Raw genomic sequence first — 144179 nt, 5'->3', positions numbered from 1 at the left:
TTTTGCATAGTACATTTATTGTACAAAAATAAATACATGGATGAATAAAAATTCATTTTTTCTTAACTAAAGAATATGGAGGTACATATGTAGCTGTGGCCTTCATTCTCAGTTCCAGGAACTACAGTCAGTATCTTCCTTTTATGTATTGTTCAGCATAGTCCATACATTTTAAAGCATTACTACAATGTGCAGAATGTACTTATAAAACAATAACACTTTCTGTGAAATATTTTTGAATATGCTGAACAGACACAATGAGCTTTATTCAGCATTTCAGAACTGTTATGTATTCATGTTTGTACCTTTAAATATTTGAGCGGGAAATCAGCACGTTGCTGATTGGACGAAGCCTCCAGTAGAACTGTATAAAAGGAGAGGTTTTTCCCCCAGCCTGTTGCTGGGTTCACCCTATATTAAAGAGCTGTTGTCACTACCCTGGTCTCCAGCCTCGTTACTTCCAGAACTTAACATTGGCGACGAAGATGGGATCTCGAGGCTGAGGAGAACCAGAACCGAGCTGAAGCACGATAGACCCGAACCCAGCAAACCCAGGGCAGAAAAGCGGAGATGGCCAGTTACACTCCGCCCGCACCGTTTGATCCGGCTAAAGAGAAATGGGGGACGTATATGACCCGTTTGAGCTTTCTAAACCACGAACTGCAGAGTTCAGATAACCGAAAAGGGCTTATTTCTTAAGCCACTGTGGTCGGAGGTCATTGATATCGCGGAAGCCCTGGCAGAGCCAACGCCGTTGCAGTGTGTCGTGGCCAACCTTACAGACTTTACTAAAAACCGCCGCTGCGCCGTCCAAATCGTCGGCGGTTTGAATTGGAGGCGAAGGCAGATGGAGGCGAATCCATCGGTGACTACATGGCCGCCCTAAGAAAAGCGTCAAGGACTGCGGATACCGTGACCTGGGCGAGGTGCTCCTCGAGCAACTCATCCGGTCAAAGACATCCGTTTGCGGCGGCGGCTGCTAGCAAGAGCAACCTGCCTAGCCACGCTCTGGGCGAAGCCAGAGCACATGAAATGTCCTCCCAAGCGGCAGAGACACTGCAGAAGCCGGTCCCACAAAGGCGGCCGAAGGCAACTCCAGTGCACCAGGAGGAGGTTCAGACCGAATCCGGCGGTGAAGATGAGGAAGGGTCTGCCGACGAGAAAGCGACAAAGGGGACCGAGGCGAATCACGGAAGCTGCGGGGTCAACACCAGCGCCAACGCTGCAAGTTTAAGGGCGACATGTCGGCGGTGTGGGAAGAAAGGGCACCTAGCTCAAGTTTGTAGCGGCCCAACCTTCCGCCGAAAATTCAAATCGGCCAATCAGGCGCGGAATCGGCAAGGCGACCCGCGATTGGCTCAAACAAAAAGCGCGATTCAACCAAACAACTGTGGTCATAGGCGCGCCTCGCAAGTGGAGAAGAAGATCTTCACCAAGCCAAAAATAGAGAGTGCGGTGCCGGCTTGAAGTAGACACGGGATCAGCGATCACCATCATGTCCTGGGACACTTTGGCGAAGTCGCTGCCGTCCGTCGCGAGCGCCACCTGCAAGCACAAGCGACTACGAGTCCACGACTACCAGGGAATCGCATCCCTGTTCGAGGACCACCTCCGTCCGAGTCGAGTACGGACCACACAAGAAGACCCTGCCCATCACGATCGTCGAAGGACTCTGCCCAGTCTGTTGGGACTAGACTGGTTTCGTGCCCTGGGCATGGGGTGACTGGCATCTACAAGTGACTGTAACCTGAAAGACATTCTCTTTAAGAGTTCGAAGATGTCTTCAAGGACTGCCTGGGCAAGTACAAGGGACCCCTATTTCCTTCAACTTAGACCCCAGGTAGCTCCCCATTAGGCTTAAGGCGAGGAGGTCCTTTTGCCCTAAAACCAAAAATCGATAAGGAGCTGGATAAGCTCATAAATCAGGGATTTTGGTGCCAGTCGATCACGCAAAGTGGGAGGCAATCGTCACCCAATAAAACCAGGACGGGTCAATTAGAATTTGCGCTGACTACAAGGCGGCTTAACAAAGCCTTACAGAAAAGCGCTTACCCGGTTCCGTGGTGCAACACTTATTGCACTCTTTGGGGCAAGGGCAAGTCTTTGCAAAGTTAGACTTGGCCCAAGCCTACCAACAACTGCCCGTGAGCGCCCGCTGGCGAAGCCCAAGCGATTGTAACGCACAGGGGGCATTCAAGTGCACCCGATTGCAATTTGGGGTCAGTGTGGCACCAGGGCTGTTCCAAAACCTAATGGAGCGACTACTGCAGGGGCTCCCAGGGTAGTTCCCTACTTATGATGTCCTAATTTCAGGGAAAACATGGAGGAATTGGGAGGCGTTTAAGAAAGGTTTTGGGCATTTTCGGACAGCGGATTAAAGTCAAGGTAAACAAATGCCAGATAGGGGTCGAATCCGTCGAATTCTTGGGCTACGGATAGACAAGAAAGGAATTCACCCTACTGAGAGCAAGGTCAAGGCAATTAGGAAGGCTCCAGCGCCCAAAAACAAAGCAGAGCTGCAGGCATTCCTGGGGTTGGTGAATTTTTCGGTCTTTTAAAGAACAAAGCAACCGTTGCTGAACCGCTGCATAGGCTCTTAGGAAAAATACTGTTTGGTCTTGGGAAAGTCAGAAAATAGGGCTTTTGAAGCAGTAAAGAACCTGCTCTCAAGTGATAGCCTGCTCATCCAATATCACAACTCATTGCCCTAGTGCTGGTTTGCGATGCCTCCCTTATGGGGTGGGGCTGTACTCAGCCATAGACTTCCAAACGGCACAGAAGCCCCTATAGCTTTTACTCTAGAACGATGTCCTCCCAGAGGAACTACAGCCAATTAGATAGAAGCACTAGCCATTGTGTCAGGGGTTAAAAATTCCACGAATATGTCTTTGGGCGAATTTTGAAATCGTGACTGACCACAGACCGCTACTAGGGATACTGGCTGGCGACCGCAACGCCTGTGGCACTTTCGCCACGCTTGACCCGATGGACTATATTCTTGGCCGCTTATTCGTACAAGCTGCAGCATCGACCAGGAAAGAAGTGGGGCATGCAGGCGCGTTAAGCCGATGCCCACTACCAGGGCGACCGAAGACCCCACTCGGGGCGCCCATCCTGCTTATTGACTCTTTGGACTCTGGCCCAGTCACATCTAAGGAAGTGGCTCGGGCATCATACGGGACATTGTGTTAAGGACTGTACTCGGTTGGGTACAGAGAGGGTGGCCCGCTGCGCGGCGAGCAGTTCAAGAATTTGTTAAAAAGCGATGAGCTCTCGGCTCAAGGGGGGTGCCTGTTATGGGGTGATCGTGTAATAATTCCGGATAAATTAAGGGAAAAGGTATTGGACCTCCTCCACGAGGGTCACCCAGGGATCGTAAGGATGAAGGGGTTAGCTAGAAGCTATGTGTGGTGGCCACTCATGGACGCAGAGATTGCTGAGAGGGTAGGGAAATGCCAGGCTTGCCAAGAGTCCAGACCTCTACCCCCATCGGCCCCAGTCAGGGAATGGGAAAAGCCCCAAGGGCCCTGGTCAAGAATCCACATTGATTTTGCTGGCCCTTTCCACGGCCAAACATTCCTAGTGGTTGTTGATGCATTCTCCAAATGGTTGGAGATCATACACATGAAATCCACTACGGCCGAAGCAGTAATCGCAGCCCTCGCCACCTATTCGCAACTCACGGGTTGCGGACACTCTGGTGTCCGACAATGAGCCTCAATTCACGGCAGCCCAGTTTGAAGAATACCTGGCAGAGGAGGGCATCCGACATGCCCTCTCGCCTTTCCACCCTCGTCGAATGGCCTTGCAGGCGTTCCGTCCGGGCGCTAAGGAGGCATTGTCAGGCTCAAGCCAGGTGACTGGCAAACAAAGATAGACTTTCCTAGCCGTTCAGCACAGAACCCCAAGCACGGCCACGGGAAAAGCCAGCGAATTACTAATGGGGGAAACTCCGGTGCCCACTTGACCGTTTGAATCCCATTACACCAGAGGGTTACAAGGGGAACTAGAAAAGACAAGGGAAATGAGCATAGGCGACGGTGTGGGCCGAAACTATGGGGGCCCTAGTTGGTTAGGACAAATAATAAAGATAACGGCCCAAAATCGTACGTGGTAGAGCTACCAGACAACCGAGTGTGGGCGCCACATAGATCAGATAAGGAAGCGAATAACTGATCAAACCGAACCAAATGAAACAGATCATGACCAATACCAATTTGAATTCACAGCTGACAATGACCGGGGGCGCAAGACTTAGCTGAGGTCCCAGAGTTCCAGCGGCGCCATCAGGTTCGAGGAAACAGCAGGAAAGTTTCAAAAAGTAATCCAAGGCGGATGGCCAAGAAAAAGTCGGCCAATAATCCGGGCCCGTTGGCTCAGAGAAAGAGCTGGGAGGAGAAAACAGCCCTCCGACCAGCTCAAAAACCCACCAGAACTGAACCGCGCAGGTCAGAAAGAACTAGAGGCGCCCAGGTTATTTGCGTGACTACGTCGAAAAATAACATGTAAATAAATATGTAAATAGAGGCAAAGTGTTTTCTGGGAGGGAGGTGTTATGTATTCATGTTTGTACCTTTAAATATTTGGCGGAAATCAACACGTTGCTGATTGGGCCGAAACCTCAATAGAACTGTATAAAAGGAGAGGTTTTTCCCCCAGCCTGTTGCTGGGTTCACCCTATATTAAAGAGCTGTTGTCACTACCCTGGTCTCCAGCCTCGTTACTTCCAGAACTTAACAAGAACATTTTGAGCCTTTGCCTGAACCCCTTCCTCTTGATGAATGATGTATTTATCTGAGATTTTAGCCATGCAATTGGCTACAGCACCTCTGACTGCCATGGGCTTATTTGCTTTTTATGTTTTAAGCCTACACAGACTTGTATTTAGAGAAAATCTCCCTGTTTCTAAGAAGTAAGCCCTGGATAAAATACTGATGCTATTGTGCTTCTTTTACAAGCAGGTAATTAGAAGTAAGCTCAGTCTTTTCATGTGCACATTCATATACTATATTGGAGGTAGGATATTTATCTTTTATAAAAGCAGGGGTCTAACAACTATTCTTTCAGTCTAGATAAATATAGTTCTATGACAGCATATGATAAGCGTAAGATAAGCACAGATGATAATATGCCTCCCTGAAGAGACAAGCATAGCATAGTGCTTAACTAGTACATTAGTCTTACCCTGTTGGCAGTATGGCTTGACTGAGGCAGGGTAATAGGAGGGCAGCATGTATGATTTGTCACATAGGCAAATTTAGGGTGCCAGTCTAAGTAGGAAATGAAAATGATGAAAGTGCATGGTTTACCTCAGTGGTGAAATCCAAATTCTTTTACTACCGGTTCTGTGGGCGTGGCTTGGTGGGCATGGTGTGGCTTGGTGGGAGTGGCAAGGGAAGGATACTGCAAAATCTTCATTTCCACCCCACTCCAGGGGAAGGATACTGCAAAATCCCCATTCCCTCCCCAGTCCTGGGGGAAGGATATTACAAAATCTCCATTCCCATCCCACTCTGGGGCCAGCCAGAGGTGGCATTTGCTGGATCTCCAAACTATTCAAAATTTCCGCTACCGGTTCTCCAGAACCTGTCAGAACCTGCTGGATTTCACCCCTGGTTTACCTAGATTGCCAGTTGGAGACAGCTAATCCACTTTTTGACAGATTTGTCTATATTTTTTATTTTATTTGTTTTATTAAACTTGTTAAGGCCACCTGACTTAACAAATTTATTCTGTTATTCTGCCTTCAAAAAGTCTCTGAATGGCTTAGAAATATACATTAAAACACAGTTATAATGAGAGGTGGCCTATATTCAGCAGGTTCTGGCCAGTTCTGGAGAACCAGTAGCAGAAATTTTGATTAGTTTGGAGAACCGGTAAATACAACCTCTGACTGGCCCCACCCCCATCTATTCTCTGCATCCTGAGTCTTAGCTGATTGGGAGGAAATGGGGATTCTGCAGTAACCTTCCCCTGGAGTGGGTTGGGAATGGAGATTTTACAGTATCCTTCCCCTGCCACGCCCACCAAGCCACACTCACAGAACCAGTAGTAAAAAAAATTGAAACCCACCATTGGTTAAAGTCATAACAAGAAAGAACTACCTAGACTAAAAAACAGAATAAGAATTCTACAAGCACTCTAAACATAGAGGATTAAGAGGCTTGTGAACTGCTTGCAGAGTGAGAGCCATAAATATTTCCAGGAGAGATGTTAATCCAGAGGGCAGGGGCTATGGCAGAGAAGGCTGCTTCCTCGGTCCCATAAGATAGCATTTAATTGTGGCATCCCAGAGCATAACCTTTGTGTCTGAAAGTACCACCCAGGAAGAAATAACTGGAGAGAGGCAGTCTCTAAGATAACTATGCCTTATGTCATGAAAGGACAATCAGCACTCTGAATTGCACCTGTAAGCTGATTGGAAACCAATGCATCATCTACAGCAGTGATGACACACATGGGCATAACAAAAGTACTTGTTACCACCCAACCTACCACATTTTTAACAAGCTGTAGCTTCCATAAACCATCTTGGAAAGCAAAGAGAAATCATCAAAGCCATTAAAAAGCTAAAGTTAGAATATTTTGGACATGTGATGTGACACCCAGAAAAATACGGCATCCTTCACTTAATCCACCAGAGAAAAATTGAAGGCAAACGAGGTCCAGGCAGAAGAACATCATGGCTTCAAAACCTAAAGGACTGGTTTGGACAAAACTCAGAAGCACTTTTTCATGCAACTGTTGACAAAAATAGGATTGCCAACATGATTGTCAATGTCCGATGACGGATATGGCACAAGAAGAAGCTTCCACAGGGTCTTCAAGTCCCATATAGAATACATTGCAATAGTCCAATTCTGAGGTGACCAGGTGTGAGTTACTGTCTGTAGAGTCTCTCAATTGAGAAAAGGACACAACTGGCATGATGAACCTATGCAGAAGACCTCCTGGGTGCAGTTGCCACCTGGTCTTCTACAGTAGCTGCAAATCTAAGAGGACCAGTCTTGAAAGGGGAAGTAAAACTGTCCCCAACTTATGAAACAATTCTGTCTGGTCAGAATTGAGCTGAAATCTGTTCTTCCCCTATTGGACATAAATAACATCTAGATGCTGGGTCAGTATATTGACAGCTTTTGCAACCCAGGGTTAAGATATGCAACTTGGTTTCATTGGCATAGTGGAGCTACAGGAACCAAAAATGATGGATGGCCTCAACCATCAGTTTCATGTGGATGTTCAGCAAGAGGGTTGAGCCCTAAGGCACCCCACAAGGGAGGGGATCAATGGGCTTGAACTTTTCCCTTTGTCAGCAATCATTGAGACTAATCTCTGAGGAAGGAGGTGAACCAGTGCAGCACAATGCTCCCAATTGCTAATTCCATAGCCAGTTCAGAATTGGAACTGGAACTGGAACTCAACAGGGTACTTCAGTTGCCTGGGGCAACCCACTCAAACAAGTCTTATACTTTAGCAGCAGTTCTGCCTTATATTACTACTAAAGCTGGTGTAAGTTTTCTTGTACTCTGTTCAATGTAGGAAAAATATTTTTAAAGTATTAGCACTTTTGCAGGTGTCCACCATTTAGATCAGGGGTCTCCGACCTTGGTCCCTTTAAGACTTGTGGACTTCAACTCCCAGAGTCCCTCAGCCAGCAAAGGGACTCTGGGAGTTGAAGTCCACAAGTCTTAAAGGGACCAAGGTTGGAGACCCCTGATTTAGATCACAATAATACCCATTTAAAAAGTTAGGATTCAGATATTCTTCTCAATCTACTGTGAATCACCTACTGTAGTAGGCTTCCCTTAACATAGGTATACCCACATGTATGTGAGAGTGAGGGGCTTGACAAGCTAGACTAATTTCTCCATGGCAAGGATGCTAAATCTCTGTGTTGTATTTGACCCCAATATTTCACTTGGCTCAGCTTAGTTTTCCTTCCTAACAAATAACTTCATTGTCTACTTGGCATTGCTTCTCTTGCACTATTAGCCCTAGAACATCTCAGTTTTCTTGCTTGCTGCGGCTTGCTGGCCCTCTTTACTTACCCATCCTGACATTCCAGTTCCCAGCCCCATGCCCTGCCCCAAAGGTGGCACGTAACCACCTGTTCTGTTTTGCTCAGTTCCTTTTGTAAGAAAGAAAAGCCCAGAAACCAACAAGGAGTTGCCTAAACTTGCTTTTAGTTGACTAGTTCCTATGTTATAGTATGTCCCAAGTTATAGTAATGGGGTGGAGAGTTGGCACATGGTATCTAAATTTAGAAAGAATATCTAGCTCAGGTGTGTCTCTGTTTATATTATACGGTACTAGAAATCGAAATACTTCTTATTTTCTTTTGAATAAACATGCTGGATTTATCCCATTTAGATCTTTAAAAATTTATAAGAAAGGGGGATTCTTTTGGTCAAATTTCTTCAAAATTGCAGTGCTTATATTAGAACTTACTCCTGCTCTTAATTTTGCATTTGTGTAAGAATTTGTATTTTATTTGAATTCTCTCCAAACTGTGCTGTAAAAGTTTTATAAATTTATATACTTACTTACTTGTAGGTAATGAGTTCTGCTAGTTAGGACAATATTGCTTACATGTGCAACAACCATATACTCAGGAAAGACAAACACAAAAACAAACAGATGTGAATGTGGTGTAAAATTCCCCTGCCAGCTGTTCATTCATACAGAATATGTGTTTTGCTTATGAATTAAAATATGTTACTCGCATATTTTTGATACTTGGAGGAATCATCATGGATTGGCAGAAAGGAAAGGAGTTGAATCCAGAACTGGCTGAGATAACTGGGGATTATGGGAATTGCTTCTTCAAATGCTCTGGCAGTCTGAAAAAAAATGCAACATTGATTAAAACAATCAAAATTCATTCCTATTTTCAATAATGTCTACAATGAGGAAGGCAGAAATTACAATAAGATTAGCCTGTGGTCAATTGTGGGCAAATTATTTATGAAAATAATCCACCAATAGCTTCAGAAAAGTCAAGTAAAATAAGCATGAAGTCTGGAAGAGGATATTGTGACAATAATTATGACAATTAGGCTCATCACTGTGTTGTTAATTTTGCAGCAATTTGCAGCCAGCACATTCTCTGGCCATTGCTACAGAACGGAAGGCACTGACTGCTGAAGCCCTGCCTGCTAAAATAGTACGCTTTCTACAGCAGGTATTTGAGGGATTTTGTTAATAGCGAAATATCCAAAGATTTTTCTGTATGTAGTGATCTGAGGCCAGGTTGTGCTGCATCTCCACTGCTGTATAACATTGTGATCAATATGGTCATGCAGAAAGGTTTTGCTAATCAGTGTGGTGTCAGATATGAACAAGATGAATTAATCAGAGATGTAAGTCTGATTTTTGCATACAATGAAATCCTTCTTGGCATAAGAATGCTGCTTATTCGTGTAGCTTAACTATCAGTACCAAGATATTCACAACTGATGGCTCCTGGACTACCATCCACTTTGATGAAACTCACCTTGAGCAAACGGATCAATTTGCCTGAGTTTGTCTGAATTGTCTAGTAATAGAAACGAGTGGCCAAAGCAAATGTCGAGAGTCAAATTGACCAGGCTGCCTGAGTCTTCAGGCCATTGACATGGTGTCTCTAGAGAAAAAGCAGCATAAGCATTGTAAGTAAAATGTGTATCTATCAGTCATTAATATTACTGGAAGTGATATATGGTGTTGCAGTTTGGATCTTGCTTAAAAATGGTTTGAAAAAGGTTAACATTTTCTAAATACACTGCTTAATTACTATTAAATACTAGGGACTTGAATTTATGGCAATAAAAAAATCTTATAAAATGTAACAATTAAAAAATGTGGTGATTGCCAGTGAAATTCAGAGATATTCCATGCTGTGATTGAGTACATATACTACACAGTCCTGTGCTGTCCTTACCAATTCACACTCCATGAGCTGGAAAGTATGGCGACCAACTCTAATATGGTTGAAACGTGAAAGATCTAAAAGTAGACTCAACTGAAAGTATCTAAAAGTAGACTCAACTGAAAGCAATGAAACAACTAGTTCATACCTAAAAAAATGAGGGAATGTGCTCCTTGATATCAACCAATCCATAGTCATTACTACAGATATTCTGCAGGATAAGTACTTTAAGTTCACAGTCAAGTCCAGTATCTTGGGAAGGCATAAAATATTAATTCTTTCTTAGCTTTGGGTAGGTTCTGTGTTGTTTTTTTAAATTATTCATGTCGAGGCTAATTTAGGGTTTATACTACTTTCTCTTCCACTATTTTTCAGTAACTATGGTCAGAGTTCAAAACTACATGATTTCATATGCCTTCATGTTTCCCATTTTATCTTAAATGTGGAAAATCAAAAAGTCAGTCACGGAACACTGATCTTGCCTGTACACATAATTACTTACAAAGGTAATTGGGGGGAAAAAATAGAAGTAGGAATTAAAATAACTCTATGTCCTTAGTGATTCTAGTCAATCAGAATCAACAATATTCAAAACTCCATCCTAGATTCCACCCACCCCCCTTTATCATTTATGCCACAATATATTGGGTAACAATATCAGGTGGATTGCTATATATGAACAGAAAGATGGATTTCTTGCTCATGGCTATAAATTCTGGAGAGTACAATTTCCACCTCGATAGGACTCATTATCCTTCCAAAATGATACACATGACTGAATTAATGCAGAGTACCTGGGGAGGGAGATGGAATTCTGGGGAGAGGATTGCTTCTGGATACCATTTCAGGTGGTATTCTACACCCTTATGAACAGGACTATGGAAAATATTACTAACAAGGTATTCCTCCTGTCCTTTTTGCAAGTATGGGAATAACATATTAAGATTATATTTCATATTAAGAAATGAAAAGGGATGCCACGGTGCTTTTCTGCCACTTCCCCCCCCCCCAATCCTCTTAATTTTGATGGTATTCACTTCCTTCCTTCCTTCCTTCCTTCCTTCCTTCCTTCCTTCCTTCCTTCCTAAAGACACTTACATATCACCTACTCCATAGCTTATCTAGGCAGTTTGCAATCAGAAAAATGATATCCAATAAATATAAAGATAAAACCAACCACAACACATTATGGCCCTTTATGTTGTTATTCATCTAAATGGGGCCCTCTTTACCAGGGGCTTTGCTTTCTTAATGTTGTCAGGCTAACAGCCATCCTGATCTGGAGGTAGAGCAGTTTGTAAAACATTTTGTTTAACAGAAGCATTAAAGAAGCAAAGGCAAGCATTTCAGGTGGTATTCTTGAAACTGTGAATGCTATGATCTCTTACATTAATGAAAATTGTACTGTACTTATATTATTCTAAGGGCTGTTTACATACTGCTTATGAAAGTCTTCTTGTGCAATTCCCCACTGGGAGGGGAGAGTGGGAGATTTGACATTGCATGAAACAAAATCATGTCCTTGTTTTGTATCTAGTCAGTTCATGCAGAAAGAGATTTTCAGGCAGCTTATATGTATGTGTATAGATAGATAGATAGATAGATAGATAGATAGATAGATAGATAGATAGATAGATAGATAGATAGATAGATATAGATAGAATAGAATAGAATAGAATAGAATAGAATAGAATAGAATAGAATAGAATAGAATAGAATAGAATAGAATTTTTATTGGCCAAGTGTGATTGGACACACAAGGAATTTGTCTTGGTGCATATGCTCTCAGTGTACATAAAAGAAAAGATACGTTCATCAAACTACAACATTTACAACACAAATGATGTTCATAGGGTACAAATTTAACACTTAATGATACAACACTTAATGATAATCATAGGATACAAATAAGCAATCAGGAACAATCAATATACATATAAATCATAAGGATTACTAGCAACAAAGTTACAGTCACAGTCATAGGACCAGTCATCACGACCAAGGACCAGAAGCCAGACCGCAGCTGCAACATTAGCCATTTCAAACCCCTCCAATCCATACATGCAGCAGACTGACACCCACTATGAAGATGTAGCACCACCACAAAGCCAAACAACAGCTATGCAGCTCTCCAGCTCAAATCCCCCTGCAACACAGACTAAATTGAGCACAACCAAGCCCCCACCCAAACAGGACACACCCCCAGCCAATCAGAGCACAAAAAAACCTCCATCCAATCAGAGCACAGCCAAGCTCCCACCCAATCAGTTCAAACCCCCACTAGCAGTTAAAAGGAAGAAACAGCTGCGATCACACATTGCTCCCAGAAGCACGAAGCTGAAGCCTGAAGATGACGAATGAGACTTCGTCGAAACGTTGCCAAGACATTTCCAATTTTACATGGGAGAAAACCCGAACAACCAAAGACCTACATACAAACACCCGTGAAAACCTCAGAAAACAAATATATATAGTTTTGGCGATAGTTCTGGTCTTTTTAAAGTCAATATCATGTCCTGTGACTTTAAAGTGTTGGACCAGGGAAGAAGTTGGTTCCTCTTTTTTGACTGAGTTCTTGTGTTCTTCAATAAGGCGTGCACTTATTCTTCTATTGGTTTGTCCGATGTATCCTACATCGTGTCCACCATCCTAAGAAACCCCAAAGACAAAATTGAGTTAGAAAATCAAGGAGTATATGAAATCCCATGTACCGCCTGCCCCACCACATACATACACCACATACATCGGACCACATACATCGGACAAACCCGGGAGAAAACCAGAACAACCAAAGACCTACATATATATATATATATATATATATATATATATATATATATATATATATATATATATATATATATATATATATATATATATATATAATATAATATAATATAATATAATATAATATAATATAATATATATGTAGGTCTTGGCATTTTCGGGTCTTTTCCCATGTAAGATTGAGAGTATCTTTTTTTTTATTTATTTACATTTATATCCCGCCCTTCTCTGAAGACTCAGGGCAGCTTACAGTGTGTAAGGCAATAGTCTCATTCTATTTGTATATTTACAAAGTCAACTTATTGCCCCCCCAACAATCTGGGTCCTCATTTTACCTACCTTATAAAGGATGGAAGGCTGAGTCAACCTTGGGCCTGGTGGGATTAGAACCTGCAGTAATTGCAGGCAGCTGTGTTTTAATAACAGGCTATCTTACAGCCTGAGCCACTCAAGGACCCCTTGGCGACATTTTGATGAGGTCTCACTCATCATCTTCAGGCTGGTGTCTTCAGCTTCGTGCTTCTCGAGCAAAGAGGTAGAAAATGATAAGGTAGCTCTTTTTACAGGTAATCCTTGACTTATGACCAATTGCTTAGTGACTGTTCTAAGTTATAAAAGAGCCGTCACTCCCACCCCAAAAAATATTTATGATACAGTTCTGAAGTTACACTGGGTGGACACTAGCTCCTCCCCTGATCACATGAGTGTTTGTTGGGCCATTTGCAGCATCCAGTGGTCGCATGACTGGGATTTACAATGTTTTTGCCAAAAACTGGTCTTCCGGCAATCACCATCAGAAAAAATGGTCATAAAAATGAGTCTGGTCACATGATGATCTGTTTTAACCTTGAGCCTGATGAGATTTAAACTGCAACTAACAGTCAGCTGAAGTAGCCTGCAGTACTGCACTCTAACCACTGCGCCACCTTGGCTCTATAATTGTATGGCCTAATAAAATAAAGATTTCTTGTGGATAAAGTTGCCAGTTACTTTTCAAAACACTTCCCATGTGTGACATACTGTATCTTTGAAATAATCTGACATCTTCTGCTCAGTGTTTATTCACTTCTCTTTCAGTATTATACCTAATAATGTCTTCCTCAACCTAACATTCTCTAGATATGTTGGACTATTACTCCCATCATAGAGGAGGATATGATGGAGTTATGGTTACAGCTTATTTGATGTTACTGGTTTAGAGAGATTTGATTTCATTCTCAGCCTAGAGTTCCCTGAAATCATTATTCGTGTCATGAATCCCAGCTAGCATGAACAATGAACGGGAATGATATCTGCTAATCTGAGATTGGGTAAATTCAAAGTTTGTTCATAAAGTTAAATATTGGCTATTATCCATAACAGTTAAAAAAAATTAGGTAGCATTTTTCTGGCAGCTTTATAGTGAACAGTATTATAGAAACATCCTTTTTTTTAAAGAAGGTATACATCCAAATAACTGATGATAGAAACAGAGTGCTACAGGTATCTTTAGCAAACAATTGTTATTTTTTCAATTTCTGTCAATTTTCTTCCTGTTAAAAATTAGGAATACAGAAAGATATTGGTAGTCCTCTACTTTCAACTGCAACTGAAACCAGAATTTCCATTGCTAAACAAAGTTGAGTTGCACCTAATTTTATGACCTTCTTTGGCACAGTTATTAACCAAATCACTGCAGCTGTTAAGTCAATCCCATGGTCATTAAGTGAATCCAGCTTCCCCTTCGCTTGTTGGAAGCCAATTGGAAAGGTTGCAAATGGCAATCACCTGACCCTGGAATGCTGCAACCTTCATAAATACATGCCAGTTGCCAAGTGCCCAAAATTTAATCATACGACTGAGAGGATACTACAAAGATCTTAAGTGAGAGAACCAGTTGTAAGTCACTTTTGTTAGTGCTGTCGTAATTTTGCATGGTCACTAAGGGAATGGTTGTAAGTCGAGGATTACCTGTGTCTAGGGCTGTAAAAGTCGTGGGCAGAAATAACTCTGTGGTCTCTTCCCATAATCCTAAAAGCTTTAACCAAAAATTTTCTACTATTGACCTCACCCCATTCCTAAGAGGACCATAAGGGGCGTGCATAAGCGCACAAATGTGCCTACCGTTCCTGTCCTATTGTTTTTCTTTTCTTCTTCCTATATATATATATATGCTTATACTTCCTAATATTTACTCATATATGTTTATTTATTTTATTTATTTATTGTTTATATTTATATACCGCCCTATCTCCCAAAGGACTCAGTATATTATTATATACTATATAATCTTTTTGTATGATACTTACATATATTGTTGTGACAAAAATAAATAAATAAATAAATAAAATAAACATAATAGGCAGAGGAATGCACCATGAAAAGAGGAGCAATCCAGCTTTTGAATGATGCAGTAGAGGGCATAAACCTGTAAAACAAAACAATAGACAAATTGGCAGGAAGATCCATAGTAATGGAAGAACTATGATAATACGACTTATCATATACCATACGACTATGGTATTTTGTTCATATGCATGCACAATGCCATCAGCATACTTTATAAAGTGTTTTTGACAATAGCCTCAGATTAGGATCCTGTGATTTGCGTACAATATTCGATGCAACTGAACTGATGTCAGTACACAAACTACATATGGACCACATCCTTGGTGAAGTGGATGACATACAAGTTTGATAAATAAATAAATATATAGAATTGGGCACATATATCTGTGGGCATATATATTATGGGACGCAGTGGCTCGGTGGCTAAGACGCTGAGTTTGTCGATTGAAAGGTCGGCAATTCAGCGGTTCAAATCCCTAGTGCCGCGTAACAGGGCGAGCTCCCGTTACTTGTCCCAGCTTCTGCCAATCTAGCAGTTCGAAAGCACATAAAAAATGAAAGTAGAAAAATAGGGACCACCTTTGGTGGGAAAGTAGTAGTGTTCTATGCGCCTTTGGTGTTTAGTCATGCCGGCCACATGACCACGGAGATGTCTTCCGACAGCATTGGCTCTTCGGCTTTGAAACGGAGATGAGCACTGCCCCCTAGAGTCGGAAACGACTAGCAAGGGAAACCTTTACCTTTACCTTTTATGTCTGGGTGAGAGAACAGAGAATGGATAGCTGAAAAAGCAGAATAAGGACATGAAAGAAGAGACTTTATAGCTTATGCCATGAAAGCAACATGTAGATTAGATATTTTCTCATGCATATTGTAGCTTCACGGAAAAAAAAATTTGGCTCTCCCATCCCTTCATCAAATTATAGATAATTATTGACTTACAACAGTTTGCTTAGTGACCATTTGAAGTTACAATGGCACTGAAAAAAATGACTTATTATTATTTTTCACAATTATGACCGTTGCAATATCCCCATGGTCATGTGATTTACTTAAATAGAAATTCTTTTTAAATTCAGATGCTTGACAATTGACACACATTTATAATAGTTGCAGTGTCCTGGGGTCATGTGATCACTTCCTGCAACCTTCTGACAAAACAAATTCAATGGGAAAACCAGATTCACTCAACAACTATGCTACTAATTTAACAACTGCAGTGATTCACTTAACAACTGTGGCAAGAAAAGTTGTAAAATGGGGCAAAACTCACTTAACAAATTTCTCACTTAGCAACATAAATTTTGGGCTCAATTGTGGTTATATGTTGAGGACTACCTGTATATTCGTTCTATGATGCCCTCAATAGTTCTTAAAGATCTGAGAAGATTCTCAAATATTTCCATTGCAAAAATGGTGACAAGAGAATGAATAATCTGCAGTTAAGATGCTTTTCAAGTAAATTTTGCCAGCCTGCTTTATTGCCACCATTGTTAACATCCTATTATCTTGTTTTATAAGAAATTGTGTACATTCAAAGATCCTACTGTTTGTTTCCATGTCATTCTTTTCTCCCAGCAACCTCTGAAGGCGTGACAACTGTATGTATACAGCTGTATGCTGTATGCTTTTAAAGGTGAAAATGAATGAATCAGGAGAAGAAAAAGAGCTAACATGCAGGTACAATTACACAAAAACATAAAAAAGCTGTTCCTTTTCCTTGATGCCAATGCACCAGGAAGGACTCTGTGAAGTATGTCTATTTGGCATACTTAGCAACAGTTCAGAAGTGATTTGCCATGGCCTTCTGGGATTGTGTTCATGCCTCTAGAACTGTAGGCCCCTGACACTTCCTGTCTATCTATCATACATACAGGTTATCCAGTTCCATGATCCCCACATTTGTCAAAATTAGTAAGGTAATTGTGACTAGTTTGGTCTAGTGCAGGGGTAGTTAACCTTTTTATACCTACCGCCCACTTTTGTATCTCTGTTAGTAGTAAAATTTTCTAACCGCCCACCGGTTCCACAGTAATGCGCCGTGTAGCATCGTCTGTGCATACCTCTCGCGCATCGTGGATTGGGTTGGGGGAGGCGCCGGGTACCAGCTCTGCTTGTCTGGTACCAGCTCTGCTTGGGTGGTGTGGGGGGAGATGTGCGAGCTATTCTGAGATGAGGCTCTTTTGTTTGCGGTCGCACTATAGCGCCATTTAGTTTCACTTACGTAACGTGAACTAAACTTATGCACGGGCAATACAAATAGTGTATTTTCGAAATTTAAATTGTCACGGGGAATTGTATGAAAACCTAATGAAAATGTTTTTAAATAATGCTATGAAAATTTTTTAAAAAGTCAATTAAATTTAAAAAAAGGAAAGTGCTTCAGTATCAGACAAAACCCCTACCGCCCACCATGAAAGCTGGAACGCCCACTAGTGGGCGGTAGGGACCAGGTTGACTATCACTGGTCTAATGGTTGAGGCACTGAGCTGGAAAGTGGGAATGTGAGTTCAAGCCCTGCGTTAGCCGTAAAAACTGGCTGGCTGAATGTGGGTCAGTCACTCTGTCTCAGGACAGTCCACCTCACAGGGTTGTTGTTGTGGGGAAAATAGGAAGAGGATGGAGTATTAGGTAAGTTTGCCATCTTGAGTTACTGTACTTATAAAGTAATAACGGCAGGATAAAAAGATATTTTAAAAGTAATTAATTAAGCTTGAGGAAGTTGTGTTGTATATGGTAGTGCGTTGTATATGGTCGGTGTCTGGGTTATTTGATGACATCACTTCCCTTCGGCTTCCTGGTTGACTAACTGTACTCTGGACTCGTTGCTCCTGTGAGTGCCCCCTGGTGGATCCGGAGGAAATTACAAGGATACTGTGCTTGCCTGAGGATTTTGAATACTTTTTTTTTCAAATGGCAAAAGGTCAGAGACCAACTGCTGGAGAGATGGAGAGAATTCTGGAAAAGTTATCCAATATGGACAAGAAATTGGATGATTTGCAAAGAGGCCAAACGGAAATAAGAGCAGAAATTGTGACTATCCAAAAGGATTTAAAGGATACTCAACAAGTCTCAGCAGAAAACAAGCAGAAAGTGGAAGGTCTGAGGGTGATATGCGGGCAGTGCAGAAAAGAGAGGAGACGACAGGCAATGCTGTGCTTGGACTACAGATGGATAAAATGTCTTATTTCCTTAGGTTTCAAAATTTGGAAGAAGTGGACCAAGAAGATTTGAGAGATGTTGTGACTAAATTGTTGGGAGAATTTCTTGGGAGAGGTGTTGATTTCATGAATTGGGATGTGGATCGAGTTTATAGAGTTAATTGCAATATGCACGCACGCATGCAGTTCCCAGAGAGGTTCATGTCAAATTTGTGAGAAGAGAGACGAGATGAAATTCTTAGAAAACATAGGAGTGGGGCACTGATTTACAGGGCAGGAGATAGCCATTCTGAGGCAGATTCCCAGACAGGTACGTGAAAAAGAAAGAAATATTATTTTTGTCAAGCAAATTGTACCAGAAGGAGTGGGCTTCAGATGGCTGATGCCAGAGGGATTGATGATTTTCCGGGAGGCATTACGAAAAAATCAGTACAATTGTGGAGGCTACGGCCTATGTGGAGGAACACAAAGCCTTCCTGGAATTAGATGATCCAGGAATTGAAGAAGGGGAGGTTATAGATCATGGGGATGAAGCGGCTGCCGCTGTTGCGCCCTGGAGTTGGGTCAGGCTGAACCCAGAGTTCTGAGATCCAAAACTAGGAAGTGATAAAGATATTTGGGATTGTGTTGGTTTTCCTTATTCTCTTTTGTACGATATTCTGATTATTCTTGACTCTTCTTTATTACGTATTTAAAATTTGCAAACTTAGCTACTTCGTGTCACCTGCTTGCCTTATGGCTGTTGTATGTGTTAAAAAATTTGAGTAAAATTCTTATTTTAGATAAGAAAAATGAAAATTTACCATACCTGATATGTATTTGTATAAACCTTTTTTGACTAATAAAAACTTTTTGAATAACAAAAAAACCCCTACCGCCCACCATGAAAGCTGGAACGCCCACTAGTGGGCGGTAGGGACCAGGTTGACTATCACTGGTCTAATGGTTGAGGCACTGAGCTGGAAAGTGGGAATGTGAGTTCAAGCCCTGCGTTAGCCGTAAAAACTGGCTGGCTGAATGTGGGTCAGTCACTCTGTCTCAGGACAGTCCACCTCACAGGGTTGTTGTTGTGGGGAAAATAGGAAGAGGATGGAGTATTAGGTAAGTTTGCCATCTTGAGTTACTGTACTTATAAAGTAATAACGGCAGGATAAAAAGATATTTTAAAAGTAATTAATTAAGCTTGAGGAAGTTGTGTTGTATATGGTAGTGCGTTGTATATGGTCGGTGTCTGGGTTATTTGTAAAAATAATAAAGATGGGATACAAATATACAATTTCTCAGACAGCAGATATTGTGAAATAGCATCAAGCTATTGTTGGGGAAAGCCATGGTGCCTGTAGAGAGTAAGGGATGACTTTGACTGAAATACGCAATATTATTACTTAACAAGAAGGCTGAAACATTGGAGAAGCAAGATAATATTTTGAAGCAACTTAGGCAAGATTCATCGGGGCAAGAAGGAGAGGAAATCAGATTGGCAAATCCCTTTTATTATAGCCAATCTCAATAGCCTTCCTGTGGAGCTGATTTTGTGGTGTGGCCTATCTAGTGCAGGGGTCTCCAACCTTGGCAACTTGAAGACTTGTGGACTCCAACTCCCAGAATTCCTCAGCCAGCTTTGCTGGCTGAGGAATTCTGGGAGTTAGAGTCCACAAGTCTTCAAGTTGCCAAGGTTGGAGACCCTGATCTAGTGGGGCTGACAGGCCTGAAATGCTTTTGTCATTCTTAAGCCAGTCTCAGGCTTCAGCTTACTATCTAACTTTTAATGGAAGCTTCAATTGCAGATAGTTTTTATTGTGCCATGGAAAGTCCACCATTACCTTCTTTGCTTCAGATCCACAAGAGGGTTTTGGTCAGGCTTGCAAAATGCTGCTGCCAACCAGCGAACTGTCTTGTTCGATTCATGATTAAGCTTCAGTATATAATCTCTGCTCATGTAAACCAGACATCTGTTCCTTCTGCAAGTTCCACTGCAATGTACCTTCCCATTTTCTATAGGGTCTTGGCCAGCCAAACCTTTGTCAGACAACATTTTTCTATTAATGAATTAGGATGCTTGGTTACAATGGCCTTAAGAAATAAATGAAGATTTTTCTAGAACATTTTGAATAAGAGGCATCAAATCTTAGAAGGTGATATACTCTGAACCCTTCCACTAAGAGAAAGAGGTAGTGATTCAGTTAGATTATGTGAAAATATGCAAGAACAAAGTAAGCAAGGCTTATAAAAAGGTAATTTCAGAAAGCTGACAATAACATTCTTTGGATACTACACACTATTGCATCTATTTTATTACCACAGATATTGTAAATTCTCTGGTATTTTCTACATCTGAGAAATCAAAATACTGTGGGTACCGTATAGCATCTATGAGAGGCAAACTGATACATAAGGTGACAAACAGAAATTCATCTTTGGATTCAGACTGAGATAGAAAAAGAGTCCTGGATCTGAAAAGTCTACTAAAGCCACTCTCACTGGAATTAAGGGGAATCAGCAGGGGTGAGATCCAGCAGGTTCTGACAGGTTCTGGAGAACTAGTAGTGGAAATTTTGAGCAGTTTGGAGAACTGGCAAATACCACCTCTGGCTGGCCCCAGAGTGGGGTGAGAATGGAGATTTTGCAATATCCTTCCCCTGCCACTCCCACCAAGCCACACTGTGCCCACCAAGCCAAGAATCGATAGTAAAAAAACTTGGATTTCACCACCAGAAATCAGGCATAATTATCGATGCCACATGAACATTGTGTTGCAGTTGCTAAAACATCTCTTTTGGGGTGCACAAGCAGGAATCTACATTTTGGGAATGAATAGTTCCACTCTAGCTTGCTGTTCAAACTCTGTATGGAGTACTTTATTTGGTTTTGAATATTGCTGGTCAAGAAGAATAGTAACAAATAGGAGAAAAGGACTACCAAGATGGTGAAGTCTTGTCCAGACATACAGTAGGCTTAGTGAGGAACAGTTAAAAGATGTGGGTATTTTTAATCTACAGAAAAGATGCACGATGGGAAAGACAATTTTCCAAATAACTGAAGATTTGCTATATAGAAGAGTTGGGCTGATTTTCTGTTGCTTCGGAGAGCAGGATCAGAAACGGTGGATTAAAAATATAAGAAAATAGATTTGAGCTAAACATTAGGAACAAATAATTAGCCAAAGAAATAGTGAATACTCCTTTTCTGGAGATCTTCAAACAAAGGCTAGAAGGTCATTTGTCTGGAATTCGCTAATGGATCTTGCATTAAGTAGGATGTTGGGCTAGATGTCCTCTAAGATCTTTTCCAACTCCTACACGTCTATGAAATGTACTTGCAGCTGGTAGAGGGTTTTGTGCAACAATCAACTTTAGGGTCCTTGCTACTTACTCTCTGAGCTTGCTTGCTTTTCTTGCAGACTTTCATTATTCAAACTAGGTAAAATCATCAGGGCTGATGAAATGTCTACAAGAAACAAGCAAACTCAAAGACCACCAAGGACCCCTCATTTCAACCTGAAACGACAAACATTCTCCTTTTATTGGAACAATCAATTTACCATCCAACACACACTATTCCCTTCATCTGAATCTGATCTCCTTTGAAATGGTGTTTCTGCAATTTCTCTTGTTCTGAGGTCCCTGCTACTTTTCGGTGACTTTTGCATTTGTGCAAAGGTTTATGAATGACTATTTCAACTCTTACCTAAAAATTATTTATTTATTTATTTATTTTAGGCAACCCATTTCCTAGACTCTGAGTGTTACTATAATGACACTTCCATGAAATGTGATACCTTAAGAAAGCTAGTTAATTTTGGATTCCCAATGTTTAACCACTTCTCATTTCGTTTAAGAGCAAATGTAATAAATAAAATATTAGGTGTACATTTGCGTTAATTTTAATATTTGAGGGCAAAGAATTTGGCTCATTGCAACTAATTCGGAATATTTGGTGAAAAGAGATAGTATATTGTATGCCTTCTTTATACATGCCATTATTTTTAAAATAAATTAATCTTTCATTATTTGCCAAAAAGGTATAAAGGAATGAATGAAAATAACTCATTTTTTTAAAGAGGAGGCATGCTAAGAAACTATGGGTCCATGCTATGGATAAATTTATATCTCATTGTTCCACCAAATGTGAAGTTTCTTTGTAGCTCTTGCAGTTTAGGGAATTCTTTCACAAAAAAACCTTTAATTTGAAGCCCACAATCCTGTCTCCTTAGAACAGCATCCTAAGGATTGTAAAATTAGATACCATCCTATTCAAATACAAAAGGAGATCTCCAGTCTTGGAGACAGAACCCAGGCTAAGATTTCTTCTCCATCAAGGGTCACTGACTTCCAAGGTTTTCATAGAGTTGTGTCAGCTGAGGAGAATTGGCCAGAATTGAGGATCCGCTGGATCAGGGGTGAAATGCTACTGGTTCGTACCAGTTTGGGTGAACTGGTAGTAATAAAAGCTACCAGTTCAGGCGAACCGTTAGTAAAAAAAAAAAGTTACCAGTTTATCCGAACTGGTATTTCTGACAATCAGCTGTGCCACGTAATTTATATTTGCTAGAAAGCAAGAAATCCTGCTTTCTAGCGAATCTAAATCACATGGCACTACTGTTCCCCCCTTGTTGTTCTACTTACCTTCTTAAGCCTCCTTTTTCCGCATGAAGCGAGTGTTTGGCGCACAGCGTGCATGTGCGGGCAGCGAACCTATGGAAAACCGTGGAGGATTTCACCACTGCGTGGATCCCCAAAACCTTTAATGCCTTGTCTTGCCTGTTAATGCCTGGAACACTTAATTCAGCTCAAAAACTGATTCAGAAATATTTCTACCTGCAATCTGACATAATTTTGTTTTAAATGAAAAAAAAAACCCAGAAGGAAGCAGGAAATACTGTCCCTTCCTATTTCTGTCCTACTTATTTTCCCTCGATAGGGGTATTGCAAAAGGTTCATCAGTGTGTTCTTTCTTCAGAATACAGATAGTCCTTGACTTACAATCATTCAAAGTTACGACGACAATTAAAAGAGTGACTTACAACAATTTTTGCTCTTTGTCGCAAAGTCCCAAAGTCATGTGATTGAAATTCACGCACTTGACAATGAGCATGTATTTACAAAGGTTGCAGCATCTCGGGGTCTTATGATTACCATTAGCGACTGCCCAGCAGATTTCCAACAAACAAAGTCAACGGGAGCATTGGATTCGCCTAATGACTGCATGGTTTGCTTAACAACTCTGGCAAGAAAACTCATAAAATGGCTGTGATTCACTTAACAACTGCCTTCTTAGCAATGGAAGTTCTGTTGCTAACTGTGGTCATTAGTGGAGGACTATGCTTACTGAATAGCTGAATATTTGGATTATTTTGTAATAAAATAATAAGAACATGAGGCAAAAAAGTAAGCAAGCAAAAAAAGAAAAATAGCCAGGTACGATGATTTAAGATAAAGAATTAACTAGAAGCTACTTAAATAAGAACTGTAATTAACACACTGACAACATCAATATGGCAAAATAAGGGGTTTTTTTTTAATGATGCATCTTTCTAGCTCTTTGGTATTTGCAGTAAGATGAAAGTGCAAAATAAATGTTCTATTCTCCTTTTGAGAATTCTGACACTTCTGGTCACATGAAGATTCCTCCCTAAAGCCTGGAGCAGAATTTATACATTTTGGTTCTATGATGGATTAAGCAGGAAAAACAGGTCAGGTTAATTTTTCCCAGGACTAGAAGGTTCAACATACTGATTTTTAAAATATGAACTGGAAACATATTAAAGGCAGTGTGGTGCAATGAAGGCAGAACACTCAATTTGCCAGTGCAATTTTGTGCTAATGTAAACTGCATGAAGGAAAATGGTGGACCCACACCGTTTACACCTGAAACTTGTGGTGCTGTTGTTTTAGGCACACACTTTAAACAAGGTGAAAGAATTGTTGGGCTAATGATTTTTTGTTCATCTAATAACTCATAGAACGTAAGTAAATTAAAACATACTTTAAAACATTCCACTTCTACCCCCTCATGCACAACTGTATCAAGATCCATAAACTCTAATGAAGCTGGTAGTTGAACAACCTGATTAATTAACCTGAGCAACTTCAGGTGATGGAGGAGGAGGTTTTAATTCCATTCCTCGTCCATGATCGAGGTGTGTGTCGATTTTGGCTACACTACCGCACGCAACAAGTGCAGGCATAAAAGAAAAAAAAAGAGAGAGAACAAGAAAAGGGGAGGAGGAAGAGAAGATAGGGGCGGGGCTTAGAGCCGCCTTGTTACTCTCCCAGGGTGAAGGAGATCTGGAGGGAGAAAGAAAGCCGGCTGCCGATTCGCGACTCTTGCTTCATTTTACGCCGCGAAATACGAAGCAGGAGAAAGGGGTAGAGTCGAGAACACCCCCCGCCCGCAAACTCCCCTGCAGAGAGGCAGGCTCCAGCCCACGCTCCTGCTGCTTTCAGTGCCTGCCTCCCCCGCTGTCATGAGCATCCATAAAGGAGGATCCCGCCTGCAGCAGCAACAGCCTGGCGAATAGAGAGCGTACAAGACGCCCGGAGTGGGAAAGGCGAAGGAGACGGGGCTGCAGTGTGGCGGCGGCGGTGGGGAGATCCGGCTTGCAAACGGAGCTCCCCTCATCGACTCCGGGAAAACCCTACTCGGTTGAGGGCGCACGCCTCTCTGCGCTAAGGACAGAAGTGGGGGCGGCGGCGGCGAATCCTGGCAAAGAGATTAGCCAGCTCGGCGCTGCTGAGGTGGTCAAGAGAAGAGAAGAGAAGTCGCCTCCTTCCTACCCTTTCTACTTCTTCGTTTAGCTCGGGGGTCAGACAGACCAGGTCCACCAGGGGCCCCTTGAATTGCTCCCGTTGTGAGAAGCAAGCTCGCAAAACTGGGGTTTATTCTGCTCCTTAACCCCTTTCCATGTCCAGTAAAATTGTCTAAAGCTGCGCCTCCCCTTTCGTTCCCAGTTCTTGCCCCTTCGCCAACATCGGGTATATCCATGACTGTTTGACCACGCATCTTCCCATTACCTCCCTTCAGCACGCAAAGTGGGCCCCCCTGATCTCCCATTTTGGCCTAGGTTGAGAAGGGCGCATTGGATCAACCCTCGTCCTGGGGCCCTGCTGCGCCCTTGGGTGCCCCCGCAGTGGCCGGTGGGATGAAGCCTTTGGAGAAATTTCTGAAGAAGCAGGGCTCTCACTTGGCCGCCCGGGCTGTTCCTAGTTCGGGGGGGCAGTTATCTCGCAGGCAAAGCGTCTCCAAAATCCTCTTGCCTGGATTTCTTAAGGAGCCACCTGAAGATCTGACGGAAGGAGGCACGGAAACCACGGGCGACGGCCGCTGGCTGGAGTTGCGGCCCCCCGATTCCTCTCTGCGCTCCCCAACATCCTTCTCGTCGGAGGAGCTTTCCCCAGGAGGTGGCGGAGGAGGAGAAACCCAGCTCAGTCCCGAGTCGGTGCCTACTTGCTGCTGGATCCCGTTGGCAGAACCGGAAAGCCCTGATCGCTTAGTGGGGAGGGTGCTGGAGAGGCTGGGAGGGGACCCGACAGCCCCTCATGGACATGGCTGTGGAGCCGGTAAGGGATCCACGGGTGGGACTTTGGGTGAAGGTTGTGACTGCTGCCAAGGTGGGGGGTGGGAACAATAGTTGCAAGATGGGGAAGAGGGGCTACGGATCGGGCAAGAGTGAAGGGGATTAAAAGGTTATGGACAGGGTTGGGGGCTCATGGTGGGAGTCTTAGATAGATCAGCTTGCTTTAATTGCAAATAGGAAACAGTTTGGAATTTCAGGGATTGCTAATCCCAGTACACATAACATCATAGGGAAGGGGGAAAAAGAGTGTCTTGAATCTAGCCCTTTCAAAGCTTTGATTTCAAGATCATCTTTTTTCTGGATGCTCCTCCCTTTCTTAACGCTACTGGGGAGAATATGTTTGGGGAGCGCGCATCAGGAATATAATATTTTTTTTCTTTCAAAATGTTCCTTTGGGTGATTTGATTTCCATCTTTTCTCTTTAGTTACCTCACTTAGTGGGAAGCAGTGACATGGAGAACTAGGTCTCACATGAGAGTGGAAATTGCTTGGGAAGCAGCAGAAGAACAGATTAGGAAAAGAAAGGAGGTGTCTCTCACCTTCACCTTGTTCATACCTAGATGGTGACAAACATAGGAAGCACCATACAGGTGGCATTTTTTTCTAATGCTGGCACTAAGTAGGGGAGATATACTTATCACAGGGTGATCGTCATTATATTTTGGAGCTAAAAAAAGATAGTTTGCTTGCTCTTGGGGTGGTCTGCCTTCATGTGTGGACCGTCTAGATCAGAGGATGAGGTCAGATCAACCTTTCAGGGAACTGTGAAGGGAAAAGAAAACCAAACTTTTAAATCCTTTTTGCATGTAACAAGATGAATGTGAGCAGTAAGGGTTTTTAAAGAGAGATCAGTTTGGGGCTGTGGCAGCAATCACTTTCAAATGCTGAATACATCCTTGCCCGGTCTGTGTGCATTGGATATGTTGGTATAAAAAGCCCATCATTTCTCTCAGAACCCTCATCAGAATACATCTCATACATGCCAGGCTGTGCAAAGTCTGGCTTTATATGAGATATTGGAAGGTGTCATGATTGAGTTCTAAATCAAAGACACCAAATTTGAATCTCAGCTCAGTTGCGAATGTAAAATATGCTCCTGTCTCTGTTATACTATTATGTCTGTAGAAGCAAAGATCCTGTGATTTGTCTTGCAGTTTTGTAAGAATAATTGTTGGAAGATGTGGGTGGGACTTTGAACTCCCTAGCAAATGTGCTATATAAATAATCACTTTTTGTAGGTTGAAAACTATTTTTAGTAGCTCCGTGTGCAATAACCTCTTGCATTATAAAAAACTTGGTCTTTTATTGTGGGTTTCAAAAAGAGTGGCTTGCCTGGTTACATGTAATACATAGATATTATTTAACAGATTATCGATCAGAAAACTGTATATGGAAGGTGAAAGATCATAAGTTTAGGGAATTTTTTCCCCAAGCTATCAACCTAATGTGAACATGTAAGTGGATGACTAATACAAACTTTAAATTAGTAAGCATTTGTACATTTGCAATATTATTTCAGCTGTGGTTTGATAAATGAGGAGCTGTGGTGTGATACTCACAAAAAAGAGCCAAGCCTTTGGTTGCATGCACAGGTGTGGCTGCCATCTTGACATTTTTTTACCCTCTCTGCAGACATCCCTGGGATCAATGGGGCTGGGGTAAGAGTCAGTTTTGGAGCAGGAATACAAGCCTGACTAGTTCATACCTGCTTATATACTAGGTGATTGCTTTGTCCTTGATAGCTGACAACTGAATGTGTAAACTGACCGCATCAAAAAAACCCAGAATGATGAAAAGTTCTCTTGAACTATATCTTTAATGGTTCACTTACACATAGTGTTCAGTGCTGGATAGGCAATCAGCTAAAGATACACAGTTATATGAAAGGCAGGATATAAATCTAATGAATAAATGAAGTGAAATGTGATGATACCCTATGGGATTAAAAAATTACAGATTAAAGTGGTGGCAAAAGGCCTTTTTGTTTTTCAAATACAATACGTATCCCTCAATTAGTAGGCTCACCTCGTTTATTAATCCACAATTTCCTTGTAGTTTGTTGAATAAAAGACAGTTAGGTGGGTTCAGACATGTTGAATCATAAATTATGCTTTATAAATCACTGCTTGTAACCAAAATCATATTGTGGAATTAAAACTGGAAAGGATTTCTAACTTAAATGTACAGGTAGTCCTTAAGTTACAACCACAACTGAGCCCAAATTTTACCTTGTTTCATTTTACGTTGTTAAATGAAACATTTAAGTGAGTTTGCCCCATTTTATAACTTTTCTTGCCACAGTTGTTAAGTGAATCATTGCATCTGTTAAGTTAGCAATGTAGTTGTTAAGTGAATCTGGCTTCCCCATTGACTTTGTTTGTCAGAAGGTTGCAAAAGGGGATCACCTGACCCCAGGATACTGCAACCGTCATAAATATGAGTCAGCTGCCAGGTGTCTGAATTTTGACCATGTGATCATGGGGATGCTGCAACAGTTGCAAGTGTGAAAAATGGTCATAAGTCTCCTTTTCCAGTGCCGTTCAGACAGTCACTAAATGAACTGTTTTAAGTCAAGGACTATTTGTTTAACTAATATCTTTTCAAAAAAGCTTGCAGTCAATTTACTTCCTTGTACATGATTCAATAATAAATTGTATGGGAAAGTGCTTTTATTTCAAGTCAGCACTTGAAAATAGCAGGGGTGGAGTCTATTTTTGGGGAGGGCCTGAGTACCCTCGCCAAGTCTCTAGTACTATCTATACAAGCATTAAAAATACATAGGCTTTTGAACCTAACTCCCTGTCTTGCTCTGTGGGTTTGAATACTATTTTGAATGTGTAGGAATGCAGAAAAGGATCTGTAAAAGGAAAGTTCATTGATAGTTACAAAAAATGATTATTCATAATGTCAATCATGCTCCTCCATGAGAGAAACCCACCCCCATAGATGTTCAGGGCTTCTCATCTGTATCCTCAGGTCAATCCTGTTGATCACTTGCAATTCACAAGTTATCCAGATGTCCACTGCACAGTCGTCTGTGCTTCAAACACTTCACTGCCCCATGCTTTATTGCGGAAGTACAATTGTCAGAATATTCAGTCATTTTAGTGGAATTTTAGTAATTGAAATTCCAATGTATCTGAAGGAACTATACTAGAAATACTTGAAATATATCTAGTATTTGTATTATAAAATAGTCAAAGTTTGGATTTTTTCTGAGAAATCTGATTATATATTATTTTGTCATTAAACAACACTAAATTATCATCAATTAATCAATCCTAAATAATCAATTCAGTGAAGGCCATCAGTATCTGTTGCATATAAGACTGAAATAGGATGTAAGTTAGATATTTAATTCCTGAAGTGTCCATACCAGATCTCTTGGATCTGTCATAATACTTATAAATATAATTGTTTTGTTTCATTCTAATTTATTTACTGGGTTTTTTTCAGGTTTTTAAATGGTGTGGGAATGGTAATTTCAATGTTATATTTAATTACCGTATATACTCGAATATAAGCCGATCCGAGTATAAGCCGAGGTCCCCAATTTTACCCCAAAAAACTGGGGTAAACTGGGGACTCGAGTATAAGCCGAGGGAGGGAAATGAGGCAGCTACCGGTCAGGGAAAGCCTCCCTCCCTCAGCCGAGAAGGCTGGCGGCTCCCCCGCCCCGCCCTCTCACTGCACCGGCAGGGCTTCCCCGCGCTAATGCAAAAGCCCGCCAAGTTTGCACCATCCGGTATAATGTGAAAAAAAGAAGAAAAAAAAAAACTCGAGTATAAGCCGTATATACTTGAGTATAAGCCGTATATACTTGAGTATAAGCCGAGGGGACGTTTTTCAGCACAAAAAACGTGCTGAAAAACTCGGCTTATACTCGAGTATATACGGTATTAATGTCTGGGGGCCTGAATGGTATTGAATCAATACATGAATACAGGCAATCTTCAACTTACAATAGTTCATTTAATGACCATTCAAAGTTACAATGGCACTGAAAAAGTGACTTATTACCATTTTTCAGACTTATGACCATTGCAGCATTCCCATGGTCACATGATTTTCATCTGGATGCTCAACAGCTGACTCACATTTATGATGGTTGCAGTGACCCAGAGTCACATGATCCCATTTGGTGATCTTCTGACAAGCAAAGTCAATGGGGAAACCAGATCTGCTTAACAACCGTGTGACTAATTTAAGAACTGTAGTGATTCACTTAACAAATATGATGAGAAAAGTCATAAAATGGGGCAAAAGTCACAACAAATGTCTCACTTAGCAATATAAATTTTGGGCTCAATTGTGGTCCTAACTCGGGGACTACCTGATGCCTCCTAAAAATGCATGAGGAGTGGTGCTATCATAAAGTGTTATCTTCTGATGTGAAATTAATTAAGCTAAAACAATACACTAAAATACTGGGTTTCCTCATCCTTGTCTGTATGGTAATGAAATATTTAATACATATAACTTACAGTCAACTATTGATATGGTCAATTTTATAATTTTTGCATGCCGGAGTTATGGACAAAGTGGCTTAGGGTAGCCAGCCATCATTTATGTATGTTTTACTTTTCAAAGTCCTTAGGAATTTGTTGCATTTGGAAAAAAGGGGGAATCTTTTGTAGTCTGCCAGTATTTTTCAAATTTGGCAACTTTCAGGTTTACATATCTTAAAATTGCCAAGTTTGCAAAACACTGTATTATCTCATACTTGAAAATTTTGAAACGTTTCATCAAATTAGATATGAAAAAAAAAGGTTTCATTCAAATCATGAGGGCCCACAGATATGGTTAAAAAAATCTAAAGAGTGGTGTGTACAAAGCTCTCTCTGCCCTTTTATGTGCATTGTCCACCCATCCCTCTTTAAACCCTAATTCAGGCTGAGGTCTTGATCTTGAACCCTAATTTGTGCCACTGACATCTCTGAGGTCTGGGTAAAGCACATTTTATAGGCCAAAGATCCACTGAAAAGCCATTTTCGATGGAGAGTGACAATTACAATTGTGAATCCTGAAAGTGATGTTTTAGCCTGTTTTAATTCATTGCTTTAGTAGTCCTCTGAGCAAAATCAGTGTTATCCATCCCAATTTTACAAGTTCACCTTTTTGCAAAGAGAGTGAATATTCTGTGGACATTTAATGTCTGAATTTGTATTATAATTCCTGATCTCTGGTAATTCAGATGAGTCTTGTAAAGTGTAATAGGAACTAATTTTATGCTACAATTTTGCACTGCATTTGATTACTGGACCTGGTAGTTCTAGTGAAGAACCACAAGAAATTTCAAAAGCTCAGAGTTTACCCATTTTTTCTATGAAGCCTCTTGTAGCTCAACAGACTAATGCAGTCTGTTATTAACATAGCTGCCTGCAATTACTGCAGGTTCTAATCCCACCAGCCCAAGGTTGACTCAGCCTTCCATCCTTTATAAGGTAGGTAAAATGAGGACCCAGATTGTTGGGGGCAATAAGTTGACTTTGTATATAAATATACAAATAGGATGAAGACTATTGCTAACATAGTGTAAGCCGCCCTGAGTCTTTTGGAGAAGGGCGGGATATAAATGCGAATGATATGAGAACCAGTTTGGTCTTGTGGTGAAGGTGCTGGTCTAGAAAGCATAAACCTGAATTCTAGGCCTTCTTAGGCATGCAAGCTGCTGGGTGACTTTGAGGCAGTCATTCTCTCTCAGTTCAGCCCAGCCCACCTCACAAAGTTGTTGCTGTAGCAAAACAAAAAGCAGAAGCATTATTTATGTTTACTGTTTTGAGACAGACTGACAGACCGACAGACAGACAATTATCATCATCACAAGTTGATATATTCCCAGGTAAGGGATGGCTGGCATAATATTTATAGGCTGCGGGGGGAGAATCTATTTTCTTGGGGAAAAAAATAAAGGACAAACTGGAATAAAGAGGAAAATCTGAAGAGATTCATATAGATAAAAATATAATAATTGTTTATGCTTATAGTTTTCCTTTACAAAGGAAAATTTAAGAACAAAACAAAGAAAATAAATAGTTAAAAGTAAATAAATCAAATATGACAGTTTTTTTTTTAAATAAAAAACTGTCCCTTACAATAATGTAGGGTCACTAATAATATGCACAATATACAAAATAGAATAATATAAACTATTGTCTCTTAGCATGCACAAAAAGCCCTCATGTTGTCAGTCGCCTATTCTAATAAATCATAAACATTTGTGGATAAAAAGGAAGGCAAAAGCCAGTCAGCATCTGGGAGATCTAGTATCTTCTTCCTTTATAATATTGAATGTATATATTGTTTCCAGCATAATTTGAAACTTGCAGTAGATCTTGGTTTAAAAATAGACCACTGAAGGAATATAAATTAGATTAATGGGGACTTTAGCTTCTTTTGAGCAAGAAAACAGGTAGGGGCAAACTTTAGCAAGGTACTTTACCAAAATGGACTTTGGTTTAAAATCTTGTGTGATAGCAAAACAGATTGCATAGCCCTGAGTTCCTGGACCTCTTTGTTAATCTATAACGCCAGTCCAGGGCCAATTTTAGATAGAAAACAAAATATGATCAAGAAAGGCCCAAGCTGCATGGATGCGGGAGGGGGAAATTGACATTACCCATGCATTCATCCTTTTCATGTACTGGCTGAATTTTTACATGTAACTGGAAGTACATCCCCCACCCCAAGCTCACTGAGCAATTTGGAATTTGCAAAACTTTTCTTCTTGAGTTACAAATGTTTTGGGTAGAGTTCCCTTGGCATCTTGATGGAAAAAATATGAGTATGCCATGTCGTGGATTTATAATAATAATAATAATAACAACAGAGTTGGAAGGGACCTTGGAGGCCTTCTAGTCCAACCCCCTGCCCAGGCAGGAAACCCTACACCATCTCAGACAGATGGTTATCCAACATTTTCTTAAAAATTTCAAACCCCATAGACACATTGGGCATACCACCTAGGAGGAGGCAATTGTTGCAGATACCAGTGAAGTTTTTGTGGGATACAATTTACAATTCTCACTCTATTTATTAGTTAAGATTTATTGCCTGCTTTTTCCTTTAGGTGTTCAGGACAACCCACATGAGAAACCCCATTTATCTTGTTACAACAACCCTATGATGCAGGTTGGTTGGAGAAAGAGTGACTGGTCCAATTTCACCTAGTAATTTTTGGTGGCTGTCAATCTGAAAGATGGCAGATATGGCAGTGTAATCCAGTACCTACCCACTGCCTTTGTCTCTGCATCGATAGTGCTCACATGTACAAAAAGGGTGGGGCTTGGTCACATGATCACACCTACCATCTTGCAGATCCTTCCCTTCTTGTGTATGTGAACTGTTAGTTCTCATTTGTGAATTATGAGTGTCAGATTAATATAGTGCGAACCGAAATATAGTTAAGCAAGGCATAGTTTAGGATAAATAGGAAGACAGTATACAGATGCACGTACCTCTCTAACTAATTCAGCAGCTGGGTTTACATTTCAACATCAACTTTTTGTCTTAGCATAATACTTAAAACTAGTCAGTAAATGTCAACTAAAGTGTAAAATGTCTGAAAAGGGGAAAAAACCTCCTATATTTAAGTTGCTACTACTTGATATTAAAGTTCTGTCTATGCTGGTTGATTTGTGATAGTGGTTCCCGTTATTTGAATGATTTTAGTTCAATGGGTTTGGTTGACCACAAATGTACTAGCACAAGTTGCATTAGCACTGTGGTTGGTTAAGTGGATAGCCCCCCCCCCCTCGCGCGGCCCCTCCCATTTAAATTTGACTGCATGCCATATTTGTTGATGAGAAATAATATGACTCGGCTTGCTTAAATTTAGTTACTTAATACATTTGTTTGCTTTGCAGAGACCAGTTTGCCTTATATTTACTCTTCACGTATGACATTCTGTGACCGGCATTTCATACTCTAATTTTTAGAAGAATAAAAATTCGTGGAATTGTTAATCTTTTTATTTATTCTAACTAGGGGAACTCATAAACAGTACATTATAATATGCAGAGTTCCTTTTCAGGGACCCGACCAGCCCACCACATTTTCTTGTAGGATACCGTACACTATTCTATTTCTTTTTATGCTTTTCCAATTCTTTATTAACAGATATTTATGCTATTTACACAATACACTAAAATTAGGAAGATTGTTCAATGGGGAGGCCATTTTACACACATATAGACACACTGCTGCATTTTAAACAAGATTTAATGATCATTGTGTTGTGGGATCTGTGAAAGTACAGTCTGAGGTTTGTAATATAGCTAGACTGGTATAAGTTGAATGATGTCAATTTCAAATTGGATTAACCCAGGGGTAAAATCCAGCAGGTTCGGACAGGTTCTGGAGAACCGGTAGCGGAAATTTTGAGCAGTTCGAAGAACCGGCAAATACCACCTCTGACTGGCCCCAGAGTGGGGAGGGAATGGGGATTTTGCAGTATCTTTCCCCTGGAGTAGGGTGGGAATGGAGATTTTGCAGTATCCTTCCCCTGACACACCCAAAAAGCCACGCGCACAAAACCAGTAGAAAAAAAAAATAGATTTCACCACTGGATTAACCAAGTAAGGTGCAGCTATGATGGGATAAAAAATATTTGCCTAAGCATATGATGTGAATGTGGTTTGCAGAGGCTGGATTCACACAGCATGCTAAATGAAACCCAAATATATAACCCATAACCCAATATATAGCTCAATATATGAACCTAGTGAGTTAGTTTTTATAAAATTTGAATGAGATAATCTCTAATGGTGTTTTTTTTTCCCTAAGGAGTGTGGCAGAGTTCATATACTATATATGTATTTGAGAACTTCTGAATTTTCACAGGCACTTTTGAGGCTTATAAATTGTTATCACAGCTACCTTGAGAAGTAGAAACTTGTTTTTAACAAGTTTAAATCCAGCTGAGAACCAAAGAACTACTATTTTGTCTTGGAGCAAGGCTTATCTTTATTTCCTTTGTGGGGCAACTGGCAATTAATTGTGGTGTTAGGACAGAAATGTGTGAAAAATTTTACTTTCCATTTTTTGCCCACAATTCTCATAACTTCTATTCCTGTTGGTATTAGTGAGATGACTCAAATCAGGACATTTTCTAACCCTGAGATAGAATTCTAGATAATTCTCTCCATAGTTAAGGGGCCTTTTTTTCCCTAGCCCTACTGTCTAGGTCAGTGATGGCTAACATTTTTGTCATTGCGTGCCAAAAGCGGGGGAAATGTGGGGGGAATTGCACGCGTGCATGCCCACACCCTTAATTCAATGTGCCCTGCCCTCCCATGCATGTGCATATGACCACCCCGCGCTCCCCTCGTTTCTGGCACACAATGGCATGGTGGGCCCGGTAGGCCCATTTTTTGCCCTTCCCAAGCTCCAGACATTTTCTAGGAGCCTGAGGAGGGTGTAAATGGCCTTCCTCACCACCCCGGAGGCCGGAAATAGCCCGTTTCCCGACTTCTGATGGGACTGGAAGGCCTGAAAATCAGCAGGCCAGCGCGCCCATGCACGCTGGAGCAGAGCTAGGGCAACGCTCGCCTGCGTACAGATATGGCTCCGTGTGCCACCTGTGGCACCTCTGCCATTGGTTCGCCATCACGGGTCTAGGTTCTCTCATTGGATATGCTCCTGTGCTTGGGTTGAAGACAGACTTTCTGTGAAACACACAGATTCTACATATAGCAAGATGGCGGGTGGGGGAGAGAAAGGGGTGTGTGTGGAGATGGCTCCATGCTGAACAAATCTCTTTGCACTGCTTGTTTAGTAATGCATTACAATTTGTCTCTGCCTTTCTGTGACTGTGGATCAGAGCTTAGAAAACCTGCCAGCACTCTAAATTGTTAGTCAACCCTATTGAAGGCTAGTCCAACCTGTAATTCAGCCGAGTGTGAGACACTGGCGGTCCTTGACTTACAACTATTTTTTTCAATAAATGTTTGAAATCATAATAGTACTGAGTGGTGTAGATACAGCTAGTTGCACTGCATTATTAGGGTGTGATTAAAAAAGCATAAATAACTCTGAGCTGGTACAGATGGCTTTTCTGATCATAAATATAACCCCATCTTACCTTATGCATTTTTTTATTTAAGAAATGGCAGGGACTGGCATGTCTGGGGTTCAGGCTTGAACCACAGCAATTTTCTTTTTAGAAACAGCATCCTTTCCTGATAAAAATTACCTCTTTCTCGTGCCTCTTTGTTCTTCTCCATGATCAATGCCATTGCCTTTGTAAGAGGCTGTTTATCTAGAGCTCCCGTAGCATTTGCTGTCAGTTCATGTGAATCCAATGATTCTAGTTTTCGGCTTCCCACTCCAACCGCTGGAGACACAGTCTCCTTTTATGTTGCTCTCTCCCTTAGGATATAATTATATGTGTGTCTTAACCTCCCCCCCCTCCCCTGGAAAAAAAAAGGGGGGGGGAGAAATGCAAGGCCTGTGTGCTCTTGATGGCTGACTGAAATATTTGCACAGGCCTGCCCTGCCTGGGAAAAACTGGGAGCCAAAGAGATTTGCTTTCTTTTTCTATTGTTGTGCATCACTAATTGCGGGACCACCCCAGCTGCAGTGTATGGTTTCCCCATTGTACCAAGGATTTTCTTAATCCCCCACCCTATCACCTCTGTGACTGCCCCTTGTATAAAATTTTCTTCACACAAAGCACACTAGAATTGCTTTGATCTGAGCTTGACATCCAAACTGAGTCTTTCTGCTAAAGTTAAGGTTTTTCAGGCTCCATTGCTTTCTCTTCTGCCAGAAATGTAAAACTGATGTGATGAAAAAAATGATGAGTTATTTCCCCTCTTTAATAGAATTGAAAGGTAACAATGTCTTGGCTGGATCAAGTCAAAGTTGCTTCAACTAGCAGCACTTGGCCAGCTAGCAGGGACCAAAGTACTTACCAACTAGCACAAGAAACTGAAAGTTCTTTGAAGTTGTCTCCAGAGGTTATTCAAGGGATCAATCCTGCTTCTAGATCAGTGGTGCTGTCAGAGTTGGGAGGACTCTGGGCAAGAAGACCCTTTCACACTCTAGAGCACTGTATCACTGTATCCACCCTTTAGTTCTTCTTTCTGGAATGCTATCAGGCCCCAAAACAAAATGGCACAAGGTGATTCATCAAAACCGAGTTTTATTGTTTCACACCTATAAGCTGCCAGACTGAGCATTACAATATAATAGTACAATATGCTTCTACAATATACTCTGTGAACTATTAGGAAGGGCTGTCCTCAGCCTCTTTCTTTCACACAAAATATCTGGGCTGAGTTGCCTCTTACTCCGCTGGAGTGCAGCCCTTCTCTCCAGGGGATCCACCTCCTCACTCCACTCCCTCTATCTGTGTGCAACATGCTAAATCTTAGACCAAGAAAAATAACTCTGTATCCCGATGTTTAATTATCCCACTGTCCATAGACTCCCAGATGTGGGCTGCAAAAATACAGCAGAATCAATTTTGCATTTCACTTTACTGCCATGTAATGGTCAACAAGGTTTTTGCAGGCCTGATTCATATAGTACATTAAGACAACATCTGTTAGCCTACAAATCATTGAACCATACATTATCCAGCCTATTTTAGTTTATAGTATTGTGTTATTCAAACTTGATCTTTCTCTTTCTCTCTTTTTCTTACCTCCTGTTATTCTTTATCTCCCCACAATATGGCAATTCTGCCAAATTAAAAAATATGTGGTGAATTTGGAGATCTAGCTTTAAGACCACAGCTGTTGCAGAACTGGATGTTGTATGCCTATCTTTAATCGTGCATCTTTTAAAACAGTGGCCCCAAATTTTTTGGCACCAGGGACCAGTTCCATGGAGAAAGGTTTTTCTGCAGACTAGAGGGGGCATGGTTTTGCATGCTGCCTGCACCCTGCAGATGGGGCTTCGCTTCTTTGCGTGACCCAGTTGATGGCATGCTGCAACTCGGTGCCAGTCCATGGACCAGGGGTTGGGGAACCCTGTTTTAAAACTAGCTTGTCAATCTTATTCTAGTGTTACCCCTGTAAGGATGTAGTGTAATCTTCATCTTCCAAATTCTTCTGTTGCTGATTTTATCTTATTCCTTACGTGCATCTGCAATGTTCCTTGCAAGTTAAATCTGCAATAATTGCCTATTTTTGATTCTTTAAACAATGCCAACATTGGTATATTTTTCTTCTTGCCTCCAAATTACAATTTCCCCATTGCCATCAGATAAGAGCTTGTTTCTCTGTTACCATACAAGCTACAGTGGATCAGTTTCCTTATCCCAAATGTCATGTATGTTTGTGTTCCATAATCCTTAGCCAGCATGTCCACTACCTGGCATAAATTCTCCCTCTGCACTAATGAAGCCACTTCCCTCTTCCCTTCCCTCAATATCCCGTCCGCAATATTTTGTACAATGAAAACTTTAGCTAATGTATAGTGAAGCTCCACCTCATCATATGCTAGCTGACCTTACTCCTACCATTTGACTAACTCATCTCAGTTTTCTCCAAACTGTCATACCCCCACCCCAAATACTTCAGGTGCCAACTTCCATTGTTCTCAACCAATATTGAGGTGGCTGGAGTGATATTTGGGGTAGTTGTCTGAATGCAAGCAGATGCCTCGCGGGATTAAAATTTGATAATACTGGATCAATCATCCAGGGTGGACAAAGAAGCCAAACAAGATTCAGATCCCAAACTTCTTGCAGTCATCTTTGTTGAATGCACAAATGTCTGCAGGTGGCTGACATCATTTGAGTGAAGTCAGCTAACAACAGGGCACCCTCCCAATTTTGCAATGTATGAATTGTGCTACTGATGCGGGACATCAGAATTAGGAATAAATAACTTAAACTATCTTGCTGGTTGCATTTTAAAAAAATAAAATACGGAGTTATTTCTGTATAGAGCTGTGATTTAGGTCTCTTCACAGAACAACTAAAATGAGCTAACTAACTGGAGATGGCAGAAAAATGCACGGCTTAAAGATGTGTTCCCAGTACTTCCAATGCCTACTGCCTTGGCAACGAAGCAGAATAGAAGTCTGTCCATGCCAGAAGCAGGGGAAGGAAAGAGATTGGGTAGAAAACACTTGCTTTGATGCCAGATGCTGGCAGCAGAAGGTCTACACATCTTTTGGAGTCAGTTCTCCAATTCTATGGAGTGATTATTTCACAAGAACAGAGCACTGGCACCAAAGGAGTTGTTTTCTACCACCTTTCTCCCCTTGTTCTCTCCCGCCACTCTCAATAAGAGAAGAGGAAGGTCTTTGCTTCTCTTGAATGAGGGTGAAGTGAGGCAAGCAGGTCTCTGATATTATAGACCCGTGATGGTGAACCTACGGCACGGGTACCACAGGTGGCACGCAGAGCCATATCTCTGGGCACGCGAGTTGCCCTAGCTTAGCTCCAGCGTGCGTGCGTGTGCCGGCCAGCTGATTTTTGGGCCTTCCAGGCCCATCGGAAGTCAGGAAACAGGGTGTTTCTGGCTTCTGAGGGCCTCTGAAGGGTGGGGAAGGCCGTTTTTGCCCTTCCCAGGCTCCTTTAAAGCCTCTGGAGCCTGGAGAGAGTGAAAAACAGGCCTACCAGGCCCACCGTGCCATCACGTACCAAAAGCGGGAGACGCGTGGGGGTCGCGTTGCGCATGCACAGGGGGGGATGAAGCACATTGAATTTTGGATGTGGGCACGCACATGCACAACCCCCCGTGCTCCCACCCTGCTTTTGGCACCCAATGGCAAAAAGTTAGCTGTCACTGTTATAGACTGACATCTCAGTGGGATTGGAGAGCTGTGCGACAAAGGAGCTGTTTTTATATAGAGGGTAGGCAAAGTGAGGGCTGAGAAACGGGTATTTGGGGGGAATGGTCCTCCCAGCTCCAAACAAATTTGCTTCCCACCAAGGAAAAGCAGGGAAATAGCCGCTTCTCCCATTTTCCTTCCCATGGAAAATGTAGAGGCAGATCTGCAGCCTATGGCTCCATGGTAAAGTTACCTATGGCTTCACAGCAGCACTTCTACTATTAGTACTTCTGTGTTAAAGTCATAAGTATTTCACAGAAGCTCTGCATTCCTTGGTAAGCTTAGATGCAGCAGCAGCTGGGCTGTAGAATATGTGTTCTATGCACATGTCCAAAAAGCTGGGCATAGCTTTATTGTTTATTTTTTAAAGTTAGGAATTCTTATTAATGCAATTGTTTGAATTATACACTTTGGACAGCAGTAGGCTAACGGGCCTAACTTTAATTAGGATTTTGTGTCAATTCCTTATAGTTAACATTTGTATCTGATGTAAGTTTAATTCAAGATCTCCCTGACTCTCGTCATCCTTTGGGGCAATGGGGACAATATTGCATAGTAGGTCACAGCAGGGGTGAAATGTAAAATTTGTTCTGTGGGCGTGGCTTGTTGGTGGGGTGTAATGTGACTGGGTGGGCGTGACCAAGGTTTTTTTTTACTTTTAAAAGCATTTTTTTCTACAACCTCTTCGACAACCTCTTTGACAAAAAATGCTTTTAAAAGCCTCTGATGATCAGGCAACTCAGCTGGAATCACTAGAGGAGCCTTTTTTTTTACAATTTCTTTGGCCGAAGAGGCTGTAGAAAAAATGCTTTTAAAGAGTTCTGACGATCCCAGCTGAGTTGCTTGATTGCCAGAACCCTTTAAAAGATTTTTTTCTACAACCTCTTTGGCTGAAGAGGTTGAGAAAAAATGCTTTTAAAAGGGTCAGACAATCCCAGCTGAGCTGCGTGATCATCAGAGGCTTTTTTTTAACTTTTAAAAGCATTTTTTCGGCCAAAGAAAAAATGCTTTTAAAAGTAAAAAAAAACCAACCTTCTGGTGATTGCGCAGCTCAGCTAGGCGGGGGGAGAGGGATTTTTCCTACCGGTTCTCCGAATCATTTGCCGCCATCGCTACCGGATCAGGCGATCCGGTCCGACCTGGAGTATTTCATCCCTGGGTCACAGTTGTCTCTGTTTTCCAGTTCTGATTTCAAAGCAGAAAGTAACTGCTAAGTAACAAAGAGCTCACATGTTTGAAATTCTGATTCCAATATAATGAGAAAAGTGTATTTGCTCCAGATAAACCTGGACACAAAGCAAATCATTAATTCTGTCAGGGCCAAATTGGATGGAACATTACCTTGATGATGCATGAAAAAGTCTCCCAGTGTTTTTTTAATGCAGAGAGCATCCTGTGGACTAATTCCAAAAGGTGTTTCTAATTGGTCCGCTCAGATTTCTAATGAATTGTCTCCTAGCACCATGGAGGAAAAGAAAATGGCAGGAAGAGATGCACTCTGCACTCTCCAGATATAACTGTTTTCTTCATGGTTTAGAGACATCAAGCAAAGTGTTAGAACAGTAATTTTAGTAATGCACACTAACAATTTTAAAGCAAGAGTGGATAAAACTCTAGAACTCTAAAACAGTTCTAGAGAAGCAAGAGCAACATTTCCCTTCCCTCTCCTCCATCCCCTCTGCTCTTCTTTCCTGCCTGTGCAGATGAGTGGGGAAATAATGGTGGCAACTCACAAATCAAATTGTATTGCCAATGAAGTAATTTATGTCATTTGCACAATGATATGACATATGAGCCTGCAGGTAGCTTATGTCCTTGGAACTTCTCCAACTGAAGTTACCTGGGGGTCTTTTGCCATCATTTTGAGGCAGCAAAATAGTTTTCTCCAGTTTGGGTTCTCTATATGTATTGGATTTCAGTTTATGGAATTTCAACCTCCTACAGTGGCTACTAATGTCCAGCACTCTGGGAGAATACCAAATTGGGGAAGCAGCAATGAATGTGTGCAAAATATAGCGTAAGCCATAATAATACAGATAGGTCTAGACTTACAACCAGAGGTGGGTTTCAGCAGGTTCTGACCAGTTCTGGAGAACCAGTAGTGGAAGTTTTGAGTAGTTCGGAGTGGCCCCGCCCCCATATATTTTCTGCCTCCCAAGCCCCAGCTAATCGGGAGGAAATGGGGATTTTGCAGTAATCTTCCCCTGAATTGGGGTGGGAATGGAGATTTTACAGTATCCTTCCCTTGCCACGCTCACCAAGCCACACCCACAGAACCGGTAGTAAAAAAATATGAAACCCACCATTGCTTACAACCATTTGTTTTAATGAATGCTTGAAGTTACAGTGGCACTGACAAAAAATTACTTGCCACTGGTCCCACACTTATGACTGTCATAGCATTCCCACAGTCACATGATGAAAATTCGACCCCTTGGCAACCAGCTTGCATTTTTAATTGTGCAGCATTCCAGGAACGTGCTGTCTTTATTTGTGATTTTCCCAGCCAGATTCCAGCAAGCAAAGTCAATGGGGGAAGCCGGATTCACTTAGCAACCATGTGATTCACTTAATGTCCATGGCCAAAAAAGGTCATAAAATCATGACTGATTTAACAGCCATTTTTGTGTAGCAATGGAAACCTGGCCTCCATTGCGGTTGTAACCAAGATGATGCTTGGTTATGCTACCTAGCATAACTGAAGAAAGTTATTCCAAACTTAACTGAAGAAAGAAAAGAACCCCATCTTGGAACTCCCTCAATGTCCCTTCCCCACTTATTTTCCACGACAGCCATTGAGGGGTCCTTAGCGCTGAGCTTGGTTGTTTTCTTGCAGAAGATTCATTACCCAAACTTAGTAACATCATTAGTGCTAATAAAGATGTTACCTAGTTTGGGTAATGAAATAGCTGCAAGAAGATAACCAAGCTCAGAGAGAACCAGGGACCCCTCATTTGAACCCTGAGCTACAAATATTCTCCTTTATTGTATGATAGCCCTTTCCCACTAAAGAATCATTCCACAAGCAAGAAATCAAGCCTGGACAAAGATTACTGAGTGCTCAGAGAACTAAGTCTACACTTGATGGGGAGAATATATCAAGTTACTACTATGATTTCTCTCCTCCTTATCAGGATTTGCAAAAAAATAGGTGCACGTAGGGGCATTTATTTTCCAACAATGGGGAAAGGAAAGATCTGCATTTTGCTGTTGGTGGCTTGGTATTTAGAATACATATGAAACACCCCTAAGCCAAAGGGTGTTTTTTAAAAGGCTGCCTGTGCTTCAAGTGCAATATAGGCCTCCTTAACTGGAGAGCTGGACGAAAAAGAGAGCAAGGCTGCACCCCCATTTTATCTGTACGTTTATAAGTAAGCTATCCCAGTAATTTTCTCCATTTCAAAGTAACTACCAGTCGGTCAAGCAAGGAAAGGATGCTGACATGATTACAGAACCAGTGTAAAATACATATCGTTTTTGATATTGTGCAGGTATGTGCATTTCAGGTTTTATTTGCTTCCTTTAAGGCTCATGTGTGCAGACAAGACAGTCCAGTTAAAAAAAATTATCTCTCTTCTCACAATTGTCACAATGAGTGCCAGTTAATCTGAGTTCCTAGTTTCTACACATGCCCTTTAAGGAAGCTTTATCAGTCTGATTCCTGATGCTCCTACCTTACCATTATCACAGATAGAAACCTTTTAGGTATCGCCCATAGGCCTGTATGTTCCTTCACATTTGCCTGCATTCCAAAGCTTATCCTGCTATAATAAATCTTAAATAAATATCATACCTTCTTTCTGTTGACTAGCTAACTAGGTAACTACTAGACAGTTAGTAAGTTGACCAAGTGAATTTCCTGCAGATCAGAATAGGCATGTTGCTCAGAGTAAGGGAGTTGCTATCAGATTTAACAACTGATTAAGCATTTTTCTGCTGAAATGGCTGCTATTTATTTGTGTGTGTGTGTGTGTGTGTGTGTGTGTATGTGTGTGTGTAGATATATATACATATATTTAACAGTAATTTGTACTGTAACTCATATCCAAGATATGAGATGACATTTTACAAATGAACAGTAAAAGAAAACCAGTTATCAAAAATAAATCAAGAAATTTGGAATAGCTTTTCTTCAGGATTATTAAATGTGTTTGCAAAATATGCCCCAACTCATTAAGCATGAAGCACCAGTAGATGATTTAATATTGTGTTACTTAATGGCTGTCAGTCCAAGGGCAATCATGGTTTGCTGGGCAGCAACCATTTCTGCTGGTATTTGCATGTATATGCTGGTATATCAAGTTCAGAGCTGATGGCATGATTTGTATGCCACACTATGCCACCATAGTGTGGCATACACTACATTCCTTATTTATACCTTCATTTACTCTTTGGGCTTCATCACTGGAAATCATGTTTTATAGAATAATCTCTAAAGTTTGGGCTATGGGTGGCTATGGCTCTCCAGCCATTAAGTGTGACAATACCTGATTCACAGAAACAGGGCAGCAGCTTGAAAAGCTTTTGATTAGCTGTCTGGTTATGGTACTCAGCCAGGGCTGATCCCATTGCCACCACTCTTCCTTGCTCTGAAGAAATGCAGGGAGGTGAGAAAAGCAGATCCTAGCCCTGATCTGAACTGTGATGGCCTTGCTTCAGTGATGGGTTTCTACTGATTGGCTCCAGTTCGAGCAAACAGGTAGTGGTGGTGGTGGTGGGAGCCTCTGCCCAGCCACCCAGACGTCATCACCGATGCTCTGCGCATGCGCAGAAGCGCCGTGCGTGAGCGTGCTCACAGTTCCAAACCAGCCACAAAGGTAAGTGGAACCCACTACTGCCTTGCTCTTCCAGCACCTCCAGCCAGAGCAGTTCCTGGTCCTCTGATTTGGGGTCTTTGGAAAGAGGATTTGGAAAGCAAGGCAAGAAAACTCTGCCCATTATGTAAGTGACTTCTAGCTCTCCTGTCATCAAACAGAATTAGCCAGAGAATTAAGAAAGCTACTCTGAGAGAAACTGAGTTCTGAAGGTGAAAATATTTAGTCATTGAGATTTCTGGAACCTAATCCTTTTTCTCTTCTAATGAATCTCATTACTGTATAGAAGAGCCTTTGTTGGAATCTTGTTTTCTGTTACCAAGAGCTCCACTGTGCTGCTTCTCCTGCTGCCTTCTTAATATAGGCTGTCAGAAAACCTAAATCTCTTCTGAGCCTTTGCAGTTACCTCTGTGGCCGCAGCAAAAACCAATCAGCCTGCCTGCTCGCTCATCTGCCTTCTGCCCAGTGCCTAAGTATTCTCCTTCCTTGGTGTCAAAGTTCACAAATGTGCCACTGCTGTGAGTGATGTAAGGGTGTCCAAGATCACTGTGGCTGCCATCATTACTCCCAGCCTTGCTCTTGTGGGACTGATCACGACAAGTACAGATTATTGTACTTTCCAAACTCTTTCCTGTTCACTCACCTGCTCCTTTCCTGATTTCTAGAGGCTTTTTATTTAATAACTCTATCATCTGCAATTTTTCCTCCTTCTTTTAGCCTTCTTTTCTTTCTATCACAAATCCTTACATCTGCCAAATGTTCTGGTTGTACTAGGCATAGTTTTTTTTCCCTTCTAAGGAAATGCATTGGGGGTGGGGAGTCAGGTGAAGGCCCACACAGGGATCTATAAGCTCAGAGCAGGATAATAGTCTGAAACCATTAGACTCTGGTAGAAATAAGGTTGGGAGATTTTTCACTGTTCCTAGATAGTCTCCATGCAAGAGCCATCTACTACCTACTCAACTGTAGCATCAATACAATCCCTTCATCACTGTGCAGTTGTCACCATGCTGCTTCGCTGTTGCACACACGTGGCCCTTGGGTTATTCTTGGTGTAGCCCTTGCAATGATTTCATTCTGAGACCTTGGGTTTATGGCTTAGCATAATAAGCAATCTGTCTCTTTTTTAAAAAAAAAGAAGAAAAAAAAGAAAAATACGAACAAAATTATGTCTTGCCCCTAGCTTTTGGCTGAGTTAACCATGATTTATTGATCAAAACCACAACTGGATGACAGAGTCGATCTTATAGTTTGCAAACCACAAAAGACGGTGTCACAGAACTTGAACATGAATTGGCTACATTGTGGCTATGTATAAAGTATAGTCTTTGCATTCGGTAAACATGGTCCAAAGCATATAGCTTATATGATGGATGAACCAGGTCACTGTCTCCAAGACAGTTATTAAAGAGATAATGGCCTGTCTTTTTCCTAAAGTGTGTTACAGCAGTTACTAACACATTGTTCAAGAGAATAAAAGGTTCCTGTGAGAACTTAAGAATTTCTTCTTTAGTAGAAACTCTTGCATGACTCACTGTTCTGGCCTTGGTTACTTCAATCAGTCTCTGTTCTGAGTGGTAGCTTCTGTCCTCATCTCTGAATCTGCTGGTGTGATCCAATCAATCACCCTTGTTGCTGAAGTTGCAGCAGCAAAATAGCTTAGCTTTAGAAAAAGCTCTTCGACTTAAACAGTGACTGATGTAGGAAATTGTATTGAGGGCTGGAAATTTGTAAGGAAGTGTCCCTCTTTTGTTAAAAAAAAAAGTTTGAAAACCCCCACAGAATATTATCTGTAAGATGAAGGTTCCCCAGTTCTTGTTCTTTTTTTTTGCTTGAAAAAACAGTTTTTCCCCACCAGAGTGGGTGCACATTGTAATGGTACATGGGAACGACCTTGGAGGAAGAATGGCAGCCTAAACAGTAGTCTGACTCACATACGGTTTATACATATATACCAATGCCATAATCACAAGGGTATCTTCAGTGCATTCTGCGTGGTATATCTTTAGAACAATGATGTCACCGAGTTGTTAACTAAGAAAAGTTTGTAGGAACTGCCTGTGTGGATTTATCTGTCTTTGATATAACAGTCATCAATATATCTTTGAATATATTCTTTAAGTCCTGTGGTGAGCAAAGCTTTTTGCCCATGAGATTTTTATCACAGGTGGCAGGCAAAACAGGAACAGGGACCGGTTCTTTTTGCCAGCATCAAGCTGGTTCATATATCACACTAAACCTTAGCTTGTCTAGTCATATTTTATTGAACAAGTCTGGTTTGTGCGTTACATTCAATCACAACCACAGCTTTCAAATCACAGAGATTTCAAATAAAGCTCACACTGCGGCTTACTGTGATTTATAAATCCAGCCAGTATGATTGCTATGCAAGTGCTTATGTGAAACTGATAGAGCCGAAGTGGATATCAATGAGAGTATATTCTTTCTTCCAGGGCTAATCGGAACCTTCCCAGTCTGGCCTCCATTTTTGCCTTGCTTGGTCTTTTCTTTTTCTGGGGTGCTGCTTGGTGCAAGGAGGGATATATTACTCAGTGTTACTCCCTATGGCCCATTTTCCCTTTCCAATTAATTAAGGCTTAGCTCAATTGCAGGCAGGGAGCCAGCTTGGCAAACATGCTAGATTGCAGTCTGTGATGAGCACTGTTGGATGAATGGTGTTGAGCTGTGGCCAGCATCTCTGCCTGAAGCTTTGTGTAGTTCCTGAGGAAGATCCTGGATCCCTCCCAGAACTGTGGAAAAAAGAGATTGTTATTCGAGCATATTGGTATGTCTCTAGTCGATCCCTCTGCAAGTGTCAGAGGAGCCTCTAGTACACTGCAGTTGGGCCTTTAAGTTCAAGGCTGCATAGTTTTTATTAATTGGCAGAAAATGTACTCACGACATTTTTTTACTTAATCCTTTGCAATCACATATAGGTCTGTGTTTTATAAATGTACTTCTAGACGGCTTTCACAAGCTCATTTAAGAAGAATTAATAATATCATACATTTTGTAGCTCATTTTGTAGATTATTATTTTTAATTTTCATAGTTCTCAGCTTTGCAATTTACAAACAAAAAAGTGCTTACGTTTACACAGAGCAAAGAAGAAATAGCTAAAATATAGTCTATGCTCTGATACTGAAAAACTTTGCTTCACGGTACATTAAACATTCCAGTATTCTAAGAAACTCGAGTTTTTAACATGGCCATCCTCATCATACATCTCTGTGGATGCTGCAGAATGTGGGGTCTCTTATCTTTGGAAAATTATTTTGGTTCATCATATGTGCGGGGTGTGTGTGTGTGTGTGTGTGTGTGTGTGTGTGTATGTGTGTGTAATGGATCAATCCAGAAGCTTGTGAAGCAGCCTTCCAAATCTGTAGGTGATATATGTAATAATTTCTCTCTCCTGAACTTGCTAGATGCACTTTTTCATTCTCAAATTATTTGTGGATGCGTAGAGTTATGCTTTCCGCAATCAATCCCTTCCTGATACAGTTCCCAGAATTAAGATGAAAGAGCTCTGTTTGGTTGGGCAGAAGGCCCTCTAAATAGTCTAGAATTTATTTTAGACAGTGGCATTTAAAAGGCTCAGAAGCCTGCACTGGAGGACAATACAGGTACTCTTCGATTTACAACCATAGTTGGACTGGACTACCTCTGCTAAGTGAGGTGGCGGTTAAGTGAGTCATCCTACAACCATTCCCAATTTTATGAGCTTTTTGCTGCAGTTGTGAAGCAAATCACATGACTGTAAAGCAAATCTGACCTTGCTTGTTGGAACCCCTGTCCCCCGCCCCCGGGGAAGATCGCAAATGATGATCATGTGACCCCAGGATGCTGCAAATGTCCACTCGCTCCAGTGAAGTAGGCCTACTTCGTATCTAGTCTGCCAAAGAATTTTGGCTGGCAGGGATCCAGGAGAAGAACCTATTTTGCTCTGGTCCTTGCCCTCTCAAATACTTTCCATCTGGAAATGAAGTTGGCCCCCACATTCCTGACCTTCTAGAAGAGTGGCTGGTTTGGGGCCCCAATAGTGGCATGCTGGGAGTGACTGACAGAGTAAAGAGAAGATCCTCACCTGCATATCGCCTATTCTCTTGGTTTTTACTTTCTTATGTAAACTTAATTTTAATTGTTTTGCATTATCTTTACTACCTTTTTATCATTTTGTAAGTCACCTAGAGTCACTGCAACAGTGAGATGGGCGGCACATAAATTTAATAAATAAAAAAATAACATGAATACATGTCAGTCTACGAGCATCCAAATCACAAGCATGTGACCATGGGAATACTGCAATGGAAATTAAACATGAGCATTAGTCATAAGTCACCTGTTTTTAGCACAATCGTAGTTGCCGTTTCTACCCTCAAGTCACTTCCATTCCCCTTTTAAATGTCCAAATTGTCAGCCATTCCTTGACGGTGAGGTCCACATTTTAAATATGCACTAAAGTGTTTTTTTAAAAAAATACCCAGTCTTAATGGTCCCAAATCTGTCTGCAATTCCTTCAGTTATGCTGGCTGAGAATTCCTGAGTTTTGCTATGTGATTCTCAAGGGCCCAACTCAATTTTCCTGAGTTTGTCCTGTAACTTGTCTTTACCCAGGATGCACGGTCTGAAACCATTGGTCTTTTGTAGGGATAAAACACCTGCTAAACTCTTGGACATTTTGAAGGAGATTCAAAAAGGGTGAAAAACAGATATGTGCCACAAATAATTAGGGTATGGCGGGGTGGGGAATGAGGGTGTAAAGGGGTAGAAAATTTCCCCGGCAGCCTGTTGTGATTTACTTAGCACATTGATTAATCGCCTTCGAGCATTCTGCTCCTAATGCAGAAACTAGGGTCCCTTTTAATGCTTTATAGAGGAATGTCAGCCTTGGATTATAACCTTGTTGCTTGGAAATGCCTAATACAGAGGTAGCTAATGAACTACGGCTTGTTTTCTCTCTCTTCGTGGTCATTTCGTGGTCATACAGTTTTGATTGTCTGGGAACCTGGCTGTGAGGATCCTTTTTCTCTTTTGATGTCTGGCTGATGCAAGGGATTAACATTCTGGCCTCCTTTCTCTCCCTGCCCCCAAGACACTGAACTGAATCCAATAGGATTTTTTTTTTTCCTGAAAGAGCTGCAGTAAATTTGGCAAGAAGGCAGGGAGTTCACACACTTCTACAGTGTGCTATAGTGTAGGGGAGAGGAAGACAGAATGGGGACAAATCCCTGTGTTTTGCTTTTGTAATAGGGAGCAGGTTCCACTCAGAGTTTAACAGGTGTCCTGAAAGTATTGCTGGGAGGATATGCGTGGAGTGTATCTCTTGTGTTGAGAACTTTCCTTTTTCCCTCTTTGTTCACTGGAGATATTTAAGAAAAGATCGGTCAGCTCTTTGTCTGGAATGGAATAGGTCTGTGATGGCGAATCTATGGCACAAGTGCCGGGAAGTGACACTCAGACCCATCTCTCCGGGCAGCTGTTGCTGTTCTGGGTTCCAGCATGCACATGCGTGCCGGCCAGCTGCTCTTTGTGTGTGCATGCACATCAGAAACAGGAAGACCAGGTGACCGGTGTGCTTGCGCTCGCACATGTGGGCCAGGGAGCTTCTCTTCCAGTTTCTGGTGCTCCCACAGACACATGTACTCCTGTTTTGGCGCTTGGTGCCAAAAAGGTTCGCCAACACTGCTATAGGTTCTCCCGGGCAGGAGGTTGGATTAGAAGACCTCTCAGCTCCCTTCCGACTCTGTTATTCTGTCATTCTGTAGAGCCAGATAATGGCTTAAAGAACAGAGTATTTTGCTTGCGTTGAATTTCAGTTTCAGACGAATCCCATAAAATTTACTTGTAGGAGGTTTAGGAATTCTAACCCAACCATTTGCGAAATTTGCATGTTGAAAAGGGTTGGTATATATGATAGTACCTTTAAAAAATCAATATAGCAGGCATTTTTATTAGGGAAAACCTGATTAAGTAATTTGGCACTGTAATGTATGTTCCTTAAACAACCATATCTGGGTTGCAGAAATCCAAATAACCAATAAATGGCAATAACTATTTCCAGAAATAAAAACGATAGTAATAATAATAGTAATATAAAAATATCATTAATAATTATAATTAATTGAGAGAAAAGAAAAACAATAAAAAACTCAAAGACAGACTCAATGAATCACCAAGTCTTTTTCTGCTATCAGTTTTCTATCTTTCTATGTTTCAGACATCTCCTGACAAAATAGATTTTTGAAGTACAGTATAATAGCTCAGTTCTTTCAATTATTATGTATTTTCTCAGAATTTTAAAGAGAGGAGTGGACAACCTTAAGAGCCTAGGGTTCTTGCGAGACCATCTGGTTGTTTTTGGAGGGGAGAGTCAACTATGACCATCATCCCTAGAAATATGTGAGTCCCCTGATCATGTAAAAATTGTGTTCCCTGCTTAAAGAGGAGATAGAAACAGTTTGCTGCTTCTTTTTGTAACATAAATCCATTAGTTACGAATGGATCTTCATTTTCAAATGAATTTCCTCTCTCTCTCTCTCTCTTCTCCTTCAAGAGCCAAATCTGCTAGGTGCTGAAAGGAAGCAAGATGCAGAGACAGAGAATGCTTTCAACACCTAATGTTGTGGAAGTGAAATGCTGGTTCATGTTAATTGAAAAGTTTAAGGGATGGATGCTTATAAAGCTTTGGGCACTAATGTTATTTGTACACTAAAATGATTTGTTCTTTCTTGGCTAAACATCAAACAAAATGTGATGTAGGAGGCAAGGTGCATTTCTCAATGTTCTTAATTTCTTTTACTTATTTGCATGCAATTACGAAGGACTTTGAAATTAAGATGTAGCAGAGGGAAGACATTTTATTCTCCCAATCCTTTTTCTGGGGACTGTTTCCTTTGCCACAATTTTTCTCTCCTATTATTCTCCCCAGTTACTTTTTTCCTGTAATAGCAGAAAATTTCCAACAAGCTGTTTTCCCCACCAAAACTCTGCTCCTCCCAGCTGTTTTCCTTTCATCAAAAGGCATAGTGTAGCTTATTTTCCTCTGCTGCTGTTCTGATCAAAGCAGAATTATTCCAGAATTGCTTTAAAATAAAGCAGTCACTTCCCCTGCCAAATCTGTAAAAAAATATATTTGATGCATCTCATGTTAGATCTATATTGGCTTTTAGATTAACAGTTCAAATCTATGTTAGGCCTTTTAGCTACACAGTCTCTAAATAGTGTTACATTTGTCACCCAAGCATAATTAATTAATTACTTCTTTTGTATTTTTTCATTCCTCCTTCATTACTTTATAACTAACTCAAGGTAGCAAACATACCCAATACTCCTTCCTCTTCCTATTTTCACCATCACAATAACCCTGTGAGTTGTGTTGGGTGAAAGAGAGTGACTGGCTGAAAGTCACCCAGCTGGCTTTCATGTCTAGGCAGGACTAGAACTCATAGTCTGTTGGTTTCTAGGCCAGCATCTTATCCATTACACCAAACTGGCTCTCCTATGCAGAATATTTATTAAGGGATCTTCCTCACAACCAGTTCAATGTGGTTTCCTCCCATTCTTAAATCACAAGAAAAATTATTTCACAAAAACTGCTGCCACCGGTTACTATTGACCTTAGCCATAAGGTGGGTAGTACTAGTGCCCTCCCACAAAGTAATGAAGGCAGTGGTGGGTTGCTATCGGTTCGCCCTGGATCGGGCAAACAGGTAATGGCAGCGGGAGACTCTGCCCACCCGACCGGACGTCTCTGTGCATGCGCAGAAGCATCACATGCATGTGTGAGCGCCCACGCACAAACCAGTAGCAGCCGAAATTGAAACCCACTACTGGTTGCAGGGCAGTAATTATTATCAGTCATTATTTCGTCTCCTATTTATTTATTTATTTATTTAAATACTTTAATTTTTTAATGGTTGCACACCCTTTTCAATCAGATGATGATCTGCCAGGACAGGTCCCCAAAAAACATTGAAGTGTCTTCATGCTGCAAAAAGCAGGAAATGCAAATGAGCCCTGAAAGTGAATTCATTCTCAAAATGTGAATCCATATGTAACAGAAGTAGCGCTACTTGCATGCAAGAGGAAGACATGGATGAGGAGGAGAGGGAAGGGTAAAACATACTGTGTTGCAGAAGGACAAAAAATATTTGGTTTGGGGGAAAGGCCCAGGAGCCCAGACAAAGGCAGAAGAGCAAGCTGATTCTTTAGGGAAAAAAAAATAAAATGGGGGGAGTGCATTGCAACATTTTGGTACCTATTCCACTTGACTTGTTCAAAATGCTAAAATTGATAATATTGAAGTAAATAGTAATAGCAGATCTTGTTTAATAGGTCTAAAATTGAGAGGTCATAGAAATATGAGCTACATGCCATCCTTACATTCTGGCATACATTTTAAGGAAAGACTGTCTTTTTCGTATTTAGAAATGTTTATCTTCCCATTTGGACTGAGCTGGGTGGAGTGCTGTGGTGCCATAAAGAAATATTGCAGGTACATGGATAAATGTTGAAACTCTGGGGTGTATTCAGAGTGTATGATTTTCGAAAATACGGTATATTCATTCTGATACTTGCTTCAGGACTATTTCTGACATCACCTTCCTTGGTCTATTTGTGGAAAAAAGATAAAATCGTGCTTCTTTGTAAGTTTAAGTCAGTCTTGTGCAGCTTTAGAAGACAACAGAGCAGTAAGAAAAGGAGCCAGGGGAACGGAATGAATTTTATAAAATTACAAATAACATGGAGAGAGTATAAAACCTGATAAGCTTGCTTCATTTTAATCATGATTGCGTCTCTCTATGTGGGTAGTTAGGCATCTCGTGTGAACACATGTATGGTTTGGTTCCTCACTATATTAGGCAATCCCATAAAATATATTAATTAAACTTCTCAGTAATATGTTTTCTTTAGATCAATCAGCATATGACAGAATTCAGTCCCATTAAGTTACATTGGGGCTGCAAAATAAATATGGCTGTAATTAGCGAAAATTAGTATTTATATGGTTGTTTTTCTTAAAAGAAATAGAAACTACTTCAAATTGCAGATGAGAGTGGATTTAACTATTTCCCACCCAATTGGATTCCCCATTCTAGGTGCTCCAGATAGTCCTCGACTTATCACCAGTTGCCTAGCAACTGTTCAAAGTTACATTGGACTCCAAAAGAGCTACTTACAACCTAGTTTCAAAGTTCTGATGCATGCTCCCCTCCAGTGGTCACATGACTGCATTCTGGCAATCAAACTGCATTTCTGGGTATTTGCAGTGTTCCATAATCCAATTGACTGCAATTTATTGCAACTGCCCCATAGCGAACAATGGTTCACTTAATAACCTTGATGTTTGCTTTACCACCCTCATAGTTGCTTAACAAACTCTGCAAAAAAAGTCATTAGATCAGTCACGACTTATGGCCATGACTTACAATTAAATTGTGGGCTCATTTATGGTTATAAGTCAAGGACTGCCTGTATTTGCTTTGGAAAGAAATCAGCTCCTGGCCCTGCAGATCCTTTGTACTTGATGCAAATAGCATTCGCATGGAGTGTATGCATCAGAATTATAAATTTAGTGTTGACAAAGGACATATTATCTTCTCTTTGTTGCACTTTTCTAAGCCAGATCATCTCATCCCATTCCAAGACTGTTTTATACTTCAAAGAAGCCCACAAGTCTTATTTGTACTACTATTATTTCACCATTTAGGCACCAAAAAGTTTTTTTAAAATGCATGGAATGGAGAATACAGAATAACACACATACTGGTTTAGCATCTCTGCCCTAATTCCCAGTAAAAGGGAAAACAGGTAGGGAGTGAAGAAAATGGCACAAGAAATATTAACGCCATGATGAGATTGATAAAAAGGTGAATTTCTAATTTTTTAGGGGCTTAAAATACAGATGTCAGTGTTCATCCATGGTGCAGAACTCATAAGCTGCTATGTATGTGTGCATATTGTCAAGCAACAAGGAAAAATGTTTTTGAACTCAGTTTCTGATAGCCTATGGCACAGCCTTCCTCAGCATAGTGACTAGAAAAATCCAGAATGCCTCAATTTAGGTTGTAATTCTAGACAAAGACCATATGAATTGAAGGACCATGGCTGAAGTACTGTATTAGTTTTATTTACTGCTAGATTTATTTAGTGCCCATGCCTCAGCATATATACTCCTGGGATGGTCCACAATAGAATAAAAATAATTTTAAAAACCCAAAATTCATCCTGCATAAAATTATTAGCAAAACAAAGTAAACAGCAGATGAAACACAGCTGAGAGGTGATAAAGGTGATTAATATGTTGGTTTACAAGGTTAAAACCCTGGAAAGCTCATTTACATTAAATGCCTCAGGAAGTGTCAGGAAGCCTACCCAAAGGTGATGGTAGGTCCAGGAGGATTCCTAAGACTTGGTGCTCAACTTCAGAGGCACCTTCTTTGCTTGATACCTGCTTCTCCTGAGCCAAGAAATGTCTTTGCATCTCCCTTCTCTGCTCTGATGCTCTTCCGATGGATGGGATTTGTCTTCCTGTAATGGAATTTGGTCTTGCACAGAAGATAGAGGAAAGCTGTTTTGGTTCTGATACACTGGGGGTCACACTTCTCACTCATTTAACAGATGCAGTGTAATATATCTTCCTAATATGCTAAGCTTTGATCTGAATTCTGTTTTTGTCTGTTTTTCTAAGAAAGGTAAAGTGGGCCATTATTCTTCATTCATTAAACAGTAATGAAGTGAAAGAGCAGCCTCGGTGAGCAAGGAGAATAAGTGCCTTTTTTTTTTTTAGAGAATTAGGATTATATTTGGGGTTTCACCTGTACTTTTGACTTATGACCTTTTATTTTTCATGGGGAATAAGTGGAAGCTAGGGTTTTCTTCTTTTTGTACCTTAAGTCATATTGACTCTGGGCAACTGCCTGCAGTAGCCCCTAAAGATTTTTTTGACAAGTTATTTCAGAAGTGATTTGCCATTGGCTCCTTCCTAGACCTGAGAGAAGGTGAGTGACCGAAGATTAGCCAGCTTTGTCTCTAAGGCAGGATTAGAACTCATGATTTCCTGGTTTTCTAGCCTACTGCCTTAATTTTTTTTAAAAAAAATATTTTATTTATTTGTCAAGAACGTATTAGGTAATATATGTAAGTATACGCATGGATTGAATACATAAAATAGATAAAAATACTGGTGCTGCTTGTAGATAGTTTTAGATTAAAACTTTGGGGGTCTTAGACAATCTTAGATTAAAATCACTACACCAAAGTGTGTCTCTGTCTGTCTCTCTCTCTCTCTGTGTGTGTGTCTCTGTCTCTGTCTCTTGAAGTTAAATTAAAGGTTTTTATCCAATAAAATAGCAAAACTATTCTCTATACGTGCTCAGAGACACTTCTTTTTTTAAAAAAAGTAATAATAGTACAAACCATTAGAATATGCCCAATTATTATGGCATGAGGTAGTTAACTCCCATCCCAGAGCCTTTTATATCAGGTGTCCAACGACGGCAACTTTAAGATCTCTGGACTTCAACTCTCAGCTCCACCACCAATTGCGGAATTCTGGGAGTTGAAGTCTGAAAGTCTTGAAAGTTGCAAAGGTTGGATACCCCTGGTTTGGATGTATGATCTGCAACTCTCAGCAATAGCCATGCTAACTGGGGAATTTTTTAAAATTTGATTTATTAATTTATTTACATCAAAGATATAATTTCACTATGTTATGTGTTCTCAGTTTATATATAGGTTTACATATCTCCTAATTCCATTTATATCAAGTATATACCATATTATTAGATTTATATTAGATTAGATTTAGATAGTAAATTAAATTTGACATAGATATTAAAAACCAGAGACGTGGAACAAAGTCCACTGGTTTTTTTTTTAATTCAATAAAAATTTCTGGAAAAAAGATATAATTTCAAAAGATACATTGCTAAATGAATGTTCTATAAGTAATGTGCAATATAATATTAACAAAAAATTAACCAAGTTCCTTACCATTGGTAGTGCCTTGTATCCTGTGCTGGGCTGCATTGTAATCTCTTTTTTTCTTCCCATTTTTTGTCTTTTCTTAGATATCCTCCTAGATGATATTGTCCTTACCCACTCACTGTTTTTGCCCACGGAGCAGTTTCTACATCAGCTGTACCAACAATATCCTTCCTGCAGACTTTTGGAGAAGTCCCTTTAAGAGGAGAAGGGTTGGGGGAAAAATCCATTTCACTTTTCATGTTTTCATATTCTTGGATCTTCTTGTATTTTGTTATTCTACAGGGCGTTGTTGCATAAGTGGTTAATTTCCTGTGAATTTGAATTATAATTTTCATTTTAAAAGCATATTTCTAGTCATTATGAATTGAAAATATGTGAGCAGCACCCAGTGAAATATCTAGAGTCATTAAATGTGGAACTATTGCCCATAGCTGTATGATTTTTGTATCCCTTGACCTTGGCAAACATTGCTAGAAGCTGCCAAAGAAATGATGCTAAATGAGTTACATAAAAGAGTTATTAGCATTTTAAAAAGGCAGTTGATCTCTAGGAAGCTTATTGAAAAATCTTTTTTAAAAATGGCCTTTAAAAATTGGAATAATACTTTGTAAGGGACAATTGACCTTTTAAAAGTTTATTCTGCTAGCAAATCACTAAAAAGTTATATCATACAGTATTACTGTCCTCCTTTTTTTTAATTGGCTGTTGCTTAAGGAGAGCAGGAAAATTCTAATACAATGATGTTGTGCCACCTTTTCTTTTAATTCCGCTTGATTCGTAAAATCTGGGATGCACATCTCCTTTTAGCCCTCTCTGCAGCTTATCCTTAAGAGACTGCTATCATCATAAACAATTCAATTGTGCTTGTATTTAGATATAGCTTTCACTCTATTCAACAAGGTTTTCTTCTTAGGAAACTAGTGAGGGAATGTCACTTTAATCTTTAGAAGACAATATTTGTAGCTGTAGGTTGAAACGAGGTGCTCCCTGAGCTTGGTTGTTTTACCTGCAGACATTTCATTACCTAGTTGGATAACATCTTCAGTATTTTTATCTTCAGTGTTTGAAATAAAATATTCAAGCCTTTCCAGAAGTATCCTGAAACTATTCCACTCACACTATTCCCATTTATCAGAGACATTTCTGGACATGGAATGCTCACAACACAATTCTGATGAACTTAACAGTAACAGAGTTGGAAGGAACTTTGGAGGAGGTCATCTAATCCAACATGGAGAAGACCTATACTAGGGATTCTAACATTTTAAACTGAAATTGGGAGTTTTAAATTCAAAATGTTCAGAACGTTAAACCTTTTGTATGTCTTTACAGTTTTGTGATTATTTGGAATATATACAGTATAAACTGACACATGAAATTAAGATCAACAGGATACTTAACGCAAAATTCCTTTGGTTTTTCTCATTACCATCTGGATTCAGATTAATTCCACTTCATTCCCAGACCTGTCATTTGGAATACTGTCTCTCTTCTAATTATTCGTTCTTTCCTGAAACTTCATGCTGTGGGTTTACCTTAACCTACCTTTGCTACCTTCATGATGGCATCAGCAATCCCATCTCCGCCATGCTGGAAAGAAGATGAGGCTGTGCACCGGAAACGAGCAGTTTTGATCATTTTACTGCACTTTCTTGAAACATTCAAGGGGATTCTGCAAGAAGAAGAAAAGGCTGGCAAAGTCATCAAGGTATTACAGAGCTTTTCTTGCCCTGCTTTCATGAGAATGAACTAATTAAGAAATGAATATGGCTGGATTACAAGATCCCAATCGTTTTTCTAAACATTATTTCATATGTCTAAGGAAACAAGTCTTCGTGGCTAGCTAAATATCGTTGGGCAGTAGTTGTTACGCCTTTGTTTGTTATTTTGGCCCAAGCAACTTTCTGTTCACTTTCAGGATCTGTATTTGCTGATCATGAAAGATGCATCCCTGTACCAGAAACTGGAAGATGAAATCCTGAAGTTACATCAACTTGTGGACACAGTGGAACTCAAGTAAGTTAAAATGGCAACACGGATGGGAGAGTTTTGGTTCCCATTTGGACTTAATCCAAGTCAGTCAGAGTAACGGTGGTTATAGAAGCCTTTTCATATTATTTTTTATTCTGAATGCAGTTAAACTCTCCTGGGTTCTAACCTCGTATTTGGGGATCAGATGGAAACTATGTCTGTAACCTTTGCAGAGTTATATCTTGTATGCTAGTTACCATCTTATCTCAATCTAAAAGCTCTTATTACCTTTTTACCTTGTCTAGACTATTGCTATGCATGTTTATTTTTATTTATTTATTTATTTTGTCATAACAGTATATATAAGCATAAGCATGAAGTAACTATATAATATATAAGCATATATATGAGTATAAGTATGTAATAACTATATACATTGGATATAATGAAAGGAAACAGTAGGACAGGAATGGTGGGCACGTTTGTGCTCTTGGGCACGCCCCTTACAGACCTCTTAGGAATGGGGTGAGGTCAACAGTAGACAGTTTTTGGTTAAAGCTTTGGGGATTTTGAGTAGATACCACAGTGTCAGGTAGTGTGTTCCAAGCATTAATAACTCTGTTACTGAAGTCATATTTTCTGCAATCAAGATTGAAGCGGTTAATATTAAGTTTAAATCTATTGTTTGCTCTTGTATTGTTGTGATTGAAGCTGAAGTAATCCTCAATAGGAAGAACATTGCAATAGATGATTCTATAAGTTAAACATAGGTCCTGTCGAAAGCGGTGTTACATGAGATTGCCCATGAAAATCACTTGGAAACCAACTGGTCCAAAATGGAAAGGCTTGAATGATGAGGGTGCTGCTAGGGATTTACATGTAAAACCTCTACTGTAGGAGCTTCACAGACTACCTGCTATTATGGGTGGTTGTCATTTTTAAAGCTGTCCTGATTGGGTAATTACCTATTTCAGGAGCATCTTACTCCCAGGAAGGAGATTAAACATTGCCATTTCTAACTGGGAATCAATTATTTCTCAGTTTGCATGATTTAATTTCAATAACCATAGATTCAGATCTTGAAGCTGCTGTTGAATCTATTGGAAAACGGGACATAGATGCATGTTGCATTGGCTGAATTTGCATAACATGGATGCTTTGTAGCTTAGTGAATTGTGTCAGTCACACCTATTTTGGAGGATGTAGTTACTGCCTCTTCTGTCTTCTAAATCTTGCCATCTGGCTACAGAGTGACTGAAGAAACCCAACCACCCAGCAAGCAGGTCAAGCCTTTATTCAGACATTTTCGGCGCATAGATTCATGTCTTCAAACTCGGGTTGCTTTCCGTGGATCTGATGAAAGTAAGTAATGAAGAGTATGCTTGACAGTGGGGTGGAAGGGAAAATAAAATTAAAGTTTTGTTTATAGGAACGGAATGAAGATAGTGATACAATTTCATTCTACCCATTGGCAAAAATTCACAAATGCACATAAAGTCCTTGAATAAATTAGACAGGATTTGCCGTTCAATTTTTCCAGACCAGAATGTCCACTTGGAATGTTTGGAATGTGGTTTGGCGTTCTCTCAAAATTATTGTTATGGCTGAATTTGTGCATTTCCAATTAGGACTGTCTCCCAAGAAAAATGTCACGATGACATTTGCTTTCTTTTCTGGCTTCTCTATTGCAGCCTTTTCAAAATTCAGAAAATAAGAGATTAGAGAAATGGAGTCAAGTTAGTTCAAGGTGCAGTTTGTCAATCTTGCTGGTTGAGGAATTCTCAGAGTTGAAACCGACACATCTCAAAGTTGCCAAGTTTGGAAAACACTGCATTAATGCCCTTTTTCACTGGCTCCAGTTCTTCTGTCTTTGCAGGAAAAAGGTGTACCAGATGAAGCAGAAACACGTTTTTCTTCATACTACAGCATAAGAATTTGGCATGATAATATAGGAATAACTGAATTAAAAATTAAGTCCGGATGTTCATATGATTTAAAAATTAAAAATAATCTCAGTAATCATTCAGCAGCATTGAGTTAGATTTGTGAGACAGTAATGGGGCAGGAACAAACAGGGACACTGATGCTGTATGTTCCAGGGATTCACACGCATCATAAATTGGGGTTTTCTACCAGTTGAAATTTCAAAGTCTCACATAAATCAAATTATAAAAGTCTAACCTGAGCTGCCATGAATGATGTCTCAAGATCTGTATTTAAGCGGGTAAGAGTGGGAAGTAAGCAGCATCCTTGTCATTGTCCTAGATATAGTTTTGCAGATGAATGATGAAACCAGGAAATTCCTTAATCTGTCTAGCAGGAATAGAATTCCACCAGTGTTGACTGTTCCTGCTGTTTCCATATTTCAGGACCAACGTTACAGGCTTTTCCAAATGCAACATGTTGGCTTGATTGCATCTAGTTCCCAACTGTGGCCAAAGTCTCAGAGACACTGATAGGATTCAAGCCATCATTAAAGTCACTTGCTATTCCACACTTCAGTTTGGTTGTCTCCCCTTTTTTCTAGTCTTCTGCCGAGTCTATATGCCAGACCACTCCTATGTCACCATCCGCAGCCGCCTCTCAGCCTCTGTGCAGGACATCCTCACGTCAGTGACCGAGAAACTTCAATATTCTGATGAACAGCCTACACGGGAGGAAGCTCTCATTCTGGTGGCTGTTGCATCATCAGGAGGTATCTGTCCCTCAGGAAGAATGATAGCGACACCTCTGTGGTTTGGGTTATCCTTCTGCAATCTTGAAACTCAAAAACTTCAGAAAATAAAAGGTCAAAGAGGGAAAAAGCACAACAAGTTATAGTTACTATTACATCTTACTGCGATCTTTTTCATTGTCTGAATAGCAGGTTCATTTTGCTCCTGGTCAAAATGAAGCCCATTTAGGTTTTCTTGTTTGTTGCACCAGAATGAGGCCTTAGAAGAAGGTAATAGACTTACCTAGGGCCTGGGGTCACATAGTATGCAGGGAAATGTCCATAAGTGCAGCAAAAGTGAAACAGAGTAGTGAATTCATGAATAATTAATGAATTATTCAATAACGTAAGTTGAAATAGAAGGTAGTTCTTTTTTCCAGTGTAGAATTTTATTGAGTTACAAAATATTGTAAAATACAAAAGTAAATAGAAAAACAGTGGGGAGGAAAAGGGGGAAGAGAAGTGAGGAAGGATAAGAAAAAAAAAGAAAAAGCATTGACTTCCGACTGTCTCTGTTGCAGTAAAATAAGGCACTAACATCAAATCACAACTTTTTGCTTTTTCATAATATGAACAAGCCATTTCTGTAAAGATCTATCAATCTATTCAGAAAAACCCTAAATCAAAGTTTCATTTTTTTCCACTACAAGCACGAAGTTCAGAAGTGGTCTCCATGTGGAAACAAAAGTACTTACGTTCTTTTCTTTAATCAAAGTGGTCAATTTTGCCATTTTGGCCAACTCCATCAACTTCTGCAACCATTCGTCCATAGTAGGAATCGAAATATCCTTCCATTTTGGTTGAAATATCCTTCCATTTTGGTTGACAGAAGCAATAGTCTTGCTTCTGTCAACAAAATATAATACCAAAGTGAAACAGAAGATAGATCTGTTATATGTTGTTCCTTTGTCTGCTTTGTGGAAGGGTTAATGAGTGAAAGTCCTTCTGCCTAGAATTTGGTTTTAAGGACTGGGAAAGTCTCAACAATTAAGCCTAAAGCCAAAAATGAAAAAGTGAAATACTAATAAATGGTGTCCTATACCCAGCCAATTGTAACTCTCCAGGGTGTTCAGATACACAAGATAGGACAAACCGTGGTTGTTGTTGTTGTTTTTTTTGGGGGGGGGAATCTTACCTTAGGCATTCCAGATGTGATTGCACTGTGAGAAACTCCACTGGTGCCAGATGTCTCAAAAAAGTGGGCCAGATACATATTGAAGCATAAAATGTGTTTTCATGTGAGGGACGATAAATTGAAAGGAGGACTTATAGACTTCATGTGAATATGAACCTACAACCACCTTATTTTTTTTAAATAAAAGTGCTATGGAGGGTATTTATATGTCAAATCAGATAATTCAATAATTTTCAATAATTTTCATCCCTAATCTCAGAGAAATCTGTGCTACAGCCTAATGAAGAGTGTGTTTTCACTACCTTGGGAATAAACAGCCATCTTTTTGCCTGTACAAAGGATACTTTTCCATCCCTGGTAAGTGGATTTCCTTGGATGTTGCTCTCCTTGACATGTCACTATGGCTTTTGCGTTGTGACTCTTTGTGGTTGGAGTTGCTGTGTTCAAAGATACACATTCACACGCATACATACCCAGATCTACTGGTAACATACCCACCAGTTTGACCTTTTCTGCAGGTCCCTCTCCCAGAGGAAATCCAAGTGTCACCAGGTGACACAGAGATCCACCGAATGGAAGCTGAGGATGTAGCAAATCACCTGACAGCCTTCCACTGGGAACTGTTCTGGTGTGTCCATGAGGTGAGCAAACCAAACATAACCTTCCTAACTTGATCTCTTCCAGATATGTTTGGACACTGACTCTCTGGCACATCATAATGTCAGCATCCAAGATCTGAATATACATTCAGAGATGCCTCAAATTCTTATCACTGTGTAGTTCTATACTGTACTGAGTGTTTCCTTGAGATGCTAGATTTCTTTGGGTAGAGGGAACTTCTCAATAGGCCTATTCAAACTTTGCAAGAACTGTTCTGTCTGCCATTCTTAAGATTTTTTTTTAATGAACTTTCAGAAACGGAAAAGTTTGACTGATATTTTGCACTAAAATAGCAGGATGTTCTCATGACTGAATGTTTGGAAAAAGATGAGGTTAGGAGCTTGCTCTCTGACACATTGGTTATTTTTTTTACTAGAGACTTAAAACATCATACATCACCATCCAATCATCACTGAAATGCTAGCAAATTTGCCCTCATTACAATAAACAGCAAAGATTGACTGACCTGATTTTATCACTCCCCCCCCCCCCACAGTGGGGGTTAAACAAATTCGGTGGCCATTAAGCAAATACCAAGGTCATTAATTGAACCAGTTGTTTGCTATGGGCTAGTTTTGCTGAAATCTGGAAGTAAATACCAGTTTTCAGCAAAAAACATTGTAAAATGCAGTCAAGTGCAAATGAAAGCAAATGAACCAGCAAACATGTGGAAAACTCTTAAAAATACCACCGGCTAGGGCAAACCTCCTTCCCAGGCTGAAGGAAATAAACAACTGGCAGATGACCTGAACGTGTTTTACTGCAGGTTTAAAAGGAAACTATAGCCACCTATCTCCATAACCACCATCTCAGACACACCAACAACAGCCAAGCCTCCTACAACTGACCCCATTTCATTGGGTTCACAACCTCTAGTGATCACAGAAAAGGCAGTGCAGGACCTATTTCACAAACAAAAGCCAGGAAAGCCAGGCCCAGGCAAGATAACTCCTTCTTGCTTAAAAGTCTGTGCTGACCAATTGGCCCCCATCTTCACCAATATCTTCAATAAATCATTAGAGATGTGCTATGTTCCTTCTTGCTTCAAACGCTCTACCATCATCCCAGTGACGAAGAAGCCCACTATCAAGGAACTGAATGACTACAGACCAGTTGCTTTAACATCTGTAGTCATGAAAGCCTTTGAAAGGCTAGTGCTTTCCTACTTGAAAACCATCATGGATCCGCTGTTAGACCCCTTGCAATTTGCATACCAAGCAAATAGATCAACAGATGATGCTGTCAATATGGCTCTGCACTACATCCTACAACATCTTGAATCTCCAAAGACCTATGTAAGGGTCCTCTTTGTAGACTTTAGTTCAGCATTCAATACCATCATTCCAGACACTCTTCTAACTAAGCTAAACCAGCTACTTACCTGAACAGACTTGTAAGTGGATCACAAGCTTCCTAACAAACAGGAAGCAGCAGGTGAAGCTAAGCAAGATCACATCAAATACCTGTACAATTAGCACAGGGGGCCCCCAAAGCTGTGTACTCTCCCCACTTCTCTTCTCTCTGTATACCAATGACTGCATCTCCAACGATCCATCTGTTAAACTACTGAAGTTCGCAGATGACACAACAGTGATTGGTCTCATTCGAGACAATGACGAATCCATATATGTGAGATGTGAGATGTGAGGTCGAACGACTAGCCTTGTGATGCGACCATAACAATCTGGAACAGAACACACTCAAAACTGTAGAAATGGTGGTAGACTTTAGGAGAAACCCTTCCATATTTCCACCACTTAACAATACTTGACAACACAGTATCAACAGTAGAAACCTTCAAATTTTTAGGTTCTATCATATCGCAAGATCTAAAATGGACAGTTAACATCAAAAACATCATCAAAAAAGGACAACAAAGACTGTTCTTTCTGTGCCAACTCAGAAAGCTCAAACTGCCCAAGGAGCTACTGATCCAGTTCTACAGAGGAATTACTGAGTCTGTCATTTGCACCTCTATAACTGTGTGGTTTGGTTCTGCAACCCAACAAGAAAGACACAGACTTCAGAGGATAATTAGAACTGCAGAAAAAATAATTGCTACCAACCTGCCTTCCATTGAGGACCTGTATACTGCATGAATCAAGAAGAGGGCCGTGAAAATATTTACAGATCCCTCACATCCTGGACATAAACTGTTTCAACTCCTACCATTAAAACGACGCTATAGAGCATTGCACACCAGAACAACTAGACACAAGAACAGTTTTTCCCCGAAGGCCATCACTCTGCTAAACAAATAATTCCCTCAACACTGTCAAACTATTTACTAAATCTACTCTACTATTAATCTTCTCACTCTTTTCATCATCAATCTCTTTCCACTTATGACTGTATGACTGTAACTTTTTATTGCTATCATTAAGGGTTAAATTGCAACCTATGACCATCATTTGTGTTGTAAATGTTGTACCTTTGATGAAGGTATTTTTTTTTTCTTTTATGTACACTGAGAGCATATGCACCAAAACAAATTCCTTGTGTGTCCAATCACACTTGGCCAATAAATTCTATTCTATTCTGTTCTGTTCTGTTCTGTTCTGTTCTATGTGATCATGAGATGCTGCAAGTGGTCATAAATGTGGCCTGGACTACAAAATGTAGTCATGTGTCTGTGGATTTGAACTTTAGAACTAGGTCATAAATGCTCCTGGGAATTCTGTTATTCTGAATGGTCACTAGGTAATCAGTTGTAAGACGGGGACAGCTTGTATAAAGGAATATTCAATCATTAGTCTTTTACCATTTTGTGGGTTGAACTGATCCAATATGACAGTTTGGCCTTATCTTTTCTCCAGTTCGGTTTCTGCTCCCTTTCTCCTTGTTATGTGTGACATAGATTTATCAATGAAAGGAGTTCATGTACACGAGACGCTTAGCTCCAGGATTGCAGGGTGAAGCCTTCAATCTGGGTCTCAGAAGGCCTGTTGGTTACTCTCTTTCCTTTTCAATTTCTTTATAGGTAGAATTTGTGGATTATGTGTTCCATGGTGAACGTGGCCGACGGGAGACTGCCAATTTAGAATTGCTGCTGCAACGTTGCAGTGAGGTTCAGCACTGGGTGGCTACTGAAATATTACTCTGTGACTCTCTAGGAAAGAGGGCTCACTTGCTCAAGAAATTCATCAAGATTGCTGCTGTGTGAGTGCCATATTTTGGCCCTTTCTTCATAATGGGATTGTGTTTAATACAGTCATAATGTCACTGATGATGATGGTTCTCCTTCTGTTACTTGACATGAGATGGTTAATGTTTCCCAAATGTTCAAAGCCCCTAGCCCTTTTTATATGTGTTGCACGGGTGATGCAAGTAAACAACATCAGAATTTAACTGCACAGTTGTGGCTGCCATCTGGATGTTTTTGACACACAAACACACAAGCGGTTGCTCAGGTTAGAACACTGGTTCTCAACCTTTATAGTGCTGCGACCCCTTTAATACAATTCCCCACGATGTGGCAACCCCAACCATAAAATTATTTTCTTTTTGAATTTATCGTGCCAGAAGCCGTATTGACTAGTGATCTGAACTGCTTGCGATTGCCTTTGAGGACGGAGGCATTAAAGCGGAGACTCCTCTCCTATTAAGTTTATCGCGCCTGAAGCCAGATTAGGTTAGCGATTGGGAATGATTGCAGCTGGCTTGAGGGGGAGACATCAGAGCAAAGATTTCTCTCTTTTTTAATTCATCGTGCCTGAAGCCGAATTCGGCTAGCGATTTGAAGAGCCTGCAGCTGGCTTGTGGAGTCAACCATTGGAGCGCGATTCTTCGACTCGCAAGTATACTTCCCATATTTCCTATGGTCTTAGGCGACCCCTGGCAAATCATCATTCGACCCCCAATGGGGTCACGACCCACAGGTTGAGAACCGCTGGGTTAGAAGAACATGCTGCATTAAGGGAAATGGTTTAAAATTCAAAAGGGGGATAATTGAAAATATTCAACTTCTCTGAATTTCAAGCAGCCCCAAAGAGAGGGTGAATTAAGTACTCACAAGGTTACAGGCAATCATCTTCCTCTGCAGTTACAGGCAGTTCATATCCTCTTTTGGCCAGCTTCCAGTTTTTTAATGAACATATTCCAATGTCTTGAAATTTGTAAAATAAGAACATTGGAATTCTGAGAAGTCTGCAGAATAGACTATGAAATCTTAGCTTTCCATTTTTCTCCTTTCTTGTTCTGTTCAACCATTATGTTCCTCTCTGCTTCCTCCCTGCATGGTCTGTCCACTTCCCTTCTCTGTTGGTTCATTTAAAGTTAATGGCTAGGAAGGCTGAACTTATTTCACCATCCTGGTTGGCTTTAATATCCAATGACAGTTGAGCCTTTGCTCAAACTTCATTCCCAGATTGTTTACTAGATGAGGGGATGTTGCAGTAGAAAGGCCTGGTGCCTGGAGGAGAAGAAAGAGGTTGAACACACCTATGAAACACACTGGGTGACAAATTATGGCCTTGAGGGATATTTTTCAGATTAGAGATGTGCTCTAAATTCCTGGATTTGCAAAGGCTATGGTTTGGTTACAAATGATCTTTATATCCTATGGATTCCATGGAAGACATTTTTCTTTCATCATTTACCTAGCTGGTACTTACTTTTAGGATCCTGTTAATCATTGATATAGGTTGTGTTTTACATCCCTTTAGCTGCATCTCAGCCACCGTGGAGGCAGATATATTTGAATTTGGTAGTTCAGATTTTGCTGATGATAAAGTCACATCCCTTCTCATTTCCCTTGCCACCTCCTGCTTCTCTGAGCCTTGGCAGTCTACCTGGGCTCAGAAGCATGAGAAGAGAAGGTGGAGGCATTTATTTGCACCTTTTTCTCTCTCTTCATCTCCTCCTCCCCCTCTTACTCAAATGGCACTCAAGTGTGAAATGATAGAAAATTTTACTGCAATTAAGTTAACACAGATTTAAGGGGCATTATGTCTTATGCATATAAGTAGTTAGGTGATAGGTACAAGGGGGTATGATAGCAGCCAAGATGGCTTCTCCTATTTTACTGACTGATATCAGACTAAATTAAATTAAGAGCTGGGATGGTACAATTGGTTGAAACTGCTCAGTTTTAATATTTTTCTCGTTTGGTTCTTAGCTACCTTTTTATTTTCTCCCCATAGATGTAAACAGCATCAGGACATGTTAACATTCTATGCTGTGGTTATAGGACTGAACAATGCGCCTGTCAGTCGTTTACGCCTCACCTGGGAGGTAAGATGATGATGAAGAGAAATAGATTATTGTGTATTTGTAATCTCCGTTATCTCTTTTTCTCTCATACACACTGTTTTTTTCACCCAAATTTGCAGTTAAACTTTTGTATTTCTAAAACATTTCAAATGGCCAAGGATATGCAATATAACATTTTAAAATTTTAAATGCATCCTGGCAAATTCTCATTATACCATTATCATCTTAAAAACAATTAAAATCTGCTGGATATTAGATCCAGATTAGATCCATAATTTATCATGACTGGAATAGATGCATTTCAGTTGGACAAATCTGAAATATTTCCTTCATTCCAGTTGGTTCTCTAATCATGTCACAAAGATTCTTTACCAACGCTCTTTTTGTGCTATGTCCTAGGACATTGCCTTTATCTCATTGGGAATTATAGTTATACAAGTATTAAAGTAAATTTTTCCTCATTCCAGCACTGTCCAAGGTTCATTTCATGGTGTGAAATCTATTAGGCTTTTTTTTTTTTTAACCTCATCACTGTAAAGAGAAATTAAGTAATTCCAGTGATTTGGAAGCAGGATCAAAGTCAGTAATAAAAAGAGCAGATTTCATGATACTGGTATAATTTTTTGTAAATTCAAAATGATTGAATAACACTTCAGCTCACCACTGAAAGGTCTTTTGAAAGATTAGCAGTGGTTCACTCCTTGTTATGATTTACTGCAACCATACTTCTCATTTTTAAAACTACAGTTTATGATTTAGGGCAGGCTGCAGGAGTTGAATCTGCACAATATAGCAAGCCAGAATCAAACCAAGTTCTTTTGGACTTGATACATGAAATCTAGCTTATCTGGCTCTAATACATGAAAAGCAAAATAAAAATGTAACAATTACTCCTAAGAATCAGGGAACAAGTCTCTCTGATTAGGAAGATGTAGGATTATCAAAGAAGCATTTCTTCATCCTTTACTTAGATAATGTCTGAACTCAGAAAGAAGTTTCATGGAATTTCCAAGAAACTACAAGGAAGTATATCCAATGTATTCCATGGAACTTGGTTCTGAATAAAGCTGTGAGGACTGGGTTGCAAACCAAGATACAAATCAAGATCACTGCAACCAATTTTGGTTACCATACTACAAAAAAGATGTTGAGATTTTGGAAAAAGTTCAGAGAAGAGCAACTAAGATGATCAAAGGCCTAAAGACTAAAACATATGAAGAACAGCTACAGTATTTGGGTTTGGCTAGTCTAAAGAAAAGAAGAATTAGGAGTGACATGGTAGAAGTATTTCAGTATTTGAGGAGCTGCCACAAAGAAGAGAGGGTCAAATTATTTTCCAAAGCACCAGAGGACAGGATAAGAAACTGACAAATGGTTGGAAACTAATGAAAGAGAGAGGCAACCTGGAATTAAGGAGAAACTTCCTAACAGTGAGGACAATTAACCAGTGGAACAGCTTGCCTTCAGAAATCTACCACTGGAGGTTTTTAAGAAGACACTGGACAGTCACTTATCTGAAATGGTATAGGTCTCGTGCTTGAGCAGGAGACCGGATTAGAAGATCTCCAAGGTCCCTTCCTTCCAGCTGATTCTATTCTTTCCTTTCCAATATCTATCTACATATCTATATTAATTTAGCCTAGAAATATCCCAGAGGGTGTGTGAAAGAAGTAAGACTGAGTTCATAAATAGTCTGATGTGGCATTACAGGAGAAAAATGATCCTGAAAAATTCCCTCAAAGCATTTCCAGCAATAGCAATAGCACTTATAGACCACTTCACAGTGCTTTACAGCCCTCTCTGAGTAGTTTACAGAGTCAGCATATTGCCCCAATAATCTGGGTCCTCGTTTTACTGACCTTGGAAGAATGGAAGGATGAGATAACCTTGAGCCAGTGAGACTCGAACTGCCAAACTGCTGGCAGCTGGTGATCAGCAGAAGTAGCCTGCAGTACTACATTCTAACCACTGCACCATCGCAGCTCTTTTTGGAATGTTCCTGACTCCTCCATTCTATACTCCTACCCCTTCCTGGCCAGATTCTAACCCTCTTTTATAGAATGATTATAAAATTGATTTGAAAGATTAAGATTAGGTTTGTTTATAAGTGTTTTTCAAACCTGACAATTTTAAGATGCATAGCCTTCAACCCCCAGCTTTTCTTTCTTTCATTCATTCATTCAGTCAGTCAGTCAGTCAGTCAGTCAGTCTATTCAGTGACCAACAAAAGATAATAAAAGGGGGAATAAAAGATAAATATAATCCAGATTGATAGATAGAAATGAATAAATTATATATTGGCAATGATAAAGTATATCAAATATGATACTCTGAACATTCCTATTAACAATATATGACTTCTAAAAATATGGTCAACACTAAAATATATGTCTTATAAAAATTATTAACAAATAGCAAGATGTTGATAAAAATAAAGGACTTTACTTCTTTAACCAGTTTTACCTTATCTTTGCAGCAGTACAAAATTTGGCCACTGTAACGTGTAATGGCTGGAATCTTGGAGATGGTTCATACATCTGCCTCCCTAGAAATCTTTCTAATAGAGGGAGGATATATGTCTAATATATCTCCTGGCCGTCTCCAGGAGAGCTTTTCATCAGGTTCGCCTGATTCGCCAGTTGCGCCGCTTCCTTGACCGAGATGCCCTATGCACGGTCACTCACGCTCTTGTTACCTCCCGCCTGGATTATTGCAATGCTCTCTACATAGGGCTCCCCTTGAAGAGCACCCAGAGGCTGCAGTTAGTTCAGAATGCGGCTGCGCATGTGGCTCCCACGTAACACCACTCCTGCGCAGGCTGCACTGGCTACCTGTGGTCTTCCGGGTGCACTTCAAGGTGTTGGTCACTACCTCTAAAGTGCTCCATGGCTTAGGGCCAGGGTACTTACGGGACCGCCTTCTGCTACCGAATACCTCCCACCGTCCCGTACGCTCACACAGAGAGGGGCTTCTCAGGGTGCCGTCTGCCAAGCAATGTCGGCTGGCGGCCCCCAGGGGAAGGTCCTTCTCTGTGGGGGCTCCTACCGTCTGGAACAAACTCCCCCCTGAATTACGCCAACTGCCTGACCTTCCCGCTGTGAGCTCAAGACCTATTTATTCATCCGTGCGGGACTGGTTTCGTGATTTTTAAATTTTATAATTTTATATTTTTAGAGAGTTTAATTTTAATAGGATATTGTTTTATATCTCAGCCTATATATAATAAGTTTTTTAATCTTTGTTTTAATTGTATATTGTTCTATTTTTATTATGGCTGTGAACCGCCCTGAGTCCTTTGGGAGAAGGGCGGTATAAAAATCTAATAAATAAATAAATAAATAAGTAAGTAAGTAAGTAAGTAAGTAAGTAAGTAAATAAATAAATAAATAAATAAATATCTCTGTAAAATTTGTAGTGTAATAACATATGTGAGATGTTTTTAACTTTCTTATTACCACATATACACATTCATTCCGCTATAGGTGTTTGCCTTGCAGGGTAAAACATTAAATCTATCTCTACAAAATGTTATTATGCTCTTAGGAAAAGTTAGCCCATTTATTCCATCCAATCCAATTTTTGATGTGGAAAGGTATCTTATTAACATCTAGCTGAAATTCCATGTCTCTTATTCTGTTGGTAACCAATTACTTGGCTTGATCATAGCCTAATTAGATTAAGAGAAATGGGAAAAGCCCATATAAGGGCAGCTTGTGCACTATCACCTGTTTCCAGGGAGAGGAGAAGTTATCTAAGCAGCACTGGAGGGACCAAGCACACTTGGAAGGATTGTATTTTCATCTAGTAAGCTATCATCACCTTCCAGGCCCTAACCTGAATTTAAAGCATTCCTGTCTCAATTCCCAATTGGGCATTTGATGTCCCACTAGGTGCATCTAAAATTGATTAGAGGAATTTTATTTCTACAGTTTCTACTGACTTTTTCTTCAAAAAAAATCCTGTTTGTGCCATTCAACTCACAGAATTCTCCAGCCAGCATGGAAAATTCTGGAGTTTGAAGTCCGCACATCTTGCGAAGTTTGAAAAATACTGGTTTATAAAGTTTTCTGTATTCCTTCCTTAGCATGGTTAGATTTTGGCAGACACTGAGTAAAAGGGTGTTAATTCCATCTTGAGGAGTAGCAGTAAATGGCTTTGATTACATGTTTGTCTTGTTTTACTGCAGGATGCAATCTGGGTCAGTCACTGGAACCAGAGGTTTTGTTTTCTGAGCTTTTGGACTCATGCTGGTGCCCAGATTGAGAAAAGTTCCCTGATTTGGGCTCCAGCATGAGTCCGAAAACTTGGAAGACAAAATCTCTGGTCCTGTTGACCGACCCAAATTGGATCCTGCAGGATTATCCTGGGACAAGTATATTTGCCTTCATTCTTGCTTTAGTGATCACAGTAATGAGGAATGGGTGAACTATTAGTCAGCAGTGTTGGAAAAGATGGTTACCACACCTTATTATGAAATTGCTATCCTTTGCACCTTTTTTTTAAACTTGGGAGCCAGACAGTGCTGGTGATAAATCATTACATTTATTTTTTTCTGTATTTTCAGACTGTCTTTATTTTCAACATGATTTATGGTAATTTATTCTTTCTTACTTTAAAAAAGGAGAAAAATTAGATGTGCCTTGCTTGAGAAACCATTGAGCAAGCTTGATTTGTACGAATAGTTGGCACAAGTGAAAATGTTTTTGGTTACTCAGATATTTTAGGTTAATTAGGAGTTACTGGTTTTATAATTATTATATTGTACATTTTAAATATTTATTTGTTCTACCTAGTTTCTGCACTTTTAGAAAGCACTAACATCTTTAACATGCTCAGATTTAATCTGTGTCTGTCAACAGTCTATTTACATGCAAAGCATTATTGTTAGCATCTAAAATGTGTTTTTATTTCATTGTAGGCTGTCTGCTTACAGCTGAAAGTGTGTTACTTGGCAGACCTGATAAATACTTCTTAATTGTCCTTGTTTCGCTTGGTAAAACTTGAAAGAAAATAAAGAATAAAAGCTAAACCCCACCTCATAGTAATAAAAAATGAGGAAAAGAGATTCTGCAGGAAACAGCAAAAGTAGCTAAAGCTGCAAAGAAAGGTTTTAATAAAAATTGGATGTCTCTTCTGAGGATAATACTTGTTTCCTAGTAAATATGGTAGAACAATGCTGACTTTAAGGAAGAACTTGCTGCATTAAGTGGTTTTATATTAAGTGCTGCATGGAATCTCTGTTTTAATGCTCCTTCCCCTGTGGCTACAGGTAATTGCAAAAAAGAAGGGCTGTAAGGATATCAAAAGACTCTAGTCTAGAATTCATTATTTTTCTTACACTTTCTGAAAATCAGGTAAAAAAACCTTGTTACAGCAGTAGAGTGGAAAATTGAGATTCCTTAAGTATCTACTGTAAGTCACTAAATGTTGAAAGATTCACAGTTGCGATATAGTGAGTGTTGAATTCATCTTTCCCAAGCTCCTAGGTTGACACAGAAACATAGAGACACTAAGTTGTTCATTACATTCACAATGTTCCTCTTGGCTGTTTTGCAAGAGCCGCTTTTCCTGTTTATCAGGAATTGAAGGTACACATAGTTTTTAATAGCCGGGTTCCTCCTATAATTTCAATAATCTTTGGCATCAGACTGTTGGCATCAAGCAGAGATGCAAACAAGAAGCATCTATGATCCAGAAAATTCAGTAGTAGGTTTCTTATTTGAGGACTCTTCTTCATGAAGCTTATATAGGGTAGGTAGGTTCTGCGCATGCGCAAGATGGCGGCGCCCTGAGGATCGGCGTCGGCGGTTTTCTCAGCTCCGACGAGATGGTAGCGCCCCTGGCCGCCTGCTTAGCCGCCCATGCCCCGGTCGGAAGATTTTGAAGTTTTAGGCAGCCATGGGAGAGGTTTTCGGACCTCTTAAGCCCCACGGTTGCCAGGAACGGACCCGGGAAGGTGAGCGGCGGATGGCGGCGGCCATGTTTGTGGCGCCGGCGGGGTGGTGAGCCGGCCTGTTTTCTACCTTGGTCGTGTGATGTTGGGCCCTTTCCCTCGGCTGTGAATACGAACTGCAGCGGAGGGAGAAGTGGTGAACTGGAGCAGCAGCGGTTCTTTGGCGTTTGGACAGCTTTTGCCATTTTTCCATTTTCCGCTTCTGTCGTTTCCACTATGTGGCTTTGGCCATGAAGGCTTTCTTGACTTATTCTCCTGTGGCCTTTGTTCATCCTGGCGGCCTTTTGCGGCCCATTGTGGCCTGCTATGGCCTGCTGCGGCCTCTATTTTCATCTGGGCGTCCTTGTTCCCTCCTGTCCTTCGGCCCCTCGGGGGAGGCCTTGCCTTTTCGTGAGGCCTCTTGGAGGGTTTTGGAGAGACTTGGAGAGACCTGGTCTCTGGAGCGAGCCGGACCCGGACATTCCAGGGGTGTTGGTGGCGGAGATGGAGTGACCCCTGGTGGGCATGGGCTGGACGAATCTGGAGCCGGTTATTGGAGGACTGCCTGAGGCCGGCAGAGAGTAAGACAATGGAGGTACCTTGGTCTGTTTCCTGGCCTGTTCTTTTTCCCGATACTGTGATATCATCGACAGTTTCCTGGCCTTTTGCGATCTTTATGGCCATATATTATGACTTTGTGAGTCATCAGGAACCGAGAGGAGACTAGTCTGGGAACAGCAAATTTCATCGAGAGTGGACACGAAACACCAACCCCACCCTTTTTTCCTCATGTTTAGGACTTGGCTTTGGACTATCTATCCTGGACTTAAGAACTCATATTTATTGGACCAAACTAAGATCTGGGTCCAGATATTGACCAGGAGATACCATCATGACTGTCCATTGACCGGATTATTATACGTCCGTCCTTAGCCCCTGAGGGCTAATTTTATATTATCATCTTAGCCAATTTCGAGATGGAGCCAGTTTTTCGCCGATTTTTATTATGCGATATTCCTCAATTGAACTCTTGCACCTGCGAGATGCCCCCGCCTCGCAGGAATGGCCCCCTACATTACCGAGGGCCGGCCTCAATGATGGGTCTTGGGATCCACAGAGGTGGCATGCGCATAGAAAGAACCTGTGGGGATTTTTAGATAGGGAATTTTTAAGGGGGGGTAGGGTAAGGGCGGGTGCTGGGGGTAGCCCGCCGAGGGAGGGGCCAGTCACTGCGCGTGTTTGCGGCGGGGTTTTAATAGGTCCGGAGGTTTTGGGGGAGGGTGATGTTCCTGACGATGAGGGTGGTTCCATCTGGGTGGTTAGTGGGAGAGGCAGATATGGCGGAGGGGGGGGCGTATCGAGAGTTGGGAGCACGTGTTCGATGTCTGAAAGCGATCACATGCTCTGGCCCCGCAGTTCCTACCCGTTCCTCGGGCGGCCATGATCCTCAGAGCTTGGATCTTCGGTTGATGTTATGTAATGCCCGGTCCGTGGCTAATAAAGCTCCCCTGATTTGCAATCTTATTCAGGGGGAGTCCGCGGACCTTATGGGCATTACGGAGACCTGGTTGGGTCCAGAGGGGGAGGTTCCCCTTGTTGAGCTGTGCCCTTCAGGTTTCCGAGCATTTCATCAGCCGAGGGCCCAAGGTAGGGGTGGGGGGGTGGCGGTTGTCATTAAGGAAGATCTAGAGCCGAAGGAGGCCACTGTTCCTCAGATTGCCGGCTGTGAATCCCTCTATGTGAGGTGGGGCCATAGGAATCAGTTGGGCTTGTTGATCACGTACCTGGCTCCTTGCTGCGTGACCACAGCCCTGCCCGAGCTGTTGGAGGTACTTGCCGCTGTGGCGGTTGAGACCCCCAGACTTATAGTCATGGGGGATTTCAACCTGCCATCAGCTGGCTTGTTATCGACTGCAGCTCGGGAGTTCCAGGCTTCCATGACGGCCTTGGACCTGATTCGAGTAAATGATGGCCCTACGCACATGGGGGGAGGCACGCTGGATCTGATTTATATCTCTGGACAGTGGTTAAATGATCTGGAATTAGATGATTTAGTAACAGAACCAATGTCATGGTCCGATCATTTTCTCCTTCGCCTAGACTTCCGAACCGCCACTCACCATCGCAGGGAGACGGAACCTATACGTTGGTTCCGTCCCAGGCGCCTGATGGACCCCGAGAGGTTCCTGACGGAGCTTGGGCCATTCCCTGAGGATCTGGCCCACGGCACGACTGAGGAACTAGTTGTGGCCTGGGAACAGGCCGCGGCTGGGGCCTTGGACCGTGTCATGCCTTTGCGGCCTCTGACCCGGCGTAGATCTCGTCCGACCCCTTGGTTCTCCGAGGGGCTGAGGGAGATGAAACGCCGGAGAAGACGCCTAGAGAGCACCTGGAGGTCCAGTCGTTCCGAAGCTGATCGGACACTAGTTAGGTCCTATTCTAGGACCTACCTAGTGGCAATGAGGGAGGCGAGGCGTTCCTACGCCTCCACCCTCATTGCGTCGGCAGATAACCGCCCAGCCACCCTGTTTCGGGTGACCTGCTCCCTCCTTCATCAGGAGGTGTGGGATGACCCTTTGCAGGGACGTGCCGAGGAGTTTAGTGGTTATCTATACGATAAAATTGCTCAGCTCCGGGATGGTCTGGACCGAAACTGGGATAATCCAAGCGAGGGAGAGGAGGCACGTCTTGTTGAGTCTGTTTGGGATGAGTTTGACCCTGTGGCTCCCGAGGACATGGACAGGTTGTTGGGGAGGCTTCACGCCAGTACATGTTTACTGGACCCGTGTCCTTCCTGGCTGGTACTGGCCACTCAGGAGGTGACACGAGGCTGGCTCCAGAGGATTATTAACGCTTCTTTGTTGGAAGGGGTTTTCCCTGCCACCTTGAAAGAGGCGGTGGTGAGACCCCTCCTCAAGAAGCCCTCTTTGGATCCAGCTATTTTGGGTAATTACCGTCCAGTCTCCAACCTTTGCTTTGTTGCGAAGGTTGTAGAGAGTGCTGTGGCGCGACAGCTACCCCAATACCTGGATGAAGCCATCTATCTAGACCCGTTCCAGTCCGGCTTCCGACCCGGATACAGCACGGAGACAGCTTTGGTCACATTGGTGGATGATCTCTGGAGGGCCAGGGACAGGGGTTATTCCTCTGCCCTGGTCCTATTAGACCTCTCAGCGGCTTTTGATACCATCGACCATGGTATCTTGCTGCGCCGGTTGGGGGGATTGGGAGTGGGAGGCACCGTGTATCGGTGGTTCTTCTCCTATCTCTCCGACCGGTCGCAGACGGTGTTGACAGGGGGGCAGAGGTCGACCGCGAGGTGCCTCACTTGTGGGGTGCCGCAGGGGTCGATCCTCTCGCCCCTTCTGTTCAACATCTATATGAAGCCGTTGGGTGAGATCATCAGTGGCTTCGGGGTGAGATACCAGCAGTACGCTGATGACACCCAGCTGTACTTTTCCACCCCGGGCCACCCCAATGAAGTTGTTGAAATGCTGTCCCAGTGTTTGGAAGCCGTACGGGTCTGGATGGGGAGAAACAGGCTCAAGCTGACTGTTGGAGGCGAGTTATTGGCCCCAAAGGATAGGGTGCGCAACTTAGGTGTCATCCTGGATGAACGGCTGTCGTTTGAAGATCATTTGACGGCCGTCTCCAGGAGGGCCTTCCCACCAGGTGCGCCTGGTTCGGCAGTTGCGCCCCTTCCTTGACTGGGATGCCTTGTGCACAATCACTCATGCGCTCGTTACCTCTCGCTTGGATTATTGTAATGCTCTCTACATGGGGCTCCCCTTGAGGTGCACTCGGAGGCTTCAGTTAGTCCAGAATGCAGCTGCGCGGGTGATAGAGGGAGCTACGTGTAGCTCCCACGTAACACCGCTCCTGCGCAGACTGCACTGGCTACCTGTGGCCTTTCGAGTGCACTTTAAGGTTTTGGTTACGACCTTTAAAGCGCTCCATGGCTTAGGGCCTGGGTACTTACGGGACCGCCTGCTGTTACCGCATGCCTCCCACCGACCCGTACGCTCTCACAGAGAGGGACTTCTCAGGGTGCCGTCCGCCAAGCAATGTCGGCTGGCGGCCCCCAGGGGAAGGTCCTTCTCTGTGGGGGCTCCCACACTCTGGAACGAGCTTCCCCCGGGTTTACGCCAAATACCTGACCTTCGGACCTTTCGCCGCGAACTGAAGACACATCTTTTCACTCGCACGGGGCTGGCTTAAGTTTTATCGATTTTAAATTTCTTATTACTAATTTTAAATGGGGTTTTAGTTTTTTATATATTTTAAAGTTTTTAGGCTAATTATAATAAGTTTTTTAACTTGCATTTTAAATTGTATATTGTATTGTCTGTTTTTTTTACTTTTGCCTGTACACCGCCCTGAGTCCTTCGGGAGAAGGGCGGTATAAAAATAAATAAATAAAAATAAAATAAATATAACAGGGTTTTAGCAAGTAGGATTTCAGCATTAATGGTGAATGTTTCCTTACTTAAGATGTACTTCTATAGTTTTCAGTTCTGAATAAGAGTTGGTTTATACAATTTATATAAAGCTTGGTATCTTAATCTTCGGGCTATACAGTCATCTGATTCCATGTTGTATTAAACTATGGTTTGCTTAATACACCATAGTTTATATCTATGATAGATATAATAGCTAATTCATATAATACATAAAATGCACAATAGTTTTGATAAAATATCTATCAGGCCTTCAGACAATCCCTGTTCTTCTTTTCAAGTTACCAGTAGCATGTGTAAACCCTAAAATATACCTTATGAATATAACATATAATTCTGACGTCTTAGGAGAAAATCAAATCTAAATCCTAATCACATATAAAACAAAACCAGAAGAGTAACATGCAGGCATATGAGCTCACCTTTTATGTACAGAAATATATACATACATGTATAGATTCATAGAATGTAAGTGCTGAAAAGTGTTTTATTAATGGATTTAATGGATCTAGCTCAGATCCAGGAACCAGTTCCTCTATTCTATGCGGTTATTATGCAGCATGTATATCTATCTTTAACAGTCACATTCATTCAAACAGGATGGAAGGGTATACTCGTATCACTCCTTATGTATTGAAAGAGGCTGGAAGCCATTTTATAATATATGTGGGCTTAAATTACCACAGCTCGGAATTTAACACGCTAATTAGCCAAATACAGTCCTAAATGCAATTTTGCAAATTCCATGTCAATACTACAGTAGAAAATACTGACTGAACCTGAGCATCTGAAGATATCTATTTGTTCTCTTATGATCAAATTTATTTTCTACCCATCTCATTTTGAAGTGACTGAGTGGCTTATAGCATAAAATACATTAAAATCATTAATTTTTAACCAATTTCTTGTATAAACAATTTTGTTGTATATATGATATACAATGACAATAAAGGCTACACTACTAAAAATATTCCAACCCAATAAAATGACAATATAAACAAAAGTATTGTCACAAGATGGAGAAGAAAGGAACCAGATACATGGGGGTGGGTGGGTGGGAGGGAGGTGGGATTAGCTCTTAATTAATCAACCATCTCTGGTGTGAAGGCCCATTGGGACCCCAAGCCATCTGGCAAAACCAGGTCTTAAGGCTCTTGTGGAAGGTCAGAAGGATGGGAGCTAGTCTCACCTCAGAGGGTATGATATTCCAAAGGGTAGGAACTGCAGCAGAAAACGCTCTTTTCCTGGACCCTGCCAACCAAAATTTCTTGACTGACAGGACCTGCAGTATGCCCCCTCTGCCAGCATGGGTGGGGTTAGCCAGTCCCTTCAGGGAAAGATGGTTCCCCAAGTTCCCTTATGGTTCTTCCTTGATAACTGGCCACATTAGATGGTTCTAGTTATAAGATGTCTAGTCTAACATTAATTGAAAAAGCAGATCTAAGAAAACATAAGAAAACAGCATAAATTCTCAGTTCAAATTTTTTAAAACAGGTTTGCCTGTTTAACTACTTTTTCTTATCTGAAGTCTCAAAGGGTTATCTACCTAATATCTGAAAATTAGGAGATGAGTTTGTGCTTCACTTTTCATTTTACAATGAATTCCATTAAACTAGGGATTAATGTAAATTGGAAGAAAACAAATGTGGTCGTTTGTTTTCCTCCAAAATATCAGCTGCTTCTCAGAAGCTATACATAGCTTCCATACTGGGGCACTTCTGACAGTTATTACCTCCTGACGGAGAAATCTTTATTTTTTGTCAAAGCAGTTGGAAGGGAACATGTTGGGAGACACGCCTTCCTCCTCTTTAAATTGTAGCTTACTCAATTTACTTTCGGTCAACATCTGCAAGTTGCTTAGCAGCCTTTTGTCTGGATAGATTAGCCCACATCCATCACTGAAGACATACCGAACAGGACAAACTCTGCTTTGAACGGATTGTTTTTAAAACATCTTGTCCATTTAGAACTGCTTAATAATATTTTTAAAACATCCATTTAGAACTGTTTATATCTCTGATTGTCATTTTGTTTGTTTTTCTTCCAGAAGCTTCCAGGCAAATTTAAAAACTTGTTTCGTAAATTTGAAAATCTCACGGTAAATCATTCATATTTCCTTTATAAAAGAACTGGTAAAAAGTGGTGACTAAAAGGAACTAAAAGTGTGCAATGCAAGCAACCAGAGCATCCAGTTCAAATATTTTATTATTTTATTTTAATCCACTTTATTATAAGCCTTGAATTCTCTCTCTTTTTCTCTTTTCTCCTAAATCAAATAAATCTAGATTTTAAGCTATTTCACTTCCAGCAATTAAGATAAAACTTTTCCCACAGATAAACTCAGTTTAGATACTGAAAACCCTCTCTTTTAATGTTTTCTAGCAGTTATTCATTTTTTTCCTTCTTAATTCAGTGGTCAATAAACAATGTCCTAGGTCAAGGGTCTGCAAACTTGGCTCTTTTAAGACTTGTGGACTTCAACTCCCAGAGTTTCTCAGCCAGCTTTGCCAAGTTTGTAGACCCCTGTCCTAGGTAGTCTCCTAGATAGTTTTCTTGGAAGCTTATTGAGGATCTTCTAGAAACAAATGGCTGTGGTGGACATTTTTACATGAAAAACAGACCCATGTGTTTGTACCCCACTGAAGTATGGCAGGATTTTTAATATTTGTAGATTTTTGCTGTCAGCCAGCATGAAATAAATATAGACCAAGAATGTCTGGAATCTCTTTTAGCATTGTGATATAAAATTTTGGGGGGAAAAAACAAACCTTACTGACAGAAATAGTTTTTCATCCTGAAGATCCACATTCTTAAAAAAGATTTCCGTCCCTTCCTTTTTCCCCCCCTCTCCTCCTCTTTCAAAGTAATCTTAAATCTGCATAGTTCAAACAGTCTTTGTGATGATTGGAATGATTTTGAGCCTCCTAGCCTCATGAAGGATTCATATTTAACACATTTAATTGGATATATCCATGGCTTTGTGCTCTATAGTTTAACTTAAAAAATGAGGGTAAGGGAATGGCCAAAGTTGATTCTGTCTCTGCTTTTATCTAAAAGCATTTTTTTTTGCATTTCAGGATCCCTGTAGGAATCATAAAAGCTACAGAGAAGTTCTGTCTAGGATGAAACCACCCATTATCCCCTTTGTGCCCCTCATCCTAAAAGGTTAGTGGTACTTGATGGATATGGAGTCCTTGCTTTTCTCAAACAGGAATGTGTGGAAAACTGTCTCAGGACTCTCCTGCAAAACCTACTAACTGGGTCACATTGACAGGACTTGACTAGATGATGTCACCCTCAACTTGTCTTTCTCCTAGCACAGAAACAATTTACCATTGTGCTTTTCTGCCCTATTCTAAAAAAACCTAGTCTTTTTCAGTTTGTCCTGGCAGAAGTTTAGCCATGTCGTTTCCCTTTTACTCTTTAATCAGTCTAGGCCGGGGATATCCAACTGTGGCAACTTGTGGATTTTAACTCCCAGAATTCCCCAGCCCATTCCTTCTCTAGGCAATGTTTCCTTCTATTAGTTGTTGTATGAAGCCCCTGGTGGCATCCCACTTGTCCGGTTATTAGCTGTTGCTCTGAATGGCCATTTTCAGGATCTCTCTATGGATGAAGAGGAGCATACTCAAGCACAGCCTGAATTGCTCTCTGCTATTCACTTATGCAACTGTATTGCAGTAGTTGGGGCAAGCAGCAGCTGATCAGAGAGGGCCAGTTCCTTAGATTCCTCCTTGCCCCTCCTTCCCACTGGCAGAGGGGTGAAATTTTGGACTTTTTTTTTTAACCAACCAAAATCGACAATTTTGCAAGTTAACAATGGTGGTGTTCCCTCTTTTTGTTTCTGCCAATCAGTAGACATACTGGACAGGAAGGTGCCAGGCATGAGGAGAAACTTAAACAAAAGATCTATCAATAGAAACTGCATGTCCTGAAGCCAATGCAGGCATAGAAAGAAAATCAACCGGTGCTTGTTTTCTAGCAAGACTGGGAGAGGTAAAGAAGCAAGGGAATCCAGCAATTGGTGGCTGTGATAATCACCATCAGACAGAACATTTGGCCAGCATTATTGCCAATTTTAGATTGAGTAGAAACCTAGATTACAGGCATCCTTTTCTTACAAGGATTCATTTAGTGACCAATCTAAGTTACAACAGCACTGGAAAAGTGAGTTATTTATTTATTTATTTATTTATTTATTTATTTTTATTTTTATACCGCCCTTCTCCGAAGACTCAGGGCGGTGTACAGCAGAAATAAAACATAAATATCGACATTTTAAAATACAATAACCAATTAAAAATCTAATTCAATTACGCTGAAAATTTAAAATTTTTGAATAAGAGTCATAAATAAAATTAATCCCCTTAAAATCCCATTAAAACATTCAATTTAAAATTGTATCAGGCCAGCCCTGCTTGATGAAAAAAGAAGGTTTTGAGCTCGCGCTTAAAGGTCCGAAGATCAGGGAGAAGTCGTAGCCCAACGGGAAGTTCATTCCACAGGGCCGGAGCTCCCACAGAGAACGCTCTCCCCCTGGGGGTCACCAGCCGACATTGTCTGGCCGACGGCACCCTGAGAAGGCCCTCTCTGTGTGGGAGCGCACAGGTCGATGGGAGGTTATCGATGGCAGTAGGCGGTCCCATAAATATCCTGGTCCCATGCCAGAGTTATGGCTGGTTTTCACACTTGTGACCATTGCAGTGTCCCCATGGTCACAAGATCAAAATCCAGGTGTTTGGCAGCTGAGATGTATTTATGACAGTATGTCCATGGACCATCTGATCACCATTTGTAACCTTTCCAGTCAGCTTTCAACAAGCAAAGTCAATGGGAGAAACCAGATTTGCTTAATGCCTGCATGATTCACTTAACAACTGCAGTGATTTGCTTAATGCCTGTTGCAAAAAAGATTGTAAAATAGAATAAACTCCAATAACAACTGCCTTGCTTAGTATCATAAATTTTGGGCTCAATTGTGGTCATAAGTTGAGGACTATTTGTACAGCTCCTTAAGGTCTATCTCTTTCAGCATGGGAGACGAGCATCTTAAGTCTGCTATGCACAACGGTCCTCAGCAAATCTAGTCTTAGGCTTAATTTTGAAGTCGGGATATTTGGAACAATAATAACACAGTGGTCTAAAAAGCCATAATACTTAGCCAGGATGACCTTTGCTGTGGTAACTGAGAAATTATAGGTAGTCCACAATATACAACAGTTCATTTAGTGACCGATCAAAGTTACAATGGCACTGAAAGAATTATGTTTACATTTACGTCCATTGCAGCATCCCCATGGCCATTTGATCAAAATTCAGAGACTTCTTATGCCTCCACCCTCATTGCGTCGGCAGATAACCGCCCGGCCGCCCTGTTTCGGGTGACCCGCTCCCTCCTTCATCAGGAGGTGCGGGATGACCCTTTGCAGGGATGAGCCGAGGAGTTTAGTGGTTATCTATACGATAAAATCGCTCAGCTCCGGGACGGTCTGGACCGAAATTGGGATGATCCAAGCGAGGGAGAGGAGGCACGTCTTGTCGAGTCTGTTTGGGATGAGTTTGACCCTGTGGCTCCCGAGGACGTGGACAGGTTGTTGGGGAGGCTTCACGCCACGACATGTTTACTGGACCCGTGTCCTTCCTGGCTGGTACTGGCCACTCAGGAGGTGACACGAGGCTGGCTCCAGAGGATTATCAACGCTTCTTTGTTGGAAGGGGTTTTCCCTGCCGCCTTGAAAGAGGCGGTGGTGAGACCCCTCCTCAAGAAGCCCTCCCTGGACCCAGCTATTTTGGGTAATTATCGTCCAGTCTCCAACCTTCGCTTTGTTGCGAAGGTTGTAGAGAGTGCTGTGGCGCGACAGCTACCCCAATACCTGGATGAAGCTGTCTGTCTGGACCCGTTCCAGTCTGGCTTCCGACCTGGATACAGCACGGAGACAGCTTTGGTCGCATTGGTGGATGATCTCTGGAGGGCCAGGGACAGGGGTTATTCCTCTGTCCTGGTCCTATTAGACCTCTCAGCGGCTTTTGATACCATCGACCATGGTATCTTGCTGCGCCGGTTGGGGGGATTGGGAGTGGGAGGCACCGTATATCGGTGGTTCTCCTCCTATCTCTCCGACCGGTCACAGACGGTGTTGACAGGGGGGCAGAGGTCGACCGCGAGGTACCTCACTTGTGGGGTGCCGCAGGGGTCGATTCTCTCGCCCCTTCTGATCAACATCTACATGAAGCCGTTGGGTGAGATCATCAGTGGCTTCGGGGTGAGATACCAGCTGTACCCTGATGACACCCAGCTGTACTTTTCCACCCCGGACCACCCCAATGAAGTTGTTGAAGTGCTGTCCCGGTGTTTGGAAGCCGTACGGGTCTGGATGAGGAGAAACAGGCTCAAGCTTAATCCCTCCAAGACGGAGTGGCTGTGGATGCCGGCATCCCGATTCAGTCAGCTGCAGCCACAGCTGACTGTTGGAGGCAAGTTATTGGCCCCAAAGGATAGGGTGCACAACTTAGGTGTCCTCCTGGATGAACGGCTGTCGTTTGAAGATCATTTGACGGCCGTCTCCAGGAGGGCCTTCCACCAGGTTCGCCTGGTTCTGCAGTTGCGCCCCTTCCTTGATCGGGATGCCTTGTGCACAGTCACTCATGTGCTCGTTACCTCTCGCTTGGATTATTGTAATGCTCTCTACATGAGGCTCCCCTTGAGGTGCACTCGGAGGCTTCAGTTAGTCCAGAATGCAGCTGCGCGGGTGATAGATGTAACACTGCTCCTGTGCAGACTGCACTGGCTACCTGTGGCCTTTCAGGTGCACTTTAAGGTTTTGGTTACGACCTTTAAAGCACTCCATGGCTTAGGGCCTGGGTACTTACGGGACCGCCTGCTATTACCGCATGCCTCCCACCGACCCGTACGCTCTCTCAGAGAGGGACTTCTCCGGGTGCCGTCCGCCAAGCAATGTCGGCTGGCGGCCCCCAGGGGAAGGTCCTTCTCTGTGGGGGCTCCCACACTCTGGAACGAGCTTCCCCCGGGTCTACGCCAAATACCTGACCTTCGGACCTTCCGTCGCGAACTGAAGACGTATCTTTTCATTTGCGCGGGGCTGGCTTGAATTTTATCAATTTTAAATTTTCTATTAATAATTTTAAATGGGGTTTTTAGTTTATTACATATTTTAACTTTTTAGGCCAATTATAAAATAAGTTTTTTAATTCGTATTTTAAATTGTATATTGTATTACCTGTTTTTATTTTTGCCTGTACACCGCCCTGAGTCCTTCGGGAGAAGGGCGGTATAAAAATCAAATAAATAATAATAATAATAATAACTTGGTAATTGACTCATATTTATGACGGTTGCAGTGCCCTGGAGGTCTCGTGAACAACTTTTGTGACCTTCCGATAAGACAAGTCAATGGGGAAGCCAGATTCATTTACCAACCATGTTATTAATTTAACAACTGAAGGAATTCGCTTAACTACTGTGGCAAGAAGGCTCGCCAAATGTGACAAAATTCACTTAACAACTATTTTAGCCACATAAATTTTGGGCTCAGTTGTCGTCATAAGTCGAGGACTTTGTATGGAATTTAAACTGAACACATCTAGAGAGTATTCCATTACTCTAAGATGTTCAAGAAGCAGAATCTATTCAGGAAAAAGTTTGATGTTATTTTAGTTATCAACAAAACTATTACTTTTCTCCTAGGCATATGAATATTTTCAACCCACTCATGAGAAAATCTATTTGTGATAAGTGTTTTAAAGACAAAACTTATTTTCACATTCTTCTTCTTCTTCACTACTCAGATGCTTTTGATATGTTTTTCTTATATATGCATATAATTCTATCAAAATAACAGCCATTGGGGTATTAGCAGAATTAATACATAAATGTGCCTTGGAGCATAAATTTCTTCTAACTTGCTACATTCTATTCCAATTGCAGCAAGAAGGATTATTTGATTACTTAGCCACATCTTTTTAAAAGTTAGAAATGAATTGTTGCTCTTCATCCTTTTCTCAATTTACTTTTCCTCTTTTTCCTTCTTCTCTTCTCAGATTTGACATTTTTGCATGAAGCTAGCAAAACCTTAGTGGATGGATTAATCAATGTAGAGAAACTGGTAAGACTATATATCAAATAATTATGGTTTTTTTTACTGTGTACTTCATAGTGACTTTAATTTCTCAGTTTATAAAACTGGAGTAATTCTATCATAACAAAGGGAATAAATCTAAAGTTTGTCTCATCCAATAGCCCCCAACTGTTTGGGCACCAGGGATTGGTGCTCTGGAGAGAGGTTTTTCCACAGGCTGGAGGGGGCTTGGTTTTGCAGGCTCCCTGCATCCCACGGATGGGGCTTTGCTTATTTGCATGGGCTGGTTTCTGGCATATCATGGCCTGGTACTGGTCCATGGACGGGGCGTTGGGAATCCCTGGTCTAGTCCATCTTTTCTAAGAAGGTCCTTAAAATAAAAATTAGTCTCCATAAGGAAATGCAATTTTAAAGCATCAGAAAAATTGTAAAATAATGTATTAACTCAGATGGTTGTAAAATCAGAGGGGTGAATGCATGCAGGAGACATTTGCTTTCTAAAGTGGGCTAAATGTCTGATTGTAACTCTAGATAATTTGCCATTTATGAGAATATAAAAACTGTATGCAATGAAAGGCCAAAGAAGAGGCTACATGATTTGGCACTCTTTCTTGATTTGCCTCCATGATAAATATGAAAAAAGCACTTGCAAGATTGTTGTTCCTGTTTCTTGCCAAATTTGTGCTAGTTTTCTTTGATCACAATCACATTGTTGCTGCCACTGGCAGGTGTACTTGATTCCTAAATTATGTGGAACTTGCTTATGCACTGAAGTAGGATGAGGTAAGAGAAATATAATTTTTTTTTATTTGTAAGTGCCTTTCCCGCCCCCCAGGCCGGTCTAAAAAGATTCTGAAGGAAAAGGCTAGGCTTTTCTTACCTGCAAAATTCTGTTGGGAAATTTCTGATTCTGGATCTATAAGCTTTGGAATCATTTAAACAGGGGTATTTCTTTCACCTACTTCTTTGGAATGAAATTCCTTCAAATTAAAACCTGTTTCATTTTTTTACTGGGACAAAATTATTTCACTTAGTTTAGCATCCAGTACAGAAAAATGAAAGACATTTCAGGTTTGTAATCTTATCGCTGGTCGGTTTAGACTGGAATTATCAACATGACTGTCAATGGTTTTTCAGGTGAGGATAAGATTTTGGGTCCTATCTGAAACTTGATCTCAAAACATTTTGCATGCAAAACAAATGCTTTGTCACCAAGCTGTGTTCCTTCCAAGAGCTCACATTCAAAGCTGTGATGCATTTGCAACTAGATGTCTCTTGTGTGATTTCTCTCCTTCACAGATACAAGCACGCACTCAATTTCACACATAGCTAAAAAAAACTTAGGTGCTGCTGTATATTATACTCATTTATTTTGCAATATCCTCTTTACACTATTATAAAAACAAAGAAGATTTCTGTTCATTTGCTTCAAGGTATAATTAAAAACATTAACCTACAATGTTGAACAATTCAGAAGAATTTCACAGCTATAACAGGTGATATGGCAGACAGCGCAATAGATGGTGACTTAGCATCCATACCTATGCATTTATGTATAGGTTTCCTGTGCCCCTTTTCCTTCAGGAAAACAAGCCTTTGCAATTGGGGTGAGAAAAGAGGTTGTGCTGTGCACAGATGGCCTCTTGAATTAGCCCCATTCACTCTTCAACATAAAACACTTACCATGTGAGCGTGCTGGTTGAATCCTATCCCCTACTGACATCTCTGAAATGACATCAGCTTCCTATAACCATTGCCTGTTCCCTGCAGCTGCAGGGACAAAGCAGGGGATGGCCTGTAATGCAGATTTCCTCCCAACATGGAAACTCATATGTGTATAGTTGTATGCACAGCTAGGCACAAGTGAGTTTCCAGTGCAGTATACACATTAAATTTATTAATATAATTTTATCCTGCCTTTATTTATTTGTTACATTTTTATGCTGTCTGTTTTACTGATACAGCAACTCTGGAGGCAGATTACAATATGGTAAAAAGCGGAAGAGTCCTACAAGATAATTATAATTAGAGGAATTAAAGAAAAAAAAACTAAAAACCAACACAGTGGGCAATCTTGGGGTAGGAATCTTCTCTACCCATTCAGCCATTTCAACGTGGCAGAGCTGTGTGTCAGGGCGCCAGATCAAGTGGCAGAGCCAAGTTTTCAGGCTTTTCTGGGAGGCCAAGAGTCTGGAGGTGGATCTAACATTTCCAACAGGAGGATATTTCAAAAGGTGGGAGCCACAACTGAAAAGGCTCTTCTTCTGGACCTCCCCAGTCAAAATTCTTTGGGATCCGAAGAAGGCCCTTTTCACTGGAACAAGTAAGGCAAAAGTCCCATCAGGGTGAGATGGCTCCTCGGATACCTTATAAGTAACTCAAAGTTGCAAACATACATAATACTCCTTCCTTGTCCTTTTTCCCCCCACCACTACAATAACCCTGTAAGATGGGCTGGTTGAGAGAGGGTGATAGGCCACTCTCCCAGCTGGCTATCAGGCCTAAAGCTATTAGGCCTCAAGTGTCCTAATTTCTAGGCCATCACCTTAACCACTAGACCAAACTGATTCTCATGTATAAGCTTTTTTCCTCTTATGCTGAAGGAACAATACATGCAGGAAGGTATTGCTCTGAGTGTTCTGGATGTAATAATGCCTGAACAAGGGTATTTTCTGCAGAAATAATGGATTTGAATTTATTTTACCAAAACTTTCCCAACAGTTTCTTGGTGGAGGGCAAATCTCATAATTTGAAATGGCAAATTCTAATTCCCCCATCATTAAAATTCTTTTTATTATTATAAATGATAGCAGCAGTTTTAAACATAAATTGTATTCTTTGTGTGCTATTTTTTATTCATCACAAGCTCTAAGACCTTATACTATTCCAGGAGAAGAAGAAATGATAGGCGGGGGAGACTTTGAGGCACATATAGAAGAAACAGCTTTATTTTTCTAAAAAGGTGGGGCAGAAGGGAGGAAAAACATCTCTTTCGAAAAAGGACAATTTATAGCGTTAACGGGAACTTAAAGATTGGAATGTTAGCATCCCACCCTTAAGAACATTGTTCAATAATTCCCCTGAAATATTCCCCAGTTGCAAAATAGAAGGAAGAAAGCAAGCAGGGGGCTTCAGGGACGATGTGTGACAAAGTAGGAATTGTCTCGTTATGGATGATTTTGTGTGTCAGCATCCTCAAGGTCAATAGCCTGACCTGGAATAGAAATGCTTTGGGCAGAGGGCTTTGCTCTTTTGATCGGCCCAGGGAAGATAGCTGGGCCTTTGGCATTTATACCAGGCCACACTGGTCAGATTTACAGATTTGTTGGCTCAATATGGTGACCCCCACCCCCATAAGCATTTGTTGTCCAGAGTGACATCTGAAGATCTGAGGCTGCTTTTCAAAATATTATTAAGATGTGCAGAGAAAATGAGGGTCTGGCAGAGATAACAGAGTTTTGGGAAGGAGGAGGGGTTAGTCCATTTCCCGTATAGTTTACCCAGAGAAAAATCCCTTCCACCCCCACCTTCATCCCATGCCAAAGGCATACAGGTTTATTGTTCAGCTGTGTAGTAAGCCCCCCCACCCCGCAAGCCTTTTCTCTGTTGCAAAGGCGTAAGGCGAAACGGATGCTGGAGGCTAGAGCTGTTCTAATTTTCTGCCTCAGAGCTCATCTTTTCCAGCCTTTCCTTTCCTGCTGAGGCTGCTCAACATGCTGGGATGTAACGAGTTGCAAGAAACACTCAGCGTTATTTTGGTCCCTGCTGTAGGACTGGGGAAGAGTAGGAATGGTTGACTTTAGCCTCCAGCAAGGCTGAGTAAATGCGGTCTGACAGTGGGAGGATGGGAGGGCTCAGGTCCCCTCCCCTCCTGCATCTCCCCCCTGCCCCGGGGAGATTATCTAGGGGTGAGTCCTCTGTACAGTGTCTAGCTCAGTGGGACAGTGGCGTTACTATGGCAACAATTTTGCAGAAGCTCCTGCAGCTCTCCTTGTTAAGAGACGAATGTGCATTTGTGAGGGAGACGTGTTCAGTGCCCGAGTTGGCCCAGATTTTCAAGTCTCTGGGGAAGAGGAGACGGAGGTGGTAGTGGTGGTTTATAAACAAAGTACATCTTGGTCAGTGAAGCCCTAGTTTTTCTTACGACCTCACCCTCAGCCTCTGGCCTAAATGTGCATTGTGTGAAATGCAGAATTATTTGGAGGCTGGGCATTCATCTCTTTCCAATTACAGAAAGAAAAGTTCTGTAATTATTCATATAACATATTTCCAACAAGCCTGTTTATCCAAAAGAACGTGCTCAGCAGAATATGGAGATCTCTCTCTCTCTTTTATTTTTTTGGGGGAAGGGAAAGTTGCTTTTGGCCATTTTTAACAGCATGCATCTTAGATGGCATTTCAGGAGTTTTAGGAAAAAAAGAGGAACAAGTTATTATGAATGAGAAAAACGATCTTGGCTGTTCCGGAAAAAAATAAAAAGGGTGTTAGTACTCAAGAGACCCTATAGTTCTGGACTAAATTGGAAAATCAAATAAACATCTCAGATGAAAGCGGTGGCAAACCACCACCATATTGTTGCTAAAAATAAAAACACCTCCAGCATGGATGGGTCTGTGAAATCAGCAGGAACTGAGCTTGGAGGGAAAATTTTGCCTTTCTATAGGATTCATAGGCTTCTGTGAAACAGAAACAGACTTTGAGAAATGATGGAGTTATGCAGAGTTATAGAGTTTCTCTGAAATCCCATGAGGAACTTACTAATAGATTGGACAAAGAAAAGTGCTTTTTGAAAATAATACCCTGTTTTCCCCAAAATAAGACATCCCCTAATAATAAACCCAATCGGGCTTTTGAGCGCATGACAGTAAGGCCAAGCATTTATTTCAGTGTTCAAAAAAATATAAGACAGGTTCTTATTTTTGAGGAAACATGGTAATTTGCAGACTTTTAAGAGTTTGTAACTTTCTATCAAGCTAAAAGTTTTTTTTCCCAAAACAGTCACTTTTTATCTGCAGAAGAATGCCCTGGGTGTTTGAAAAGAAAATTGAACAGGGTAATTGAATGAGAGATTGCTGAAAGCTTACATACATCAAAATGTTTCAATCTATCTCAAAATCTTATCAAGGATATTGCAATGATTAATTGATTATCATATTTATCCTGAATAACCGACTCGTCTTCCCCTCTCTCCCTAAATTAAATCCTACACTTCTGTGCATCTAATGTAGCTCACAAAATGCCATACATTTGTTAGTTACTGCATGTATTAAGGTCTATAATATGAAAATGCTGTTAATTAACCCTACATAGTGCTTTATTTGAGGGTTAGTTACATTTTACCAACGATCAATAGTATTTTTTTTTTTGTTAACAGAGAAATAAGAGTTCCTTTCTCTTTACCGCCGCGAGCTTAAAACATATTTATTCATCTGCGCAGGACTGGACTAGGTTTTAAATTTATATGGGTTTTAACTGGGTTTTATTGTGTATATTGTTATTTTTAACTATTGGGCTATGTTGAATAAGTTTTTTAATCTGATGTTTTATTTTGTATCCTATATGTATTTTTATTTTGCCTGTGAACCGCCCTGAGTCCTTAGGGAGATAGGGCGGTATATAAATATGAATAAATAAATAAATAAATAAATAAATAAATACCTATTTTCCATTTTATCGATCGATACTACAAAAATAGAATTTTAAAAACAGCATTCCAATATGATTCTTGCTGCAGCAGGTCAGCAGTCATTTTTAATAAAGTCTTTTCCTTATATGTAAATTGATGAAGCTCTTTTAAAAAATGTATTCCCTATTTTTTTGTATACAACTCAAGGCAGAAATAATAGCAATTCTCCTCTTATTTTCCTCACAAAAAACATATGGTTGACAAAAGATTTCTTTAGGAAAGTAATTTTAAGTCCCACCAGTCCTTGCTTGGTTATGGTTCTTAACAAAACCTTCTAATGAATCCTGAAAATGAGAGCGATTCAATCTGATAGCAAAGCCAACTGTATGTTAAACAAACAAGGATAAGAGGATATTCTGGAGTCAATAGGGCTGCCCTGATTTGTTGGTAGAACTCTCCCTCTGCTGGTGAAAAAGTTCAGCATCCCTCTCAGTGAGAGAAAATATATATTATGGGCTTTGCTTCATTCATAGGTTGTTAATATGGCATTACAAAGATCATTATGATTTAATAGGTGAGCAAACCTTTGAAGGTTACATTCAAGCCTTGAATCTTACTTCTACTGAAAATAATGGATTAATTTATATTTAAAAGTCTTGAGCAGCTTAATATATAAAAATAGTAAAAAAAAAATAATCCCTCCCAAATATCAATATCTGGAGGTATATTAAATTCTCTCTCAACAATAGACATAAAAAGCTCCCACCACCACTGATCAACCTAACCCATGGCTTGGGGAAAGAGCTGTTTTAATGCTGTTTTAAAAGGCCATAAAGTGGGACTTGTGCAAATCACAGGAAAAATGCTGTTTTAGACAAATAACTCCTGCAACAGAGAAAGGCTACCTCCTGGGTCCTGCTAGAATCTAGTATTGCTTGATTGATGGAACCAGAAATAAGCTAAGTCTGCTAGATCTTACAGGGCAGGCAGAAGTCCCAGGAAACAGATGACATCTAGATCTTTAGGTGCCCTATGATATCTAGATCTTTAAAAATGTCAGCCAGAACTTTAAATGTCATTCTGAAGCTGAGGAATATTCAGTGCAGTACAAGGGACATGTCATGGCTCACTTGCCACCGCTTGTGCCACTGTATTTTGTACCATCTGTAATTTCTGAATCATTTTCAAGGGTAGTCCCATATACAGTGCACTGCAGAATCCATTTTGAGATCACCAACCAAGCCATGAGGGACTCTTATTTGAGAAAAGGTATAATTGATTCACCCAATGTGAAGGTTCTTCCTGGCTGCCTTCTGTTTTTCAAGCAGATCCTTGAGTCAAGGAGGACCCTGAAATTATGCACAAAACTCTCGCAGCCTTCAGTTATTGGGAGGACTTCAACAACATCATTTGGCCAATCCAGTGAGGGGATGTATAACAGTATCATCAGCATACATGCCCTCCCTGGGCTGGCCAAATCAGTATATTGATGATATCGACCCAAAACAGCAGATGGCCTAACCTAGCAGCTTTATTTAGATGTTAAATAAAAGAAGTAAGAATGATGAGCCTCTGGCTTCCCATAGATCATGGGCTTGACTGTTGCCTTCCCACCATTTCTGAAACTGGCCATGGAGAAAGGAGGAGAATCATCATAACACTATGTTTCCCACTCTTTGCAGAAGGATACTATGATCAATGTTATTGAAAGCTATTGAAAGGGCAAGAAAATTTAGGATGGTTACACCTCCTCAACTTAATTCCACCAGCTCATCTACAAGTGTGATTAATGTGGTTTCTATACTGTATTAAGCACTGGCTCAAACCTTCACTTAAAAGGGCTTAGATAATTTGTTTTCTTTAGTGCCTTTTGTAAATAAAATCCAACTATCTCCTGGATCTAACCACCTTCTTCAAAAAAAGATTTATCAAATGTGTGAGGGAGAGGTAGCCAACAAACAGACAAACTTCCTCTATGAAGTTGGAAAAACAGTACAATTTCAATATACTTTCTGCCCATAAACTTTAGCTGTTTACTAATGAATTATGGTCAATATACTTTTATACAATCAAAATTTAGATGTGTTCTTTCCCCTTTTTATTCTCTTTTGCAGCATTCAGTTGCAGAAAAAGTACGCACTATCAGGAAATGCCGAAGTCGACCTCTCTGTAAGTATTTATATCACAAATGGTGCTATTTACATGTGATTTTAGTATCAATAGCTATGAGATATTTAGCAGCACATAGAAGAAACACAATATCTAAATAAATAATCTAGAATTTTAAGCTGATCCATATATCATTGTGATCTGCTGAATTTTATTCATATAATTAGCTAAACCTCTAAATCCCATCCATTGTGGTGGTGTGGGGTTTGTTTATTTTTATTTATTTATTTATTTATTTATTTGGGTTTTTTTTGTAACAAGTGTGCCCAGACATTTGTTTGATTCATCTGCCACTTTAGGTCATAGTAAATAACTGGCATCAGAGGAGCTACCTGCTTAGACTGCTACCTCTTTCTTTGAGTAGCAGAGCTGCAAAACCATGGTTGCTGTTAGTTTAAGGATGAATTGTGGTGTATGACTATTATGTCTTGCTTACCTGCCTAGGGAGAGCAGATAATTTAAAATCTCCCTTCTTCCAAAGTTTCTACCATAAAGGACACTTATACTGTAGAATACTAGTTAGGCTGTCTAAGGGGTGAAATGCTCCTGATTTGGACCCGATCGCCCGATCCGGTAGCGATGGCAGCAGGTGGTTCAGAGAACCAGTAGCAAAAATTCCTGCCCTCCTCATGTCCAGCTGAGCCACGCAATCATCAGAGTTTTGTTTTTTTTACTTTTAAAAGCATTTTTCCTTTGGCTGAAAAATGCTTTTAAAAGTTAAAAAAAAGCCTCTGATGATCGTGCGGCTCAGCTGGGATCGTCAGAGGCTTTTAAAAGCATTTTGTAGAAAAAATCAGCTCTTCTGATGATCCCAGCTGGGTTACCTGATCATCAGAGGCTTTTTTTTTACTTTTAAAGGCAAAAAAAATGCTTTTAAAAGAAAAGAAAAGCCTCTGACGATCAGGCAATTCAGCTGGGATTGTCAGAGCCGAAGCGGTTGTAGAAAAAATGCTTTTAAAAGTAAAAAAAAAACTTGGCCCACTCAGTCACATTACCCCCACCAAGCCACGGTGACAGAAACGGTAGTAACAAATTTTACATTTAACCACTGGGCTGACTCATCATAGTTTATATAAAGTGGACTTAACTCTTCTACCAAGAATTTTCCATTTGACCTAGTCTTATAGAAAATTGAAAGCTACTTTGAATCATCCTGACTAAACCTTTTAATAAATGTTTTACCAATCTTGGAACTCAAGAGGCAATTGCAATATTATACAGTCTTGCATGTGTACTTGTAATGAGAATTTATCCTATTAAACCAAGGAAGCAATTCTCTAGATTAAACCAAGGAAGCAATTTTCTACATAGAAAAATGAATCTACCAAAGGGAAATGTGGGAAAGAAAGAGACAGCAATTAAAGAAACAGAATTCCAAATAAAATCAATAGACAGTCTAGCTAAACTAATTAATTATTATCACCTTCAAGAAACTCAGAGAGCATAATTGGAAAGAGATGATCTGGCTCTGGGCTCACTGTTTGGATAGTGATATACCGTCTTATTGTTCTTTTCTTTTGTTTCTTCTTGAGCATATCCTTAGAATATGGAGAAATTAAAATTTCTTTTGATAGGATTCCAATATGCAGGCTACAAATTAGGGTGGTTGCTGAATATCTGCAAAGAATCTGAAGATATCTATCTACTGCCATTCTGTGGTACTGATTTTCTAGGACTTCTTTGTTGAATCAAAATAAATACTTCATCTCTTGTGTTCTGAATCTATCCTGCAAATTAGAAGTTGATTTGTGACCAAACTATTTTATTAACCCTTTTGGTGGAATGATGAGCACAATCTAATTTTCACCCACTGTGCAACTATATAGATAGGAATATAGCGAGAGGCTCTTTTGGAAATAAAAGCTGAATTCAGTCCATTAAATACTCTGTATGGGTTAGTTTATCAGATACTTTAGGAGACAATATTGTACCATACCAAAACCTAAGAAGTAGTTACAGCTGGATTCATACAGCATATGATGTTATGATTTGCTTAGCTATAGGTTATACAGTTGACTGAGTTCATATACTATAGTAAGCCATAAATTATAATTTATGAATCACAGTTGATAGGTTTGAACACTAAGCCAAACAAACAACTAAATTATGGCTTAATATAGTTGTGAACTTAGCCTATAGCTTGTTCAACAAGCCATTATTAAATAAGTCATGATTTCATAAAATGTAAAGCCTAGTATGTGTAATGGCAAAGTTCCCTAAATAATATTATTGTTCCTTTCTTCCACAGGTTTGGAGATGGAGTCATCTCCTCAGCAGCTACAGACAAAGGCTTATGTCCGTCAATTCCAGGTTATTGACAATCAGAATTTGCTCTTTGAACTCTCTCACAAGCTGGAGTCAAACAGCCAGTGAAATCCCTGTCCATATGCAGGCATTGTTTAAAAAGAATGTTTACTCTGTATGATACTTGAGCACTTTTTGGATGTACAGGGGACCCACCTAGGCTTTGCCTTAGTTGTAGAGGCATGTATGGAGTCATGAGATGGCAAGGATGAAGAGTCTTTGTCATGGCTGGCCCAAGGCACGTTGGTGGAAAATTTAATGGCACCTTGTAATCTTACCGATTAGAGTGAGACACAATCTGCTGGGAAGCTCTCCTGCTTGATTCATCCATCCACTTTGATGTCAGAGCTGAAAAACCCAAATAGCACCTTTTTAGTTGCTTTATAATATAGTGGAGCAATTCAATTGTGTCTTAACTCTTAATCAAGCCTCATTGTCAGTTAATAATAATTCATATGCAGGAAATTTTTCCAAAAGGTTTCAATCCATTAGTAAATCTATCAGTTTTTTTTAAAACTCTGCTACCTTTATTGTCAGTCAAAATACTGTATTAACAACTGAGGTGGCCATCTTATACTGCCTCATGGGAAGCTCCATATGACCTCCCTTTTACAGGATTCTTAAGACAGACAATAAAATGTCCAGAAGAGATGGAACAGCTTTGAGGAGACCACATTCAATTGGATTTCTTGACTGAAGTTTTCACTGGAGATTGGAACCCTATTGATCAAGTTTACCTCTCCACCATGAGTAAATGTGGCAAATCCTTGAAAATTACAAATATTTTAATCAGATTAATAAGATTCCAATCTCAATAATTGGTAAAAGAGCAGTTGCCGGAGGCAGCATGTGCATAAATATCAAAAAGCATTTATTTTTTATAGTTAATATCTTATTAAAATATTTCTATAGTGTTAATGTACATTTATATTTCCTTCTGAAAAAGCCTGCTGTGGAAGCATTTTAAGATTACCAGGAGATTCTCAGTCCTCCAGGGTTGATTTCCCCCGACTGTTAATCATAACCATGCATTTCAAAATCTAATTTTAATTGAGGTGAGAAAATCTTGTTAATATCCAGCCACAACAGATATACTGGATTTCTATTCTTTGGGATTTAAAATAATGAAAATTCTTAAATTTAAAATGCATACAAAAATAATATCTGCTGTACTTCATTAATAGAGTATGTTTACTCAACAGATTTTAATTAACCTGAACCATTCCCATTCTGCTGAGAATCACTGTTTTATAGTCCTAGGCTGCATCAACAGAGGGGATAGTATCAAGATCACATGAAGTGCTAGTACTTCTTTATACTGCTTTGGTAAGATCACACTCAGAATACTGCATCAAGTTTTGGTCCTCATGATACAAAAGAGACTCTAGAAAGAGTGCAGAGAAGAACAACAAAGATGATTAGGGGACTGGAGGCTAAAGCATATGAAGAACGATTGCAGGAACTGAATATATCTAGTCTTATAAAGAGAAGACTGGGAATGACATGATTCCAATATCTAAGGAGCTGCCACACAAAAAAGAGAGTCAACCTATTCTGCAAAACATATGAAGACAGGACAAGAAATAACAGATGGAAACTTATTAAGGAGCAATCCAACCTCTAGAACTAAGGAGAACTTTCCTGACAATGAGAAGAATAATCAGTGGAATGACTTGCCTCCCAGAAGTTCTGGGTGCTCCATCACTGGAGGTTTTTAAAAGAGATTGGACAATCATTTGTTTGAATGATATGGGGTCTCCTGCTTGAGCAGGGTGCTGAACTAGAAGGCCTCCTCCAACTCTGTTTTTCTGTTCCTCAACTTGATCTTCAGTACTTTGATTAAACTCAATCAACATTTTTCAGGAAGCCGTGAAAGATACAATCCATGATTCCGGATGCTATCTAAGGCATTGAATACATCTGAAGGAACTGAATACATTTACATTTGAACATTTAGAAGGAGAGCAAAGCAATTTATTCCTTCCTCTTGGAGTGGCTCTGAAAAGGGTCACTGTAGTTATCAACATCAGCAAGGCTGAAGGTAGCAAGGCTACCATATCTGGTCTGCAAAAACCTGGGTGATCAGTCTTTGTGTCATCTACTGGTCATGTGAATTTATGCAGCTCAGATATGGGGCCTGTAGCTTCAGTTACTGTGAAGGACCAGATGGGATATTACCATTTCATCTCTGGAGAGGATGTTGAGGTTTTCCTTTTCTTTCATGAGACAATTTGTAAGAACATTAGAAATGTTTAATTACTCCGTACTATGCACACAAATGTAATGGCAGATGAAACAAATTTTGCCTTTGGTCTTGTAAAATAGGTACAATGCAGTGAAAAAGAATACCTGGACTACTGGACCTCCCATGACCTGTGGCCTCCACAGCCTCCCTCTCCCCATATCGAGCAATTATACTTGTCTAAAAGGTTTTATTGATTGCACTAGAAGCCTTTTTTAAGCTTAATTGTTGTAACAAAGGAGTTGATTCCTAAAGGGAAGGGAACAAAGTTGGAGAGGAAAAGATTTGATGTAATGATCTAAACTATGGATAAAACTGCAATAAATTGTCAAGGTAATACAGGATTAGGCAATATTTCTGCCTGTATTTGTTAAAATAATATGTTGCAAGGACAATGGTCCTCTATTATCCCTTGTCCTGCCTTTTCTCTATGAACGAAGTGCACTTAAGGTGTACTAAAACATTGTTAATGTCTACTTCCAAATTATTATGAAAATATATCCTTGTTCAGGGACACTTGTGTGTATGTAGAGCCAAAAAGAATCAAGATGGAGGTTATGACATGATAAAAGCCCCAACCCTTTTTTATGTGACATCACACTTGTAAAAGGACGAGGGTTCAAATGCATGATAACACTCAAAAGCACTCAGTTCAATTACAACAACAACTAACAGAACAGAACTAGGAAGATAGTATATATTCTGGACTAACTTATTTGCAATAAAAATAAGAATTTGGAGACCTGTTTTATTTTAAGAGATGCCAATTTTCTGCAGACAGCTTTAGAGTAGCCTTCTATTGAGAAATCTAACAAGCTGTTTTACGAGATTGACAAGATATAAGAACTCTTGATATTAATCAGATCTATACTTCTTGCATGATAAGGTTGTGCCTCTAGTTTGGGTTCTTGAATCTGAGTATTAAGTTCTGGGATCTGTTCCATTCCGAAAGTGGGAATTAACCACAGGAATACTCTTCAGCATGCTCACGAGTGCATTTCCCACCCTATTGAGTAACCCACGTCACGTCTGTACAGAATATAGTTTTATGCTTAAAGGGGAATACTTGAACCTCAGTAAATTTCTTTTTAGAACTGAGTACTGCATTTCTCTCTGTTGCATTTCTAACATATTTAATGCTTGTTCATTATTTTGATAGCTATCATGGAACTAGACGCTGGAAATAAATCTTGTTACTTTTAAAATTGTTTTTCTGCTTTGCTGATTTCCTCTTTGATAAAGGTTAATGTATGTATGGTGTGTAAGGGATAAGGGTTACCTCTAGTGGCTTTTTTGTTCAGGGATTTTCATTTCAGGATCTCTTGGTCTTGTTTCTTTTTCTCTCTCCTGGTGAGAACTTCGGGTCCTAGTGTCTGTGTGTATAATGTATATATCTATATATAGGTTGTATATATATATTTTAACAAAGCATTCTTGAATTGTACATGCATTTTTTTAAAAAAAGAGTTGTATCAGGCCAATATACGGAGATTTTTCTACTGTTGGAATGAGAGACAGCTCACTTACATATATTCCTAAAAAGCTTCTGTAAACTGGAATATAAGATGCATTGCATCATTCCAAGAAACTGCAGCTTATTTTTGGTCTGTTAGCTATTATTATTATTACTATGATAATTGGTTGTTGTTGTTATTATTTTGCTACAGAAACATTGGATAAGAAAACAAATGCTGGAAATAAAAACATTGCAAAATATATTGGATTTTATATTGATCTTTTCATTACCTATCTCTCATGAAGCAAAGCCTTCACAAGGATTAAAACATTTTATTTTTCTAGTAAGGCTGTATACTATATCTCCTGGAGAAGATCCAGCAGCAGAATTTATTTTACATTAAAAACATAATAGTATTCACAAACATCTGATAGCTTTTTTTTTTCCAATTTATAAACTCTTTATCAAAGAACTGCAGGTGACATAAAGAAAAAAAATGCATCATAAAACATATAATACAAAATCAACTACAAGGAAACCTTTTAAACCCAAACCACATCCTAGGAAATAGTAGTGATTATGGTGCTGAAACCAGGAGACTGTTGAGTTCTAGTCCTGCCTTAGGCATGAAAGCTAGGTAAGCAACTTTGGGCCAATCAATCTTTCTGGGCCCAACCCGCCTCACTGGGTTGTTGTTGTAGGGAAAATCGGGAGAGGAAGGATTACTATGTATATCTGCAGACTTCAATTACTTATGAAATAATAAAGGCAGAATAAACAAATTTAATAAAATAAGATAAAATATGTTATGAAGCAGTCTTAAAAACCACTGCCAAGGGAATCTTAAATTTTTAATATTTTCCTAAAAGACAGCAAGCTCAAGGACATAGCAGAAAATAGTTCCAAAAAGTAGGGCCAGTGGCAGAGAATCCATACTTCTCAAGTCTAATGACACTATTGTTGCTGTTGGTCTGCAACACTTATTTGTTGTCCTAGGTTCCCTGTTAATGTTGTCCTGGGTTCCCGCAGGAACGGGTCTCAGCCCTCGCTGAGACAATTTAGTGGGTCCTCGCAAGGACGAAAGAAGCCAAATAAAAGACACCACACCAGGAGTTCTTCAAGAGAGAGAGCACGAAGAAAGGGGTTGTAAAAAGGAATCGTAAAAAGGGGGTCCCCCTTAGATCGCAACAGTCTCTTTTATTATGCAGTTTTAGCAGGGAGGGGTAACTACAGCAAGGAGGGAATTAGCATATAGAAACTTAACATCACCAATCAGCAAGCGTTTAGAGTATACGTATTAGCAAAATACCACGTGTTTTTCAGGAAATCATGCATTTTACCTGAATAGAAACCCAACTCAGGAATGTAAAACTAACTCAGGGAAAGGTAGGGGCCCAAATCAGGGAGAGCAAAACTATGCATCTAACTCAGGGAAGGTTAGGCGGAATAGAAACCTAATTCAGGGAAATCAGAACTATGGGTACTATTAATCATGTCTGTCATGTAGCACTGAAAAAAGTCAAGTCAAGTTCTCCCGGCTGTGAGGCCTAAGAAAACCTGAACCAATGATATATCCATATGTCCTCTGTTTTTATTTTTTAAGATGGGTAAATGATATATCCATATGTCCTCTGTTTTTATTTTTTAAGATGGGTAATATTCTTCTAAAGCTATGACATCCCCAGTGGATCCCCCCTCCGGGAGACCCCACAGGGAGTCAGTACACTTTTCCAAAGGAATGGTTCCCGATTCAGAGTCTTCATCAGCCTCAGAGGCTAATTCTAAAAGAGGTTGTTTATATTCATTTTCAACAGTGTGCTTTAGCAAGAGGACATCATCTCCAATACTGTTTAGTCGTTGTTTCAAAAATGCTAGAACTCTCCCCATGACACATGGGCCAATTGTACATGCAAGAAGCAACAAAATCAGAGGACCAGCTAGGGCAGAGAGGAGGGTGGTCAACCAGGGAGAGAGATTAAACATTCCCTGATACCACGTGTGGGATTGAGAACGCTCTTTTTCTCTATCTTTCAATCGGGTATTTAATTCTGCCATAGAGTCAAGCACAACACCAGAACTTTCAGTGTAAAAACAACATTCTTCTTTCAAAGCTACACACAGACCGCCCTGTTTTAAGAATAGCAAGTCCAAACACGTTCTATTTTGTAACACAACTTCGGAGAGAGAGGTCAGGGAATTTTGGAGGGCAACCATAGATTGCTCAATGCGTTTGAGATCAGCATCTATTTCAATACTGAGCCTGCGGATGTTTTTGTCAGCCACAACCATTCCTGCGATTCCAGTTGCAGCACCAGTGGCTCCTAGGCCCAGGAGAAGGGCCAAAGTCATAGTAGTAACCACCTCCCGTTTGGTTCGTGGAAGGTATTGGGGTGTTTCTATGCGAGAAAAGAACTCATTATTGGAAAAAACAGACATTTTAGGGAGAAGATAAACCTGAATGCAAAAAGCGTGTTTGGTGTGTAAAATGTCTCCACTGACACATGCAGTAGCACCCGTAGAGCAGGCCCAAATAGAGCCATTGGAAGGAATAAAAAACTGACCATTTAAACGTTTGGAAAGATCTGCAGTTGATAGAGTAGTGTGTATTATAGTCCACCCTCCAGTGTCAAGTCCTAGCCTTTCTTTGGACAAGTATATTGTGCAGGAAGTATAGGCATCCGAGGAGGCATTGATACAATAGTGAGAAAAGTTAGAGGGTACATACCCAAGGCAACAACCTTGACCTTCAATTGAGGATACCGTTATAGAAGAGTTAGACCACCTGCAACCGTATCTGAGGTGCTATTGGTAAAAGGTAGGGCGGAACCTATGGCCTCATAAAAAGGGGGTTGAGAAGACAGACACAGCCAACATCTACTATCATTGTTAGGAAAAGTACGGGCTGCCACAAGGGCATCATGCGCAGAGGAGACCAAGGACACCAATGGATTGTTGCTTTTAATCAAGGGCTGTAAAAAGGGCGAATTGACTTGTTTGTTTGGGCCCACAGGTGGGGATGTTTCTAAGGACATGGTAAGACGAATTATGAATATATTTCCTGGATGTCTGTAATCGGAATTATCTCTCGACCTTCCCCCCCATCTTTTCCCTTTAAGCCATTCAGTAATCGGAAGACTCCTTCCATGAGATGTAAAAGTAACAGTCATAGGATTGAGGCGAACGCCGCAGCAGGCCCAATTGGAGCAGGAATTCCAAGGCAAATTGTTATCAGGGCCTAGTACAGCTTTGATATAGTCAGTAGTATAGGGAGCAGTCCACCAAATCTTTCCGGTTGACACACATTGCCAGGACTTGCAGTACCAATCAGAGATGGTCCCACATTCATCTAGGTGGGAGAGATCAGTAAGATGTCCTGGGCAGATATACAGGCCTGGACCAATTGACCAGACGTCCCGAGGGGAAGGATTACATTTTGTTTTATGTTTAAATCCATGGGCGCCGACCAGCATTTCAGCAAAGTCAAAGTAGAGTGCAGGAAACCAAGGCCACAGAGTTCGATTAGAGATGGAATGAAGGACGCTTCCTTGGAAGTCCAAAATAGTCCAAGTATAATTTGCGGGACGATGCAGGTTCTGCTGTGCTCCGGATAAGGAGCGCTGCGAACGGAGAGCTGCAGGGGTAGAAACGTGGGAAGAGGGCAAGGAGCGAGATACGCCAGAGGAGAAATGGGTAGCAGAGAGAAGGGAAATTTTCATGTACATTTAGGAAGAGAGGAAGAGGCATTAGAGACAGAAGAGGCAAGAGAGATCAGGGATAGGATCAGAAGGATCTTCATCTTTCTTTTTTGGTTGATTGAGATGACAGGGGCGAACACAGCGAGCCGGAACCCACAGGACTCGATCAGGCAATTGAACTGCAGCGTAGCCTTTTCCCCAGGTAATCAATTGAGCTGGACCTTTCCAAGCTGGATCCGGAAGATGCCTATAATATACCAGAGGACGAGAAGAGGGGAGGGAGGAGGAAAACTGTCTCGAGGCAGCAGTGGAGGCAGGAGATCCAGTTAGATTAAGAAAATTCAATGAATACAAGCAAACATTTAATACATTTTGCAACGCCGGAGTGTCGGGGGCTGATGCCTTTGACCCCAAGTGTCTGTCCAAGGCCTGTTTAAGAGTCAAATTCGCTCTCTCTATAATGGCCTGGCCCTGGCTATTGAAAGGAATGCCGAATTTATGGATTATTGACCAGCGATGGCAAAATTGTGCAAAGGCAGAGCTCGTATAGGCTGGTCCATTGTCAGTTTTTAGAGTTTTTGGACATCCCAACGTTACGAAAGTCCGAATACAATGATTAATAACTTGTTTTGCGGTTTCACCCCTTTGCAAGGTTGCCATGATGAAACCTGAATATGTATAAAGGATGGATATTGAGTTACATCCATTTGCCATAGTTGACAGGCCACTGTTCCTCTGGGGTTGACCCCCATCGGAAGAGAGTTACCTTGGCGGCTGCAAGTAGGGCATTGATGTATGATCAGATGCCTCAGCAGCCGTGAAGCCAAATTGTTTTCATGAGCGCCTTTTGTTTTGATGAAAATAGGAGTGACTGTCCCAAGGAGAGACAGGAGAAAGTGTCAAAAGAGAGGAGGCAGAGGCCGCAGCCTCTGCTACATAACAAAATAGGGATGTGTACGTTTGTAAATGAGAGACTGTAAAGTTGTGAAAAGAGAAGTGAGATTAGAATCAAGAGAAGGGGACAAGTAAGATTGAAAAATAGTTTGTACTATTTGAGTAACATACTATGTGGAAGACAGAGAAAAAGACAAACAATCAATAAAAACCCAACTCCCACCCTTTTTATTCATGTGTGGAAGTTGGTCACTAACAAATCCATGCTATCAAAAACTTCCAAAAACAAACCACATTCTTAGCAAAATCACCATCTGTCTTACTTTACTTTTCTAACTTCCTAAAACCTTCTCAGCACTAGTAACTCTCTCTTCACATTCTGTAACCTTCTAACTTATCACATCCTATAACTTTCTAACTCATCTCTGAAATAGTTCCTAAAACAGGGCACATATTGTGCTGCTAAAAAAGAAAAAGAAACAATACAAACAGCAAATAAGGGGCACACTGAGTCAGATTCAAAAAAGAAAAACATGGTGGAAGCTTTAGGGTGAGTCTGTTTATGTGGAAAACCTGAGTGCATTTTCCAAAAAACAGATTTACGCTTAAAAAAAATGCATCCATACATAAGAAGATAGCCATGTGTCTGAAATGCTGTAGGGTTTCCTGCCTGGGCAGGGGGTTGGACTAGAAGACCTCCAAGGGTCCCTTCCAACTCTTATTATGTATGTTAACAGCTGCAAAAATACAAAGCTAAATGAAACATTTTTAGTCAACTCAGTGCTTTGAAAACATTTATAAAGGTATAGGTTTAATCAGGCAGGTTAAACCTCAAAAAGTTCCAGAAAAGATAAAAAATTAAAATTAAAAGCAAAATCAAAATTGTATGCATGATTAAAAATTAAAATCAAAATTGTTTTCATAGTGAAAAAGAAAATATATCTGCATAGTTTTTTACATAGCTTTTTACAAAAGCAATGCTTCCAGAGAGCCTAATTGTCCCTCCCTTCTCAGACAAGAAAGAAGAGAGAAAAAAATGGAGTGGGGTGAATGGTTCTCCCCGTAGCCCACCCTTTTCCCTGGCACAGCAAGGAACAAAGGGGGGAGTAGTTAAGATAAGCCAGAGGGCAGAGAAAAAAAGTTAAAAGTAACTCACTGGAAAGACACTCTCATGCATATGAAGAGAAAAAAAAATCCAAAAGTAACTCACTTGCTTGCAAAAGGAAAAAAAAAATGTTTTATTTTATTTTTTTTCCAAAAGTACCTGGCTGCTTGCATACGGAATTTATGCAGACAGATACACACACACACACACACACACACACACATGCAGAGACAATTTCTCACACATGCATACATTTCTTGCAAATCCAAAAGACAACACAGAAATTTCACACCTTCTCAATGAGTTTTGCACATACACACATTCCATGCAAATCAAGCATCACAATTATCTCTACAATTCTTATGCAGGTCTGAAAATGATCACATACATACATACACAAGCACACACATCATCAAACAACATTTACAGACCTGGGGAACTTGTCTGAGAAAACTCAGCAGTTTAAATCATGACTGTGATTGTGGATCCTTTTAAGTCATTTTTGATCTAAGTGACGTCTGCAAGTAAAATGAGGCATTCAAGGATCATGTGCCAGATGTACAGAATTTTTACAGGGGCTCTTGGACTTTCATGGAAAAAAGTTCCCAATGTTTCCCATGTAGTCGCTGTGAGCAAATTCTTTTCCAGATTGTTTCCAGATATAGAGAAGCAATTAAACCAAATCAGTTGCTGATCACCCATGGGGGAAAGGGAGGGGTGCTCTGGGGGAAGGGAGGCAGGCAGGGGAAAGGAGGCAGTTTTCAAAGCAGGGATGGAAGAAACAGGCATTTGGTACAATACGCTTTCTAGCTCAATATGCTTTGAAGGTTCAGAGTGGGGGGAAAGGGAGGAGGAGGGAAAGGAATGAGCAGGCATAGGAACTGAAGGAGAGTGAATGCCGTCTTTTAAATTTTTAAGCACCCGTACATTGATGTTCTCGTGTACCGGCTGTCCCCCTCCTGCTGGATTGAGGTTTAAAGGGTAAGCCGATATCGGGGGTTCAGTTCTTAGAGAAAGAGAAGAAAGGGCAACCAAGGCAGAAAGAGTGCCTGCAGCTATGTCTGTATCCTCCGGAGGAGGGGGAGACGCTGTAGGAGGAGAAAGAGCTGTGTCCGCAGGGGGAGCAGAGGCAGCTACAGAGACAGAAGGAGACTAGAAAAGAGGTAAGAGATTTCTTAGAAAGAGGATAGACAGTGGTGCCATTAACTTTTTGCAAACAATTAGCCTTCTTCACCAGAGAGTAAAGCTCATTCCTATGCCATGATGAGACTTTCGAGTTCGAGGAGCCCATTACTTACGTGTGCACGTGTCGCGTCCCGGACGGGTAAGCAATGAGGGTGAAGGTGACGCACCGCTAGACAACGATCGCGCCTCTGGACAACACAACAGGTCCGGACGAGCCCCCAGATGTTGCTGTTGGTCTGCAACACTTATTTGTTGTCCTAGGTTCCCTGTTAATGTTGTCCTGGGTTCCCGCAGGAACGGGTCTCAGCCCTCGCTGAGACAATTTAGTGGGTCCTCGCAAGGACGAAAGAAGCCAAATAAAAGACACCACACCAGGAGTTCTTCAAGAGAGAGAGCACGAAGAAAGGGGTTGTAAAAAGGAATCGTAAAAAGGGGGTCCCCCTTAGATCGCAACAGTCTCTTTTATTATGCAGTTTTAGCAGGGAGGGGTAACTACAGCAAGGAGGGAATTAGCATATAGAAACTTAACATCACCAATCAGCAAGCGTTTAGAGTATACGTATTAGCAAAATACCACGTGTTTTTCAGGAAATCATGCATTTTACCTGAATAGAAACCCAACTCAGGAATGTAAAACTAACTCAGGGAAAGGTAGGGGCCCAAATCAGGGAGAGCAAAACTATGCATCTAACTCAGGGAAGGTTCAGCGGAATAGAAACCTAATTCAGGGAAATCAGAACTATGGGTACTATTAATCATGTCTGTCATGTAGCACTGAAAAAAGTCAAGTCAAGTTCTCCCGGCTGTGAGGCCTAAGAAAGCCTGAACCAATGATATATCCATACACTATTTAGTAGATGGGACTGTACTGTGCCATCCTTACCAGTTCCTTTAGGACAGGAACAAGTTATTGGATAGAGTTAGCTTTCTACATATCCACACCCTGAACGGTGACAAGCATCTTAATGCTTTTTAAAAAAAAATCAAATTGGTAAGCATACATACTATTAAATACAGAGAGTCCTACACAAAAATGCATACACGTGTACATTGTGTGTGTGTGTTGATATCCCATTATGATGTGTTCAATACAGATGGATTATAGTTGTTTAGTATAGATACATCAAAGCAATTGCTGAAATTAAATGGAAATGCCACGATGGAAGGAGCCTTAATGGAGGAAGCAATTCCAAAACAAAGAAGCCAAAGAATCTTCCTTAAAACTATAAACACCCTCATGGCTAACATTTTACAGATGCAAGCAGTCACTGGTTTGTGGCACCTCTAATTCTCATATGGAAACACTCTTCTATTGTCTTTAGACTCTCCATATCAAGATTTGATTCTGTCACCAGGTGTGGGAGTCAGAAGATGAAGCTGAGACCATATGTTGATTGTGCTAACTTGTGACTATGTTAACTTGTGATTGATAGTTCTGTTTTACCCCAGATGATTTATATGTTATGTTTTTCTGAGGTTTTTTTTAATATTATTATTATTATTATTAATCATATTTATATACCGCCCTATCTCCCGAAGGACTCAGGGCGGTTTACAGGCACTTAAAAAACACATAGATACATAAATACACTATAAAAACAATTAAAAAACTTATTCTATAAGCCCGTATTTTAAAATATAAAAAATAAAACCCAGTTAAAACCCATAAATTTAAAATCTAGCTCAGTCCTGCACAATTAAATAGGTATGTTTTGAGCCCGCGGCGGAAGGTCCGAAGGTCCGAAAGCTGACGAAGGCCGGGGGGTAGTTCGTTCCAGAGGGTGGGAGCCCCCACAGAGAAGGCCCTTCCCCTGGGCGTCGCCAGGCGACATTGCCTCGCTGACGGCACCCTGAGGAGACCCTCTCTATGAGAGCGCACGGGTCGGTGAGAGGCATTCGGTAGCAGTAGGCGGTCCCGTAAATAACCCGGCCCAATGCCATGAAGCGCTTTAAAGGTGGTCACCAAAACCTTGAAGCGCACCCGGAAGGCCACAGGTAGCCAGTGCAGTCTGCGCAGGATGGGTGTCATGCGGGAGCCACGAGGGGCTCCATCTATCACCCGCGCAGCCGCATTCTGGACTAACTGCAGCCTCCGGATGCCCTTCAAGGGGAGCCCCATGTAGAGAGCATTGCAGTAATCCAGGCGAGACGTCACGAGTGCGTGGGTGACCGTGCATAGGGTTTTTGTACACTTTTATGTTTTAACACTTTAATTTAGCATCTGTTGGAGGTAAGAGTTGCACATTGTGGAAGATTGCACATTCCATGTTTGTTAGCATTCATAAATATGGAGTTGAAGCAAGATTGAGCACATGCAATACTATAAAATTTGACTTATTTCTAGAATGGTAGATGTAGGCCATCTACATTTAAGCTCTCAAAGCAGAGACATACAGGTTACATTATGTGATGTCTTCCTATATAGGTTTTTCATGACTTCCACAAAGATACTATAGGATAGCAATAGCAATAGCAGACTTATATATCGCTTCACAATGATTTACAGCCTTCTCTAAGCTGTTTACGGAGTCAGCATATTGCCTCAGCAATCTGGGTCCTCATTTTACTGATCTCAGATGGAAGGCTGAATCAACCTTGAGCCGGTGAGATTCAAACTGCCAACAGTTCGCTGGCAGTTGGCAGAATTAGCCTGTAATACTGCATTCTGATTTACAGGCTCACAGTTTGCTACTTAAGTTCTAGTCAGATAACAAGTCATCAATTAACTTTACAGTATTGCAGAACTAACTTTCAGGAATCCATAAGAAGCAAGGTTAAGACCCAGTTGGCAATTTTATGAAGTAAAAGTAAGACCTAGTTGGAAACTTTATGATTGATAAAGTGGCTTTTGTGAAATTGTTTTAGGAGAGTACAACAGGCAATGAAATCTCTTCTCTTGTGTAAACAGAAAAAAGAATTCCATAAATTGTAAGCCACACTAACATACTATTCCACAAATGACCCATATAATATAAAACCCAAGAAATTCTCGTACCTATAGAAATTCAGTAAAACGCAAAAAGCAGCCTTGTTGAACAATGAAAACACAATCCAAACATCTATTTTGTCTTTTTTTCCTCCTGGATTTTTAACTACCTTGCCCAATGATTTAAAAGTCTACATCCTATTTTGTGAGCTAGGTTATTAAAATGTTGGCCTTAAGATGGGTGAGAATTAATTAATTCATATATTCTAGGTTTCTGTTTAGGAATACTGCTTATAATTAGAAAAACAGAAGTGAAAGGAAGTGAATGGTACAGAGGATATTTCAATGACTTGAGTGGCTTGGTGGCAGCAGGTGATAAAAGAAGTAATATGAATAGAATGGTCTTTGCTGCAGTTTAAAAAGTATTCCATACTTCTTAAAGTGAATATTTTATTCAATTCTTAAAGTGAATAAAACTACCAGTGCATGCTGACCTTCCTCATTTATCAGATGGACGATTCAGATTGAGGAAACCCCCACTGGCACTTGCAAAGTTATCTGCCCAACAACTATAGCATCAGTTCCCAATGGAAAGCCAAATTGGTCGCTGAACACCTAGATGTAGGAAAACATATAAATGACCTACAAAAAAGGTGGCAGGCTTTGAACTACCACATCAGCAATGGACAATCCTGAATAGAATTTGTACCTTACATGGCGTCTGCTGGGATACTGCACAAATGGGGCACAGTATCCTCCCCTCAATGTGACTGTAGGGTCTCATGTCAAACTGTAGATGACATTGTAATCGGCTGTAAGCTGAGGGCATACTTTATACTAGTATATACTGGTCCAGGAACTGATTTTAAAAAAAAATATAAACAATGCTGCCCTTCAAACATTAGAAATTGGTATTTGAACATAGATCTTTTAAACATTTATATTTTATTGTGTTTTACTAATCTAGATGAAATCTATGTATGATATACTATACCAGTGGTGAAATCCAATTTTTTTACTACCAGTTCTATGGGCGTGGCTTGGTGGGCATGGGAGGGGAAGGATACTGCAAAATCTCTATTCCTACTTCACTCCTGGGAGAAGGATATTGCATTCTCACCCCACTCTGGTGCCAGCCAGAGGTGGTATTTGCCAGTTCTCCAAACTATTCAAAATTTCCGCTACCAGTTCTCCAGAACCTGTCAGAACCTGCTGGATTTCACCCCTGTGCCATAAAGTGAATACATCAAATGAATGTTTAGAATATTCGCTGTGGTTCAATCTTATTATTTCTGTTCCAAACCTTTCCAGAGTTCAGAGCTGTTCGCAGGAAAATAAGACGTATCTTAAATGAAATGATCCACATGCCATTAAACCCAGGAAGATCAAACAAAATCTTTAACAAGATTTAAGCTGTTGCCTGAAGCACTAGCTAGTATAGTAGCTCTACAGCTAACAGTTATCACTTTGGATTAAACTATTGGCTTGTTGAAAAAGGAAGACCTGGTTTATTTACTTGACCTAGGAAAATAAATTGCAGGGTTGCCATAGGTCTCTGTGCAACAATCTCTCTACTGCATCACTCGCGGTAGCTCCAATTCACCTACCTAAACTTAAAGGAAAGGACTGTGCAATATTTTTGCAACACGGTATTTTAAATGGATTAAATAAAACTGACAATTTTGAGAAGCGCAAACTTCAATTCCCAGAATTCCCCAGCCAGCACGAGAAACGCTGGTTTATTTATGTGATTTTTCATGAGTTCCATGACGGCTGGATATGCGTATAGATGAACCACTCTGCAAGATTTAGGCAACGCTTCTTAACGCCTGTTGTCTGTATTCCGCCTAGTGGTGCAGAGATACGCACATAGCGAGAAACCTTCACTGAATAAACAACACTGCGATTATGCGACGCTCTTTCCGCAGCCCCTCCCGTTCAGCTCTGACCTCCTTATCATGGCTACCGCTTAGCCCTACGTTCTTCCGGTTTCCAGACACCAAACCGGAAGAGGGTGGGGCTATCATGCGCGTGCGCACTGACAGGAGGCGTGCGCTTCATCGCCATTTTGTATGGCCGCCGGGCGGGCATACGTCTGTTTCCGGATTGAAGGCTCCGGACCCGAGAAAGGGGGAGTGCGCGTCGTGGGTAAGCGAAGAGGCACCGAAATCTGAACGGGGCTTTTGGGAGACCAGGAGAGAATGCGACCTTTCAGGGGACATCATTTGGGGAGAAAGGAGAACGGTGACCTTTGACGGAGGTTTGACATTTGACCTGCTTTACCCCGGAGGTCAAGGGTCATGGACTGCGGAGGGGCGAGGCGTGGTGGAGTTAGAAAAAGGTGGCGTCAGAAGAGAAAGATACAGGAGAGGGAGCAGCGCATTTAAATGGGACGTGTGGTAATCAAGAGATTGCTTAAAACAGGGGTCTCCAACCTTGGCAACTTTAAGCCTGGAGGACTTTGCTGGCTGGGGAATTCTGGGAGTTGAAGTCCGCCAGGCTTAAAGTTGCCAAGGTTGGAGACCCCTAGCTTAAAGGATGCAGATAGACATTTGCCAGATACTAATGTAAAGCCTTCCTGAATCCTGTGAGATGGGGAAAGGGTTTCTTGGGGACTGGAATTGGAGATTTACCTGGGTGCGGGGTGAAAAAGTTCCTGCAAAAACAGCTTGTGGTCTAGTTAACACAGAGAACAGTGATTTGGCAGGTAGGGTAAAGGTGCGGGAACTGGTTATAGCTCTTTATGCATATGTCGTTGGTTGCTTGTGTCCCATCAAATTATTTTCGACGCCTTGCAACGTTACAGGTAGATTCTCTCCATGGCGATCCATCCTCGATCTGTTATTTCAGGTCTCCCAACGGTGTTAGGGGGATGAAGTTATCCGAGCCCTGGGTTGAGAAATGCTTCTCACCTGAAAAGCTTGACAGGCAAAACAGGCTTAACGCTGCCTGGGTGCTTATAAGGGAGGTAGGCAGAGGAAGGAGTGTCAGGTTGCAGATAATGGGGCTGCTGATAATGGAGGTGAAAGAAGAAACAACCAGTGTATGCTAGATCATCACCAGTTGGGGTGGTTGTGTGGAGTTGACAAGTTGTTTCAATAAAAGTGTATCCTTGATATAAGATTTCTGGGATGGTTTGCTTTTCTGTTGAAACTGAGGCAAAAAGAACTACAATATTTGTGGCACAGCTGTGCTTTTTCTTCCCTTATTTTAAGGGTGGGAGGAGTTGTCATGCAGACATTAAATAGATGGGGTGGGGTTGGGAAAAGATAAAGTGGAGCTTCATGTGTATTTGTTTATTATTGAACATCAAATAGAAATACACACCACCACCCCCACACACACATATATTATCTTTGGAATCTTCAATACTTACCATAATTTGGTTGCCATCAACTTCTGATCTCGTCATTTTTGCTTTCTTTACAGCCAAGGTATTTCCCAGGTCTTACGATCATATTCCTCATTTGTTACACAATAGACATTGTAGGTGTGGCTGCTTTTCAAAGGTGTGTGTGATCAGTCCAGAACATTAGGCGCCTTAAGGAATTGGGCATTCAAACCTGTGGAGGCGGAGCTCAATTGAAAGATTATCAGTGCCTTGCTGTGATATTTGTTCACTAAACGGTGTTCTTTAAATTCCCAGCACACTTAAGTGTTAAGGGTATGAAAAACTTGTCATGTAGAAATACCTGTAATTAAGTGGGACTGGAGATGCATTAAAACAGCTCCTGAAAAAAATACTTCCTCAGTGAACAGAATAATAGCTTGTGACTTTCATAGAGTATCTTATTCGGCTTATATATACTTTAGAATACTTGCTCGTTGAGGATCTGATCTACCGGGCTAAAATAATGGGTTGTAATTTAGGCTAAAGCCAGTTTTGGAAAATGCACAACAGGGGAGCTTCAGATAGAGGCTTTTACTCTTGAACTGTGCCATATTTCAAATTAGTATAATTTATTTCTGTAACATAGTCATACTGCATTTTAGTTATACCTATAATTTTCAAATTATTTTTCAGTTTTAAGTACTTAATCGTGTGCTATTTCTATACCAGAACTAGTCAGCTACTATTCTGAAATAAAGTTCAATACTAAAGACTAGATAATTTCTTTGAATTGTTTTTCCTAAAGTTATATTGTACAGATATTTTTCATGGTGAGCTTTGTTATATCTAAGTTATTGTAGGGGAAATGTCTTCATTAAATATTTTAGTTTAGGATTTTGATAGCAGCTTCATGCTTCTAGCATCCAGTTGCAAAATATTACTTGATTTCTGTCTAATTTGAGTCCTAATTTGATCATTGTACCAAATCTGTAGTAATAATATTCAGATTTATAGAATAATAGAGTTGAAAGAGTGATCTGGGGGATCAAGTTCCAACTCCCTGCTCTGTGCAGCAATCCAAATTAGAGCATCTTCAAAAAATGACTGTCTGGTCTCTATTTTGACATATTCTGATGAAAAATTGTCTGAGTAACTGAGTGAATCCGATTTGTAATTGAGAAGAGATGGAGAAAAGAAAAGGGGAAAAAAAGATTAACATGGCATATGGATTGAGTAACTGTTTAACACCTTTATGTTATTCTTTATCATGTTCTTATTATCAATACCAGATTATTTTAAACTCGTTTAGTCTTCAGAATAGCCATTTGAAATTTTGGTGGAGAACTCAAAACACATTATTGAAAGTGTTCTGACATTTCTCTTATGTGGTTTTACTGTGGTTATACCATAAACTAGTGTGTATAAAAACCTCTGGAATTTGTTAATTTTAGAATTTTACTTTATTTTTTTAAAATGTTCATTTCAGTTGTCATACATATTGGTCAAAATCTGGGAAAAAGAATAGGCAATTAGATATTATTTGGGCAAATTTTAGAGAACTTAGGTGAGTGGCTATCTAGTTATGAGGATATACTGTTATATATATATTATATATTTTACAGTATAACATACTGGTAATTTCAGAGAACCATCCTGAAAAATAAGTAGTATTAATAGACATATTGGGAGGGGCAAATATTCAAATCCCTGTAGTGAAGCTAAATGAAGTATAAACTTATTGTTTTTCAAGTTTATATTGTTTTGCATTTGTATTGTTAATTGTCCAAATCACTAGGTTGAGATGAGCTGCATTATAAATTTTTAAATGAAAGAAAGAAAGAAGGAAGTATATTAATGGAATCAGATAAGAATTCTTCAGGAAACATTGTTATAAGTCAGCCATTACAAGTTTGTTCAGTGATGTGTATTCTTGTGGCTTTTCTGTTGATTTATAAGTGTAATTTATCCATGTATGGTAAGTAAGAACATTTCATTGTGTGAAATGATGGCTGTGATATCATGTAATCCATGCTTGTAGGAGATATTGGCATTCAGTAAATGTGGAAAGCAGTTTATTTTCTTCTGGAGGTTTTTTTATACCTGGCTCATGATCATTATACAAATAGTTCTAGTATGGTTTTTAATATTCTATTTAATATCTCTAAATAAATTATTGATTTGTTTTCAATAATATTTATCTTCAGATTTCTTAATAATATTGAATAATAATTCATTCCAAAATATCTAGAATATTAAGTTGTTTTTCTCATTTGCTAATGTGAAGTTTTCAAGTTAGGACTGCCATTTCTTTGTTTAACAGTTTATTTAGCAATGATTCCTTAAATTCTTTGGCGCTCAACATAGCCTTTTCCAAACTGATGTCCTCAAGATAGCTAAGAGGTTTAATTATAGCTAATTGTCTCTCTATCCTTCAGTATGACTGTGCTGCTCCTTGACAAAATATCCATCACATTGTGTCCGAATGTCCATCAAGAGCTTACACCATCCCAATGTCTGACTTTTTCAACATAGACCACCCTGTCCTTGAATGGCTGGGTGGACTGGACATTAACATTTGAATTATTATAGGTCCATGTATTTGCCATACACTAAATAAACAAACAAACAAACAAACAAACAAGATAGCTAAGACATCAGGTAGCAGAATTCTTAGTGCCATGGCCCTATGGGCTGGGGCTTCTGGGAATTGATGTCTGGATGTTGCTAGACTGCAGGAGACAGCTTTAAAAAATAGACAACAAGGTCTTCTGTATTTTTTATTTCTTGTGTGATTTGGACTTATGTATTGGATTGAGCATATATAACATTCCAGCTTGTAGTTTGTTTTGTACAATATAAAATTACTCAAATAAGGGTTTATTTATTTATTCCTATTAGAAACCCCTGCCCAGATCTTCAAAACACCATTGAAAGCATTACATCGAGTAAGATTCCAGCTAAATTTCCAGAGAACTCAATGCCATTGTACCTCAAAACCCGAAGGAAAAACCACGTTCAAGGGTATTGAGGATGGGGAGGGAGGAATACTGTTCTGGAGGACAAACACAATAGGTACATTTCCTTGATCTTAGGGTTTCATTGTCTGAGTTTTAATATACAAATCAGAAAAGAATATCACAAAGTTTATTGTACAGAACAAACACCTCAAAGTTGTTGCATTACTGTGTTAAAAGTGACTAAATTTCCTAATCTTGGAATTCCAGAGATTAAGTCCATCCTGTAAAGGGGTGTGTATAATTGAGGAAAATAATTAAGCTTTTATTACTTTCAATGTGTTTTCTCTTGTCTTTAGGAACGTAAAATAGGGATCACATTTTCCCTACTCTGACTCTCTAATAAAATCAGAATAAATGGGTTGAGTCAGTATTTCAATGTAGCACCACTAAGCTGATTTAATTCTTATTAAATTCAGAGGAGAAGAATTAAAGTATTATTTTTCTAAATGTAGGTGGATATGTTATATTTGTGCTATAACATGAAAAGTCATGTTGCAACTCTGTGTATTAAATGATGAGAGTAGTTTTTATTTAAAGTGAATTTTCCACTGGAATGGAGTTGTTATGGGCAAGTGTTCATCATGATTCGTTTGCCTTGTATTTTGAAGCATATTTACAGGAAGGACTATGGTTCTCTGAAACAATCCACACATAAAGCAGAGTAAAATGATTTAATAGTTTACAGGCTATGATACCATTTGTGAATATGTAACGTAAGTGCATCGTCCTATAATCAGAAAATCAACACATATGCTAATGCGGCCCAGTTGTTTGCACTTTGCTCTCTTAATTTAATGGGTATAAGGAGTTTTTAAGTGTAGCATATGTTAATACTACCTGCCTGCAATCTAAACCAAGTAACAATTCAAAACAGTTGTGTAACTACTACATGAATATGTGGGATGTAAAATAAGTTGGTAAGGGAAATAGAATATACATTTCTGTTTAAAGGATGTATTGTTTTTAATAATTGAAAATTTAATGTGAATGCTGTAGTACAGCATTCTGGAATTCTTTACAGAGAATAAATCAGGTCAGGTTTGAATGACTGAACAATAATCTTATGAAACACATACCTTTATATAAAAATGGGGTAAGTCAGTTGTCATCTGTCGGTAATTTAATGCTACTGTACTAGTATAAACTGCTTTAATTTGCACCTTGAGTCTAGAAGAGCTGGTAAGCTAAATTGCTGTGCTGTCCATGTTAGGATACAAGTTATCGCCTATGGCCCAGTTTTTTGTTTTTCCCCCCTCTATTTCTCTTAGGTTGACTGGGTTAAAAAATTATGACTGGAAGAGGATCATATGCACTTGTCTGGAGCTGCAGGCCTTGAAATGCTGAAGAGTAGATTGGTGGAAATATCTAATAGTAGACTGGACAGTGCTGCACTGCTTGTTTATTTTGTATAGAATTCTTTGAGCTTGATTAATTTACTTAATTCAACTATCATCAGATTATTCATGTGATAGCTCTTTTAGTCCACACCAAAGGTGCCAATCCACTGAAATCCCTTTATATAAAAGCTGGTTTAATTTAAAGCATGGTGACACCCTAATGGGCATGTTCAGACCAGTAAGAATTTTTCTTGAGAGCCCGTCACCTGAGTCAGGCTATCTCTTACCATCTGTATTCCCTAGGTAGTTTCTGTTGCAATTTAGAAGGCCCAGTTTCCGCATGTTTTTCCATTTCTGCCTCTATATCAGCCTTGCAAGTAAGCATTTTAGAATTCAAAAAGTGCTGTAAAATTTAGTGTTCATGCTTAGATGAGCTATGGGGGAGTTAAAAAAAAATAGGTAACTTTGTGCCTCAAATAAATCTAACAAAAGTTATTGCTAATCAGTCTATGTCTAAGCCAGTATGATGTGATGGTTAAGGTTTTAATCAGAGCAGCAAGACTCAAATTCTAATTTTGTGTTTGTGATCCGTAAATGGTTGAATAATTAGTTTCTATATGGTATTTTCTCTAAATTATCCCCTAAGGCATTATTAACCTGCAATATAAGATTTATTGATGTAGCTTGTTTAATTCCATTTATTAAGCACAGTTAAACTCTGTATTGGTTACACCACCTCAGGATTAAACTAAAGTTGTTTATTTTTTTTCTTGTTTTTTCATTCTTGGAAAATCTGTATTTTTACTAACTTATCAATTATCAATAGGTGCTTTCAGCTGCAGATGCTCATTATCTCACCAAGGGAAAGATCTCCTGTGATTTGGCTGGAGACCACTGAAGGCCGCTTTGCGGCAGGGCAAGAAACTCTGTTATCAGCAGGAGATCTGAGAGGCACTCTCGGGCTTTGTTCCAATCACCACACTGTTGCATTTGGGGGTTGGAGGATTCCTCCCCACTGGAAAGCAGGAGCAGGAGTGTTCAGCGACGACCATGGGTGAGCCCCTGCAGCGCTAGCTGGACACATGCAGTGTCCTCATTGAGCCCCTTAGAGACAGAACAGAGCCCGGTAAGACCACACCGGTGCAGGGCGGCCACCAACGGTCTCGGTGGGACCACCGGCCACATGGGCAGACTTGTCGGCCGAAATTGCTCCATTTCCTCAGGGTTGACTGGGAAGTTACAGGACGGGGTAGTCACCCCTGTTGACCCACTGCCTCTGGGGCCTCTCAGGCTTTATCTCTAGGCCTGCAGCCTCACCCATCTATCAGACGCCTCCTGCGACATGCATCTTTAGAGGCCCATTAGCCCAGGCTTCTATCATTTTCCAAAATGGCCACTGCACCATCCAAATGGGCTTTAAAACAGCCCTTCCAGATCGCTACAATGGTTGGGATCAATTTCCAGGAGGAGGCAGGGCCCTTGGGGTCAAGGCCCCTTAATAGAGGCAAGACTGGCCACTCCTCTTCTGATAAATCTCCCAGCAAGCCTCAAAAGGCGTCAGAGAAAGAGGTCAAAAAGAGACACTGGCTTTCGAGAAGACCATTGAAAGGTCCATTAAGGAGGCTGACAAGAAGAGCAAAGGCCACCAAGAGGTGGAGCAAAGGGCCCACCTCTGCCTGTTTCACCTCCTGCTCAAGTGGATCCACCTGCCCCTCCCACTGCAATTGACCACTGATGCCTGGTCTCCAGAAGGGGCGGGCGCCCAGGAACAACAGCTTCAGGGGACCAGCAAATTGCTGTTCAGCCGTCTCCCTGACCCAGCTCCCATGGGGTCCCACTGGGCACAAGCTGGGGGACACAGGGTATCCTCAGCCAAGGTTACCTTTTCGCCCATGGCTGCTGGCCTCTGGCATGACCACCAGGAGGCTCCCCATATACCAGAAGGTATGACAGCCCTCATTATGATGCTGTTCAATGGGGAATCGCATCGGGTGGCAACAAAGGGCCCAATCTTGGGTATCTGATTACCCCAGATCGCAGACAGGCCGTCAGAACTCTCAGCTCTTGGGGGATAATCAGCCCTCCCAAGGACCTTGATTATTCCTCGGCATCCTCCGGTCAAGACTCCCTAACTGGAGAGGACATTCTGAGGAACCTGGATTTGTCGGATGACGAGGACCTGGTTCCTGACCAACCATCCTTTGTGGATCTTTTCCGGCCCGAACAGTTGGGCCTCTGGGCAGAGGCACATCAGTGGTCCATTCAGGCCTCTCATATATCAGAGGTGGCAAAGATGCAGGCGGACTGGCTCAGCAGAGCTTCAGTCAACCCAGCAGCGTGGCACCTGCACCCTGTCCTGTTCCAGGAGCTGACGGATCGCTTCAGCATCCCGACAGTCAACCTGTTTGCCACCTGGGACAACCGCCAACTACCAAGGTTTTTTGCCAGATTCCCGACTCCGAGGGCAGACGGAGTGGATGCCTTGCGCAGCCCGTGGTCTCCGAGACTGCTTTACGCCTTCTCCCCTCTCCCACTGATCTCGAGATAGTGGGACCAGTAGCCAGCCCCGCCCTGTTGCCTCCCTGCACAGGCGACTGGTGGTGGGAGCGGGTGGTCTCCCCTTTCCTGTGGTGAGGCATAACCTTGTCTTTATAGCTCAGCACGTTGGTCTGCTGCTTCATCCTTGTCAGAAAGCTGGGAAGCAAGAGGAAGAGGAGGTGCTTAACAGTTTGCAGACTCGCTTCTATTGGTTATCAGAGTTAACCCATGTATGCTGCTGGTCCCACTATCCCGAGAAAGGGCGTTCAGGTAGAACCAACGCCCCTTCTCTGGACCAGGATTCAGCAGTAAATCTTTACGCACCTTAGTTTGACTGCTAGGTTCAAACTTAGGTGAAGTCTCAGAATCACAACGCAAAGTAGCTAGATAAACATATTAGCTGCACATCAGAATGAAATAACTTTAAACAATTGATTCCCCTACTGTTGCTCCTCACCTTCCCCATGTTTCAGCACAGTGTTTATTTACATAGCCTTGAAATTATCACTGGTTACTGATACCTTGATCTCTCTTTTTTATATAATTTTATTAAAAAAAATTAATTATAACAGTAAAATTTACTAGAAGCTAAATTTAAAGAAAGATAATAAAATAGAAAAAATGTGCAAGAGAAAAGAAAAAAATAAGAATATAACGAAGAGAAAAGGAAAATAGAAAAATGTTATTTTCAACTGCATCACAAGTGTAAACAAATTTACACTTTACTAACAATTATTTCTTAATTCCATACCCCCTCTCCAATCTAGACAAATCCATAAAGCATTTTATGAATTTGCATCTTTTCAGTCCTGGTGTTAGGAGAATTTTCATAAAGACTTACCAGAAGTAAAAGCATATTTTGTTTTTGTTTTTTTGTTTTTGGTCAAATGAATCAATTTTATATTCCTTTCTTTTAGTTTTAACAACCTTAATCTTTAGTTTACTCAAACATGATTTCTGTTCATTTTGTCTTTGTCCCATTGCACAGAGACCTTCATGGCTTTAACAAACATTTTTAAAAAATCAATAGGAAAAAATTGTCCAGGTCACTCTCTTGGTTTATCATTTTTATTTCTCTTTTGGATGTTAAAACATCACCTTTCTTATTAGGTTTAGTGAAACATCTTTTTCCAAGTCATTCTCTTGACGTATCATTTGTAAATCTGTATCTTGTCAGATGTCATTTCTTCAATAACATCTTTTGGACATAGTCTTTTTATAGAAATAGGCATCATTGATGGCATTAGTCATATTGAGGCTACTAATTTCCATTCTTTCAAAGTCTACTTCACTGTTTTCATTGCTAGAATGATTTACATTTATAAGCCTGCAAGTTGATAATTAAATTTTCTTTTGTTCAGAGTTGATGACAAACTCACCTGATTAAATTTTCAAATCTGTCATTTGAGACATATTAGAAGGTCTCTAACAGTTTTAAAATGGTTAATAGGCATTTTCTGTAAGTGATTAGAAAGTAAGGTTTCCAATCTTGATGTCCTTTAAGACAAATTTCAAGCAAGATCGCTCATCCCTTTTTCTCCTGGTGCTGAAACCTGTGGAAAACCACTGTCTTGCAGTCTTTTTGTGAGGAGCACTTTTCCAGGCCCGTGTGGGCAATTTCTCTTCATTTCATCATACCTCCCTCAAAAGTCAATTATTTATGTATGTCAACTCTGAACACCACTGACTTTTATGCTATCATTCACATCGCATCCTTTGAGTGAAAATAAATTCCATAGTAGAGAGGCGCTAACCTGTTATAACATACCTGTTATTGTAGATCAGGAATTGATAACATTTACAGGCATCAATATATCGACTAAAAGTATTTCAATAAATAAATATTACAGATCACTTGCAAGGCTGGCAAATATTTGATTTTAGTGTTCTTGCATGAATCATAAAGCTATTTTGAACAATTAATGTTTTCTAAAATTTTAATTTACTTTGGGGAGTTATGTGATTACTATTAATTGATGTCATCTGGACTGTACCACCATAGATGTTGAACTTATTCTGAAAGAAAATATTTTAATTCTACATTCTCCATGGTTAAAACCTTAAAAGGAACCAGATTCTTAAGAGTTGGAAGATAAGAAATGCAAAAAATGCACTACAGTCCTGTGCAAAATCCAGAAGTATTGGAATACTTAGTTTTTATTCTCTGTTTTATTATGGTATGGTACCACCAGACGATGTGTGTCCTATAGGACCAGTTCCTATCTCTTTCTTAATACTATTCATTCTTAATTAAACAGATTTTATGTCCCAACCCTGAGGTGTTTAAATGGAATAGAAGAAATAAGACCAAGGCCCCTTTACTTGATTTAATTGGTGCTTAAGAAAAAAATCTACTTGTGTATATTGGAGCAAATGAGCTAATGGCCAGGTTATATTCTAAATAGGGATATCTCAAATTGATCAAGAGATTCTTAGTACTTGAAAAGTTTGCTGAGCATGCATCTTGCAGAAGTGTTTTACCTGAGGCTGCTTGCTTATCACTAACGTACTCATTTCCGGCCCTCCTCAGGTGATCATACTATGATGCTTCCTTCATAACTTGAGTTATTTCAAGGCCACATGTTCTTTTGTGCTCATAAATCAAGGGTGTGACTTCGTAATGAAAGCAGGAAAGGAAACGGGAGAAGGAAATAGTGCTTAACTTCAGTCTCTTGTAGATGAATCTTACAGAGCTTGTTCTGTTGCTTCTGATTTGGAAGCTCCCAACTAAATAGGTATATTTGTACTTCTCAAATTTATTTGTCTTTTAAGCTATTATGGAGATTTTGTTGCTGTTGTGTAGTACTATGTATGTGAGATGTTGGGAAGATACCTTTTTCTTGTTAATGTTGAATCTCATTTAGAATTATATGTTGTCTGAGGCAACAAGAAAGATTATTTTGCCTGAGCGTTGAAGGGAGATATCTACCTATAGATGGAAATAGTCCCATATGTTTTATTTCTGTACTGAGCATTAGAATAAAGAGGGCTATTCCGGGGAGAGAAAGGAACTTTTCTAACAGTTTGGGAGCTGATGGGAACTGGAAGATTCCTTCATTTCACCAGTGACTGAAAATATATGGATGTTGACCACATAACATGGAAAGGAACTATTGATTCAGTGGTAGCATTTAATTATTTCATGATAAATGGTTGGAGGCAAAGAAACTTCTAGTGGGCATATAGATGATTAATTTTTGAGAAATAGAACAATCAATATTCTCTTAAATGAATCTCAATCCCAATATCTACTTAATTCTTAAGGGGGTGGGGTAGAATAAGAATGGGATAGAAGAGTATGTGTTGTCATGAATCAGATAGATAGCCTTTTGATGATCTTGTATTTAACAGTTTAGAACAGTTGAGGGGGCAATATTATAATGTAAAGTGCTTATGCTAGGATTTTCCAGGAGTTATTAGCTTTTTAAAAAATAAATTATACCTTGGCTTTGTTAAATTTAAATATTCTTTCCCATTTCAGAATGTCAGGAAACTATGTCATTCTGTTTCAGCAACTGTGAGGGACACAAAAAAGTTTTGCGGCCAAAAGTTGTCTATTCATAATAATTGGAAAGGGAGGGCATGTTCACCAACCTAATTTGGTTTGGTAGAAGGATGTTTCAGAGAATATTACAGAAATAAAATTTTTCCAAGCAAAGTACTTCACTGATATTATGATGGTTTCTCTGTCTCCTAAATACCATGAAGATTTCTTGGAACTCATAGCTGATGCATCTCTTTTACAGGTTTTTGGTTAGCGATAGTTGGTTATGTTTTCTTATGCCTCGTTATTCTGGGCTCCAGAAAAATCATGACTTTGATCAGTGATTTTAATGTTCAGTGTAAAGCTACTCAGTCTGTGGTTTGAGCTTTGTGTGGGGTCCATATTACTGAATTGTAATTTTAATATACCACAGGTGTTTTTAACCTTAGATCAGATAGATTTCAGAGGGTCCACAAATTTGGATAGACAAAAATTTTATCTTCACTAAATTCTTGGAAGAGACCCATAGGTTTCTGGAAGGAACCCATGGCACTAAAAGATTAAGCACCTCTAATGTAAGAGGAGGAGATAGTAAATACATGCAAATTTATTAAATGTTTGTTTTGGCTCAATCTGCTTTTGGGAAAATGGCTACCTGAATCCCAGTCAAGGGTCAGGTGATAGTATACCAGTCTTTCAGAGCAAACTGACCGACTGCCTATTTTTAAGAAGTTTTAATATCACCTCCTTTAAAACATAAATAATTAAATGTATATGTAAGTATCTTTCTCTAGTAATTTTTAAGAATTTATTTGTAACTCCTATTTAAGGAAGAATTAAAACTAATTTTTAATTTTCAAACTTGGGCATTTGAAAAAAGTAGTTTGTTGTGTTATAGTCTTCAACATATTTTGGGATTGTAATTCTTACATATAATGACTATGAATGTTGGAAGCTATAATTTTAGCATGTCTGGAAGATACTTAATTGGGCAAGAATGTTGTATTGAGTTTTTTTTCTTTACAAATCACTTTTCCCCCCTCTAAATTCCTCTTTGGGTCATTGTTGATGGAAAGAACAACACAAATATTCCTTGTGATGAAGCATCCACCATTCTTTGCTGAGTACTTTTAGACAGATTTGGTGTCTCTTGATGTTTAGCAGATATCACATGGGGTTCTGAGAAAGCTGTTGCAGAACATATTTGAAAAGTGGGATTTTTAAGAGCTTTGTGGACACTGAATCTTTGTACAGCAGTGTTAATACAATTATAAAAATACTGTGATAAAATAAAAAGGGGGAAAGGAAAAAAGGGGGAAATAATAATTCTTATTCACATACAGCTAGTTTAGTTCTTTAAAACAATGGCTCCCAACCTTTTGAGCACCAGGAACTGGTTCCATGGAGAGAGGTTTTTCAGCAGACCAGAGGGAGTGTCGTTTCAGGTACTGCCTACATCCCGCAAATAGGGCTTTGCTTGTTTGTGCAGCTCAGTTACTGGCATGCCGCAGCCCGGTGCTAGTCCATGGCCTGGGGACTGGGGATCCCTGATTTAAAATATTTGTAAATCTAGACCATAAAAAAACATATTCCTCTATCTTTCCATCTTTGGAACATAAAAACATTTCAGAAACTGACAAATACACTTATTTTTGAACACATTCTTCAATATCAAAAGTGTACATTTTTCCATCTACATAACAAATTCTTTTAGACCCTATAAAGCAGAGGTCTCCAACCTTGACAACTTTAAGCCTGGAGGACTTCAACTCCCAGAATTCCCCAGCCAGCAAAGCTGGCTGGGCAATTCTTGGAGTTAAAGTCCTCCAGTCTTAAAGTTGCCAAGGTTGGAGACCCCTGCTATAAAGCAAGAGCTTACCTTAAAATCTCAAATTTTTGAGTAGATTGATAAAGTTTCCTAAGTGCCACCTATTTCTTTGCTTTGATGGGCAAGTGTTGAAACTTAACACATTTCTCTACCATTAGACTTCCCTGGATGACTGAGAATCTTCATTGACCTGCTTGAAATAGTTTCATTGATCTTGTGGATTTGACAGGTATCTATAGTGTCATGGATGAGTCACTCTTCCTCCATTACACACCTGTTCTTGCTACATTTCTGCTGTGATGTGGTATCTGATAAAGAATCATGCCTGTTTGTCTCTGGTTATGTAACTGCACAAGTTTGGATGGCAACTGTTGTGCTGCTGTATTAAGACTAAATTTATATAGCTACCTATAATTACAGGCATGCAATTACTTCCTAATTCCACACAAGTACTAGAAATGTAGGATGGAATCTTGAAAATTCTTGTTGCCAATTACAAGATGGTGAAATTTGGATTCATTGTTCTCTTCTTTTCAACACCATAATCAATTCAGTGCTTGGGTAGCTTGGATCCTAGCTGAAGTCATACAGTTCCACAAATTCTATAGCAAGTGTGTGAAGTGTGATGGTCAGAAGTACACAAAACTAAAATCATCTTGGTCTTCAATCCTTCTGGCCTTGTAGGTATTCCATTAAATTTTATTTTTAAGATCGGGGGTACTCTTCTGCACATTTGGTCCATAAATAAACAGGATCAATAAGAGAAATTAGAATAGGCATTCCAAAAGGAGGATCTGTCAGTCAGTGATCTGTAACAGCAAATAGCTTTGGAACTCCCATGAGGTTGGAAAGTAGTAGTAGGAAAGACAAGATTTCTAGCTTCTAGAATACTGTAACATAACACTGGCAGAATGGATGGGAGATATATGCGTTCTTGTTCTCTCTCTCTCTTTCTCTCTCTGTAAAACAGCTTCTGAACGGCTATATAAATGATAAGGTTTGAGAAGTATTTGGAGTAGGATCTAAACATGTTGCTCAGTTTTATTTCTGAGAAGGAAGGACAGACCTTCTTCAGCCAAAGTAACAACCCCAGAATGTTCCTCCAACAATATTAGACCTTTAAGGCAGATGAAGATACAAAATACAATTGGTGGAAGAGGATGCAAGAGGGCAAAAAGCCCCTCCTGTTTGTAACACATAAGATTTCAGACCTGAAATCCTCCTACATAATTTTGGTTATCAAAATTTATTTCAAAGAGCATTGGAAATTGTAATGTCATAAAAGTGTGAATGCTATGAAGATTTATGGCCCCTTCAGAAATGTATGCTTGTGAGAATATCTTAAAGTTCTTGGAAACCATGGATATTGAAAAATCTCAAGTATCTTAAATGTATAGCAAAAATGTAAGGAAAGTGATATTTGTGAGAAAGCTTTTCTTTAATGGAATAAGAGAGTTTTATATATTAAAAGCAGATAATTTGAGTAACTGCCTCATTTTTACAATAGCTTTTATCATTGAGAACTGTAAGCCTAGTTCCATTGCCGTCTGGTGGTATTGCAAGCTTCCTTCCATTTAGACTTTTGGTTCTATGAGCTTTGGAGAAAAACAAAGGAAGAGTATAACTGGGCAAGTCTAAAATAATTGTTGTGTTTGTTAGTATAGTTAAGAAATACATTATACAGTGCAAACCCATTTATGCTTTATTTTTTATAAAGTTTTACCTTACTCTGTCAATTAATGTGGAGCTAAATTTCCCTAAAATATTTTTTCTGGGGCTTTAGATTGGTCAATTGAAAACTATTTATTTATTTATTTTGTCGGTCAAAATTATTTTTTTGTATTCTTTATTAAATACTTCTCCCAATGTATTAGAATTTTAACTCCAAGAATTTTCAATTGTTGTGACTTTTAATTAACATGTTGAAAGTAATGTAATGCTGTTAGTTCAGCAAGTGCTTGCAATAATTTCAATTTTCCTGATTTTGTTACTTTCAGCTTTTATTTTATTTTAATTATTTTGAATAGATGTATTATTATGTTATAAAGTTATTATAATTGTTAAATTTATAAATGAGTTCATATGAGAACAGTATAAAATGAGTTAATGTATAAATTAATTTCTAGCTCTCAAATGTGTAAGCAATATAATTTCCAGGACTTCTAGTCAATAGTGCCCGTCATCTATTTGGAAGATACTGAATTAGGAACTGTAATAAATGCAGGTAATGCTCCAGTAGAAGCAGTGCACAATATAAGTAGTCCACGATTTACAAAAGTTCATTTAGTGACCATTCAAAGTTACAACCACACTAAAAAAGTGACTTATGATGGTTTGCACACTTATGACCATTGCAATATCTCCATGATCATGTGATCAAAATTCAGCCGCTTGGCAACTGACTCATATTTATGACAGTTGCAGTGTCCCAGGTCATGTGATCATCGTTTGCAACCTTTTGACAACCAAAGTCAATGGGAAAACCAGATTTACATAATAACTGTGGCAAGCAAAACTCACTTAACAAATGTCTCGCTTAACAACAGAAATTTTGAGCTTAATTGTGTTCATAAATCAAGAACTACCTGTACATTTTAGTGAAGTCTTCTTCTGTTGCATCTGTCCTCTAATCATTGTCTTTTTCCTTCTAACACTGCAGGTTTATGAGTGATCAAACATTCTTTTTACACTAAGCCAGAAGGGAGTGGAGCAAAGATGCCAATACCACCACCTCCTCCACCTGGACCTCCTCCACCTCCAACTTTCAGTCAGGTAGTTCCTCTGCTTCTATGTATTGTTTTATCTCTGGTATAGATTAACCACAAAAAATCTTTACTTCTACTGATTATGTCAGCTTGTATATCTTGTATATGCAAGTTTCTGGCTCCATTCCCAGTCGGCTTGGCTTTGGCATAACTAGGAATAACCTATTCCTAAAGTTTATATATGTTAAGTAAATAACACCAGATTACATAAAAATATTAGGCGGTTTCATATACAGTGCATTCAAAAAGTATTCAGACCCTTTCACTTTTGTCAGTTTTGTTACTCTGATTCTACAGTTGTTGAAATTCATTTTTTTCTCATTAAACTACACTCAGAACCCCATAATGGCAAAGTGAAAACAATTTTAGAAATGTCTGTAAATTTATTAAAAAGGAAAAATTGAAATATCACAATGGCATAAGCATTTAGATCCTTTGCACCAACACTTGAAATTTAGCTCAGGTGCCCCCTATTTCTCTTGATAGTTACTGACATGTTTCTACACCTTGATGGGAGTGCACCTGTGATAAATTGTTTGGACATGATTTGGAAAGGCACACACCTTTATCTAGAAGACCTCACAGCTGAAAATGCATACTGTAGCAGAGTAAAAACCACAAGTTCAAAGGAACTGCCTGCAGAGCTCAGAGACAGGATTATTGCAAGGCACAGATCTGGGGAAGGCTGCAATAAAATTTCGGCTGCACTGAAGGTCCTTAAGAGCACAGTGGCCTCCATCATTCTCAAATGGAAGAAGTTTGGCGCAATCAGGATTCTTCCAAGAGCTTGTCGCCCGGTCAAACTGAGCAATTGGGAGAGAAGGGCCTTAGTAAGAGAGATGACCAAGATCTCGATGGTCACTCTGAGTTCCAAAGATTCTGTGTGGAGATGGGGCAGAATTCCAGAAGGACAACCCTCACTGCAGCCCTCCACCGATCTGGGCTCAAGGCAAAGTGGCTAGACTGAAACCTCTCCTCAGTGCAAAACACATGAAAGCCCACTTGGAATTTGTAAAAAAAAAGCACCTGACAGTTTCTCAGATTTTTGAGGAACAAGATTCTCTGGTCTGTTGAAACCAAGATTGAACTGTTTGGCCTCAATTCTAAATGTTATGTCTGGAAGAAATCAGGCACCGCTCATCACCTGCCCAATATTATCCCAACAGTGAAGCATGGGATATCCTCAATGAAAACCTGTTCCACAGCCCTCAGGCCCTCAGACTGGGCTGAAGGTTCACTTTCCAACAGACAGTGATCCTAAACACACAGCCAAGAGAACACAGGAGTTTAGGGACAACTTTGTGAATGTCCTAAAGTGGCCCAGCCAGAGCCCTGATTTGAACTCTATTGAACATTGCTGGATGGACCTGAAAATGGTTGTTCACTGATGGTTGCCATCCAACCAGTCCAGGTATGCAAAGCTTGTCGCATCATACTCCAAAAGACTTGAGGCTGTAATTACTGCCAAAGGTGCTTCAAGAAAGCACTGAGTGAGGGGTTTGAATACGTATGCCAATGTGATATTTCAGGTTTTTCTTTTCAATAAATGTACAGACGTTTCTAAAATTCTGTTTTCATTTCGTCAATATGGAGTATTGAGTGTAGATTAATGAGAAAAAAATGAATTTCAACAACTGTAGAATCAGGCTGCAGCATAACAAAAGTGAAGGGGGTCTGAATACTTTTTGAATGCACTGTATGTATGAAGACCACAGGATGTATCCCATTACTGCTCTAGTTCACATGTTATAAAGAAGTAGGGCTGGAGGGATCCTGAGAGATGACATTAAATATATTAGGTACTCATAGATTGACCACCAAAAGTGATTTGATTGCAGTGCTGCAGATATACATAAATGGACCAAAGAATGAAATATTTATTGTAGGTTGATGGATAAAGATAATGGAAAGAGTAGGAGTTGCAGATGAGGTGAAAGCCACAATAAGAAATTTTTAGCTGTAGAAGTACAAGCCTCCTGGCTATAGAATTGTGCAAAAGTGTGCAGTTCATTACATGCAGCCTTTTTTTTTAGGTGGTGTGAATGAACGATTTTTATGATCTTCACAAAAGATCGCAGGCTGCCAAGGGATAAGAAATCTTTTTTCATTTTTTATTTTTTTTTGGTGCAATATTTCCTTTCAGGCAAACACAGAGGCACCAAAATTGAGCAGAGATGAGCAGCGAGGGAGAAATGCTCTGCTACAAGACATTTGTAAAGGGGCCCAATTGAAAAAAGTGGCTCAAGTTAATGATCGCAGTGCGCCTATCCTTGAAAGTAAGTAGGTGAATGAAGCAATTGTCAGAAGATTTTTGTCGTCAAATTAAAGGAAAGGTGTTGCATTCCCCCCAGTCATCCCTTTCTTTGGGAATAATCTGTAGCTCTTTAGACATACAAGATGGGTTCATATATTTCTATTTGTGCTTTGCATGTGCTATGAACCCGGAAATTAGAATTTATTCAACAAATTATAATTAGACAGAGCATCATTTCCCATAATGTGTGAATCAGGTCAGCAATGCAAACAGAATTTGGGAATTAATATTTAAAATAATTGAATTCCAGAATTGAGAGCATTGTCCAGAAATTAAATAAAGGCAATTAGGTGAGGACTTGTTGCCAGTAAAATTATCCTTGGATCAGCCTATGAGATGGATTGTTCTTAGTCCAGTACTGTAAATAATTATTTAAGTCACTAAGATACAATCTGTTGCCCTCTCACCATACTTCTGACCACAAATTACTTTGTTTTCTTCTGGTTAGTTATTGTTACATAGTGTCCAAATTGATTCTGCTGTTATTGTATGTTTATCTTGATTGTTTCCAATTTAATTGTTCTAGTTTAGGAAGGAGGGAGGAAAAGAGTTTGTGGAGTTAGAACTGTTATAGTTTAACCATTGGAATTTATACTCAGCACCACTGTGTTTCCTACACCTGTTGTGTATACTAAAAGTTACTTTAGACTTTCCAAAGGGAACTTTCAATGCTGGGCAAACTAAGTCCAGCTCTGCACAATAGTAATAGTGGCTGTGGATGCCGGCATCTCGATTCAGTCAGCTGCAGCTGCAGCTGACTGTTGGAGGCGAGTTATTGGCCCCAAAGGATAGGGTGCGCAACTTAGGTGTCCTCCTGGATGAGCGGCTGTCGTTTGAAGACCATTTGACGGCCGTCTCCAGGGGGGCCTTCCACCAGGTCCGCCTGGTTCGGCAGTTGCGCCCCTTCCTTGATCGGGATGCCTTGTGCACAGTCACTCATGCACTCGTTACCTCTCGCTTGGATTATTGTAATGCTCTCTACATGGGGCTCCCCTTAAGGTGCACCCGAAGGCTTCAGCTAGTCCAGAATGCAGCTGCGCGGGTGATAGAGGGAGGATCTCGTACCTCCCACGTAACACCCCTCCTGCGCAGACTGCACTGGCTACCTGTCGCTTTTCGGGTGCACTTTAAGGTTTTGGTTATGACCTTTAAAGCGCTCCATAGCTTAGGGCCTGGGTACTTACGGGACCGCCTACTGTTACCATATGCCTCCCACCAACCCGTATGCTCTCACAGAGAGGGACTTCTCAGGGTGCCGTCCGCCAAGCAATGTCGGCTGGCGGCCCCCAGGGGAAGGTCCTTCTCTGTGGGGGCTCCCACACTCTGGAACGAACTTCCCCCGGGTTTACGCCAAATACCCGACCTTCGGACCTTTCGCCGCGAACTGAAGACGCATCTTTTTATTCGCGCGGGGCTGGCTTAAATTTTATGGATTGTATAGTTTTATTATTAATTTTAAACGGGGTTTTAATTTCTATATATTTTAAAATTTTTGGCAAATTATAATAAGTTTTTTAATTTTGCATTTTATAGATTATTGTCTTGTCTGTTTTTATTTGCCTGTACACCGCCCTGAGTCCTTCGGGAGAAGGGCGGTATAAAAATCAAATAAATGAAATGAAATGAAATGAAATAGTAAAGAATGTAAACTGCTTGAAGACTTTAGGTTAATATTAAAATATTGATAAAGTCCAAGCATTTGCACATTACTAATAATAATAATAATAATAATAATAATAATAGTAGTAGTAGTAGTAGTAGTAGTAGTAGTAGTAGTAATAATAATAATAATAATAATAATAATAATAATAATAATAATAATAATAATAACAACAATAATAATAATATTTTAATTTATAGACCGCCCTTCTTCCGAAGGACTCAGGGCGGTGAACAGCCAGTTAAAATACAGGAAAACAGACAATATTAAAAACAACCCTTAAAAAACTCATTCAATTGGCCAAAACTAAAACACAGTTACACCCTATAAATTACTAAAAATTTAAAACCCCAATTAATCAAATTAAAATTTTAAAAAATCAAGCCAGTCCAGCGAGCCGAAACAAATAGGTGTTAAGTTCGCGGCGAAAGGTCCTAAGGTCAGGCAATTGTCGGAATCCAGGGGGAAGCTCGTTCCACAGGGTAGGAGCCCCCACAGAGAAGGCCCCCTCTGGGGGCTGCCAGTAAACATTAGAAACAAATGTTTCTGAATTTTGCATTTTAAATTGAAGAATAAGGAGAACATCTCTTTAAAGCATTCTAGGGGAAAATATATTAAACTTTGGACATTTGAATAGCAATCTCAAATACCATTAGTTGCAGGTAGGCCTAGCAGTTATGCTTGCAATAGCTGTAATTTAATAAACTTTTTATGTTACACAATCTGACAAGTTAAATAATATGGAAGTTTTTTATTCCAGAATCCAAGAATGGCAGCAGCTATAATTCTACTACATCTCCCCTTCCGACAAAGGTGGGCCTTTTCCAAGCTGGTATCCCCAAACTACGACCCATGGGAGTAAAAGAGAGTTCAGGTGATGTTTTTAAAAATACCTTTTTTTAGCAGTTTTGAAACATGTTTTGACTTCCCTTGCTGTGCCCTATATTTGAATCAGTATGCCTTTTACTTTCTATTGGAAATAATAAAGTTTAGACATTTAAAAATCTGGTAATCATCTGTTATTAGGAATAATATTTATCACTGGGTATAATCTCTGTTCAAACAGATCTGTAAGTTTTATTAAATTGGACGGTCATTTTTACTATGAGCCCCTATTTTGAATAATTTATATATCACTTTTTATTTTATTTTCTCAGACAACTCCTCTGGGAAGGTACTACATCAGGTTCCTGGGGGTAGATCAGCTGCACCCCGGCCTCCTGTGTGTGCTATCAGCACCCGACCCCAAGATGATACTGAAAATAGCCGAGCTTCTCCTCCAGAGCTCCCACGCATGCAGAGACCTTCATTGCCAGATCTTTCACGGCCAAACAGTGCTAGTGGCACTGGTATGAAGCATAGCTCTTCAGCCCCACCACCACCCCCTCCTGGACGGCGAGCTAATGCTCCTCTTGCTCCACATTCCATGCATAATAGCAAAGCACCTTCCTACAACCGTGAGAAGCCATTGCCACCAACTCCAGGCCAAAGGCTTCCAGGAAATCGGGATGGACCACCAGCTCCTCCTCCCATCAAGCCACCCCCATCCCCAGTAAATATCCGGTCAGGACCAAGCAGTCAGAACCAGTCTTTGGTACCCCCTCCCCCACCTTACCGACAGCCTCCTGGTGTCCCTAATGGCCCTGCCAGCCCTATTAATGAATCTGCTCCTGAGCTTCCCCAGAGACACAATTCCTTACATAGAAAGGCACCCGGTCCAGGGAGGGGTATGGCACCTCCCCCTCCTCCTTCAGCATCTCCTTCCTTACAAAATAGTCGCCCCCCACCTCCTGCCCGTGATCCACCAAGCCGAGGTGCAGGTAAGAGAATTTTTTACAGTCCCATTCAACTTAAAAATACCATACATTTTGGACTATAAAATGCACTCCCCCCCCGCCCCCCCAAAGTGGATGGAAATGTCTGTGCATCTTATATACTTAATTTTGCTGAAGCCCCACCCACCCGCCGGCCCCCACCCTTCAGCCTCTGCCTCCTAGCAATCTGCCTCCTTGCAGCAAACAGCAAATAGCCTGGTCAGCTTCAGCACAGTTTGATTTAGCATGAGTAGGTGATTGGCGGTTAGATTGGCCTCCCAGAACACTGACGATCAACTGTTCCAGGCTGCGGGAATTGCCACCTCCTCCGTGCACCCCATTTTTGGCTGCCACACATCCTGTTTTCAGCCCGTTCCAGGTGGCAGCGATCCCTGCTGCCTATCGCTACCGAATGGGGCGCACAGAGGCAGCAATAGGCGGCGGTGATCCCTGCAGCCTGGAACAGCTGATTGTCGATATTCCAGGAGGCCAGTCCAACCACCAATTAGCTGCTTGTGCTAAATCAGGCTGTGCTGAAGCTGATCAGGCTGTTTGCTGTTTGCTGCAAGGAGGCAAATTGCTGGAAGGCAGAGGCAGATTTTTTTTTCTTGTTTTCCTCCCCAAAAGCTAGGTGCATCTTATAGTCCTGAGTGACTTATAGTCCAAAAAATATGGTAGGTTGAGGAATTGATAACAGTCAACATCTACTGTCTGAAAACAGAAGTGTTAGCACTTAAAAGTGCTTCAGAGCTACTGTATATCTTCTAATTTGAATATATAGAGATAAATTTACAGAAGATGCTAATTGCACTGGTTTCACAGACATGGCCATTGGCAAAGAAGTTCCATGTAGAAGAAAAATGTTTATATTATGGAATAACGATTATAACTAGAAAATATCTGCAAATGACTTTGGTCATTTAAATGTATATAACAACATTTAATGGCACATTTAGGAATTTGGGTTCTAGCTGATCTCAAAATTATTGATTTGATATTTCTGAAAAAAATCCTATTTGTAGTACTAATATTTGATGATGTCAGTGTGGGCCGTGAGTTAGGAAATTCTTCATCCAACCACAAAGTCATTATGAATACTTAGACTAGCCACAGTTCTCTCACGGTCAGGCTCTTCATCTTCAGTATTGGTTTAAATTTCGTCCCTCAGGGAGACAGTAAGAGTTTTAGAGATGAATACTTGAATACTTGATTGTAATATCATAAATGCTTACTTGATGCTTTAACTGGACAATAGCAATGATTGAATATAGAATTTATACATGAAAGATGCTACTTTCCTTGAAAAAAATCAAAAAGTTACATTTCAGGGAGGTAGGGCAGTTTTTCACCAAGTCTTTTTGAACTAGGATTGTATATTTCATTTTGTGAGTATAGTGTTCATTGCAAATCCCCCAAAATAGAGAATCCATTATGAGACAGATCATTAGTTTGATTACATTAAAACAGAAGCAACTTTTAATTTTGCAAAAGCTTAGATCCAGCAGGAACAATATTACTGAACAAATTTTATACGATTGGTTTAGAAACAATCTGAGCCATTTAGTGGTAGATATTGTACATTTCTTGACATGGTGCAAACTTTACAATAGAATGGTTCATATGATTGATTGGTTTTGTGTCCTAATCATACTACATTTCTGAAATGAGAGAGTTCAGAAATGTGCAGTTGAAAATGTTTTAGAAATAAATTACATAAACATTTGGTGATCGTAAAGGGTAATCAGCTGATTCCAGGAAAAGACATAGCTGCTTTAAAGAATGTTTGAGTGGTGATATATTCATGCTCTGCATCTCTTGTTTATTTCTAAAATGCTATACCTCCTGCTCACAGCACTCACCAAATCTGTAAACTTAATCTGTCAGGATTAAAATCAAATGTCTGAGTTGCCCCAGTATGGATACAAACTTCTATAGCACATACAGAGCAAGGTAGAACTTTTTAATGGCGTGCAGGGTGAATGATGGAAAATATGAATGGAAAATGAATAGTCAATTTAGTTGTGCACATCATATATTTTTGGCTACCAAAAATGTATTTTTAGAATTGGGCTGCATCTGCTATCTTTAGGCACAGTAGTTTGTGTATCATATTAAGCCATGATTTAGCTTGTTTGATTTAAGTTGTAAACTCAACCAATGTTTTTGAACCATATCTCTTCGTAATATATCAAGTGTTTGTATCTGGCCTTTGTAGCTTACTCAAAAAATATGGCTAAAATAACTATGGTTTTGCAGTTTAGTCCATGTCTTTGCTGACCTGGAGAATTTCTCTTTAGCTCCACCACCACCACCACCCATGATACGAAATGGTGGAAGAGATGCACCTCCACCACCTCCACCCTACAGAATACATGGGTCTTCAGATCCCATGAACCGTGGAAAACCACCCCCTCCTCCTACCAGAACACCAGTTGGACCACCCCCTCCTCCCCCACCAATGAGAAATGGACATCGGGACTCTATCTCTACAGTTAGGTCTTATTTGGGTGAGTAAAAACATTTATTTATCAGGACTTATTGTTGCCATGATAGGATTCTTTGACATTTAAGTTGAATAGGGAAGTGTTCAAGATTCTAGACTACCAAAAAGGGAATAGCTGTTAGTAATCTTCTTTGTTTAATTCTGAAGACTATAAAAATATTTAGATTAGTCGGGATAATTTTTTTTTTTTGAGGATGTAATGGTAAAATCAAACTCTGCTGCTTGATGTTAGGAGCTATAAAACATAACATTTTTGCCTTAAATATTGGTATTAAATTATATATATTTGATGCTTGAATTAATCTGTTAGTCCGGTGAACCTACCAAATTTAATTATAGCAGAATATAAAAGTTGATCATATTGTATCTGCAAGAAAGTAGTTTTAAAAAGTTGAGTATCTATAATCTAATATCCTATATCTCACATATCCTAATATCCTATATCTCACATATATATCCTATATATGTGAGATACATATAGAAGTAGTTCATTTTATGTTTTATGTTTCTTTTGATATTCTGTTCAAAAGCTGTCTGGAAATGCCAAGAACATGATGTATATTTTATGTAACTCTTTAATTGCTGAATTGTGGCCCAAATCTTCTATCTGTGAGGGCTAACTACCTCATGATGCTTAGTTGGCCATTTTCATCTTGCACAAGATTCTCCCAAAGCCTTATTGATAAAAGCAGCAAGACCAGATGGATGTGACCTTCAGTTTTATCTACCAAAACTCACCATTTTTTTGTTTTTTATTTGTAAATCTTCTGCAGATGACTTTGAATCCAAATACTCTTTTCATCCAGTTGAAGATTTCCCAGCTCCAGAAGAATTCAAATATTTCCAGAGAATTTATCCCAGCAAAACTAACAGAGGTAAGTACTAAACTAATGTAGTATACCACAATGTTGCACTCCCAGTTTGCAAACTGGCAGGCTTAACAGGTGATTTAAGGAAAATCCAATCTGAGGACCGAGATTGTTGGGGGGGCAATAAGTTGACTTTGTAAAAAATATACAAATAGAATGAGACTATTGCCTTATACACTGTAAGCCGCCCTGAGTCTTCGGAGAAGGGCGGGATATAAATGTAAACAAAACAAAACAAAAAAATCCATAGGGCAAAAATGCTGTCACCAACAGTAGGAGTAAAATCGTATTTATCATTTATTTACTTCTACAGGTAGTCCACTGAAAGTTAGGATGGCACTGAATGAGGGGTACTTACAACAAATTCCTGTACTTCTGGCTGCTGCAGCATTCCACTGTCACACATTTAGCATTTTTGACCTTCATTGCTGGCTTTTAAGCAAAATCATGGGAAACTGTCAAGCGGTCATATAGTGATCGTGTGGGAGTTGCCTAACAATACGAACTGGGAAATGCTGGAATAGCCATCACAAGTTGGCACAGTCACGTGACATTGCCCCTTATGACCATGTCACTTAGTGATGCAGTTCCCAGTCCCAATTGCTGTTGGTGATTGTTTCTTGATTGTTCCAAATTATGTTCCAAATTATGTTCCAGTTATGCAGCCTTATATATATTATGCCCACAGTTCTCAAATTGCCATGGCACCATAGTAAATTCACCAGAATGCAATGGAATTTTAAATTTTTTTAGAGAAGTATAACTGTTCAGTATTCCTTTTAACCTAGAGATGCCATGAAAGAATCATTGAGAAAGAAAGTTTGAGCTATGCATTTGGATTTTGTCTTTTCATAAAGGAAGAAGGAAAAATATTAGAAACCTAGATGGATATAGAGGTATCTGAAGCAGATAGGCAATAAGGATGACATATTTTTCATATTTTTACATAATGAAAAATTTGTAGAAGGATATGTTAACTAAAGCAGGTATTTAATTTTTTAAAAAAGTGACAATAAATACTTTGGTAACATTAATTAGGCCTTTCATTTTTTATGAAATAAATATATAAGATTATATTCTTAGGATGATAACATCCATGTAAAATTTTTATGATCTTTTTTGTTTGGTGATCATGGTTCCTATAGAAGGAAGCACTTGGATGTATAATACCCATGTATTAACAACCTCTCTTATCTTTTCAGCTACTCGTGGGGCCCCTCCTCTGCCTCCTGTACCTAGGTGAAAAACAACAAATGAGCATTTTTGCTTAGCACCAAAACAAATAAGACTTGTTCTTAAATTCTCTCCCCGCCTCCAAAAAAATAATTCCTCAGAAATTGCATGAAAAATACATTCCTACTTTTTTTTAATTGCAAGAACCTGGATGAACTTATCATTACTCAACTTTGTCTGCATTTCATTCCCTGATATAAAAAGGCATCTGTGGGCATAGCCAGGTGAGAATATTCCTGCAGATCAATACTAATTTCCTACCTTTCCTGCTATCTTTGCCACGAAAGGGGGAAACTTCAGTTCATAAACACTACAGTTCAAGAACAAGGGAAGTTTCCCAGGAATGTTTCCCAGGAAAGAAAACTAAACAAAACAACAAAACTGTGGGTCAAGTTGAAGCAGTTGTTTATAGATGCTTGTTTATCATAAGGAAGGAAATGGCCACAAATTCTATGGATTAGGGAACATTCATTTTTTTTAGAGGGCTGTGCTATGAAAAGAATTGAAATGGCTGCTTCATTTTTCATTGCAGACACTACATACTCAATTATTAAACTTTGTAACATAAAGCAGAAAGAGAAAGATGAACTAAATGGCATGTCTTAAAGACATCTTAAAAAAATTGATAAAGCTGCATAAGAATAGGAGTATATGTAGAAGTGCACCAACAAAAGGGGCGAGTACAGCAGTTATCATGCTATGTTTTGGCAGAGTTCTTGTCCTGCAGATCTGGACCCATAATCTTTGATTGTCAGTTTCTCCAAAAGTTAGCTGGTATCCTAAATGAAGCTTCTCAAAATGGGATTGTGTTTCTACACAATAAAAGATACCATTGTAGAGATGAACAGATTCTAAAGTCTAATAGCCATCATTGATATCTATGTTGTATTTTAAAAAAAAGGCATGACTGATATTGAGACAGTACCACCCCTTAAAGTAAAAAGAACAATGTCCTGACAAGCACTGGGAATGAAGAACTAGTTTATAGCAAACTAGCTGCAATACAATGCTGGCCATAGATAACACACTGAAGATGCTACATCAGTATAGAACAAAATATATATTATGTTCCAACTTGTTAGAAGAATTCCTAATGCTTGAATGTCCTGTGTCTTCAGAAGATCCATCTTGCTCTCATTAACAGAAATGCCCAACTTCATTGTCTTATCCTATGAATATCTTTCAGACATAATCAGTCTTGAGAATGTAACCATCTATTGCTGAGGGATGGCAAAAGAATGAGAAGTATTCTATTTTTTTTGCTGAGGAGTGGATGGGCCCTGGCTACTACCTATCCCAAGAAGAGCATCACTGACTGACTGAAGGTCCCATTGGCATACATTCCGGTCTAGTAATGGGGAACATACCTTTGATGGCAGACTTCCAGTTACAGTTTTTAAATGACACACCATTTTGTTCTAGCTCAAAGCTGATCTTTAGTGGTTAGTACCTACTTCAATGAAACAACTTTGAAAGTGATAGAAACTGGTGAAATCCCTTCATATTTTATTTTTGCTGGTTGCACACAATTGACAAAGTTTTCTGTGGTTCTTGCACAGGCATTTTTATGAGGTGGAGGGTTGTCAGTTATGTTTGTGACTTTTAGGATGTTTGTTAAATCCTTAGCAAGAGTGCCACTAATTCCAGCTAGGTCTCTTAGTGGTGTCATAAGAAATTTGATAGTGCTGGCCTTGTCTCTGAGATCAAAGGAGATATTTACATTTGGTGTTTTCCAGTATCAGAAAAAGGCCAAGTATGGATTGCACATCTGCTTCTCAACCCAGTAGTTTATATTGCTGAAGAATCCCCTATGGGGACACATCTCTCCCTCTCCCTCTCTCTCCATATAAATCTGTTGGAAAGCAGATTCTAGCAGTAGAAATGCCTAATTCTGGATTAGACACCACTAAGCAGACTCTGAAGCAGAAGCAACATTTTCCTCTCATCTTATCTCATGCTCTACAGGTGGTTGTAACATCAAGCCTAGATTGCTTGTTGGTGTTTTGCCTTATGCAGTAGTTCTGTTAAGTGATTGGTACCAGATTTATTATAATTATTGTGTGTATTTACTCTTAAAAATGTGGCGTTGGAAAATTTGTGTTATAATGATAAATATTGATCTATTTTGTATGTTGTAAAAAATTTGTAGGCTTGCTAGCCATATACTACAAAAATTCCTTTACCACCTACTTATTTTTTTTTAAATGATGATGGAAATTTGTCTGCTTTTAAGTTAATGACTGGGCAGTCTCTCATGTTGAGGGACTAATGCTTGGTCAGAGGAATTTCTTTTTTTCTTCTGGAAGAAAATTAAAATCTTATCCAGCATAATTTGCTGGGAAGAGAAGTTAAATGCACTGTGCATTTTGGGGAAGGGTATTTTTTTATTATTATGTTCTGTATAATGTTGGCTTCCAGTAAGTATATCCTTTAGGAAGCACTGTGAAGGGGGTTCTTAAGCTTGAAACGGCAGTCAAATGGAAACTGAATACAAGAGGCATAGGTCATACTTGCATGTTCTGGCCCAAAGCGCTCCTTTATTTCTTTTTGTTGCCTCTTGCCCATACTCCTCCCTGGGCCAAGCTATTTGGTGGTTTAATTACGTAAGTGAGCAAGATGTATTTACTTTTCCTTGCTAAGGCAAGAGTTTTGGACAAGGTGAATTTAAACACATTTTCATACACATTCTGAAAACATTCAGAAAAACATATATTTGCAGCTAGCATTACCAAGGTAAAAATCTTAATTCTCTTATAAATCAGTTTCACCAGTCTAGTGCCCTCCCTCCCATTTGTGTTGTCTGCAACATCCAATAATTCTAGTCAATAATTAGTTAAAATTGATGGTAATTGTATTCTATCATCTGTGAGATCTATCTTAGAGGAGACTGCCTTATGTCGATTTTGAACTGACAGTCTTACTTGCTCAGAAAATCTCCTATTTGTATCTGGAAATCTAAATTTGTGGCCTGTCAGTCTTCATCCCAGTCTTCTTTCTTACTTGCTATTGTTTTAGTGCAACTTAAAGTAGAATATTAGGATTTGTTTTACACTCTTTTCCTACTTCTATTTTTAAGGATGGTATAGGACAAAGTATATATACTTTTATTCTTCACAGTGTATCTGACCTTTTCTCAAGATCTGAAATGATCAAAATATCAGTTCAGTAATATTCAGTAGTTTCTTTAGCTGACCCAAGAAATTTTAAAAGTTTTATCTATCTAATTTCTTGAGTCAGTTCTATTGTTTTATATTGTGTATCAACAAATAAGCCCATACAATGAAGATTTGAAAATCTCTATATGTACAAGAGATACACAATGATGCTGTGAAGGCTAATTACATCTACCAGTACAAAAACAGGAACCATTGCAAAGAACTGTGTGTCATGCTATCCTGTAATTGTGTCAGATGTTGTGAACATGAGTTTTAAAAATTGGGATTGTCTCTTATTTTTTATGGTCTAGGAGACAGCCTTTGCAGCTTTTTAACTCTTGCCATAGTTAGCAGATTTTATGCAGCTATTTTTGAAATATATCAATCTTTCACTGCAACTGTGCAAATATGCCAAGGAAAAGGCTTTTATAAGGGGTGTAATGTTTATGCTGTTTACCAGCAAATGCTTCAAGCTTCATTCATGGTGCCTTATCCTTAAATGGCTCCCAATGCAGCTTTGTGTCTGTGTGCATGCACACAAATTTGGATATTGCAAGCTTCATGCACACACTGTCCTCTCTCACTGTCTGCTCAGCAGTTTCATTTCTATTAACTGCAAAAACACTACTGAGTGATTCCTATAGTTTCAAGAACCAGAATTTGAGTCTGTGGCATTGCTTCTTTGCTTTTAGATCTGATCTTTCCCTTTCACAGAAGATGACCTTTTGGAGTTTTTTCTTTGCAAGGGTTTCAAGTAAATTTCTTTAGGTTGGTGGTGAAAGAATTCTTGAGTCCATTGCAAGGGCACATGTGGATTTGTTTTAAAGAAAAAAATTCTTATTAGAACTTGCATGTAATATTCTTTCATAATTTTATTGCCCTGATTAAATAACTGTGAGAACTCTCTTGATGTGGTATTAGGAGGAGTTTCATTTTTAAGTCATTTTGATAATTTTCACATTAAACAGTCAAATACTTCACATTCATCTAAATTCCAAAGACTGTGACATATGATGATAAGTTTACTGTATATTTGTGTTTCTCAACCTTGGCAAAGATATGTGGACTTCAACTCTCAGAATGCCGGCTGGCTGGCTGGGAATTGGAATGCACACATCTTCAAATTGCAAGATTGAGAAACAGTGCTGCAGATCATTTTCCTATATTTTTAAAAAAGATAAGTCCTTTTAAAAAATCGCTCTCTCCTAATGGTATCTTTCAAGAACCATTGCTTCTCAGTTTTCTCTTTCATTTGCAGGGGACAATAATTACTGTTTAAATCAACAGGAGGGGTGGCTCTATAACTTCCTTACAAAGTTAGAAGTCATTGCTCATTTGGGCACTGCATAATGCTCCCAGTTCAATACAGTTACATAGCTCTGAATGGGAAGATCATTCCCTCTTCTTCAATCTGTACCATTAATCAGCATCTTAGTTTTAACATACAGATCAACAATGTTCCCTACAGTTGAGATGAGAATAGCCTGTGAAGATGGCATATGCTGAAAGGTTGGTTTCAGGGGAGGAGAAAAGTATACTATTATTTCCTAGTGGTTATGTTTGATAATGCCTCCTCTTTTAATATTTCACTACTTCATAAGACACTGTATCTGAACCACAGAAGTGGTGCTGTCTCTTATTAAAATTGTAGCTGCATTGACTGATGCAGAAGTGAGTCTGTGTCCATGATCTAATAAATTAATCAAATACAAATACTGTTTCTGTGATTTGTTCTGTTTAAGCACATATCACACTGAATATGTCAAGTATTTTTATTTATATTCCATTTTATTGGCTTAGTGCTGTTTGAGATCACAAATCAGTTCCCAAGAAATTCACACAACCTGCCTTTGGAGACTTGAGGAAACAAAGAGCAAACTAAGAATTCTTTGTATAGACCAATTTCTAATATAACTTATTCTACAGTACAATTTCTGCTATGATATATTTCATTTTATCTTCATTTATTTTTCTGATTGCATTGTCAGATGCAGGTAGGCCGTAGGACTCACCTTTTTCTCCTGCCCCACCCCACCCTTTTTTGGAAGAAAAAAAATTGCTATAGGAAAGGAAGTGATAACTTCCTTTATTGTGTAGATATTCTTCAATTAACTACTGCCTTGTTCAGTGACCATTCTAACTTATAATGGTGCTGAAGAAAGCATCCCAAGGTCAGTTGATTGCCATTTGTAACATATCCAGTCAG

At 40.1% G+C, this 144179-nt stretch overlaps 2 protein-coding genes across 11 annotated transcripts; both read left to right on the top strand.

Annotated features, from left to right (window-relative positions):
• The first annotated feature begins 24430 nt into the window (after window positions 1–24430).
• On the top strand, window positions 24431–100607 carry RAPGEFL1 (Rap guanine nucleotide exchange factor like 1). Of its 3 annotated transcripts, none has more exons than XM_058181059.1 (16): window positions 24431–25742; window positions 56432–56510; window positions 57903–58056; window positions 58267–58364; window positions 59569–59681; window positions 60847–61014; window positions 62427–62524; window positions 62686–62808; window positions 65808–65986; window positions 67969–68059; window positions 80475–80525; window positions 81505–81592; window positions 86486–86550; window positions 94264–94318; window positions 96567–96628; window positions 97877–100606. In XM_058181059.1, exons 1-16 carry the CDS (start codon window positions 25325–25327, stop codon window positions 97880–97882), a joined length of 1848 nt encoding a protein of 615 aa, XP_058037042.1. In that variant the 5' UTR covers window positions 24431–25324; the 3' UTR covers window positions 97883–100606. The 3 variants fall into 3 exon arrangements, with proteins under 3 accessions (XP_058037042.1, XP_058037039.1, XP_058037041.1); XM_058181056.1 differs by having other exon boundaries at window positions 97825–100606; XM_058181058.1 differs by having other exon boundaries at window positions 24432–25742; window positions 96567–100607.
• Window positions 100608–112153: 11546 nt separating this feature from the next.
• On the top strand, window positions 112154–143686 carry WIPF2 (WAS/WASL interacting protein family member 2). Of its 8 annotated transcripts, XR_009154929.1 has the most exons (9): window positions 112154–112273; window positions 128320–128432; window positions 130569–130701; window positions 133160–133273; window positions 133557–134219; window positions 136511–136720; window positions 137490–137591; window positions 138788–139042; window positions 140005–143686. XR_009154929.1 is itself a non-coding variant. In XM_058181237.1 (8 exons), the coding sequence occupies exons 2-8, from the start codon at window positions 128376–128378 to the stop codon at window positions 138826–138828; spliced, it is 1320 nt and encodes a 439-aa protein (XP_058037220.1). In that variant the 5' UTR covers window positions 112154–112273; window positions 128320–128375; the 3' UTR covers window positions 138829–143686. The 8 variants fall into 8 exon arrangements, 7 of the variants coding, with proteins under 7 accessions (XP_058037220.1, XP_058037223.1, XP_058037224.1 ...); XM_058181237.1 differs by having other exon boundaries at window positions 138788–143686; XM_058181240.1 differs by lacking the exon at window positions 112154–112273 and adding an exon at window positions 112276–112385 and having other exon boundaries at window positions 138788–143686.
• Window positions 143687–144179: the final 493 nt, after the last annotated feature.

This window comes from Ahaetulla prasina, chromosome 4 (assembly GCF_028640845.1).
Source record: "Ahaetulla prasina isolate Xishuangbanna chromosome 4, ASM2864084v1, whole genome shotgun sequence".
NCBI classification, from domain to species: Eukaryota; Metazoa; Chordata; class Lepidosauria; order Squamata; family Colubridae; genus Ahaetulla; species Ahaetulla prasina.
This window is presented reverse-complemented; position numbering and strand designations above follow the sequence as displayed.

What these genes read in the sequence shown, in the direction of transcription:
- RAPGEFL1 (XM_058181056.1), top strand. Translation starts at nt 25,325, where the DNA reads ATGAAGCCTTTGGAGAAATTTCTGAAGAAGCAGGGCTCTCACTTGGCC. An exon ending in AGGATACTTTTCCATCCCTG is followed by an intron (nt 62,525 to 62,685) that starts GTAAGTGGATTT and finishes CCTTTTCTGCAG; the next exon opens with GTCCCTCTCCCAGAGGAAAT. An exon ending in ATGCCGAAGTCGACCTCTCT is followed by an intron (nt 94,319 to 96,566) that starts GTAAGTATTTAT and finishes TTTCTTCCACAG; the next exon opens with GTTTGGAGATGGAGTCATCT.
- WIPF2 (XM_058181237.1), top strand. Translation starts at nt 128,376, where the DNA reads ATGCCAATACCACCACCTCCTCCACCTGGACCTCCTCCACCTCCAACT. An exon ending in GGGAGTAAAAGAGAGTTCAG is followed by an intron (nt 133,274 to 133,556) that starts GTGATGTTTTTA and finishes TTATTTTCTCAG; the next exon opens with ACAACTCCTCTGGGAAGGTA. An exon ending in TCCACCAAGCCGAGGTGCAG is followed by an intron (nt 134,220 to 136,510) that starts GTAAGAGAATTT and finishes ATTTCTCTTTAG; the next exon opens with CTCCACCACCACCACCACCC.